The following is a 144179-nucleotide window of genomic DNA, read 5'->3' on the forward strand; positions in this document are numbered from 1 at the left end:
ACTAGCTTGTATCAGCTTACTCTTTCCTCTTCTTTTCTTTTCACTTCTAAAATTAATTAAGCCATCTGTTTATTTTTCGGCATCATTGCTTGTAGCATGAACGACTTTCCATAAAACAAGCAACTTCTCAGCAAATCGGACATCTCAGCTCAGGAATTAGGAGCATTCCCATCCAGACTTGACTCTTGACTCTCGTCAAGTTTTAGCATTCCCAGACACCGTGAGAACCAAAAGCAGCAACAGTACCCTAATTTTCCTTTTCAGGTCTATTCAACAACTAATTATATGATTCACAAACTACAAGAATGTGATGGACACTCCGCTCTTTACTGCTGCCTGTCTCCTGGGTCTCCCCTTCACAGCCTGCCACTATAGTTCCTGCAACTTCCAGCGATTTCAGCTCATCCAAGCAGCTTCCAATAACTCCAGCAGTGGCTCCAGCACTTCCAGCAACTCCAGCTTCCCACAACTCCAGCAGGCTCCAACTCACTCTTGCAGCTCCAGCACTTCCAGCCACCAGCTCCTGCAGCTCACTGACATCCAGCTATCTATATCAGTACCAACTGAAGTCCAACGACTTGCTCCAGTGTCCACTGATGTTCAGCCTGCACCAGTGCCTACTGACATCCTACCGGTTTCCAACATCAGATTCTGTCTATATGACTTAGATCAATCTGAGGCACATCATCCTAACTCAGGAATCCAAGATCTCAACTTTGTGAGATGCCCATTCTCGCTCTAACTGATCTAAAATTTATTTGATGTTCATTTTACCTTTTTTCTTGGTAAAAAATAAAACACATCACAAATCTTCTGTGTTTGTCATCCTTTTTTGCTATTGCCATTACTACTTTGTCTTGTGTCTACTTTATTAGTTGTACAGTCAATTGGCACCTTCATGCCTCTCACCCCTCTGTAACACATAAAAAAACACTGTACTACAAAGAAAGAAAAAAAAGCATACATAATAAATTCTGCATTGTATTTGCTTCTTAAATTTATTATTTCCTATTACAATTTAACACAACGTTTATATTGGAGGGAAAAAAAATCTCTGATAAATTAATATGTTTGCAAGCATGTTTTGAAATAAAATAAAAGACAATTACTTTGTTTTTTTTTTATTTTTTTATATTTTCACCCCAAACAAGGCACATTGCCACTTTTATGTAGGGGGCTACTATTAGGGGCACAGGCTACAGGGGTACTAGGTGGAGAGTTGGGCAGCAAGATGTCGGTTCATGTTACACTTGAACTTCTGCATTTCAGTACAGTTCGGGAAGCAGGAACCTGGAAGGGAATTCTTATATGCAAATAATTATTTTCTGTTAATATTCAAGAATTTCAACCCTGTGAAACACCATTTCTCACTCCGGCTGATCTTAAATTTATTTTCCATTCATTTTACCTTTTTTTCTTGGTAAAAAATAAGACACAATTCACATCATATTTAACTGATCATCTGCGTTTGTCATCCTTGTGTCTACTTTATTAGTTATACGGTCGACTCGCGCATTCACACTTTTCGGCCCTCACCAAACAACCTCTTACATCTTTCAACATGCCAAAGATAGTTTTGTAAAAGACAGGAAGTTTCATTCTAGCTTTTGAAAACAACTTTATTGGTTATCTTCATTTGTAAGAATAAGAAAACAGGTTACTTGTTGAAAGTGTCCCTGTGTGGAGACGTAGATTAAAGATTAGAAAGGCTTGTTGAAAGAGACAGAGTTCATGTATGTTTGAATCTAAAGCAGTAGCAGAAACGTTCATCACGAATGATTACAGACAGTACTGTAAAATGAGAAAGAAAGTTTTTTTTTTTTTTGTGTGTGTGTGTGTGTGTGTGTGTGTGTGTGTGTGTGTGTGTGTGTGTGTGTGCGCTGTATTGAAGTCTGTGTGTGGAGATAGCCATGTCGGCTTGTTTGTATTCACGTCTTAGTCAAACCCTGAGCCCAAAGACTGGGCGAGTTTTATTGAGTTCCAAGATAGACGTTGGGGGCAACAGGTTCATTCCACGTGAGTTGTTTTCAGTTCAAGATCTAGGAAGAAAGAGAGAGAGAGAGAGAGAGAGATTTACTGGTTTGACCTTTTATAAACTCGGTTGCATGACTTCTGATTAGACAAGCCAGGAAGGAAGTGCATTCAAAATCTGTAGTCACAAGAATGTTGCAATTTCATCTGCTACAAATACTCTCTTTGTTTGGATTGGTTTTCAAAAGAAAACCAAAAAACATTTCTCCAAATAAAACAAAGGTTCTGTGGGAGCCTTTTCTAGTCTCACACAAAAACACGCGTTCACATCTCAAGCTATATTACTTGTCATATACATACACGCACACAAACATATGCGCCCACGTCCACACACGTACATATATTCACGTTCGTGTATATACACTCACATTCACGTGTATACACACACATGCTAACGTACGCACATGTACTCACACACACGCACATGTACACATACATGGACAACGTCAGTTCCCCTTTCAAAGGAAATCCACACATGCGCAAAAGACCACCGGAAACAATTATAAAAGCAAGAGACAAGCTGTTTCACTCCCTTTTCGGACCAGCTCTCGATCTGAGAGGTTCGACGAACCAGCCGCCTCCCTTTTGGGAGGTGCGCGCCCGTGCACGTCACATCCGCTGCTACTGTATGTGTTGGGGCAAGAGTTAACAGACAGTATGTACACTTTATATGCTTTCTCCCTCCATGGCCTGGATTGACTTTTTCTCATTCTCTCTCTCTCTCTCTCTCTCTCTCTCTCTCTATACTACAATAGACTTTCCTTCTCACCATCTAACAGCGATAGACGCACACCAAACTGGATTGACTTTCTCTCTTTCTCTCTCTATGACAATAGACTTTCCTTCTCACCAGTAAACAGCGTGAGACGAACGCGGACATGAACACGTGTTGTACCCTTTTCTTTCATGTGTTTCTTCACGAAATAAATTCTAGTTCGTTTAATTCAAGTAAACGCATTGTTTGTTCCTTCCTCAAAGCAATTCATTTTTCCTTTCCCAATTCAAATCATTTTCCCTATTTTGCACCACCGCTACAAATTGGTGACCCGACGTGAGACGAACACGTTTTCCCTTCTATACCATAGACCGCTACAGTTCTTTTATGTGTGTCCATTTGTGACGGTAAGTTGTATATTAGAAAATGTGACGCAATGAGGATTTTGAATATGTCCATCTGTGACGGTAAGTTGTATATTAGAAAATGTGACGCAATGAGGATTTTGAATATGTCCATCTGTGACGGTAAGTTGTATATTAGAAAATGTGACGCAATGAGGATTTTGAATATGTCCATCTGTGACGGTAAGTTGTATATTAGAAAATGTGACGCAATGAGGATTTTGAATATGTCCATCTGTGACGGTAAGTTGTATATTAGAAAATGTGACGCAGTGAGGATTTTGAATATGTCCATCTGTGACGGTAAGTTGTATATTAGAAAATGTGACGCAATGAGGATTTTGAATATGTCCATCTGTGACGGTAAGTTGTATATTAGAAAATGTGACGCAATGAGGATTTTGAATATGTCCATCTGTGACGGTAAGTTGTATATTAGAAAATGTGATGCAATGAGGATTTTGAATATGTCCATCTGTGATGGTAAGTTGTATATTAGAAAATGTGACGCAATGAGGATTTTGAATATGTCCATCTGTGACGGTAAGTTGTATATTAGAAAATGTGACGCAATGAGGATTTTGAATATGTCCATCTGTGACGGTAAGTTGTATATTAGAAAATGTGATGCAATGAGGATTTTGAATATGTCCATCTGTGACGGTAAGTTGTATATTAGAAAATGTGACGCAGTGAGGATTTTGAATATGTCCATCTGTGACGGTAAGTTGTATATTAGAAAATGGGATGCAATGAGGATTTTGAATATGTCCATCTGTGACGGTAAGTTGTATATTAGAAAATGTGACGCAATGAGGATTTTGAATATGTCCATTTGTGACGGTAAGTTGTATATTAGAAAATGTGACGCAATGAGGATTTTGAATATGTCCATCTGTGACGGTAAGTTGTATATTAGAAAATGTGACGCAATGAGGATTTTGAATATGTCCATCTGTGACAGTAAGTTGTATATTAGAAAATGTGACGCAATGAGGATTTTGAATATGTCCATCTGTGACGGTAAGTTGTATATTAGAAAATGTGACGCAATGAGGATTTTGAATATGTCCATCTGTGACGGTAAGTTGTATATTAGAAAATGTGACGCAATGAGGATTTTGAATATGTCCATCTGTGACGGTAAGTTGTATATTAGAAAATGTGACGCAATGAGGATTTTGAATATGTCCATCTGTGACGGTAAGTTGTATATTAGAAAATGTGACGCAATGAGGATTTTGAATATGTCCATTTGTGACGGTAAGTTGTATATTAGAAAATGTGACGCAATGAGGATTTTGAATATGTCCATCTGTGACGGTAAGTTGTATATTAGAAAATGTGACGCAATGAGGATTTTGAATATGTCCATCTGTGACGGTAAGTTGTATATTAGAAAATGTGACGCAATGAGGATTTTGAATATGTCCATCTGTGACGGTAAGTTGTATATTAGAAAATGTGACGCAGTGAGGATTTTGAATATGTCCATCTGTGACGGTAAGTTGTATATTAGAAAATGTGACACAATGAGGATTTTGAATATGTCCATCTGTGACGGTAAGTTGTATATTAGAAAATGTGAAGCAATGAGGATTTTGAATATGTCCATCTGTGACGGTAAGTTGTATATTAGAAAATGTGACGCAATGAGGATTTTGAATATGTCCATCTGTGACGGTAAGTTGTATATTAGAAAATGTGACGCAATGAGGATTTTGAATATGTCCATCTGTGACGGTAAGTTGTATATTAGAAAATGTGACGCAATGAGGATTTTGAATATGTCCATCTGTGACGGTAAGTTGTATATTAGAAAATGTGACGCAATGAGGATTTTGAATATGTCCATCTGTGACGGTAAGTTGTATATTAGAAAATGTGACGCAATGAGGATTTTGAATATGTCCATCTGTGACGGTAAGTTGTATATTAGAAAATGTGACGCAATGAGGATTTTGAATATGTCCATCTGTGACGGTAAGTTGTATATTAGAAAATGTGATGCAATGAGGATTTTGAATATGTCCATCTGTGACGGTAAGTTGTATATTAGAAAATGTGACGCAATGAGGATTTTGAATATGTCCATCTGTGACGGTAAGTTGTATATTAGAAAATGTGATGCAATGAGGATTTTGAATATGTCCATCTGTGACGGTTGCTTGTAAAATCTACTTTTTGTCAACACGAGGCTTGTTGCTCTGACTGCGTTCAAATTTGTTTTGTAGAATTGTATAAAATCTCTTTAAATTAATTTGTTAAATTTTAACTATTCCATGAATGTTTCGAGTTGCTCTTCAGTGAAGGTTATTTTGAATGATTAGTTGCTAATAACACATTTGTGTTTTGACTCAAATGTTTGGTGAATGGTTACTTTTCAGTGAAAAGAATTTGTACGTTTGTGTCAGATAAATTTGCGAAGGGAATGTTTCTTGTCACAGAGAATATTTATATCAAGTGCATGCAATGTTGTAAAGTTTATCCCTTTTTTTTTATTATTTAAATATCCGAGGTGAGCGTTTATGCAGGGAAATTGTAATACAAAAAAGCAGCTTGAAAACAAATGAAAGACCAGTATTAGAGTGTTTTAATATACAAAGAGGCATTCACTCTTTTTTTTTCTGGTTTTAAAAACGTCTGGTGAAAAAAAGAGATTTTTATGTATTTTTTAAACTTTGTCTCATTATATATGAGTTCGTCTTTGTTTCCTTTAAAAATAACTGTTGCCCCATTTTTAGTAGCAGTTTTACGGAGAAAATGTCTTGCGGATAGGAGAGTATCAATAATGCCATTCTTAGGGTGGCTGTGACGTAGGTTCTATATGTTTAGGCATATTTCACTCGTTACGGCTGTCGTTTCTTATAGTATTTCTCGGAAAAGAAGAAGTCAATTTCATCACGTTCTCACTACTTGAGTGGTCTTTATGTTTTAACATCTCTTCAAACTGTGGGTTACATAAATAGAAAAAGGGTCGAACTGGCTAGGCATCATCCATTGCTTGTCCAGCATTTCTGAGAGTTGTTAAAATAGTTTCTGTTCTTATTATATAGTTTATGATGCTGTCATCAGCTTTCTTTTTAAGGGATGTCAGTTGGGTATATAATGAAATAACTCACGCCTTTCCTTTTCCTGTGTAGTGTACGCATGATATTCCCAGGGTTTTTCTTCCATTACCAGCAGCTTCTCTCATTATCAGAGATAGGATTTTATCATCTCGAAACTGCATGAGCTCTGCATAGGCTTCTTCATTTCTCTTGTTATCATGTCCATTTCAAATAGGTTTACACTTAAAATAGCATCTTTTAGACCAAGCGAATGAAGATGGCCTAAGAATTTGACTTCACAAATTTTGTATTGTGCTTCATCTATCGAATAATAATCTGCTCCAGCCATTTCTACTGTCTGAGAGTTGCATCATGAGTGGGCAAGGTTAAAAACAAGCAGAAATCCTAAGGAGGAAAAATAGCACATGTGGACAGATCGAGAGAAAAAACTTTATTGATAACAAAGAAAAAAAGGAATTATGGGATATTTACAATCAAATGGAGGTAATCATAATATGAGGGTTGTCGGACTTTCACAGTTGTTTCGCAGAAACAGCGCACAACTTTTCCATTTTTAATTAATTCTCATTTTTCTCTTTTTTTTTTTAAATATTGAGTAATTTCATTTTTACGTTGCTGAATTTTTAAGATGAGGATTGGTTATTCATATTATTTGAATTTATCTACTGTTCTCATCTTGAGTGCCATTTTCTGTTGATGTAACCTCCAACCTTCTTCAGGTGTATTTTGTTGAACTCTGGAATGTTTCTGTTGAACTCGGAAGAATTTTGAATGGAACACTTTATTTATTTCACTGGGGGGGGGGATAGCATGTCATGGCTGACAGAACAAGAGCATGATATTACTCGTGAAGTAAAAAAAAAGTTCCATTCGAAATTCCATCCAAATTCCCGAGGGCAAAAGAAATATTCTCGAGTTTGATAAGATACACCTGAAGAAGGTCGAAGGTGGCATCAACCGAAATGTTGTGAAAATGACACTCAAGATGAGGACAGTAGTCCGATGAATCCAAATAATACAACATCAGGGGTCTACGTTCCAACCTTCCAGAGGTTGAAACCTAACTATAGGAGATTAACATTTAAACAATATGACATAAATGCGGGAGTACCTCAAGGGTCTATCCTTGGACCTCTATTATTCCTGATATTCATAAATGACCTCCCTGATAAAATTTTTTCCGAGATGGGTATATTTGCTGATGACACCACTCTCTATAACAGATATGAGGGGAAAACAAATGAACACATATCCAAGGAAATGGCAGAAACACTAGAGGATGACCTCGAATCAGTAGTGGAATGGGGACAAGAATGGATGGTCACATTCAATGCTGCTAAGACTAAGCTTGTTTCCTTCAATAACTACAAGAAACCTTCTCTACCACCAATAGCAATGGCCAAGAACACATTGCCTGAAAGTACTTCATTTAAACGCCTCGGCCTAACGTTTACAGAGAATATGAACTGGAATAGATACATTGAGAGCATTGCCAAGGCTGCTGCAAAGAAGGTTGGCTCCCTCTACCGTGCTAGAAAGCTACTTACGCCTGAAAGTATCCTGTACCTCTATAAGGCCACCATTCGCCCATGTATGGAGTACTGTTGTCACATCTGGGCTGGTGCATCTGCTTCTTGTCTCTCACTCCTGGACAGGATTCAAAAGAGAGTCGCCAACCTGATAGGTCCTGAACTGTTATCTAGGCTTCAGCCTCTGTCCCATCGACGAGATATTGCATCCCTCTGTCTGTTCTACAAATACTTTAATGGTGAATGTTCTGACGAACTGAAAACACTTGTACCTCCTCGACGTAACTACCCTCGACAAACCCGTCAAGCCACTAAGTCTCACCCTTTTACAGTAGAGATCCCTAGGTGCAAGAAAGCCTTTTACTCCAATAGTTTCTTCCCCAGAACTGCAGGTCTTTGGAACTCCCTCCCGGGATTCTGCTTTTCCAACTGTACTGATATGCAGAAGTTCAAGCGTAATGTGAACAAACATCTTTCTATTCATCCCCCTTCATAATGTTCCTGATAGTAACCCACTGCTTCAAAGTGGCACTGTGCCTTGTTTGGGTTGAAAAATTGAATAAAAAAAAAATTAAAAAAAAAAAAAAATTTGCATGGGACCGATTATTTCCGTAGATGAGTTTGTAGTTAAAGAATACTCTAACTTAACTTCCACATCTGACCCCCAAGATCGCCATGGGCATGGAATATGTGCCTACATTAAAGATGGCTTTCAATTTAGGAGCTTCTCTGGAGATGATCTCCAGAGAAGATCCAAAATTACCATATAAGTGTTTCCGGGTTGCACTTGCTCACACTACTGGGTTTATATTTGCTCTCTATCGCTCCCACAACAGCGGAGTTACTATCTTTAAAAGCATATCTGAGAAAATTGACCACATCCTGTCTGTTCATCCTTCGGCTAACATTCACGTCTATGGAGACTTCAATGTTCACAATATGGAATGGTTAGCCCACTCACACAAGACAGATGATGAGGGGAGGTTCTGTCATGATTTCTTCATTGCTTATGACGTCACTCAGATTGTTCACGAACCCACCCATGTGCCCGACACTGATGGTCAGTATGCAAGACTTCTTGACCTTTTCCTCACAATTTGCCCTGAGCTATATTCATCTTCCCTTTTGTCTCTATTGGGATCTTCCGACCACTCAGTTGTATCAGTAAAGATAAAACAAAATGTAATAAGTTCTCAGATGTATCTCTCCATCATACGGTATATTGATACACTATGGCTGACTTGGGTAGCTTTCGTACATTTATATCAGATCTACCTCTGCATTCCATGTTTAAAAAGAATGTGTTTTCTATAGTATCAGACCTGACGGAATGGTTAATTGTAGGTAAAGTCCATTTCATTCCTTTGAAAAAATTCCAGCATAACCTAACAGCCAACCGTGGTTCTCTCCTGAATGTGCTGCTGCCATGGCATACTGAAATCACTTTTTCCCTCGCTTCCAACATAATAGATGTACTGAGACTATAGCCGCTTTCAGGACTGCCAGCAACCACTGTAAAAGAGTAATCTTTAATTCCAGTAAAGCAACTGGCCCAGACGGAATTCCAATTATAGTGTTAAAAAAGCTTCAACCAGAACTTGCTCCCATGCTTACAAAACTATTTAAGCGTTGCCTTAAGGAAAAGTGCTTTCCAACACCCTGGAAAACCTCATCAGTATGCCCTGTATTTAAGAATTCAGGTGATAAGTCATCTCCCTCTCAGTACAGACCAATAAGTCTCCTGTGTGTCATGAGTAAGTTGCTGGAATCCATATTAAATAGAGAAATAGTCAACCACCTCAGCAGGAATAACCTTCTTAGTGATATGCAATATGGTTTTTGCTCTGCAAGATATACCGCAGATGTGCTAACGGTTATATCTCATAGTAATAATGAATCTCTTGACATATCAAAGGCTTTCGACAAGGTATGGCATAAAGGCCTACTTCACAAGATCTCCAGCTACAGTATAACTGGAAATATTCTCTCTATCATTAAATCATTTCTCTCTAATAGGCTCATAAGAGTATTGGTTGATGGACAAAAATCAGAAGCCTGCAGTATTAATGCTGGAGTCCCTCAGGGGTCCATCCTGGGCCCAACTCTCTTTCTGATCTACATCAATGATCTCCCTAAACACATACTTAAATCATTCGTTGACATCTATGCTGATGATACCACCATCTACGGCAACACATCAAAGGCTGTAAATGACAAAGTTCTCTGATTCTCTCTCCTCTGATCTCGAGCGCGTGGTTCAATGGGGGAAGACGTGGCTGGTTACCTTTAATGCATCTAAAACCAAGCTCCTATCTTTACATTATCAACGCACTTATCCCCATCTGGCATCAACTGAAATGGATGGCTCTCGTCTAGGAGAAGCCCCATGTTTTGACAAGCTTCTGGACTTGACCTTTACTCCTGATCTGAAATGGAACACGTACATCAAGTCTGTTGCCAAGGTCGCTGGAAAGATGGTGGGATCCTTCTACCACTCCAGAAGATATCTCACTACGGATGCAATTCTCTATCTATATAAAAGCCAAATACGTCCAAGGATGGAATACTGCTGCCATATCTGGGCAGGATCTGCTAAAAACAGCCTATCCTGCCTTGACAGAGTACAAAATAGGCTTAGTGGGGGATGCCCTTTTCTCTTTCCTGTAAGCTCTCTCTCGCAGAAGAGACGTTGCGAGCCTATCTTTGTTTTATCGTTATTTCCATGGCAGGTACTCATCTGAGCTCCAATCTCTAGTCCCTCCTTACCAATCTTTTATGAAAAACACCCATCTAGCTGAAACCACTGACAAAAATTTTCCCCACTCTTTATCTGTGTCTAAATCAAAACGTATATTCCATGAACAAAGCTTCTTTCTTAGAAGTGCACGCCTGTGGAACTATATTCCGTCTGCCTGCTTCCCACCTGACTACAATCTAGATGTCTTCAAGTCCAATGTAAACAAATTCCTGATGAACCGCCCTCTTAAGTAGACACTTTTATTAAATCCCCACACTAACATACGGTACATGCAATAACCCTTATCCCTGAGTTGCTTCCGGGCCTTGATAAGTGGTGATCACTGGGTAAAAAAAAAAAAAGTAATAAACAATGCGAGAGAGTTGTATGCTCAGTTCGTTAAGTCCAAAGTAGCTGAGCAGCGGCTTGGTTCCCACTAGTTTTGGGAAATAGCAAACAGGATCCTGAATAAAAGTGCGTGCTCCATCCCAATCAATAAACCTGTGTTAATCTCATCAGCATCAGACAAAGCCAAACTCCTCGCCAAGAAATTTGCAGCTAATTTTACCTTATGCGACCAAGGCCGCCAAACCCCAGTATTTCCTCCTGTATCAAAGCTGTTTAAGCGTTGTCTTAAAGAAAATTGCTTCCCAACACCCTGGAAAACTTGTTAAAAATTCAGGTGATCGGTCATCTCTCTCAGTACAAACCTATAAGTCTCCTGTGCATCATGAGTAAGTTGCTGGAATCCATGTTAGAGAAGTAGTCATCAAAAATAAACTTCTTAGTAACATGCAATATGGTTTCCATTCTGCTAGATCTACAGCAGATGTGCTTACAGTTATATCTCATAGGATTAGCGAATCTCTCGACAGAGGCTTCCTTTCTAGGGCAATCGCTCTTGACATAACAAAGGCGCTTGATAGGGTATGGCATAAAGGTCTACTTCATAAGATCTCCAGTTACAGTATGGCTGGAAATGTCTTTTCAGTTATTAAATCATTTTTCTCTGATAGGTTCATAAGAGTAGTGGTTGATGGGTAGAAATCAGAAACTCTCAGTATTAATGCTGGAGTCCCTCAGGGGTCCATCCTGGATACAACTCTCTTCCTGATCTACATCAATGATCTTCTAAATCACATCCTTAAATCATTCGTAGACGTTTATACTGACGACATTACCATCTATGGCAGTACATCAAAGACCGTAAACAACTAAGTTATCTCTGATTCTTTCTCCTCTGGTACAATGGGGAAAGAGATGGCTGCTTACTTTTAATGCATCTAAAGCCAAGCTTCTATCATCAATGTTCTGATCTTCATCTGGCATCAATTGAAATGAATGGCTCTTGTCTTGGGGAGGCTCAATGTTTTGACAAGCTCCTGAGCTTGACTATTATTTCTGATTTGAAATAGAACACATACATCAAATCTGTTGCCAAGGTTTCTGGGAAAATGGTAGGATCCTTCTATCGATACCTGCTGTTGCAATTCTCTACCTATATAAGAGCCAAGTACGCCCAAGGATGGAGTACTGTTGCCACATCTAGACAGGAGCTACTAGAAAGATCTTATCCTACCTTGACAGAGTTCAAAATAGACTTTGTAGCCTAGTAGGGGATGCCTCTTTCTCTTCTCTGCAACCTCTTTCTCACAGAAGAAACGTTGCAAACCTGTCTGTTTTTTCATTATTTTCATGACAAGTGCTCGTCTGAGCTCCAATCTATGGTCCCCTTCGCCAAACTTATACAAGAAACACTTATCTAGCTGAAAACACTATCAATAATTTCCCCCACTCTTTATCTGTGCCTAAAGGCAAACACAAATTCCATAAACAAAGTTTCTTTCTTAGAACTGTACCCCTGTGGAACTCTCTTCCATTTGCCTGCTTTCCGGCTGATTATATGGTCCTCTTCAAGTTCAACGTGAACAAGTTCTTGATGAGCCGTCTCCTTAATTAATCCAATTTACCAAATATTCACTACTAACAATTACTGCGATATTGTCCCATATTGACCACTGTACACTTATTAACCCTTATCCTCGAGTGGCCTCTGGCCTTAATATGTGGTGACTCCTTTGTAAAAAAGAAGAAAAAATGTCCAGTTTTAGTATAAGTCATGTTTTTATTTTTCAAGGCAAATTTTTAAGCTTTCTAATGTTTTTTTTTTTTTTTTTAACTCTCATTCATTCTCAGCAGTGTAATCGTTCACAGCTCTAACTTGTTAGGCCCTCGGGTGTAACGTCATTTTTCAGTGATTGAGTCTACTATTACGAACGTCACGTTTTAACCACTGCTTCAAACCAAAGGTGAGCGAATGTAGTCCCCCCCCTTTTATGAAAAAAAAAAAAAAAAACGCTGACTTTATTGACTTCCAAAAAATATTTAATTAATATTTAACCCGAAGTCTGAGGGAACTTCCTAAATAATCCTAATTTTCTATTAACGAGTTGTGCCATGTATCCCTATTGCGCCATTTTTACTGTTGTCATTTTTCCGGTGTCATTTTCACAGAGACCCCCCCCCCCGAAAATAACTTCAAAAACTATCTGGCTAATATACCGGGTGAACCAAGTGCAAAAGACATACAAATCATTGCACTTAAAAGGATGGTTAGAATTCTAAAAAACCCACTTTGTTGGGTCTCTGAAACAGTGTGAATGTCTGACATCCGATAGCAAAAACAGGGAGGGGGGAAACGAAGCAGTTACCTGTGAGATCTTATTTTTCTTATCAATTAAATGTGAGATTATTTATTAAAGTAAAATAGGAACAAAGAGAATTATTCGTAATGCAATCGAACTATCAAACATGAATCTGTGTGTGTGTGTGTGTGTGTGTGTGTGTGCTCACGCGTGTTTCGCGCCTTTAAAATACACACTATTTATTTTATTTTTATTATTATTTGCTATTAATCGAGTAGTTATTAAAAAAAATTAAATTAGGGGAAACTCAAACAACTTTTTAATCCCGCCCAAACAGGTAGTACCACTATCATCTATTAAAAAAATATATTAAAAAAAAAATGGTAAAACTATACAAACACCGTGACAGCGAATTAACCCTAACCCTAACCCCCTAACCCTAACGCTGTCACAGTGTTTGTATAATAATACCAAAAATAATAATAATAATCTCATGTTTGTGTGTGTAAATAGTTTGCTCCAGTTTAAATTAATTAATATCTGTTTGCTTTCTATTTTATCTAATATATACATACATATATATATGTGTGTGTGTGTGTGTGTGTGTGTGTGTGAAAGTTAATTTATTATTCGCCCGCGTAAATACGCGATGAGAAGATTTTAAAATACTTAGAGAAAGCAGTAAAAGGGGGAATAACTCCATGAAAATAAAATGTTTACGTTGCCGCTAGGTGGCGCTGAAAGCTTAGCGCGAGTTTTGAGTTTGTCGAGCGGAGAAAAAGCGCAATTCTCAAAATTGTTTTTTCCGAGTCGTTCTGTTTGATTTTATTTTTTTTGTGTGTATAGGAATTTTGCTGCAGTGCACGGGTAAACAAATTTTTTTAATTTAAATATTGCCAGAATTTATTTTTAGTGGATTGAAATCTTCGTATTTTTTCTTTCTTTCTTGAAGCCTTTTGAGCTGTGGTGTGGTGTGATCTTACCGTTCATTCAAACCATTTTTCATTTCATCGTCCTTTTCTGAAAAAAAAGTCCTTTTCCTTTCAACTTATGAATGCGAACAAAACATAAATAGAAACAATACATTTATTTTGTAGTCGTGTTTTCTTTTTACTTACCAATTTGCTAAATTGCTGTATTTGTAAAATATTCGCCCCCCCCCAATAACTCGTTTGTCTACGTTTTCAATCTCTTTTCGAAAATATCGAATTCTTCTCCGAATTCGATTTCTAGGTTTATTGTAATTTTTAATGTGGTAACAAAACTTTAAAATATTCCTATATATATTATCGAAATATTTTAAGAGGAGTTTATATTGTTTTGATAACAAAAGAGAATACTCATGAGCGAAGAAATAATAATGAACGATACCTAAAGCAACAAAAAAAATCGTTTGTATTACGGTACCCATAGATTCGAAAAAGTTGTCAAACATGTAACAAATGTTATCAAAGGCAAGATAAGTTACTTTTCTACCTAACTGGATACGTTTTTAGTGTTTTTATTTAATGTAACATGTTTATTCAGCTCGGGAAAGTGTTTATCCATGTATTGGAAAATTAAAAATGGCGCCCGACTCTCTTTGACACGGTAAGTTTGGGAAAAGGAGTTAAAAATTAAAAAAAAAAAAACTAGACAAAATACTGTTAAAAATCCACCGAATATATGTCAGCCTATTTTTACAATGCCTTCCCACAAGACAGAGTTAGACACCAGGGTCGTTTCGGGCGCCAATATTAAATAAAACCATCCAATTAGGTAGAGTAACTTATCTTGCCTTTGATAACATTATTTGTTATATTGTTTTTTGACAACTTTTTCGAATTTATATGTGAATGTGCGCACTGCAGCAGCAGCACTGTACAGTAATACAAACCCAAAAAATATTCATGCAAAAAATATAAAACTAAAACAGTTAAAGGATGGATATTTTAAATCAAGTTTGTTATTTTTGCATCTTAAATTTCAATATAATTTTAAAATTACGAATCGAATTATCGTTTTTCGAATAAAGATTTGGGTGTTAAAAGCATATTAAATGCAAATGCATTTTGGGAAGGGAAACATTTTTAACAATAAAACAAAAAACGTATACACAACAAATGTTACAAAAGGCAAGATAAGTTACCATTTTATCTAAATTGTTTTTTTTTCTTATGCACTTTTGTTACATAGGGGAAATGTTATTTAGAAAGTCATGGGGAGGATAGGGTGTTTTGTAAGTATTCTGTACTTTTACCTAACAATTGAATAAAAAAGATATTGTAAACCTTGAATTTAACTTGAAAACACTACATTGAAAAAATTGCACGGTAACAAAAGTGCATAAATACCATTTATTTTTTTTTCTTTTAATTCTTAACCTAATTTTTTTTTTTTTAAGTAAATAATCATTATTTAGTTTTTTTTTTTTTTTTTTTTTTTTTTTTTCATGCTTGGGTCATGGTTTGAATTAATGATTTTCCCTCTTACTTTGACGATACGTGCTCGAAAAAATGTCGTCTCTGTTTTCGGCGATAAACTGTAGTGTAAGTAATAGTAGTTGTACCTTTTTTTTTATTTTTTTTTTAGTTCAATTAGTACGATGGCTACCATAAACATTTCAATGAAAATTCTTGATAATCGTTCAAAAGTTGAAAAATTAAATATTGGTAGAGCAATACATGTTTGGGCGAGTGACATTTATTGGATCTACCAGTATTGTTTACTTTTCGATTTTTGAGTGATTATGACCCTCTTCCTATGTTTATGGCAGCCATGATTTTTTCTGTTCTAACTGAATAGTGGACACGGGGTTTCTTTTACATAATAATTAAAAAAAAAAAAAAAACGCTTTAAAATATGTTTAACATATTTTAAAGCGTTTTTTTCACACGCAAAAAAATTAATCCAGGTAGGTACGAGTAACTTGTTTTGCTTAAGTAATTCATTGGGAAAAAGTGTAATATCCATAAAATTACTTGTCTGCCCTAAATTTGAACGTGATATTCGTTTTCAGCAGACCCGAATACCTAGAAAAGTCGTCAATTTAAAGGCGAGTGTTGAGTTGCAATTAAAGTAAAAATTTAGATACCGTAAAAAAAAAAAAGAAGTTAAGAAGCAATAATTGTAAACATAATCACATATTTCATACATATTGGTTAATAATTTGGTATTTTTTTACGACCTGCTCCAGCGTAGTATAAGCATCCTTAACTACCCCATGTTAAAAACGACTTTCGGAATAAACACCACCCAACCATCTCATGTTAAGAACGGCTTTTGAGGTTGGGGGTGTTTATTCCGAAAGTTGTTCTTAATATGGAGAGGTGGAGGTGTTTATAATACGCTGGTGCAAATCAAAATTTACGATTTTTAGCGATTTAAGTTTTAGTTTGAATACAAGATCTCAGTAGTCGAATCGAGTTGTCGCCCTTGAATTTCAACACATTCTAACACCTGGCTGCTTCTGTCCCTCCCCTCATCTATTTTTTTTTTTTTTTTTAAATCAGTTATCAAAACCACTCGAGGATAAGGATTAATGAGTTTACGGTCGTCAATGGGACAATATCGTAGTAATCGTTAGTAATGGACATTTTAGTAAATTGGATTACTTAAGGGGATGCTCATCAAGAACTTGTTTACATTGGCCTTGAAGACGATCATTATAGTCAACTGGAAAACAGGAAAACGGAGTTCCACAGGTGTGCAGTTCTAAGAAAGCAGCTTTGTTCATGGAATCTATGTTTAGGTTTAGGCACAAATAAAGAGTGGTAAATTATTGATAGTGGTTTCAGCTAGACGAGTGTTTTTCCTGAAAGTCGAGCCAGAGGGAACCATAGATTGATACTCAGACGAGCATTTGCGATGAAAATAACAATAAAGCAGAGACAGACTCGCAACGTCTCTTCTGTGGGAAAGAGATTGCAAGGAAGAGAAATGGGCATCCTCCACGAGGCTACTGAACTCTGTCAAGGCAGGATAAGATCTTTTTAGCAGCTCCTGGCCAGATGTGATAACAGTATTCCGTCTTTGTTCATACCTGGCTCTTACACGGGTAGAGAATTGCATCAGTAGGTAGATATCTACTGGATCGATAGAAGGATCCCACCTTTTTTCCAGTGATCATTAGCAACAGATGTGATGTACGTGTTCCAGTTCAGATTAGGAGTAAAGATCCAGCTCAGGAGCTTATCAAAACATAGACCCTCCCCAAGACAATAGCCATTCATTTAAGTTGATGCCAGGTGGGAATCAGATGTTGATTTAAAGATAGAAGAGTTTATAGCAGTCAATTCTGTGATTGACTGCTGGATTATGCATGCTAAATTCAAACCAAGATCACTGAAGACGGGTGGGGGGGTATATAGTTGCACTTAAGTGACAGTATACATGTAGTTTATGCTGTTCAACAGGGATCTCCAAACTATGCCAAAGTCTTTAATCCGGATCAGCGAGCTCTTATGGAAGACATAAAAATATTCAGGAAGAATTTTTTAAAAAATGGAAATGTGTGAAAATAATGTTACGGTTTTTCTTTTTGTTCCAAAAATGATTAAAATAATGGAGTTTTGGAAAACCAGTTTCATAAAAAAGCAAAACTAATGAGCAAAAGAGTATAAAACGTCCAGGTGCTACCCCCCTGTTTGAAAGTTCTGGAGACGTCTGGTCTAAAAGTTAACCAAAATCTGAAGATTTTGTGTGGGTGAGGCGGAGGATCCCATGTCCATCACAATTCAAGAAAATTTATTCCATAATCTATTCCTGTTTACTTGCTTCTCTATGGGGCAAAATTAGACACAAGGTCAGTTTTTAATGTGAGGAAGATCCAGCTCCCCAAAATGAGCACTCTGGATTGAAATAAAAATAATCATATTTTTATTGCATTTTCACCCCTAAACAAGGCACAGTGCCACTTTGATGTAGCAGGATACTATGCAGAGAGTTGTGCAGCAAGATGTCTATTTACACTTGAACTTCTGCATGTCCAATTTCTCCTTCTGACTAAGGATTTAAAAAAATTAAGTATCAGAACAGATACTACTTTTATTACTAGTATTCTAGCCAAAAAGATTAAAGATTTGTTACATAAACTGTTCACTTTTTCTCCTTATGACTGAATAAGCAGGATAAACATTACTCATGTTTTTATGGATTTTATTTTCAAATTTTATTCATTTCACCTTATAAAAAAACTATAAGATTTTAATCAAACTCATCATTTTATAATCAATGTACAAAACTTAAAGCAAAAATGTCATTAAATTGATATCAATTCTGACAAAAGAAATTTTATGATTTTTTTTTATGCAGTCTTATTTTTAAAAAAAAATTTTTGTTAACCTTCAATTGAAAAAAATTTCCTTTTATCTGACTGAATTTTATAGCATTTTTCTTGATAAGCAATTTCTTTTTATTACATAAGAAAAGAATGGAATTTTTAATGTGGGTTCATGCTTGAAAGCAGTACTAAATATCTGTGAACATTTGCTTTTTTTCAATTCTTTTAGTTTGTTCAAGCTAGGGATGTGGCATCCTACTAGATCTTATATATTCCAACAGATTAATCTTTATAAAATTCTGACCGTCTATTTAAGTGCAATAGTTTGAATCTCTCTTGCACTTAGACCATCGAGTATATTTACATGATAGTCTTTTTATTTTATTTTTTTTTTATTCCTTAAATTTGATTTTAAACATTTTTACTCATATTTTATATAATTTATCTTGCAGCATATTTCCAGATGTCTTTTAATCCAGAAAAAAGGCCTGGGTAAGTATATATACATATAAAAAAGTTTTTGTTGATTGATTTTGAACTGTAATTTAGATATAGATGACTAGTTTTCTTACAGCAAAATAAAAAACAACTATTATTCAGACAAAAAATAATTTGCAGCTAATACACTTTTTGATTTACATTTAAAAAAACAATTTTTTTATTTATTTAAAAAAATTTTCAATTTTTACCAGGTTAAATTAAGTTTTTTATCATCTAATGTATAAAATTATGTTGATTAAATTTTAAGTTAGACCTAAATAGTATTTAAGCTTTTGACTAGCCAATTGTTATTTGTTATTGTTGGATCATTATTTGTTTTGCTGAACTGATGTATGTCTAAATTATGAGTTCCTTTCGCACATCATTACAACAATGATCATATATTATATTTGAAAACGAGGCTACATCAAAGGGAGGTCATTCTCATATTCTTGTCCAGGGTTGTCGTATTGGCCTTTTTCAAAGTGTAACGTACAAACTAAGTATGAAAGAGACGCTTCTTGAATTGTTCTTAAATGCCCATTATGAAAGTTATTTTAAAGAAAAAAAAAACATGTAAACTTTTTTTTTTTTCCTCCCCCAGGGCCGCTGATGTCTTGAGAAAGAAACAATCTTTAAGAGAGGATCTTTCTGATCCTTCATTTACCATCAATTCCTTTTATAGCCAAAAGAATAAACCCTTGGTGAACAGAAAGCTTCCATTTTATTTGAGATATTCTCAGAGTTGTAACAAAGAATCTAGCCAGGAAGAAGTTACTGCCACTGGTCAGCAGGATCCACTCGAAACACCACATCCTGACTCTGATGGAGAGAATCAATCTCCGAAGCCTGTTTTAAGCAAAAGACCATGTTATTATCAAGAGCCTAGTGAGTTAAAGAAATATATTGCATCTCTAAAACCGCCTATTCATCATCCTAAGAAACCAAATGACAACAGCCAGGCTCTGAGAACCCCAAGTCCGCTCTCACAATCAGGAAGTACTGAACGCAAATTCTTCAAGAATCGAAGTGCTTCTCTACCGACTGGCTCAGAGGGAAATGCTGCTACTGGAGCAACTGTTATCAAACAAGGTTTTAATTATAGTTTTGTGCCTCGTCGTTTGAGCTCCAGTTTTGATAAAAAGATTACACGTCAGCGAAAGCCTTCATCTAAAAAGAGGAAACGTACTTACAGCAAGAATAACCAGATAGTTGAGCAACCATTGTCTCCTTTGTCCAAAATCTTTCCTGAACTTGATTTGGAATCTTCTCTCACATCATCAACTGAACTTTCTGCAACGACACAAATAGAAGATTCTGCCAATGATCAAACTTTTCAATCGCAGAAGGAGGATATGTCTTGGAGTGTGTTATTGACTCCAGCAAAAGACAGCAATGACGTATCTATTTCCAGTTCCACCTCCTCTCCTTGTGTCTCTGCCGCTTCTGAGTCTGAATCTACCCCAGTCCGTGAGTTACTTCCCTTTATTTGATTATATTTTCTTGTTTCTTTTTTAGAACAAACTGCACCTATACAAATGTTGTTTGGAAGTCTTCATCTTTTGTTTCACTTATGTTTCAAATTTTTTTTTTTTTTTCTTTCTCCCCTCCCCAAGAAAATGTTTTTAAAAGTTAACTATACTAATTACAGTATCATTTGGTCATTATTGTAAAACTAATGTTTTAATCTTTTTGCGTATAAATGCTAATGGTGTAACGATTAATTGAAAAAAATCGGATCTTTGAGGGTATCATAAGATTAGAAATGGCAGGAATGACAACGTTTCATGTCTGTTATGCTCTATTGTTCTAAGCCAAAGAAAAAAACTCTTTTGGACAGAAATAATGTTATTTCAGACTTCTGTTTGTAGACTCATCCCTTTGTGGGTGTGCTCTCACAAGTTTTCGCCCTATCTGGCTATCTAACAGTGCTTTCAGTAAATCCTCTGACCTGATGTATTCACTTTTTTCAGATTTTGCATTACAGGTCCATTTGATCATGGATCTGTTATTGCACTGTAATTGAATACAATATTTTTCGTTTGCCATGAATGTTGAGTTGGTATATTAGATGGAGCTGAATATATAAAATAGAGTTGACTACATCTAACTGATCTTTCTTGAAAGAAGCCTTGCTTATTTGATTAATGTGTTAAAATCCAGGTGATCTTCCTAGCATGTTTTCTTTAAATTATACCTTAAGAAAAAATGAATTGATCACAGCCTCTGTCCTTGTCAAACAAAGCATTGTCTGTGGTGAGAGAGGGGTGATGGCTTTCCGAAAATAAGCGAGGGTTGTTTTAACCAAAGAACTTAGTTGTAAACAAATACTTTAAACAATTGATTAATTCTTATCACTGGCTATGTAGATGAGGGTTTTTTGTTTTTTTTTGTCAACCAATCACAATTGTGTAAGATGATTGTGCAAAATAGCTTGTTTAGCTTTTTGCGTATATCATGCTAGAAAATTCTCCCATAACCTGTTCTTCCATTAATCATGGTCCTGGATATGACCTTAAACTATATCCAGTGGTGACGCCCCAGCTTGTGGGCTTTGGGAAGTGTGGAGCCACCGTTTAATTACCGTTGCTCCCAGGTCCACTCTGACCCGGAGTAGTAGTACCTGTTAGGGTCCCAACTATGGGTTAAATAGAAACCGACTTCAAAACAACAAATATATTCTATTAAAAAAAATTTTCTTCAAAATCTTTGGATTCGACATTAAATAATCTGAAAAGGGTTGATATGCTGTAAAACAAAAACAACTAATCCAGTAATCATATTTTTGTCCCTCGTACCTATTTTCATTATTTCTAATAAGATCTATGTCTGTTTCTGAAGATCTATCGATTCTTGGTTTGTTATGATCGGAAAGCCTAGTTCAGTATCCAAAATAAATATTTAATACTAACCTGATGAAATTATTTCTTGTCTAAAATTTAAATTTCGGTATTATAAAATTACTTAATATTTATGCGGTTGTTTGGAAACTCGGATAAAAAACAAAGCAACATTTTAAAAATCTTATTACTTTCTGAACCCTCTGTCTCACGTATAAACTTTTGCAATGGCTCCAAATAGGAGAAATTAAAAAAGATAATAAGCAGTTTATTGTTTGACCTAGTTTCAGTGTTGTTTTTCAAACCCTATCAGTACAAATCAATTAAAAGCACATGCATTACTGATGACTCTTAAGTGAACAACAATAAGATGTTATTTTTAATTTTCATCTTAAATGTTAATTATGCCAGTATTTTAAAATATCTTATGTATTTTTTTTTTTTTTTTTCTTTTTAGAAAGCCAGAAATTTTACTCTGTATTTTCTAATAGAAACAAGGGACAAGCTCGGTTATGTCTTGTGTAAGTATTTACAAACTGTGCTTCATATATTCATCCCCATTTCATGTTTTGATTTTTTTGTTGTACTAGAAGGTCACCCAGCATTGTCCAGGGCAAAAATAACTTTTATCTCTATCTTTTCCTGACCTTCTCCCCTTTTTCCTCGTGCAGCCCATTCCTCTGTCAAGACACACACATGCACAACTCTTAGTATGTGTAACTAAAATAGCTGACCCCCCCACCCCCACCTCCAGTAATTTTCCTTCAGTTAATGGCTTGAAAACAGACATGATAACATTAAAAGATGTGGACATTTTGATAACATTAAATAATATAAATGGCCATTTAATTCCCAAATAATTGTTTTTTAATTAAAGATTGTTATACATAGGGAGTGGACAGTTTTTTGTCTATTTTTCAAGATTTAAATGTACAGACATTTTTCCTAGTTTTGATTTAATTTTTTTAATGTAAATTTTATAATTTGTTCATATTCCTTAGCTGTAATGTTTCAGGTATAACTTTATACTTGGAATGCTGTATATGTGATAGCCTTGTGATTGGTCAGCTTGTGGCCATGATTGGCTGGTGGTGGGTTTCATCTGAATTTGATTTTGACAATAGCATCAACAATGTGGTCTGGGTCAATGTTGCAACCAAGGGCTTTTCTCTGTACAACATTTGGTGAAGTCATTGATTTATTGACTTATCAGGCCAACTGATAAAATTAAAATCAATCACCCACTTGCCAGCTAAGCTTCAATTTCTATCTTCATTCTTCTATCTAATTCAATTTTTTTTATTATCTGCAAAAGGAAATTTACTTGTAATTATTGAATAATCTATAAAAGTGAGAATATGTTTATGTGAGGATATTTGTTAACCCTTATAATCAACAACTTGAAATTTGGTATATAGGGTATTCAGATATATGGAAAACTTTTTAATCAGTTTTCATCCAGCAAAAAGGGTTGCTAAGGGGTCAAAAATGGTACTTTGGGGAAGGGGTCATCAGATTTTTATCTGTCAACTGTTTTACCAAGTTTGAAAACACTTAAAGATCGTGGCAAGCTGATCCAACGGTTATCATACTTGACTCCCTGTCTTTAGGTTTTGGTTTCCATCTCCGCTCAAGTTTTTTTTTTTTTTTTTTCCCCCCTCTTTATACTTACAAGAAGTGAACTGTTTAGGAAAAACATAATACTCGCATGCACGTCTCGTTTTTTTTGGGTTTTTTTATTAAAGGAATTTAATATTGTTTAATACCGGACAGTGCTGGATACATCTCATATTATATCTTCTTTGTAAAGAGCAGTTTGGTTTGTGTGTGTCCAGCTAAAGGTCCAAAACTACAAAATGAATGACCACAAAATTAGCCAGCATTGCATCGGACGAATAATATCTAAACTTTCAAACAAATTATCCATCTTTTGATTCTAAGTTGGGGATTTTGTCCGTAGGTGTCTATCATAATTTTTTTTTTTTTTTTAATAATTTACTTCCCTTATGTCGACTCATTTCTCAAGGATCTATATAAAGGAGAGTTGTCTGTATCCAGGGAAAAGAATAGGCTGAATGGAGGCAAAAGTGGGGAGAGGAAAAGAGACAGATAGAAAAAGGAAGTATTAATAGAAATATGTTACACTTTTACCTTGGGTAATGCCAAGTAGCCGTGCTAGTCTTCAGTGAATAATATTTGTAATCATGATCATCATATTCCATTCAGTATCTGCTTTACATGTTAGTATTCGTTGTACAACTTCCAGAAATTCACTTCCAAACTAACGTACGAGGGTTGTTCGAAAAATAAGATGTCTTATTTTATTATTTTTTTTTTAATTCAAAAACCAAAACAAAAATATTGAGGAACTACGAAGCCTCAGTTGTAAAAGTTTTGAGTGTAATTTTTCTCTGTATGGACGAGTTCAATTGCATTTTTGCTTTTGATGCACGGCCATAACAGGTTGCTTTCTTAGAGTCTCACACTGTTAATATCTGCAACAAAGGTTATGAATGCAGAAGTTCAGTCATCATAACAATGTAATTTACAATCCTCTCTAATCCATTCGGACAAAATAAAAAAAATTAGGAGGCATTATTTTTGGAATGCCCTTGTATTTCTGATCATGTTTTATTAAACTTTTTCAGCCCATCCTTAGTATTTCCATGTTTTTCTTGGCCTTCCTCTGCTAATTGACCATCCTACTTCAATTTTTTTTACATTTTAAAAAAACTTCATGTGAATTTTCAAATCCGCTCTCTTTATACTGTCTAAATTGAATTTCTTCTGAGGTAATCGGAATAAAACTTTTTTTTTTTTTTTTTATTACACATGTTTGGGGAGTGTGGAGTCACCTCTTAATTGTCATTGCTCCCAGGTCAACTCTGACCCGGAGTGGTAATACCTGTTAGGGTCCCAACTATGGGTTAAATAGAAACTGGCTTGAAAAAAAACCCCCAAATATTCTATTTAAAATATTTTCTTCAAAATCACTGGATTCAGCATTAAATAACATGAAAAGGGTTGATATGCTGCAAAACAACGAACCATACAAAATTTAAGCCAGATTGATCCAGTAGTTTTCAAGAAAAAGTGCAATGGAGAGACAGACAAAGAGAAATATGATATAGATTCATTTTGTTTCATTTAGAAAATCCAGTTTTCTTAATTGATTTTTTTTTTTTTTTTTTTTCTCCCTAGACCTCCATCTGAGTCCAGCATTTTGATTCCAAGATTCATTAAGGACAGTGAAGATCTTCGTCAGATGACTTTGGTTAGTTTTTTTTTTTTTTTTTTCAAAATCCGTTATATGTAATACCTAACTTCCGGTGTGTCTGCTACCAAAAGTAGTGACACGCCAAATCAGTTCCTTCACTTTTATTTTTCTTCAGCATTTCTGTTGTGAATCGATTTATTGAAATATAAGAAAAAGGCATTATTTAAAAAATATATAAAAATTAACAAAGTTATACAGATAAAAATAACAGTCAGTCTTTATTTGCACTTTTAATAACAAAATTAAAGAAATGTTTTTATTTTATAAGAAATGTTTATGAAATTATAAAAATAAAAATTTTTAATTTATATAATGTTTATGAAAGTATAAAATACAATTATTCTAATCAAAATAACAAATAAAATTATTGAGAGCAAAAAGCATTTGAGGAAAATTTTAATAATTATTAATTTAAAAAAAGAAAATCAATTGGAAGAACGTAACAAAGTACATGTACAGGGGAGATATAGGTGTGAGATAGAAAAAAAAAAAAAGCGAAGGAACTGATTTGCCTTGTCACCGCTTCCAGTAGCAAATGCACTGGAAGTTAGGAAGTATGTTAGCTGACTATTACCTTCAAATCTAAATTTTTGTTTTTTCAAAATGCGTATTGCCTTTTTTTATTTTAATATTTTTACACAGTTGAAGTGTCTTAAAATGTCATTTGATTTAAAGTTTTCGTAACAAAAGAAAATTTTTTTTCAGCATAACAGTACTGAGTGTGATCACAAAACTTAGGATGATTATATTTATAGCCAGAGAAACCAATCAGGTACCAGAAGCGTATAAAATATACCGAATCCTTTTGAATTTTTCAGTCATAGCTTTTCATTTTCAGATTAAAGGATTACTGCTAACTAACTGGATTAATCTGACTATTCTTTACCTGGAATTTCTCTCTGACTGAATTGATACTGTTAAATTTTGATTGGAACAAGTACATTTAATATTTGCTATTGTATAATTTTCGTTTCACTATGATAGTTATTTCTTTTGCCCCCCCCCCTTTTTTTTTTTTTTTACCATTTTTATATTATAAAAATGGCTTTCCATTCCAGACAGTTTCCATAATTAATCTCTGATAAGGCATTTTCTTTTTAATATTCTTTTTAATATTTTTTAAAAACTTTTTCTTTTCATCCGAAACAAGGTATATTTGCCACTTGAAACAGAAGGAACTGCTATTTGAGATTGTGCCTAACAAGATATTTGTTCACATTAATTACATTTAAACTTCAACATGTTGGTACAGTCAGGGGAAACAAGAAACAGGGAGGGAATTACAAAGTTTAACAGTCTGAGAGAAGAAACTATTAGAGCAGAAGGCTTTCTAGCATTTAAGGACTTCATCAGTAAGGAAGTGGGATTTTGCTGCTTGTTGTGTTAGTATGGAATATTTACATCGAAGGGGCACAAGTAATAAGAATTCATCAGAGCACACTACATTAAAGTATTTGTAAAACAGACACAGGGATGCAATATTGTGGTGATGAGACAGAGGTTGGAGCTAAGATGTCAGTGTGGGACCTTTTAGATTTGACACTTTTGGACCCTATATAAGAGTGAGTGACTAGTAGTTGCTGTACCAGCCCAGATGTGCCAATAATACTCCAAACATGGACAAATTGTGGCTTTGTAAAGATATGGGATGCTCTTTGGTATGAGTAATTTTCTAGCATGATAGAGAGAGCCTATCTTTTTACGGCAGCCTTGGCAATGTCCTCAATGTATTTGTTTCAATTCATGTTACCTGTGAATATTAGGCTAAGGATTTTGAAAGATGAGCTCTGAGATATGGTGTTATTTGTCATAGTAATTGGTATTTGAGAAAAAACAAAAAAAAAATTATTCCTTTAACAATTACAACATGTAATTGTTAAAGGAATGATGTTTTTTTTTTGTTTTACTTATTTATTTTTTGTTAAAGGAAAGAGCTTTAGTCTTAGTAGCATTAAATGTTACCATCCATTTACAGCCGTATTCCACTACAGACTGAAAGTTGTTTTCTAGGGTTTCTGTCATTTCCTTCGAAATGTGTACATTCAATTAAGACATGGTGTCATCAGCATCTCAGACACAATCTATCTAATTACAAATTATTTTAAAACTAGTAGTTTGACTGAATTAAATCTGTTTCTTATAACACTTGAAGATCTAGTAGATTATCCAGATTACAGCTTATCACAGGTGGGGACTTGTGTAGATGGCAAAGCAGAAGTTTGTTCTCTTTTTCGTTATAACAAGTCATGCAGCTGTTGATTTTCATCTTTTTTAAAAACTGGTTTTGAAAGCTAATAACGGCTTGCAATCATTTTGGGATTTAACAATTTTTATTTTTTACAGCATAGATTTATAATAAGGAGACAGTATCCCTACTCTTCTTCAGTTCAGAAACTAGTTTATCTGCTATGTGTCACGATGACTTCCTGACGCATATTTCTAATTTTATTTAACTTCTAATGGAACTTTGATTTCTCTTTACTTTAACCAAATGTTTCTCAACCTTTTAATCTTGCATGACTTAAAAATAAATTATAAGGAACACCTGCACAAAAATAAATTGTTTTTTTTTATTCAATTTTCACCCCAAACATGGCACAGTGCCACTTTGAAGTGGGGGGCTACTATCGGGCACATAAGATGTATGTCAGTATAGTTGGGAAAGCAGAATCCCGGAAGGGTGTTCCAAAGTCTAGCAGTTCTGGGGAAGAAACTATTGGAGTAAAAACACCTAGGGATCTCTACTGTGTAGGGGGTAGGATTTACCTGCTTGTGGGGTTTATCGGGGGTATTTATGTGTGGGGGTGAGGGGTACAAGTGTTTGTAATTCGTCAGAATATTCACCATTAAGTACTTGTAGAACAAGCAGAGGGATGCAACATTTTGTCGATGGGACAGGGGCTGAAGCCTAGTTGACAATTCAGGACCTATCAGGTTGGCGACCCTCTTTTGAACCCTGACCAGGAGTTGGAGGCAAGTAGCAGATGCATCAGCCCAAATGTGAAAACAGTACTCCATACATGGGCGAATGGTGGCCTTATAGAGGTACAGGATACTTTCAGGTGTAAGTAGCTTTCTAGCACAGTAGAACGAGTTCACCTTCTTCGCAGCAGCCTTGTCGATGTTCTCTATATATCTATTCCAGTTCATGTTTCCTTTAAACGTTAGGCCGAGGAGTTTGAAGGAAGTACTTTCAGGTAATGTGTTCTTGGCCATGCTATTGGTGGTAGAGAAGGTTTCTTGTAATTATTGAAGGAAACAAGCTTAGTCTTGGCAGCATTGAATGTAACCATCCATTTTTGTTCACATTCCACTATAGATTGGAGGTCTTCATGTAGTGTTTCTGCCATTTCCTTAGATATGTGCTCCTTTGTTTTCCACTCATGCCTGCTATAGAGAGCGGTGTCATCAGCATATACCATATCTTATTTTATTCATTGTAAACTAGCGGGACGGGACCTATGGAAATTCCACAGGGGACTCCTTCATATGATTGATGTTGGCATGCTGTAGATGTGTAACGTAAATGGAGATGCTCTGATTTAATTTTATGATAAAACATTACATTTTGAAATGCTGTATATATATATATATAGTAATCTATAAACAATTATATTCCTGATTTAAATATTTTATGAACAATTTCTAATCAATTATTCTGTAATGTGCATTTGTAATGTATTGCCATATTTTCTTATACAATTTCAATAACGTAATTATTAATATTCATGTGATTTTAATTTTAAAAAAATAAGATAACATTTCAGAAAATTTTTAGAATTTCACTTTCATTAATTTTTAAAGAAGGTAAGTTTTATGTAAGCTTCTAGAGTGGAGTTTGATAAACTTTTTGTGCACACACACACCAACAAAGTCACTTTTATTTGAATATATAATTTTTGCGTGCTAGAATATTTTATCTTAAAGTCTATGCAATTATGCAGATGTAGAAACTGCATTAATAGAATTTGGCATAATAGGTAAATGAACTAAAAAACGAATATGTAATTAATGCTAATTTTTTTTAATGGAATAGTCGACCTTTATGTAGTCATTTGTATATTGATGACCGAGTATATTAAGAAATTCGTTTTAATAATTTTTAAATAGAAGTAAGCTTTTAATAATATCACAATGTCAGATTGAGTAAAAAAAACCCAACTTTATAGGTATGTAGATTTAAGTGTTTGTTTCTCAGCTTTTGAGAACAGATACTACATTTTGAAATATTTATTTGCAGAAAAAAAATTTTAATTTACATTTAGCCTTAGCCCAAACACTAAAAATCATAAACTAATTGTATGACGAGATTTTCTTAAATGAATAAAAAAAATTTAATTGTCAATCTATTGTATTATTTTTTAATAAGGGACTAGATAATGTAGTTTTTGTTCTGTTGTCATGAGTGTCCTTTGAGTAATTAACTTATCTTTTTTATTACATGCTCTTTTAGGGGAGAGGGTAATGTATCTGTTTCATCTCTTTTTGGAGAGGTAATGTAGTATGTGTTTTGTAATGTAATATTGTCTTTTCAAACAATTTTTTAAGTGATTGTTTTCATGATACTATCCTCTGATTCCTCTTTTGTGGATTAGGTTAGTACATGTTTGTTCACCATGAACCATCTACCAAAGCTAGCAAAAATGAGATTCTAGGAGCATATATTAATAATTAGGTTAAGAAAAAAAAATTACAAATTTTTGCGAATGTGGAATAAAATTCATACTGTTTGTTAATAATTATTCATTGGGAATTTTCATTTGCATTAAAAAGAAAAACTCTGATTTAAAACATAAACACAAGTAACCAATATCATACATATTTGAAATTAAAATGTGTGTTAGCTTATTTTGAAGAAAATCTTAATTGATCTAGCAATTTGTGGAAAGTTCTGTTTTTAACATTTTATTTTTATTTTAATAGGATGCAGGACAGAAGAAATTTGGTGCAATTCAATGTTCGCAGTGTGGAATGGTGTACACTCAAGCTGACCCCTTAGATGAAACAACTCATGCTAAATTCCATCATTCAGTTCTAGCGATACTTAGATTTCCTGTAAGTAAACCCCCTATTTTTAATTTTTCTTCCAACCCCCATTTTTTTTTTTTTTTTTTTTTTTTTTGTACTGGAAGATTATAGCAAACTTTTTTTCTGTTTGCTTAATGATCCATTATTTATTGTAGGGTTGGAAAAAAGAAAGAATTATTCAAGAATATATCGACTTGGGCAGTCGTGTGATTATGGTACGACCTGATGATAAAAAATATGCTCTCCAAAAGGTAATTTATTATTTTTTTTTTAATTCTGATCAAAATAGTTTTCTTGTATAATTTCATCTATTAGTTTTTGTTTGTGTCATTCTGACTACTATTCTCCTTTAGGAACTTATAACGCAACTGTTAAAGGCATTAGAAATCTGTTCTAATGGTCTTCTGGGGATTGAAGGTTCAATCCTTACTAGGCGATAATTTAGATGACTTGAACTGTCATTTCTACCATGTCATAACTGACAGAATGAGAACAATCTACAGTGGTGATTAAATAAAGATTTCAGTTTTTAAAATCTAGTCATGAAGTACGTTTAATTATGTTTTAATTCATGCAGAGCCTATTTTCTGTTGAATATTATATTGTATCTAATATATAGAAGTGATTTAAAAAAAAAAACTTGTGCCGTCAGCTAGAATTGAAACTAAAACATTCAACACTCCAACCGCGTCAGCTATCGAGAGATAAGTAATAATGTTAAGTTTTGAGACAGCTTTGTTACAGTGTAACATATGTCAGGCCTTGTTGTGGTCATCAAGTAGATGAGGCTCCCTACCATTTCCCTGTATATTCGGTTATCTATGAATTTTGTTTAGGTCCCTATATTTTTTATTTATGTCCATTTCGACAGGAGTTGAACGCGGCTTACAATCTTGCATTCCAAACTTGAGCAGAATTTTTTCAATGTATCGTGATTGGTTCATAGTTATAGTTTCATTTTTACAGGTAAATTTTATACCGAGGAATCATGACAGTCGTCCAAGATCGGCCATTTTAAATTTTTTATTTAATTCATTTTTAACATCTATTAAAGTGTTGTCACAGTTTGAAGCAAGTAATATATCGTCAACCCAAAAAACCAAAATCAACAATTTATTACCTACATTTTTGGTATACATGCACACGTTTACGGGACATTGTTTGAATTCCTGTTCTATTAAATAATTATGGAGTGTTAAATTCCAATTGTGTGCACTTTGTTTTAGTCCATATAACGATTTATTTAATTTCCACACCCAATTTTTATTTTTCATTTTAAATCCCTCTGGAGGGTAAATGTAGATTTCACAGTCAATCGGAGCATTTAAATAAGCATTTTTTACATCCATTTGATGTATTTTTAAATTGTATTGAGTGGCAAGTTGTAATTAAATTCTAATTGTTGTTAAATTTGTCGGTGAAAATGTTGCACAATATTCCACTCCAGGAATTTGTGAGAAACCTTTCGCCACAAATCTTGCTTTAAATGTTTCACTGCCAGAAGCTGATTTTTTAGAAAAAAAACCCAGGGTGAAGAAATTATCTTTTTATCTGTTGGTTTTGCCACTATTTCGTATGTGTTATTTTCAGATAAAGCTTTCAATTCAGATACCATAGCTTGTTCCCATTCTTGGTGATTTTGTGAATTAATCGCCTCATTATAACTTTCCGGTGCGCTGTTCAACGAATAACAGTAATCCACGGCGTAATCTTGTATCTTTTCAATTTGTAAGAAGTCTGGCCTTTTTCGCTCCCTTATTGGGTAGATATTTATTTGCTGCCCACCTCAGCAAAATGTGGCACAAGGCCGGAAAGTGGGAACCCCGCAGGCTCCCCTAAAGGAGGGGCACTCCTGCAATTTTAAAAATTGCCTGAGTAACCCCGTCGGCATTCCCCGGTCGGGGCGCCTCAGGCAGCAAGCAATAAACTTGCCCCACCGGAAAGCCCGGTGGCATGGCCTGGGAGGGTGGACCTCCTAGGTATTACCCAGGCGGTGTACCTCAGTCCAACAGGTGCTGGGCTGGTTCCCGGCCCCTCACCTGTTGGGCTGAGTGTCAAGTGACGAATCCTTGACTGGTACTACCCTGTCTCCATGCAGCCGAGGCCGCTAGGAGACATCCCATCAAAAGAGTGTTTTTAACGGAAAGTTATAATGTTTCCTGTGAACGTTAGGCCAAGGAGCTTGAGAGACGTACTCTCAGATAAAGAGTCGTTGGCCATTGCTATTGGTGGTAGAGAAGGTTTCTTGTAATTATTGAATGAAACCAGTTTTGTCTTGGCGGCATTCAACGTGACCATCCATTTTTGTCCCCATTCCACTACTGATTGGAGGTCATCCTCTAGTGTTTCTGCCATTACTTTAGATATATGTTCATTTGTTTTCCTGTCGTGCCTGCTATAGAGTGTGGTGTCATCAGCATATATACCCATCTCGGAGGCAATTTTGTCGGGGAGGTCATTTATGAATATCAGGAACAGCAGAGGTCCAAGGATAGATCCCTGGGGCACTCCCGCATTTATATCATATTGTTTAGATGTACGACCGTCGAGGACAACCTGGATTTTTCTCTTATCTAAGAAGGATTTAATTATGTTAAATATTCTACCAGTGATACCGTATGATCTAATCTTCCTCAGGAGACCCTCATGCCATACCCTGTCAAAAGCCTTCGATATATCTAGAGCTACCGCTCTGCCCTCTCCCGCTTTGTCCAGTGAATATTATATGCGTTCAGAGATTACAGTGAGGATGTCTGCCGTGGAACGGGCTTGTCTAAATCCATATTGTTGGTCGGTCAGAAGTTTAGCATCTGTAAGGTGCTGGACTAGAGCATGGTTAATTAAGGTCTCAAATATTTTGGCAAAAAGTGGGAGGAGGCTAATAGGGCGATAATTTAATGGGTCAGTTCTTTCGCCAGAATTCTTGAATACTGGTACCACAGAAGCAGTTTTCCAACAGCCCGGAAAGCAAGATTTACTGAACCGTATGGGGCAACATCAGCTAAATATTTCTTAGTGGCGAGGATAGTGTCAGATTTGTTTTTTAGAAAATAAACCATAATTAAACCGGAAAAATCATCAATAAAGTTCAAAACGTACCTTAGATTGTTTCTCCCCATCGGGCTGATCGGACCTGCTAAGTCACAATGCACAAGTGAGAGAATTTTCGTAGCTTTTTTGTCTGACGTTCGGCTTATATCTTTTGTCATTTTCCCCTGTGCACACACATCACAATTTGGGAGATCGTCTGAAGGTATTCTGGTGCTACCAGATCAGGCTGTCTATTGGCTTCCTGAGACGAAATGCACCTACATCGATTTTCCGTTTTTGTTTCCTATTCTCTTTTGTAAAACTTAATCATGTTCTGCAAAAACAAAAACAAAAACAACAGCCCCCTTCCCTTTTTTTTTCCTACTTCCCAACCCCGTCAGTGGGGCATTAGAATACACTGACTGCCCCCTTGCAGAGAGTAAAAGTCCCTCAATGGGGCCACCTGTTGGCCGTAGGTGGCATCCCGTAATGTCTACGAAAAGGATCCTGGTGGCTGAGCAACTGATACCTAGGGAAATAAAGGTATCAGTTGCAACACTCCACTTTGGCCTCGTACTGGGCCAGATGGGCGATCGGAGAGGCCCGATCCGATCAATCGGCTGGTCACGTCTAGCTCACCACTTATACACATACAATCTACACCAAATCTAAATAATACACAACACTTCCCCATCAATACTGATCCCCAAACAAGTGGTGAAAGCGGTGGCTGAGGGTCAATTGTATATAGTGAACAAGGACTAGACATGGATGTTTTTCTCTGATCTTTCCCATATTTTACTTGAATGGGAGAAATTAAGATACACGAGTGCTCGAAGCCTACATTATGTACAAGTATATCATACCTGTAACCCTGTTGTAGCCAGGGCGAATGGGCTTCCCCCCTGTGCGCATCCCAAGTAGGGCTCCAAGGTGGGTGGGGAGCAGGGATGATGAATTAAAAAAAAACGAACCCAATATGAGTTATAAAAATCCAAGTAAAAAAAGATTTTTAGACAGTTCGGACAGTGACACGAATGAGGAATCGGATAACTATCCAAACTTCATAGTAATGGAGTCAATTGGAGAAATGCCTCTAACCAAACTCTCCCCCTTCAAGATAGAAAAAATACTATCAGAAAGGGTCAAACCTAAACTAGTGAAAAAATTAAGAAATGGTAATCTTTTGATAGAAATTCTTACCAAAACACAGGCAGATGAACTTTTAAAATGGAAACATTTTGACAATATAAAAATAAAAACGTACCCTCACAAAACACTAAACATATGCAAAGGAGTTGTGAAAAGCTCTGAACTTTCACTTTGCTCCATCGACGAAATCCGTTCAAATCTAAAAGAACAAAATGTAACGGATGTCAGAAGAATTCAAATTAAAAAAAAATGGAGAAATGATAAACACACACTCATATATATTAACCTTTTACCAACAAAAAATTCCACAAGAAATAAAAATAGCCTATGAGAAACTAAGAGTCGAACCATACATCCCCAACCCACTGCGTTGCTTTAAATGTCAAAAGTTTGGTCATCATCAGGACCGATGTACACGCCAGACAGTTTGTGGAAGGTGTGGAGAAAACGACAATCATATCAACTGTCAAAAAACTTATAAATGTGCCAATTGTACAGAAAATCACAGTGCCTACTCCAAAGACTGTGAAATCTGGAAAAAAGAAAAAGAAATTGTTAAAATTAAACACTCATTAAACATCACCTACCCAGAAGCAAGGAAAAAGGCAATAACAGCTAAATATTCCGAAATAACCAAAAAGAATATTCCCAACACAAATAAACACAATGACAATTATTGCACAACAAACCTCGATATTAAAATCCAAGACCTCACCAACCAAATCAAAATACTGATAAATACAATTGAAGAAATGAAAAAAAATTCACTGGAACCAAAAATCCAAACGCCACACTCAGTAGACCAGAAACAAATCCAAAAAAACAAACCAGAACCAAACTTAACTAAACAAAAACTACAAATAAACCCACAAATTCCCCTCTCCAATAGCTTTAAGATATTGGAGATCGAGAACTCTGAAGAGCAGAATACCAACAATAAGGAGAGTCCCTTAATCCCCCACAAGAGTTCTAATATAAAAACAGATAACAACAAGCAAAAAAATAAAGATTCTCCAAAAACATCCGAACAAACAAGAACAATAAATGGGAAAAATTCCTCAAAGAAAACCAGCCCCACAAAAACCAAACCACAATCTCGCTCAACATCTAAAAGCAGAGATAAATCAAGCATAAAAGCTAACAAACCAATTGAACACAAAGAACCAGAAGCCATGGAAACAGAAACCAAATCTACCAATGATAAAAAGCTCACAAGTGCTCAAACGCACATGAAACAGTCCAATGATTCAAATACAAGAACTACAGACCAAAATAAATTTAAAACCTCCTTGGAAACAATGGAAATAGAAGACAAAACTTCTAAACCCCCATAAAAAAGAAAACACCCCTATTCCCAAGACAAAAGGGAAATCAAATACATAAAATCTAAACTATGGCCAACAAAATAATCCAATGGAATTGCAGAGGTATAAAAGCCAACCGGAATGAATTACTTCTACTGATATCCGATCTATGTCCCACAATAATATGCCTACAAGAAACCTTTTTAAAACCATCTGAAAATATCAATCTTCAAAGTTTTACTGAATACAACTATACAACAAATAACCCAAATAGAGCTTCAGGAGGAACATCCATTCTCATTAACAAAAACACGGCACAAAGCCAAATAAATCTACAAACTAACTTACAGGCAATTGCTGTCACAGCCACCCTACATAGAACGGTCACAATTTGCTCCATTTATCTGCCTCCAAACGACCCCATAGATGAAACCGAAATAGAAAAACTCATCAACCAACTCCCTCGCCCCTTCTTATTATTAGGCGATTTTAATAGTCATAATGTTAGTTGGGGATGCTCAAACACAGATAGAAAAGGAATCACTATAGAAAATATTATCAACAACAACAATCTATGCATATATAACAACAAAAAACCAACGTTTATTCACTCCGCTACAAATTCGTCCTCAGCAATTGACCTCTCTATAAGTGATCCTAGTATCTTTATAGATTACAATTGGACAGTGCATATAGATACCTGTGGAAGTGACCACTTCCCAATAACTTTAGAACATTTTGGTCCTGAAATAATCTCAAAAATTCCTCGTTGGAACCTTAAAAAAGCTAACTGGAATGAATTCAAATTACTATGCAAACACAAACTCCTACCTGAAAAATGTGAGAAAGACCCAATCACTCACTTTACAGATACCATTATCTCAATAGCAGAAGAATGTATTCCTAAAACAAAATCATCAACCAAGTATAATCGTCCCTGGTTTAATAATGACTGTAAAAAGGCTATCAGGCTACGATGTGCTGCATTAAGAAAATTCAACAATCAACCAACTACTCAGAATTTAAACAACTTTAAAATATGCAGGGCTAAAGCACGCCGAACAATAAACGAAGCCAAAAGGGAATCATGGAAGAATTTTGTGTCTAAAATCAATAACACCACCAAAGACAAAACTGTATGGAATATGATTCAGAAAATATCAGGAAAAAACACCAGTTCCCCTCTCAACCACCTCTGTGTAAACAATAGTAAAATAACTAAAAAAGAGGACATGGCAAACCTGCTTGCAGATACTATTGCAAATAATTCATCTTCTAAAAATTACGATAAAAAATTCCAGATCTTTAAACAGGAATCAGAAAAAAACAAACTGAACTTTAAAAGTAATCATCATCATCATCATCGGCGGTCACTCGTGTCCGAGTAAGACTGTCCTCCGTTGTGGCTTCTGTGGGTCCTCAGGTGAGCATAGAGCCCAATCCTAGACCCAATTTGTCTTGTGCAATTTGGGCAGATAAAGGTAGTGGTGGTGGGGTAGGGTTGGGTGTGTCTGGTTAATAATCTGTCCTTTCTGTGCTTGCGCCTATCCTCAGCAGCTTTATTTAGGTCACTACTATAAAGCGCAGCACCTTTGTGGACAGCGCTCCTCCATGCCAACCTGCTCCCAGCCACGTCCTCCCATGTCTTAAGGTCCATGTGAAACCGCTTTAGATTTGCTTTGATGTTGTCCTTATACCTCATCTTTTGGCCACCCTGGGCACGCTTTCCCTCAACAAGCTGAGAGTAGAAAATCTGTTTTGGGAGGCGGAGATCCGGCATTCGGACAACATGACCAGTCCATCTGAGCTGGCGTTGAGCAACAGTAGCGGTGATAGTGGGAATGTCAGCCTCACTCAGGACGCTGGTGTTGGTGCGTCGGTCCTTCCAACTAATTCTGAGGATTTTTCGGAGGCATCTTTGGTGGTACGTCTCCAGGGTTTTTACGTGCCTCCTGTATGTGGTCCAGGTCTCCGATCCATAGAGAAGAGTGGGCAGCAAGACAGCTTTATATACCATGATTTTGGTCTTTGCCAGAAGGTCACGGTTCTCAAATACTCTCTTCCTTAGCCTTGAGAAAGCCCCACTGGCACAGCTGAGACGGTGTTGTATTTCATCATCTATGTTGGCTTTTGATGATAGGATGCTGCCTAGGTATGGGAAGTGGTCCACATTTTCCAGTCTTGCGTTGTCAATGGAGATGTTTGGGGGGTGAGACTGGAGTACTGTTTGGTGGTGATTGATGGAGGATTTGGGTTTTTTTTATATTAATTGTTAGTCCTAGCTGTTTGTACGCCCTCGTGAAGGCAACCAGTGTACACTGTAGGTCCTCTTCTGAGAGGGCTACAAGGGCGTTATCGTCTGCATACTGTAGCTCCATAATGGATATGGTGTTCGTTTGACCTTTGGCCCTAAATCTGTTGATGTTAAAAAGTCGGCCGTCGGTTCTGTACATAATCCGAACTCCATGGGGAAGATGTTTGTCCGTAAGATGGAGGATAGCAGTAATGAAGATGGAGAACAGGGTTGGGGCAATGACACATCCCTGTTTCACTCCCGTGTCAACCCTGAAGGGCTCTGTTTCATCTCCACTACTACTGAGGACTGTAGCTGACATATTGTCATGCAGCAGTCTCAGTACCCGAATGTACCTCTCTGGGCATCCAAACCTTGCAAGAACCAGCCAAAGGGCTTGACGGTTCACAGAGTCAAAGGTTTTAGTAAGGTCTATAAAAGCCATGTATAATGGTAAATTTTGCTCCCTGCACTTTTCTTGGAGTTGACGAGCAGTGAAGATCATGTCCATCGTGCCTCTATTTGGTCGAAAGCCACTTTGGGACTCCGGAAGGATGGTTTCTGCAAGGGGTGTAAGCCTGTTGGCCAAAACCCGAGCTAGGGCTTTCCCTGTGGTAGAGAGGAGAGAAATGCCCCGGTAGTTCCCACAGTTTGCCTTGTCTCCCTTCTTAAAGATGGAGACAACTAGGGCATCTCTAAGTTGTGCAGGGATTTTCTCTTGTTCCCATATTTTGAGCAGCAGGGCATGGATGTGTCTGAGAAGATCAGGCCCGCCTTTCTTCAGGATTTCTGCTGGGATGCCGTCAGAACCAGCCGCCTTATTGTTTTTCATCTTCCTAATTGCATCCCGCACCTCTTCCAGACTGGGTGGTTCTCCCATGCTCTCAATTATGGGCTGTTGGGGGAGTTTTTCAAGGGCCTCCATCTCTGGAGTGGTGTCCCTGTTCAGAAGATCCTTGTAATGCTCTTTCCATCTATTTGTTATTTCTCCCTTTCCTTTCAGCAGCGTGAGCCCATCCTTAGACCGAAGGGGGGTCAGAGAACGGTAGCTGGGGCCGTATACCACTTTTGTGGCTTCAAAGAATCTTCTGGTGTCCCCAGAGTCAGCAAACTGCTGGATCTCCTGAGCCTTCTTCATCCACCAGATGTTCTTCAGCTTCCTGACTGTCGATTGGACAGCCGCTTTAGCCTTGGCATGGGCAGCTCTTTTAACCTTGCAATTGATGTTATTCTGCCAGGTGATAAAAGTTTGCCTCTTGGTGTCTATAAGCTGTTGGATTTCGGTATCGTTTTCATCGTACCAATCCTGATGTTTCCGCTTTTTCTGCCCTAGGATGCTTATACTGGAGTCCATGATGGCAGAAGACAGCTTGTCCCAGTGCTCTTCAGCGTCATGCGGATACTGCTTGGGCAGGTCCGCACTAAGAGCCGCCTGGAGGTGTTGTTGGTAGGTGATATCGCCCAGCTGCTCGATGTTGAGCTTTGGTCGGCTCTGTCTTTTTTTGCATCCTTTGCTTCCGCATTAAATGGATAGACATGATGGAGCGAATAAGACGGTGGTCGGTCCAACAATTGTCTGTACTGGTCATTGCCCTGGTGTTCAGCACATCACAGCGGTCTTTGGCACGGACAATGACATAGTCAATGAGGTGCCTGATTTTACTTCGAGGGTGCATCCATGATGTTTTGAATGCGTTTTTTTGTCGGAAAAGTGTGTTCGTGATGATCAGGTTATGTTCTGAGCACTTTGTCAGTAGGAGTGTACCATTTGAGTTAATGTTCCCAACTCCTTCTCTTCCAAGCGTTCCTCTCCAGTGCTGATGGTCTCGTCCCACTCTAGCATTGAAATCCCCAAGTAGGATAATCTTGTCCCCCTTGGGGGCCCCGGATAAAATGGTGTCAAGGTCAGCATAAAAGGTCTCCTTTATTTCATCATGTGCATCAAGTGTTGGAGCATACGCACTAATCACAGTGGCCATTTGGTTGCCCGCAAGCATCAGGCGCATGGTCATTAGCCGTTCGTTGATGCCAACAGGGGGCTCATTGAGGTGGCGGATGAGGCTGTTCTTTATAGCAAAGCCCACGCCATGGATACGCGGCTCTTCTGCAGGCCTTCCTTTCCAAAAGAAGGTGTACCCGCCTTTCTCCTCCCTCAGCTGCCCGTCGTCAGCCAGTCGGGTTTCAGAGAGCGCAGCTATGTCAATCTGGAACCTCCTTAGCTCTCTTGAGATAATGGCAGTTCTTCTTTCGGGTCGATCACTTGTTTTGTTGTCCATGAGGGTCCTCACATTCCAGGTTCCAAAATATAGGCATAAATTTTCTTTCTTTTTCCGACCGCGTGGTGGTGATCCCTCTGGATGCGGTAGTCCAGACGGGTTTTTTTGAGGCAGGCTATTTTTAGGGGTACCTTTTCTAACCCCCCTCCCCTACTGGGGTGAGCAGAGTGGATCCTAAACAGGGCTGCTCAGTCATGGATGCAGCTGCCGAAAAACTCTTTCTGCCTCGGTCCGTGAGGTTAGCGACTGAATCTGGCACCCACCGCCTATGTGCCAGGTTGCAGCTAGGAGCTGCCAGACTACACTGTCCTGCTCCCGTCACCACTTCCTGGTCGCCACAGGACTTTTTCTATCCGGGAATTAAGGGAGAGCTCTCTCTGCCTCAGTCCGGGAGCTTAATGACTAAGACTGTCACAAGACTTTTCCATCCATGATGTAGAGTAGGATGTGTTCCCTTTCGGGAGAACGCCTGCGCGTGATGTCTTTTAACGTGGGGAGACTGATGCGCCTGCAGCCACCACACGGCCCCTTGGCAGAGGAGGGCCTGATACCAATGGCATGGAGAACCACGACGACTGGAGACTCTCTTCTGTTGCAGCCTTCATCCGCCTTCAGTGCCGTTGTGTCATTGTCATCATCCGCCGCATCAGCCGTTGAGGTCTTTTGGATCACTCTTTGTCTGGAACCTCCCCTTCAACCTTACCGCCATGGGTGGCCCTACCAGGAGCCTAGGCTCCGGACGGCATCGCTCTCAGGTTCATCGGAACACACAAGGTTCTCCACCACGACAAGGTGGCGATCCAGGGAGAACTTTAAAAGTAATAATGAGGAAGAATACAACAAAACCTTTTACCATCCATGAACTAAAGGATTCATTAAAAAAAAGTAATAATGAGGAAGAATACAACAAACCTTTTACCATCCATGAACTAAAGGATTCATTAAAAAAAGCCAACAACACGGCTGAGGGACCTGATAAAATAACGTATGAATTTCTAAAACAACTACCAGATGAACCATTAAAGTATTTACTTTCTATTTATAATGACATCTGGCTCAATGGCAATCTTCCAGCCATATGGAAACAAGCCACAGTCATTCCTATACCAAAACCAGGAAAGGATGCATCTGACCCCTCCAATTATCGCCCCATAGCTCTAACAAGCTGTGTGTGTAAGATCATGGAGAGAATGGTCAACACCAGGTTAATTTGGTTTCTGGAAACAAATAAAATAATAACTAATTTTCAGTGTGGCTTCCGAAAACATCGTAGCACAACAGACCATTTAATTCGTTTAGAAACTTTCATCAGAAATTCATTTATACAAGAAAAGCATATGACTGCTATTTTCTTTGATCTTGAAAAGGCGTACGATACCACATGGAGGTATGGCATCATGAAAGATCTCAAAGAAGCTGGAGTGAAAGGAAGACTACCCATCTTCATCAACAACTTCATAAATAATAGACTATTCAATGTCCGTGTAGGAACATGCCTATCGGACATCAAAGAACAGGAAACGGGAGTTCCACAGGGAAGTATTTTGTCGGTAACATTATTCAGCCTAAAAATTAACAGTATTGTTGGATGCATAAACGAAGGCGTGGATTGCTCTCTATATGTTGATGATTTTTTAATTGCATATAGCTCAAGACATATCCATATAATTGAGCGTCAACTTCAACAATGCATTGACAAAATAAAAAAATGGACAACTAAGAATGGCTTCAAATTTTCCATTAACAAAACAAAATGTATGCACTTTTGTCAACTAAGAAAACTGCACCCAGATCCTCTTTTAAAACTAAATGATATTCTGATTCCTGTTGTAAATGAACATAAATTCTTAGGGTTAATACTAGACAAAAAACTTACATTCATCCCTCATATAAAACATCTTAAAAATAAATGTAATAAAACCCTACAGCTAATGCGGGTCATTGCCCACACAGATTGGGGAGCGGACAGACAAACCCTATTAAAGTTATATAGGTCACTAGTGCGATCGAAACTAGACTATGGTAGCTTCATTTACGGTGCCACCAGAAAGTCGTATATAAAGATATTGGACACCGTTCAACATCAGGGCCTCAGACTTGCGCTGGGAGCCTTCCGAACTTCCCCCATCGATAGTCTCTATGCAGAAGCCAATGAACCCCCATTATCAATTCGACGCGACAAACTAGCCTTGCAATACCTGACCAAAATTCTCTCTTGCCCAGAAAATCCTGCTTACAACTGCATTGCAAACTCACTAGATTACTCGCTCTATGATAGAGAAAAATCACAGCCAACAAATCCAACCTCTAACTGTACCTTCAATCCAAATTACCAAAATCTATATTACCAAAAAGTAAAAGCTATAAAACCTTTTGGGCTCCGTACAAAACCACTAGTAGAAGATGCAGGTATCACAATCACCAATATCCATAATGTCAACCAACTAAGCCTTCCACCCTGGCTACTAAAATACCCTGAAATCATCCTTGAATTAAATAACCTCCCAAAAAATCAAACCCATCCACTAACCTATAAAGAAAAACTCCTTATCATTCAGGAAAAATACCCAAACCATCAGCACATATACACAGATGGGTCCAAAGACAGCAACAAAACCGGATGCGGAGTCGTATCCACTAACATTACTTTACAGAAGCGACTACCAGACCATGCCTCAATTTTTAGTGCCGAAGCCACAGCCTTAGATATGGCACTAGATCTCATCACTGACCTTACCCACAACAAATTTATAATTTTTTCAGACTCCCTATCGGTACTCGAATCCTTAAAGAATAAAAATTTAAATAACCCACTACTCATCAAACTGCTACAAAAAATACACACTCTCTCACAAAACAAAAATATCAAATTCTGCTGGATCCCCAGTCATTCTGGAATTCAGGGCTATGAAAAAGCTGACATAGCTGCCAAAAATGCTTTAAAACTCCTTAAAAGCAATATAAAAATTCCACATTCTGACTACAAACAACAAATAAATAATCTGATTATGAAGAAATGGCAAGAAAGATGGAATAACTGTCCAAATAATAAACTTTTCAAGATCAAGCCCACAATAGAAGAACGATTACCAGATGCCAGAAGATCACGTAGAGAGGAAGTGATTTTGTCCCGTATTCGCATAGGACATACGCACATAACCCACTCCTTCCTGCTAAAAAAAGAAGACCCTCCAGAATGTTTTGCATGCCAAGAACCTTTTACAGTAAAACACTTTCTTTTGGATTGTGGCGATCTTGCGCATATCCGGCAAAATTATTACCATGTCAACAATATGAAAGAATTATTTAAAAAAATAAACTCCAACAAAATACTAACATTTCTGAAAAAAGTAAATCTATATAAAAGAATATAACTTTAATTCAATCCAACTCTACCCCCTCCCCAAAAAAAAAGCACATCACCTAATGATGCAAAAAGTCTGATTTGACTCACTGATTAAATTAAAATATATATTCCAAAAAAAAAAAAAAAAACTGAATTCGGCATTAAATAACCAAAAAAAAAAAAAAAAAAGAAGGTTGATATGCCGTAAAACCAAACCAAACCAAACTGAAGGTATTATTTTCATGCCTTCGACTACATTTGGTAATTTTTTAATATCAGCTGTATTGCAGTGTCCTAGAATTTTATGTCAGGTTTCCAAGTCATGACAGGCAGTTTTTGGGGGAACCATACTTTTTAAATAATATAGTCGGCCATTTTCTTTCATGTCAAATACAGTTCCATTGGGGTATGTCAATTTTGATGTATTTTGGCCAAATTGTATATTCGCGCCTTTGTTTAATTGCAGCCTGCATGGAAAATATGTCTTGCTTAAATGTAGGTATGAACGGAGCATTTTTTAGAATACAGTTACAGATTTCGCCTTTATTATTTTTTAGGTATATTTTAGCATCACCTCTTTTCAAGACTATATCATTTATTTGATTACCGTCGGTAAGTTCAACAAAATGACTTTGAGGATTAAAGTTTGAATCAAAATTAATAAAATCAGATTCCTTGGTGATAACGTGCGCTGTAGCACCACAGTCTACAAGGAGATTTTTACCGTTTGTGGTATTGTCAAAGTTACATGTGAATAGAAATGTATGTTCTTCCTCAACGTTTTTTATGGAATCTATTTTAGAGCGTTTATATCGACATTGGAAACTTTTGTGGTTGGGTCGTCCACAATTATAGCAGATAATTTTATTCTTTTTCTTGGGAAAATTACTTTTGGAGAATACGTTGCGGTGAGGTGTGTAATTTGGTGGTGTCTGCTTTCGAGAAGCATTTTTGAACTTCATAATATTGCTAGAGTTATTATTGTCCACGAGCATACGATTAGTCTCTTCGTAACTGCGCAATGCCACTTTAAATTCGCTGAAATTTATGGGTTTGTCTTTCTGAGTTATAACAGTTGTAAATGGTTTAAAATCGTCTGAAAGTCCCTTGAGGGTCATTGATATCAACAAGCTATCGCTTATTATTTCACCTGAGAGTTTTAAGGCATTGGTGGTTGTTTCTGCCCTTATGACGTAGTCGGTAATCATTTCATCCTCGTTACGTTTCAAAGAGGTTAATTCTGTATATAGGGATATTATTTTCAGTTTCCCTTTTGATAAATAATGTTCTCATAATATGTTCAATGCTTTCCTCCCATCATCCAATGCGTCTCTTATAATCAGAGATAGACTTCTATCATCTAAACATTGAATCAGTTCGGCAAAAAGTCGCGTTTTTTTTTTTCGAGAAATTCGGGTCGTTTGGATTCTCTGTTGTAGATTGTATGACTTTGTGTAGTTTTCGAATCCTTAGATATCCCAGAAATTTTACCTGCCACTATTCGAATTTAGATTCCGATCCATCAAAGAAAAGACGGTGGTTGGGCGCATAACTTGTTAAGTTTTGAGACAGCTTTGCTACAGTGTAACATATGTCAGGCCTTGTTGCGGTCATCAAGTAGATAAGATTTAATATTAAACAACTTAAATGAATTGAATTTGCGAATGCGCAGAAAGAAGTAAAAATATGTCGGCAAGTTGATATGAACAGTTTGCATTTCAACTTGCTGAAGTATGTCTGTGTTTTTAATCCATGCAAAAATTTTACTCGTTATAAACAATCCTTGGTGTATAATTACTATTTCCTATTAATTCCAGTGCTATGTAACCAATAGTTAAGGAGTTTATTGGTTAAATATTTACAGACACGCACACACATCTACTGTTTTATTTATATAAATAAAATAAACTATAAGCAACACATTTCCTTAAACATTTAGCAGGCTTTACGAAATCTGATTTATAGATTGGAATGGAGCATTTTATTTAATTTTAAATAAAAAATGCTTTAAACTGAAATCTAATGAATTCAAACTTTATTTTGTCCATTTGAACAAAATAAACTGAAATGTTTTTTCTTTTAAATCTACACACACATACATACACTAATGGTACTAGTGTCCCTGTGTTGGCCAGGAAAATCTATTTAACCAATAAATTCCAGGCCTCAACATTGGTGATTGTATAATATTTTTAAGGAAAAAACCAAAACATTTTAGAAAATGATGTGAAAAACTAGATGATTATGTATTCTAAAATACTTCATAAGTTTAAATAAAACAAAATTTATTAACATTTTAAGTTTTTTTTGTTTTGTTTTTTTTTAACTCAAGAAAGGTCCAAACATGTAAACTATAGATCGAGGATAATTGCAACCAGTAAAAAAACACAAAAATGTGATTAGAAAGCAAAGTACAGATATTGTTAATAATAATAATAATAATCATCATCATCATATCGTATGAATCCAATTCTATTGCTGGCATTGGTTTCCCAGATATTTTTTTAATGAGAATTTGTTAGATAATTAATGGTGAATAAGAATGCAGCCATCTTTTTGTAATCGTTACTTGGGAGCTGCAAAAAAAAGAATATAAGAATCTTTGCAAGAAGACAAAATGAAATCATAATTTTTTGGATGCATAAGGGCTTTAGCTTCTTATTTGTCCCTCAGTCATCATTTTTTAAATGAGTGATTTTTCTGACAAAGGGAGAAGAAAAAGCTGTTTTCTAGGTTGGCAGTATTTTTGCGCGAACAGTTGGCAGAGTTGGTGGAAATTTTCTGTTTCTATGTCTATCCTTGTAGCCATGTCACTAGTAAGGGTGCTGGAGGTAAACGTTTTGTCTGGGCTGACGTTATCCGCCTGATAGTCAGGGACCCGAACCTTGGATTAACCACTAAGGAGGCTGTCCTATCAGCAGGTGCAAAGTACTGGGGCTGCTGTATTGCCATTTGGTGAATGGAATCTGGACCATGCAGTAGCTTCTGGTGGGGCCTCTCGATGCCATACTAGTGGGTAATTGTTACGGCTTTACCTTATCATGTGGTACAAAAAAAAAAAAAAATTCTTCGTTTCTTTTTCTCTCTTAGTTTCCCCTCTCTGTCCTGCTCTAAGTAAATCTGTCGACCTAGTCCACAAATTCCAAAATTTCATCATGACAAGTTTCAAGAAAAAATACACGATTAAACCCGGTTCTCCAACTTCCACCGTAGACCCCTACTACTATGTCTCCTTCTCCAACATCAGGGGTCTACGTTCTAACCTTCCAGAGGTTGAAACCCAATTACAGGAGACTAAACCAGACCTTTTATTTTTAAGTGAAACTGGCATTGGACAGGCTATTTCCCTAGATGAGTTTGCAATTACAGGATACTCTAACTTAACTTCTAAATCTGACCCCCAAGATCGCCATGGGCATGGAATATGTGCCTATATTAAAGATAGCTTTCCATGTGGGAGGGACATCTCCAGGGAAGATCCTAACTTACCCTATATGTGCTTCCGGGTTGCTTTAGCTCACACTACTGCATTTATATTTACTCTCTATCGCCCCCACAACAGCGGAGTTACTATCTTTCAAAGCATATCTGAGAAAATTGACCAAGTCCTTTCTACTTATCCTTCAGCTAACATTCACGTATGTGGAGACTTCAATGTTCACAACGTCGAATGGTTGACCCACTCAAACAAGACCGATGATGAGGGGAGGTTCTGTCATGATTTCTCCATTGCCTATGACCTCACTCAGATTGTTCAGGAACCTACCCGTGTGCCCGATAATGACGGCCAGTATGCGAGCCTACTAGACCTTTTTCTCACAACTTGCCCTGAACTATGTTCAGTTTCTGTTCTGTCGCCTCTTGGATCTTCCGACCACTCTGTTGTATCAATTAAGATAAAAATGAAATGTAATAAGTCCCCAGACGTACCACTTCATCGTACAGTATATCGATACACTAAGGCTGACTGGGATAGCTTCCGTACATTTATATCTGATCTACCTCTGCATTCCATGTTTAAAAAGGATGTGTCCTCTATAGTATTAGACCTAACTGAATGGTTAATTGTAGGTATTGACCATTTCATACCCTCTAAAAAGTTTCAGCAAAAACCTAACAGCCAGCCATGGTTCTCTCCAGAATGTGCTGCTGCCATTGCGCACAGAAATCACTTTTTCCACTGCTTCAAACGTAATAGATGTATGGAAACTAAAGCCGTTTTCAGGACTGCCAGCAACCATTGTAAGAAAGTAATAAGGAACGCAAGAGAGTTGTATGCTCAATCTGTTAAGTCCAAAGTAGCTGAGCAGCGGCTTGGTTCCCACCAGTTTTGGCAAATAGCAAACAGAATCCTGAACAGAAGCGTGTGCTCCATCCCAACTATTATCAATGGACCTGAGGTAATCTCGTCAGCATCAGACAAAGCCAAACTCTTTGTCAAGAACTTTGCAGCTAATTCTACCCTTTGCGACCAAGACCGCCAACCCCCAATATTTCCTCCTGTATCAGAAAACACGCTATGTGATATACGTATATCTGTACGTGATGTTGCCAAGCTAATCAAAAACCTTGATTCCAGTAAAGCAACTGGCCCTGATGGTATTCCAATTATAGTACTCAAAAAATTTCAACCTGAACTAGCGCCCATACTTACAAAACTGTTTAAACGTTGTCTTAAGGAGAATAGTTTCCCATCTCCCTGGAAAATCTCATCAGTATGCCCTGTATTTAAGAATTCAGGTGATCGCTCATCCCCCTCTCAGTACAGGCCAATAAGTCTCCTGTGCGTCATGAGTAAGTTGCTAGAATCTGTGTTAAATACAGAAGTAATCAAACATCTCAACAAAAATAACCTTCTTAGTGACACTCAATATGGTTTCCGTTCTGCTAGATCTACAGCAGATGTCCTTACAGTTATATCGCATAGGATTAGCAAATCTCTCGACGGTGGCAATCTTTCTAGGGCAATTGCTCTTGACATATCTAAAGCCTTTGATAGGGTATGGCATAAAGGTTTACTTCATAAGATCGCTAGCTATGGTATAGCTGGAAAAGTCTTCTCAATTATTAAATCATTTCTTTCTGATAGGTTCATAAGAGTAGTAGTTGAGGGGCAAAAATCAGAAGCTCACAGTATTAATGCCGGTGTCCCTCAGGGATCCATCCTGGGCCCAACTCTTTTCCTGATCTACATTAATGATCTTCCAAATCATATCCTTACATCATTTGTAGACATTTATGCTGACGACACTACCATTTATGGTACCACATCTAAGACAGTAAACGAGCAAGTACTCTCCAATTCTCTCTCCTCTGATCTTGAGCATGTAGTACAATGGGGAAAGGAGTGGCTGGTTACTTTTAATGCATCTAAAACCAAGCTTCTCTCTTTACATCATCAACATTTTAATCCACATTTGTCATCAATTGAAATGAATGGCTCTCGTCTTCAGGAGGCCTCAAGTTTTGACAAGCTTCTGGGCTTGACCATTACTCCTGATCTTAAATGGAACACGTATATCAAATCTGTTGCCAAGGCCGCTGGAAAAATGGTGGGATCTTTCTATCGATCCAGTAGATATCTCACTGCTGATGCTATTCTCTATCTATATAAGAGCCAGGTACGTCCAAAGATGGAATACTGTTGCCACATCTGGGCAGGAGCTGCTAGAAAGGACTTGTCCTGCCTTGATAGAGTTCAAAATAGACTTCGTAGCCTCGTAGGAGATGTCCTTTTCTCCTCCTTACAACCTCTATCTCACAGAAGAGATGTTGCGAGTTTGTCTCTGATGTATCGTTATTTTCATGGAAAGTGTTCAACTGAGCTTCAATCTATGGTCCCCCCTCGCCAAACTTTCACAAGAAACACTCGTCTAGCTGTAAACACTATCAATAATTTCCCCCACTCTTTATCTGTGCCTAAACCTAAACATAGATTCCATGAACAAGGCTTCTTTCTTAGAACTGCACGCCTGTGGAATTGTCTTCCGTTTTCCTGCTTTCCGGCTGACTACAATATGGTTGTGTTCAAGTCTAAGGTAAATAAGTTCTTGATGAGCCGTTCCATATAAGTTATTAAATTTACCAAATTTTCATTACTAATGATTACTATATTGACCAACTTCTACTGTACACTCTTTAACCCTTATCCTTGAGTGGCCTCTGGGCCTTGATAATGTGGTGATGCCTTTGTAAAAAAAAAAAAAAAAACAAAAAAAAAACAGATTAATGTAAGGTTTTGTTTATTAACTTATGTCTGAATGTGCAAGGGAAAAAATCGGCTTTACTTTATTATATAGACTAGCAGTTCCGCCCGGCTTTGCTCGGGCCCTATGTACTGTTCATAACTTTATGTGCATATGTATATAGTAAAAAGTGTGAATATGTACGTAATGCCTCTCTATATAATAGGCTTCCTTAACTACCATAGAGAAAAGTTGGGAGAGACCGCAGACGTCAATTTTTGTAAACTTTGACCCCTTAACATTCATTGTTTTGGGCTCAAATTAAAATGTTTGCCCCATGTACAAGTAACCTACATCTAAAATTTCAAGTGTTTAGACCCAAAATTGGGAGAAGAGTTTGGTAGAGTCTGCAACGGTCAACTCTGTAAACTTTGACCTCTTGCCAGCCAAATTTTCGCCCCAAAACTGATTAAAAAGCTTGCTACATGTCTGAATACTCTTTATGTAAAATTTCAAATGTTTAGACCAAAAATTGGCTTTGCGGTTTCCTAGAGACCGCAAAGGTAAAATCTTTTGAATTTTGACCCCTTGGAAGCCAAATTTTCAGAAAAAAAAAAAAAAAAAAAAAAAAAGATTAAAAACCTTGCCTTATATCTGAACACACTTTATGTAAAATTTCAAATGTTTAGACCAGAAATTGTCTGGGTAATTTGGTAGAGACCGTAGAGGTCAAAACTTTTTAAACTTTGACCCCGATTATGACCCCCTTAACATTTATTTTATTGAGCTCAAATCAAATTATGAAGTTAGATCCATATTCAAGTAACCTATTTCTAAAATTTCAAGTGTTTAGACCCAAAAGTGACAGGAGTTTGGGAGAATTCTCAAAGGTCAAATCGTGAACTTTTACCCTTTAAAAGCCAAATTTATGGCCGAAAACTGATTAAAAAGATTTTTCCAAATCTCAATACCCCTTATGTCAAATCGAGTCTATAGATCAAAAATTGACAATTATTTGGTAGGGAAGTATACACACACACACATATTTTCACTTTTATAGATATATATTTACTGGTGTCTGCTTGGGGGGGTGGTATTTTTGTTTTATTCCCCAACTGCCTTTAATAGAATTTGGAAAATAAAATTTAATATCATTTAGTCATCAATCATGATAAAACTATGTTAAGATATTGTTTTAAACTAGATTTATAAAATTATTGGATAAAAATAACTTTCAAGCTTTATACATGAGGGTTTGCTCCTAATTTTAAAGCCAGAAATTTCTTTTCAACAATTTAATTCCTTTCAAATTTACAAAGTAATTTTTCATCAACTATTAATGAAAACTTAAAATACCTTAGTTGTTTATAATATTCTGACACTTCTAAATGTAAAAGTTGTTTTAAAGCTATCAAACTGATGAGTTAATTTATGTATTGAATTGACATTTAAAGATAAAAATCAAATATGATCTCTATATGCTAATAGATGGAACTTAAATTTTACAATAATTTTATCTGTAATGCACCTCATTTTCAGGGAGGTGATATTAAACATTTAATTTTATTTTACTTGTTTGATTTTTCTGGTGATATGTTTTAAAATTACTTGGAACGATATTTAAATTAAGTAATGTTTTTTAAAATGAACAGTTGAAATTTCCATTGCATAAATACATTTTTTATTTTTTTTTCTAATTTATTAAAATAAGAAACTAAGGCAAGTTATTCCACAAATTTTGTTCATAGAAAAATTTTGTATTTATCTTTTGCATTTAACTTTTATTTTTGACTTTTACAAATATTATTCAGATTTTTATTTGGTCTGAAGTTTAACACTGGAATTTCCTTATTTTTTGTTGCAGGTCAAAGAAATTAATCAAATGATGAGTCAGGAATTGGGTTTCCCTGATGCTGCCCTTTCTTTCTCGCGTAATTACAAAGTATGTATTTTAATTAATACTGCAGAAATGATATTACAATTTGAACATTTTTTTTCTTTAATTAAATCTTTAAAATTGTTACTGAATTCTAGATTGACTTGGGAAAATTAAAAAAAAAAAATTTTTTTTTCATGTATTCAATAACAATCACAACTCCAACTTTTTTTTTTTTTCATTGACATTATTGTTGCCATGCTATTAATGTGAAAATCAAGATAACGTTTTGTGAAGTGAAACTTTTTTCCCTGTTCATTAGATTTTGCTATTCTTTTGATATTAAAATATGAAATGATTAATATTAGATTTGTTGATTTGTTTCAGAATTTTTGAAGCTTTGATTTAAGTTTTTTCTTTTTCATTTAATTTCTGTTTGAATTTATTAGGTTTTCCTGTACATTTCTGAAGAAAAACGCATTGAGGGTTGCTGTGTTGCCGAATCAATTACAAAGGTCAGATTTCAAAGCTATTTTCGATTTTTTACATGAATGTGTACCCTCACTTTTTTTAATTTAGAAAAGACTTGTTTTTAATTCTCTCTTCCTGTCCTTTCTCTTCTCTTTTGTCCAGAAATCTGAATTTTGCCAAACTTTGAACAATTAACAATGGGGAGGATAGAGGAGGTAGAAGACCTCGTCAAAAAATTAGTTCCTGTTTACTATTCCTCCCTCGCTTGGTGTCTTTCGCATGCTAATTTTTGGATCACAACATGTTTCAAGTTTTATTGCACACAAAAAACTTTGAATATTCATTTTAAACAAATTTAAAGCAAACATAAAATGAAGATATCACACACACACTAAAAAAAATTAGATTCTACATTTGTCGGTGAAGATATGATATTTCACACCTTGTCAAGAACTTTTATGCTAGCAATGCAACTGATTTCAATAACATGCCAATCATAGTGCTTAAAAAGCTACAACCAGAACTTTTATTCGTACAAAGTTATTCAGTTGTTGCTTAAAGAAAAAATGTTTCTCATCAACTTAAGAAACTTAATTAGTTTACCTAGTATTCAAAATTACTGTGTATTCTGCATCTCGATACAGACCAATCGGTCTACTGTGTGCCATGAGTAAGTTGTTTGAATCTTTGATATATCAAGAAATTATCAACAACCTCAGTAGAAACAATTTACTTGGTTATAAGCAATAGGGATTTCTTCATGCAAGATGAACAGCTGATGTACTGACTGTAATATCACATGATCAGTAAATCTATTCGATAACTCATAAAAAATCAAAGACATTTGATAAGGTTTCGCATAAATCTTGACAAGCTTGCTAGTTATGTAATGTCTTCTCGATCATCAGATCTTTTTGACGTTTATGTAGATGACACAACCATCTATGGCAACACTTTGAAGAGCAGCAATGATCTAGATCTTTCTGAAGGTCGATATGCTGGTTAAATAAAGCAAGCAAGCAACCAAAATCTTTCTAATTCTCTTTTAACGTGACTAGCTATTTTTATTCTGGGCTCCCCAAATCAAGAGATTAGACCATTCCTGTAATGACCTTGTCCCTGTTGATTTTGCGATGGCAGTTTAGTTCTGTGCAGTTCTAGGAGATCCACTCTTCCAGGCTTTGCTTTCTCTGTTTGATAAGAGGTTAGTTTATTGCTAATCGCCTGAGGTGCCCTCATTGGAAAATGCAGAGGCTCCCCAGGCACTTTTTGTAGGTCAGAGTGTCCCTTCTCAGGGACGTTGACTTTTTAATCCCACTTTCTAACCCTGGTGTCTAAGTTCTTGCAGTGGGAGAGAACTAAATACCTTCTAATTCTCTCGTCTGATCATGTCATGCAATGTGTAAAAAGGTTGCTTCTCTCCTTTCACCGCTAACACTGATCCTTACTTTACTCTAATTGAAATGTATGGCTTTCTCATTGAGGGAAGTCCTTTGCTTTGATAATCTTCTCTGACTAATCTCCAATCCATCCAGACCTGGAATAAAACTTGCATCAAATGTGTTGCTAATGTTATTGAAAGAAAAGGTGAATTAGTCTACCACTCTGGGAAGGATGTTATTCCTGATGCAATCTTCTATCTGTAAAGCATCGAATATGATAAAGTACTGTTGACACATCTGTGGAGGTGCTGCTCGGAGCACCTGTTCCTACCTTGACAGACTTCAAAATCTTCTGTGAAAACTTTTTTAAAATGAGAAAAAAAGAAATACAAAGTCTTAACACAAAGGAAAGATTTCATGAAGATCACCTTGTAAGTAAGAATAAGCTAATTTTCAAGGAAATTTAATAAAGAACATTTGTGAGATGTAGCCTAGTGTTAGCATCTCCAGAGTTTGGAACATTCTCGGCACTTTAAATACCAAAACTTATCGTCGTAAGTTATCTGATGATGAACATTAAATAAGATTTAACTTTCTCTTTCTCCCTCTGTATACCTAAAACTAGTAATAGGATGATTCTGATATTTTTTCCCGATTCCGATACAATTACTGATTCTGATTTAAAAAAAAAAAAAAAATGTTAGGGGAACAAATTAGTGTAAAAAAAAAAAAAAAAAATGTGCGTATAATTTCACAAACATAAAATGCACTTGAGTAAATTTTAGTTTTACTGATTGTTTAAAATCGATAATCATTTCATTATTATTACAAGCTACAGTAAAATTAAGTTCTGAACAAAAGCAAGCAAATAAAAACAACTAAAAGAATCGTTTTCAGTACTGGAAAATAAGAACAATTTTTCCGATTTTGATACCTCAAAAAGTGTTCATTTCGATTAATTGTCCCAACACTACCTAAAATGAAATGAAACTTCCATGAGCAGTTTCTGTAGAACACAATAGCATGAGATGCTTCCCAGCTGATGATTGTTTTCAAGTTAACAAATTTTTGTGCCGTCCTCTTCATCCAATTCTACCTAATTTTAACCATGTTACCCAGTCATTGCGGTCTCACTCTCCATCTGACAAACTAATTCACCCATTACCACATGTGGCTTAATAAATGGTGACAATTTAAATTTGAAAAAAAAAAAAAAATGGTGCTTATTTAGAAATACTTAATGAAGAAAAAAATACAGAAAATTTTTTATGATGTACTTGTCACAGAATTTAAAAAAAATCACGTAAATTGATCTTTTTTTTTTTTTTTTTTTTTTTTTTTTTTTTTTTTTTTTAAACAAAGAAAATCAAAAATTTACAATTTCTTTGTAATTTTAAAAAGTTTTTAAGTAGTTTGAATACTAGCAAAATCCTGATAGTCAAATTGAATTATAAAATAAAAATGGTAGCTCCCTGACCCTGGCTCACTTCCTAGATTTTCTTAGTAGAAAAAAAAAAGAAAAACTTTTAAATTCATGTAATGTTTGGAATATGACATCTTGGTTCTGTGCCAAGATAAAAAAATTTCTGTATTTTCTTTTTCTTTTTTTCTTTTATTTTTATTTTTTTAATTCTAAACAAGCACTAAAAAAATAAATGATATAAAACTTTCACGAATCTGATTATGAGTACTGATCAGATCTTTGTGATGAATTAAAATATCCATGATATACTATGCTCTTAGCTGTTCCTACCTCTTTTATCCAGAAGTTTTTTTACTTTATTTTTTACTACTGTTTTAAAGGTGAAATTTGGTTATGGTGTTTTGTAATTACCATGAAAAAAAGTGGAAATAGCTTAAAATATTTCAATATTGGAATACATAGAAAGAGCTTGATGAGCTAAGAAAGACTTTTTAAATTTTAAAAATCTGATTAAAATCAAGGAGGTTATGACTATTTTTGTGCCTCACACGTTTGAATATTTTCCCCTCTTTAAGACCATATGCGTTTCGTCACATTTTTTACACTACTTTTTCAATAAAACTGTCATATCTTTGTTAAAACACAAGACTAAGCAATGAAATTTACCATATAAATGTATTTTTGTACAAGGAATCAGAATATTCAACTGAAAATCTCGAAAAGTTCATGGTTTCCAAATAATCTGCAGTAAATGTGCATAAATATGCTGCAATTCCTTAAAAATGGCATGTATCCATAAACAGAAAAGAAGTTGGAGAACTCAAAGTTGAATTGTAATGTGCTTTATGTACAAAAAACTTAAATCTAAACATAGGACCATTTAAAAATGAATATATTGCAATATTTTTTTGGTATTATTGTAGATTAACACCTTCTGTTTAACCCCAGCCCACCCCTTCTGACCACCCCTCCAAAATGTGATTCTACCTTTTTAGGCAATTATGTTTGAAATGCCATGAAAAACTTTAATGAAAGATAAACAAATTATTTTAGAATTTAATGTAAAATAATCCCCCATTACAGGTCATTCTAGCGTTTTAGGGCAGTTAACTGTTTTTTTTTTTTATGGGAGATAAATCCTGTATGCTTTTTTTTTTTTTTAGCCGATTATGTGTGGTTTTAAGAGGGTTTTTATGCAATGAGAATATTGGGAGAGTTGCCATTTGGACTTTGAATTAATTGTAGGGCTAATGAAAATTATGTGTGAACATACTGAAGACTTGACAGAAACAAAAACAAAGGGGAGGGTCACAAAAATTTAATGTAAAATAATTCACTATTTCCAGGCCATTCTAGCATTTTAGGACAGTTAACCAATTTATTTTTTATGGGAGATAAATCATGTGCATTTTTAGGCACTTGATGAGGAGTGTGGACCCTGCACAAACATTTGCTTTCCAAGAACCGCTCCCTTAGCAGGCATGCACAGAAGGTTTTCAGTGGTCTATTTAGCCATTGAATTATGTCAAGTACAAATTGGAATCAACAGCTAATTTATATCTAAACTAAATTTCTTTAACTTTTTTTTGTGCGCTATTTCATTTCACAACTACATTTCTTTCACTGTTTTGACTTTTTTTCTTTGAGTGAATTTCATTTATACTTTTATTTTGTGCTTGTTTTTATTTTATTTGTTCATTTTAAATTTGTTTATTTTGATTCATTCTAAATTTATTTTATTTAGTACGTGTAACAATTCGGAGTTTTTTTTTTTTTTTTTTTTTTTTTTTTTTTTGTGTTCCTGAAAAAGTTTTTCATGGCTAAATAGACCACTGAAAACCTTCTGTGCATGTCTGCTAAGGGAGCGGTCCTTGGAAAGCAAACGTTTGTGCAGGGTCCACACTCCTCATCAAGTACCCATTTTTCTTTAAGGAAGGATCTATTTTTTGTTTGTTTTAGATGCTTACAGAGGTATTTTGGTGGGAGGGGGGCTTGCCACTCGAACTAGACAAAATACTGTTAGAAACTCGCTCACATATATTCGGTCAGTTTTTAACAGTATTTTGTATAGTTTTTTATTTTTAACTCCTTTTCTCCAACTTACCATGGCAAAGAGTCTGGTACCGTTTTTAATTTTCCAATACATCCGTAAACACTGTTTTTCGAGCTGAATAAACATGCTACATTAAATAAAAACACTAAAAAAATATCCAGTTAGCAAGAAAAGTAACTTATCTTGCCTTTGATAACATTTGTTTATGCATTTGTTTTGTGACAACTTTTTCAAATCTTTGTGTATAGTAATACAAACGAGATTTTGATGCTTATTTTGATTTTTAAAAAACATTTTGGGCTGTTCGCAGGAAAACATTGTTTGAATTCGCTGTTCAAAACTAATGCAATAAATAAAAGTGCATGCAAGCTATATATCTACAAAAGTTTATTTTGTTTTTGTAACCATGTTTTTAAATTTGACTAGAAATGTGAGAAATTGCAACAGATTCATAATGCCGAATTGGTTGGGATTGTTTTATATATTCTGAAAACTGAATAGTTCTAAACTAATGTTATTCTGATAACAAAATAGCTCTAATTAAACATGTAAGAACGTTTCTATTCATATTTTCATTTTTTTTTTTTTTTTTTTTTTTTCTTACAAAAAGTTAGTGAAAACGCCATTTTATGACGTTCACATTTTTATCACTTTATTTGCTTAAAACTTTTAAAATATATAATGTACATTCATATTTATTAATTCAGTAATTTGAAGACTTGAAGTGCTTTGGTTTAAAAAATATGGCTATTTTAGTAGAACTACCTTGAAATCTGTGATTATCCATAGTGTTTTATCGTCCATGTGTATTAATAATTAAATTATTGTTAGAAAACTATAACACATATTTTGTTTTGATTTTTAAACTTATTTGGATGCAAATAATTTCCAAAACTTTCAATTATTTGCTAAAAATTTTAAAGCCAGAAATAACTTGCTATTCAACAATTTAAATGTATCCAAATTTCCAAGTTGTTGACTCATTATATTAATTATTCATGTTAAATGTCTATTGTATGCAAATTGAGACATTTGGTGTGATAAATATTCTACATCCAGTCTGATTTTTTTTTTTTATTTTAACCCATATTCAAAAAAACAATTTCAACATTAGAAATTTTCCAGCTTTCAAAGAATTTTTTTTATTTTTAGGGCTATCGTGTAATTCCGAATAGTTCAACAACTGTGTGTGGTGGTCGTCGCCCTTGGTGCTGTGAAATGGAACCAGAACCTGCTGCTATTGGAATTAGCAAGATATGGGTGTATGGCCCAAGTAGGAGAACAGGAATTGCTAGCAAGATGCTTGATTGTGTTCGGTTTGTAAAAAAAAATTTTTCTTAAAAAAAAAAAAAGAAGAAAAAAAAAAAAGGAAAATCTCATTTTCCTTTTTATATTTTTATTTGTTGTGATGTGTGATTTGTAATCTCCCATTACTTAATGTTAAAATGTGTTGAATTTTGTGTGCATCTCTCTCTCTCTCTCTCCCTTCATATGACAGATATTAGATATTGGTGTTGACATTATGAATTATTTAATGACAACAAAATGAAACTTATAATTTCCTTTATAAAGATGGTAGGCTTATATACAATATCTACAAATCCAATAAACCAAATAAACTACTATGTGAATTAAATTTATCAACTGACATGACAAAACAACAACACAACTAGTTGAAGACCCCCCCCCCCCAGCACTGTACACTAGGAGATAGCTTTGCATGCCTTCCTGCAGTGACATAGTCTGTTAATACATTGTTGTTGACATTGTATTGTAGAGAACCTACTGTTGATTTTATACAATAATTTTTATATAATGGCTTGAGTTAAAGTTTTTCATAAAAATCTGCCCAGTCATTTTGGGATCCATAGGAACAAATTTGCCTTTTTGTATATAGATAGATTCATTTATGTATTCTGGTTAAACTAATATTTGTCTTAGTTTTTCTGTTCATCCGTTTCACTTTTCTAAGAAACAACTTGGCTGAAATTTTGTATGGATCTTTGATGTAATGCAATGACTAAGTATTATGGTATCTGTTCAATGCCCAGCTAAGGATTAATATAATTAGTATTTAATGTAAAAATGAGCCGTGATTTAACTATAGTGAATTGTCAATTTGATATAAATCATTTTAAGTCACTGTGCTATAACTTTTGTCTGTTTTTAACGGGCGAAAAAGTTTTACTTTTTCATATATTAACTCCTGTTTCCTACACAAAATTTTAAAAATAAACGCTTGCTGAATTTTTTATTTTTTTTTTCATATAAGTGTGTGTGTCTCTGTAAGAAGACTATTTCTTGGTTTGTAAAATATTCATCACCTCCTTATCCTATTTCATTTTCTTTCTTGACAACATGTCAATTTCAGCCAAAGTGTTTTTATTAAGAGATAAGAAAAAGATGGTGATAGGTTTTTTGTTTTTTATTCATTTATTTATTTTTTTGATAATGTTAAATTCTCGTTTTTATAGACATTAGAAAAAAATTTCTTTCTTTAAAAACTAAACATCTTAAATTTAACCCTGATTAAAATTTCTTTGAATTAAAACTGAATTTGCAACACTTATTGGTTCATTTCACTGAGAAAAATTTATTAAAAAATGTCACTGAATAAAAAGATCAAATTGTTTGTCAACAAACAATCGCACTTCAAATTGACTTGTGAGTCCTAGCAACCCACTTTATTGAAAGGGGGGGGCGATTATAATTGATAATACAGAATGTCTGTTATTTTAGAATATCTTTTTTAGAAAGCAATTTGCATAAAGTATGTTAATTTTTATTTTAATAAATATTTTTTTTATCTGTATTTTATTCACGATAAAAGAATTTTGTATGTTAATCTACTTTGGCAACTATTTAGGCCGATTTCTGATACATGTTTTTAGGAAAAATATGTCCCTTTAGTGTACTTTAATCCTTTATGACCTGGTTGAACTAATTTGTTCAGTCATCAATAAATGAATATAATGGCATAAACAAAGTGGGAATTGATTGAAACACGCCTTGTACATATTACTTCAATATCTAGGTAGATGTCAGATACCTTCAGATTGCAACTATCCATTGCTAACATTCGGTATGCTGCCATCTAAAATTAACAATAAATATTTTTTTAATCATCTACATGATTCAGGTCATAAAGGGTTAAATATCAGGGTGACCAATAAAAACGGGCCCCACTTCTAATTAGGCCCTGTTTCTTAGTGTTCTATTCAAATGAAATGAAACTTTGGTCATAACTAGTTTATTATATTCAAAACATCACATCAAAACACTAGGGTCTTTGGCCTTTTTTTCTCCGTTCTACAGCATATGTTCTAGATGGATTCCATTTAGCTCCGTGCATTTCTTGTTACGCAGCACGAAGTTGTCCATGACGTTCTTACAGACCAAATTGGTAATGGCTCTCATCTTCTCCCTGATGGCTTCCTTGAGTTCGATGATGGTTCTGGGTTTCCCTGCGTAGACTCTGTCCTTAAGATAGCCCCAAAGAAAAAAATCTGGGAGGCTTAGGTCCGAGCTATGGGGTGCCCACTCAAAATCAGTCTTGAGACTGATCACTCGGCCTCCGAAATTCTCTTTCAGCCAATCTCGGGACAGGTTTGAGGTGTGAGAACTTGCTCCATCCTGCTGGAACCAGAAATTGCTTATGAGTGATAGGTAGATGGTCTGGAGCTCACTCTTGAAGGTTTTGAGAACCTCCACATACCGCTCCTTGGTGACTGTCACTGCTGCGCCAGATTCTTTTATGAAGATTGGTCCGATGATGCCTCTGGCCGAGATTGCAGCCCACACCGTGCACTTGGGAGAGTGCAAGGGCTTGGTGGCTACTTCATTGGGTCTGGAGGACCCCCAGAAGACATTTGTCTTGGAGTTCACCTTTCTATCAAGATGGAAGTGGGCTTCATCTGAGGTCCAAAGGAGGTTAAGGAAACTTGGTGCCTCCTCGATCTTCTCGACTGCCATAGCCCTCCTCTGCTTCTTGTCTGAGGCTGTAAGGGTCTGCAGTGTCTGTATTCTGTATGGTTAACCCCTGATATCGTTCACCAGCACTCTCCTGCAAGTCTCACGGGACATGCCGAAAGACTGACTTAGCTTACGCACAGAGCGTTTCGGACTCTGCTGGAGAGACTCTCTCACTCTTTCGACCAACTCGGCTGTTCGTTTCTTGGGATGTCCCAAGTGGCTTGGACGATTCTCTCTGGCAGCGTTGAGGTTTTCTACGGTCCCATACTTCTCGAAGTGGTCCACCCAGTTCTGAATTCTGCTTTTGAATGGAGCCTTTTCACATTCGAACTGACGCATGAAACTGTCCTGGGTTTTCTCAAACGAGCCTGTCTTGTAGTAACAGTTAACACAGTGTATTCTTTGTCCCAGCTTCCAACTGGGGTCTTGGTGTACTCGCGGTTGTTGATTCTGCCATGTCCTGTAAAATAACGGCAATTGGTAAATAAATAATGGAGATATCACATAAAGTGTACACGAAGCCCCTTTTGGGGGGGGGGGCTCACCCTGTATGTATATATATTTTTTGATTAGACAGCTTTTAACAGTCATCCATATGAGAAATTGGAGGAATTTTCAATCTCATGATCAGATCTACCATCACCTACTTTAACCAAGAACTTTTTTAACTATTTTATCGTAGCATAGTTATTTTGTATTTTCCAATCTGGCTATGATCTATTCTACATTTCTTACCTAAATATAAAACATTTCCTCTAACTACATAATTTCCTCCTCAAACTCCACATAATTTTCTGTGGGGTGTTTTCATAGTCTATGGGAGTAGCCATTTACCAGATTAGCAGATACCATTCAGCAAAATTATCCCTACATAAACAATACTGTTTCATTTTTTTTTAACTGTTATATTTTTTAGCATCTTCACTTTCGTAAGACATTTTTAACTTAATATTTTTTTGGATGTTTTATAAACTATTGATGACTTACAAATTAAAAAAAAATTTAATTTCTTTCCCTAATTCTATATACTTTAATCTTCATATATAATGTATTCTAGCATTTCAAATGTTTTAAATTAACCTTTTTGACAAAATATATATCTATGTGATATTACTTAGTTTGAATCTGGCAGTTTGACAACAAAGATAGTGTTCCGTTTGTTTGGCCTTTTGGCTAAGAACAAAGTATAGTATCTGTTCTGATACTACACTTCATTTTTTTCTGTCTTTGGTCAGTGGATGAGAACTCTTTCTAGACTGAGACCATTTTTATTTTAGTTCTTATTCAAAGTGCCCCTTTTTGGGGAGCTGGACTTTCTCCACATTAAAAACCGACCTTTTATCTAACTCTACCATCATGGGGAGACTAGTAAATAGGAACATGCAGTGATTCAGAATATTTTAATCTATAATTCTGTCATTCTGTTTACAAAAATGTTAGTGTTTGTAACTGCAGAGCAAATCAAACACGAATCTGTTACGATCTGTGTTGATATGCACTAATAATAATTGCTGTTACAGCGATCTAGTTTTAATACTAGTCATTTATGTTGAATATGAGATTATTCAAATTTTTTTCTCTAAATTTTAATTTCTTAGATATAAAAATTAAAAAAAAATTTTAATCCCAGATATAAAGAAAAAAAAATATTTGAAATATCTAGATGTTAAGACTTTCCAATGATGATTATTTGAAATGTATATTTGATATGCTGCCATTTTTTTCCATTTTGGTGCATATGAAAATCAACCCAACATTTATTGGAAAAAGGGTTTCATTATACATTTCCAAAAAAGATTTTTTAAACTGAAATGGATAAGAAAGCTGTATTAATTTAAATAGGATGCATAACCATTTCAAAAAAAGCTAAGAATTTAAAAAAAAAAAAAAGTTACAAGTAATGATCCTATTTAACTATCCATAGTTCAATGAATACATTAAAACCATTCTATGACAAACTTTTTTTTTCTCCGCAGAAATTTCTTGATATTTAATACAAATTCATTGTGTAGCAGAAACCACTTATTTTACAAATGTATTATTTTTATTTTTCAGTTATTGGTTTGAATATGGTATTCCTGTTGAACGAAACCAGTTGGCTTTTTCTGACCCGACCCCTGATGGAATGCAAATGGCCACCAAATATACAGGAAGCCCAGCTTTCTTGGTTTACAAATGCAGACTAAAATAAGTTACAAAAAAAAAAAAAAAAAAAAAAAAGACTTATTGAAAGTCTTCCCTCTCACAGGGATTATGTTAAATACACAGCGAGTCTGAAGAAATCTGTTATCAAAACAGTTTTAGTTTGAAGTATTCTGACTGTTCTTATGAAGGATGTCACCTCCGCCCCTTTTCATGTGCATCGTGTCAAATTTGAAAATCTTTATAAAATTTCAAACTGAACCCTTTATTTCTATCGTTGAGGTATATTGCTCCTGTCAGTCATGGTCAGGTAGAAATTAGAGTATTGGACTCGTGTGCAACAGATAGTGCTCAGCAGTAGTTTTCTGGTCGCTGAAGGTTCCATTCTTAGTGGAGGCGATATTAAGAAACTTCAATGAGACTAGTCTCCTCTCCAAAATTTCAAAACCTAAAACATTTTTAGGACAAAAAAAAAAAATTAAAAAAAAAGGTACTTGTGTAGAATTTGAACCAAATGTAACTAACTGGCCACTGGGCTTTGCTCTAACCCGACGTCAACTGCCAGCGTCAAAGCATAACACTACTCGAGCAAAAATACTGAAGAAAACATTTAAATATAATAAAATCACCAGAAAAAATATATAGCGAAAAAGAAACAATGACCTACTGTCACAATTTCTGTTTTATTCTTGTAACAATTCTTTTAAGTGAAAAAAATAAACAAGTATATGTATATATATATTTGTGTGTGTGTGTGTGTGCGTATATATATATATATATATTTATGTATGTCAAACAAAATTGAACAAAACTAATAAGAAAGCCTTTTGTTTTTCATATACGTTTTAACAAAGGATTTTTGTTTTTTAAAGAAAAGCACTTTTATGTGTTTTTCATGTATTTTTATTTATTTTATTTATTTATTTATTTTTTGCACTTTTTTTTAATTATTGTAACTAATGTAAAGTAAACTTAAAAAAAAGTTTTATTTTATTTTCATCAGCATTTTTTTTTTCCTGTTGGGTGGAACTGGGCAACCAATTTTTTAAAATTAAATAGACAGCTGGAATATTCCCTTAGGATTAGGTAGACTTTTGTACGGTCACATCAGACAATGTCAAAGTGGGATGAGAAGAGATAGCAGATGTGGAAGAAACTTTGTCAACCCAAGATGGAGACAAAAGGATCATTACCAAATTTCTGTCTCCACATAAACTCAAAGATAACTGTTGGGAAGCTCCCGGCTGGTTCCGTTGATATTTTTTTTTTTTTTTTTTTTTCTTCCCAATATTTTCCTCAAAGATCGTCTGCTTCTTTGCTGTGCATTGATCAGTGTCTTATGTCAGATAAGTCAAATCCGAGCGCAAGACGTGTTCTGAGCAAAGCCGACCGAATGGTTAGTTATGTCTGGTTCAAATTCTGCACAAGTACCAAAAAAAATTTGATGTCAAATGTTTTTATTTGAACTAAAATGTTTTGAGTACCTTATTATTAGGGCTATGACAACAGCATATTCTGTTTATTGTTTTGACTCCAGAGTATATATCCGACACAGTTAATCAACTGAGAACCACATCACTCTATATAAGAGATCAATCGATATATACTCAAGGGTCAAAATAATGAAAAGAATATGCTTCTGTTGTAGCCCTACTAATTACTTCCAACTCGCTCTTTCTAACAATTCTTTTTAATATATTTGAATTATGTAAAGCAACATAATAAACTATCCTTATTCTTTTTTTTTTCTTTCTGTTATTTCCAATTTATATATTTGCCATATTGCATTTCAGTTTGTAAAAGGAAGTTTGTATTCTTGTCCAGAATTCCCCCATATTAAAAAAAGTAAAGAAAAATCTGTATGATGCAATGAAACAAAAATATTATTTTCCACAAATTACATAAGTTGATAAAGTTTTATTTTTATTTTTTTTAAAGAAAATCATTTTTAACTGATTAATGGGGATCCATAGACATTACAACATAAATCTAGTAAAGATGAAAAGGTCACCTGGCGTTGCCTGATCATAAGATGTGCTTATTTTAATATATGTAGATTTTGTATTCATTATTATAGTCAATTCTCTATTGATTATTATATTTTACATAATATATAGTCATACACCCCGGCCTCTCATGGCATGACCTGATCATAAAATATACGTATATATATTTTAATTCATGCAGATCTCATAATTATAGTGTACCCTATATATAGTGATTTTGAAAGTTGTTTTTGTTTTGTTTTTTTAAATATCACTTGATTGCTATTAGCTACAAGTATGGCATAGACACTTTGACAAACCGGTTCTCATCAGATCACCAAAGTTAAGCAACATTGAGCCTGGCCAGTACCAAATGGGTGACCATTTGGGAAGGCTAGGCGCTGTATGTACCTTCTGGGAAGGGTGGGCGTTGGGCCAGCACCCTCACCCTGTAAAAAGAACTCCTCGCTACAAAAGCATCTACAAAGTTGTATATGGCCTATGCCCCTCCAGAGGCTATGGATGGATGGATGGATGGCTATTAGCTACAGTGTGGAACGATAAAATTGTCACAGAAAAGAAAACAACACTACGACTCTATTTTAAAACTTTTATTGAAAAAATCAATTCAGGTAACTTGATTATGTAGTAGAGCTGACATCTATTTCATGTAGCCACCTTCATCTTCAATCACCATCTCAGTACAGGTCCAGAACTGGGAACATACCTTTTCGACAAATGGTAGCATTCAGGCTAGCTTTGATGTTGTGAAAGGTCATGTTGGTGAGGTTCTTGACATCTGACTAAATGAAGTTCAGGTTGAGGGAGGAGGAGGGGACAAAATCATAGCACTCCTTCTGAAGCCAAATCTGGGTCTCTTTGGAGTTGTGGGTCAGCGCTGAGTCCTACTGCCACACCCAGGATCTGCCAGTGCCCACCCGATTGCACCAGGGGATCACCACATGCTTCAGCACATTCAGGTACGCTTTAGTGTTGACATTCAAGACAACTTCAAAGATGTGAGGTGGCATGATGTGCCTCACTTGAAACCATACCAAAGACCATAACCGTGGCCAAAAACTTTGTTTTCATTACCCTGGACACGTCTCTGTTATTCGTGGCAATCCAGCAATGCATTTTGAGGGTGCTAACAATGGTTCTGTTGCCATAACTTGGATCGCTAGAGAGCATGACTTGTACAGTGATGCATCTCCAATCTTCTCGTTGAACATTGTGTCACGTTAAGACATGATACAATACTCCTATTGCTCTTAAACACAATTGGCCAATTCTGCAACAAAAAGAAAGAAAATCGGTTTTCATCAAATGGAACTGAAATCATTTCATCTTTTCTAGGATGACAGCTTTATCGTTTTACCCTGTAGAATCAAAATCAAAACCTAACGCTCCAGCTTTAGTCGTTAAGTTGGAAATGAGGTAATAACGTTAAAAATTTAAGACTGAAAAATTCAGAATTTTAGTATAAAAGATGATTTATTGACTTATCTTGTTTCTTGAAACTTTTCAAAATGGTGGGTGAAACAATTGCTTCTTGGATACTCAAAATTTGATTTTCTTGGTTAAATTGATCATGTGGTTTTATTTTTATGTGATTTTGAGGATATGATATTTTTGTTTCATCACTGGTACATATATTATACAGGTTTTTCTTTATTTTTGTTCTTTAGGAATTCTGGACAAGAACAAAGTTTATTTTTGTTCACAAAAATGATGTAATGTCATGACACATTCAATTGTTTGGTTCAATTTCTCTAATCACTACATTTCTTGCTTTAATCACACATGTATTTGTATCTGCATGTTAAGATTATGGCGGGAAAAAAAGATTCCATTTTTTTAATGGAAAATTCCTTTTTAATATTAAATTTAGGAATTTTAGTTGATGTCAACATGATGTCAGAATCACTTTCTGTTATTGCTATTCATTTTGGATGAATCAAATGATTATTGTTGGCATTTGTTTACCTGATATCTTTCTAGTTAGAATCCTGTCTAGAAAGATATTGGGTACTTAGGGGAGGAATCTGGTGATGGTTACCAACATCCCTAAGTGAAAATCTTTCTCTGGAAAAATGTTGACAAAATAATATAAAGAGTCTGGAGTAAAAGTTTTTTTCTTTTCCTCCAGAATGCCGTTTAAAATCCATGTAAAATTTTTCTCGTAAAAGATAATGCTTTATTGATAGAACCCTGTTTAAAGCAGAAAACGTTTTTTGTAAAAAACTCAATTTTGAAAATTATTTTAAAAACCTATGCAATGGTGTGCATATATTTTTTCAAACAAAACAAAAATTATAGAAATAACCGTGTGTGGAGGGGGGGGGGGTAATCTATAGATTTTTATTTTTTTATTTTACTGATATCTGAAATCAATATTTTTATTTTACTGATATCTGAAATCAATAAATATTTACCATTTTATCATAAGTACCAGCAATGAAAAATTAAGTTTTAAATAAAATAAAACAAAAGAATCATTTTGAAATCGAAAATTAGCACATTCTTCTGAAACTTTTTTATTTTCCGATTAATTCTCTCAAAACTACTTACTACTACAAGACTTCATTCGCAGTAAAGTTTTTTTTCATAAAAGATAATGCTTTATTGATCGAAACCTGTTAAAAGTGAACAGAAAACATTTTTTTAAATAAAATATTCAAATTTGATTGGTTGAACACTTAAATTTTGATTGACAGAATCTAAACTCACCGTAGGAGCTGAACACCTGTTAAATGTTTCTATATAAGTGAAAATCCAAGAGAAGGATCACAGCTTGATGGACCTTTGTCAGTCAAAAGAGAATTACTCAGCCACAAGTGAACAACCTAAGTTAATCCTGACATCGATATGACAGATATAACCCACCCTATCAAGTGTTTGAGAATTAACTATCAACAAAATAAATTGATAAACTAATTAAGAAATATCTCCTTTCCTTCAGATTTGGGTATTTGTGATGGAAATTAAAGAACAAATGAATGAGAAATATCAACACTTAACTTGAAGGCTCATATGAAAACGTTTTTTTTTTTTTTTTTTTTTTTTTGCAACCAAGATCTAGTTATTTTTTTAATTTTCACATTCGCCCCAAACAAGGCATATTGTCACTGAGATGTAAGCAGCTACTGTGGCTTCAGTAAGATGGCTATTCACATCGGATTTAAATTTCTTCATTTTAGTAGTCAGAGAAATTGAGAGGGTATTCCTAAATCTAACAAGAGAAGAAATTGTTATATAATCATTTGTATTGTCTCTCTGTCTGTGGTATGTTTATATACAATATGCGTGATGTGACGTCTAGTGTGTGTGTAGAACAGAACTAACCTCTTTCCTGTCCAATCAGGAAAGAGGTTATTAATTCAGAGGCTCTTTTTTATCATCATCAGACAGTGCTGGAACAAACATTATTTTTCTTTAGCAGAGATCAACACAACGAACTGGTTATATAAAACCATGGTTTATTCTTCAATCAGCTTTTGGTTGTCCCAACCTCAGATCTCTCTGCAACTCTGTCATTACATTCTAACTTAGCTTCAGATCCCCCCCCCCCCCAGGCTATTCTCTAGAAGTCTCAACCTTTCAACTGTCCCAAAATTCAGTCTCTACAAAATCTATGTCCGTTCTTAAGTGATTTCGAGGTCCATATATCTAAATTGTGGCATGATCCCACTTCGATTATTGTTTGGGGGGGGGGGGTTATAAATATTATAATCTAGAGTTAACTTTAAACATTTTCCTTCAAACATTCTACAAACTAATGTAAACTATTTTTTCCCAAACCTAATTTCTAAACAATAACAATTATATTTTGATCTAGCCAAAGCAATCTATGACAAGCTCGAAGTGTTCTATATACCAGTAGAGTAGAAGGCTTTCCAACATCTATAATGAAGGAGTAGGAAGTTGCTGCTGTTTATGGAAGTTGAAGATACATGACTTATAGAAAAAGCACAGGAGGGTCGCATTGCTGCAATGGGACAGGAGGTTAAGTTTGGATGACAGTACTACATCTATTAAATGAGATGCTTTCTTTTTTAAATTGAAGAGAGATTAGTGATTAATGCACCAGCCCCGATGTGACAACAATACTCGATGCATGGGGGAATGGTGGCTTTGTAGAAATATAAGATACTGGTAGATGTAAGTTTTCTAGCGTGGTAGAGATTTCTATGTACTTCGATCCAATTCATGTTGCCTGTGAATCTGAAGGAAGAGATATCGAAGAGTGCTATTAGCTATGGTAATTGATGGTTAAAAGGTTTGCTTTTTTTTTTTTTTTTTTTTTTGTGTGTGATTTTGGAAGGAAAGGAGCTTTGTCTTAGCATTAAATTCATTTACGTCCATACTAATACAGACTAGAAGTCATTTTTGAAGATTTCAGATATTGTCTTGAATAGAAATGCATTTGTTTTACCTAGCATGTCTTATGGTATTGTGTCATCATCAAATATACCTATCTCAGATATGGTTTCATTTGGTAGATCGCTTATGAATATCAAGAATAATAAAGATTCCTTGAGGCACACTTGCATTAATGTAATATGGGTTTGATATGCAAGCATCGGGGATAACCTGGATTTCTTTTTTACAAAAATAATCTGATTATATTTAGTATTCGTCCAGTAATATTATATGACCTTATTTTCATGAAAAGACCTTCATTCCCAGATCCTTTCAAAAGCCTTGAATATATAGAGGGCTACTGCCTTAGCTTCCCCTGCTTTGTCTACTACATAGTCTGTATGTTCAGTCATTAGGATATCTGCAATAGAACAGGCTTACTAAATTCATACTGACGTTCTAAAAGAAGTTTAGTATTTACAAGGTGGTGAACTATTGATTTTGAATCTGATTTTTTTTTTTTTTTTTACATAGGACACCCCACTTATCAAAGCCCAGAGACCACTCGAGGATAAGGTTAAGAGTGTACAGTAGTCAATTCGACAATATAGTAATCATTAGTAATAGAAATTCAGTAAATTTGTTAACTTAAGTGGAACGGCTCATCAAGAACTTGTTTACGTTGGACTTAAAGACAATCATATTGTAGTCAGCTAGAAAGCAGGAAAATGGAAGACAGTTCCACAGGCGTGCACTTCTTAGAAAGAAGATTTGTTCATGGAATCTACATTTAGGCTTAGGCACAGGTAAAAAGTGGGGGAATTATTGATAGTGTTTTCAGCTAGACGAGTGTTTCTTGTGAAAGTTTGGCGAGTAGAGATCATAGATTAAAGCTCAGTCGAGCACTTGCCATGAAAATAACGATAAAGCAGAGACAAACTCGCAACATCTTTTCTGTGAGAAAGAGGTTGCAGGGAAAAGAAAAGGACATCTCCTATGAGGCTACAAAGTCTATTTTGAACTCTATTAAGGCAGGACAAGTCCTTTCTAGCAGCTCTTGCCCAGATGTGGCAACAGTACTCCATCTTTGGATGTACTTGGCTCATATAGATAGAATTGTATCAGCAGTGAGATATCTACTGGATCGATAGAAGGATCCCACCATTTTTCCAGTGGCCTTGGCAACAGATTTGATGTACGTGTTCCATTTCAGATCAGGAGTAAAGGTCAAGCCCAGAAGCTTGTCAAAACATGGAGCCTCCCCAAGACGAGAGCCATTCATTTCAACTGATGCCAGATGGGGGTCAGAGCATTAATGATGTAAAGATATAAGCTTGGTTTTAGATGCATCAAAAGTAACCAGGCATTCCTTTCCTCATTGTACCACGTGCTCAAGATCAGAGGAGAGAGAACTTGGTCGTTTACTGTCTTAGATATGTTACCATAGATGGTAGTGTCATCAGCATAAGGATATGATTTGGAAGATTATTAATGTAGATCAGGAAAAGAGTTGGGCCCAGGATGGACCCCTGAGGGACACCAGCATTAATACTGTGAGCTTCTGATTTTTGCCCATCAACTAATACTATTATGAACCTGTCAGAAAGAAATGATTTAATAATTGAAAAGACATTTCCAGCTATACCATAGCTAGAGATCTTGTGAAGTAAACTTTCATGCCATACCCTATCAAAGGTCTTAAATGTGTCAAGAGCAATTGCCCTAGAAAGGTTGCCTCCGTTGAGAGATTTGCTAATCCTATGAGATATAACTGTAAGCACATCTGCTGTAGATCTAGCAGAACGGAAACCATATTGTGTGTCACTAAGAAGGTTATTTTTGCTGAGATGTTTGATTACTTCTCTATTTAACAGATTCCAGCAATTTACTCATGACACACAGGAGACTTATTAGCCTGTACTGAGAGGGAGGATGAGCGATCACCTGAATTCTTAAATATAGGGCATACTAATGGGATTTTCCAGGGTGGTGGGAAGCAATTTTCCTTAAGACAACGTTTTAACAGTTTTGTAAGTATGGGTGCTAGTTCTGGTTGAAGTTTTTTGAGTACTATAATTGGAATACGGTCAGGGCCAGTTGCTTTACTGGAATCAAGGTTTTTGATTAGCTTGGCAACATCACATACAGATAGTTGTATATCACAGCATGTTTTCTGATACAGGAGGAAATATTGGGGGTTGGCGGCCTTGATCGCAAAGAGTAGAATTAGCTGCAAAGTTCTTGACAAAGAGTTGGTCTTTGTCAGATGCTGACTAGTAACTCAGGTTCATTGATGATAGTTGGGATAGAGCACACGCTTCTGTTCAGGATCCTGTTTGCTATTTGCCAAAACTGGTGGGAACCAAGCCGCTGCTCAGCTACTTTGGACTTGACGGACTGAACATACACTTCTCTTGCGTTCTTTATTACTTTTTTACAGTGGTTGCTGGCAGTCCTGAAAGCGGCTTTAGTCTCAATACATCTATTACGTTGGAAGAAATGGAAAAAGTGATTTCTGTGCGCAATGGCAGCAGCACATTCTGAAGAGAACCATGGCTGACTATTTTTGCTGGAACTTTTTCGAGGGTATGGAACGGTCTCTACCTACAATTAACTATTTGGTCAGGCCTGATACTATAAAGGACACATCCTTTTTAAACATAGAACGCAGAGGTAGATCTGATATAAATGTACGGAAGTTATCCCAGTCAGCCATAGTGTATCGATATACTTTATGATGGAGAGGTACGTCTGAGGACTTATTACATTTCGTTTTTATCTTAATTGATACAACAGAGTAGTCGAAAGATCCAAGTTGAGATAGAATGGAAACTTAACATAGTTCAGGGCAAGTTGTGAGAAAAAGGTCTAGAGGACTTGCATACTGACCATCAGTGTCGGGCACACGGGTGGGTTCATGAACAATCTGAGTGAGGTCATAAGCAATGGAGAAATCATGACAGAACCTCCCTTCATCATTGGTCTTGTTTGAGTGGGTTAACCATTCCACATTGTGAACATTGAAGTCTCCACATATGTGAATGTTAGCTGAAGGATAAGCAGATAGGACAAGGTCAATTTTCTCAGATATGCTTTTAAAGATAGTAACTCCGCTGTTGTGGAGGCGATCGAGAGTAAATATAAATGTAGTAGTGTGAGCAAGTGCAATCCGGAACCACACATAAGGTAAGTTAGAATCTTTGGAGATGTCCCTACCACATGGAAACTCATCTTTAATATAGGCATATATTCCATGCCCATGACAATTGTGGGGGTCAGATTTGGAAGTTAAGTTAGAGCATCCTTTAATTACGAACTCATCTATGGAAATGGTCTATCCAATGCCAGTTTCACTTAGAAATAATAGGTCTGGTTTAATCTCCTGTAATTAGGTTTCAACCTCTGGAAAGTTAGAACGTAGACCTCTGATGTTGGAGAAGGAGACATGGTAGTGGGGGTCTACATTGGAAGTTGGAGATCCGGGTTTAATCATGTATTTTTTCTTGAAACTTGTCATGATAGAGTTTTGGGATTCGTGGACTAGGTCAACAGACTTGCTTAGAGCACGACAGAGAGGAAAACTAAGAATATATTAGTGAAGAGAGAAAGGAGGCAGAGGAACAATAATTGAGTGGGCCAGTCCTTTTACCAGAATTCTTCAATGCTGATACTAAAGAGGCAATTTTCCAGTTATCAGTAAAGCAGGACTTGTCAAGGCATTTGTTGAAGAGTTTGGATAGGACAGGAGCTAGTTCAGCAGAGTACTTCATAATTAATATAGAAGGGATATGCTTATCTATTATATAAAAAAATGATCTCGCTTTTTTTAATTTGAAATTCAGCAATGATGAGAAAATTAACTGAACACATCTTATGCAAATATTTTGCACTCAATCTCGTGAGGATGTTTCAGAAAAATGTTTCTGCGTTTTGAATGATTACAAAACATATTACATTTATTCTGAGATTACTATCTCTCCCCAAAACATCTTCTACATAGAGGACAGTAGCCATATTCCCTCTCTTCAAAATATTTACTAACATGCCACCAATTAACACCGGGTTATTATATGACAAAAACAACTGCAGTTAGCTGGTTGCATCATTAACATCTATTTTATATGTTGGCATGTTTTGGGTAAATTTTTTTTGGTTTTTGGGCCAAGATCACAGTGTAGTATCTGTTCTAATGGTACACAAGAGGCAATTTTTATTTTTGTTCCTATTCAGAGTGCCCCTTTTTCAGGAGCTGGATTTTCCCCACATTAAAAACCCACCTTGTGTCTAACTCTGCCCTTGTGGGGAGGCAAGTGAATAGAAACTTTAAGAAATTGATTTTCAAACTAACCTATCTCTGACCAGGTCTTTATTTATCTTTCATGTGCATTTTTATGATTTCCTTTCATGTTTTGCCTGACCTTCCTCTTTGAACTGAACCTGCTACTTCAACTGTTCTACATCTACTAATTCAACAACTCTCATCCATTCTTTCAATGTGGCCATACTATCAAAGTATCCTTTTCTGAACACCTTTCCCTATACTATCCAGATTTAACCTTCCTTTGAGGTCAGTTTTAAGACTCACATTATACATCCATCTAATCATTTCTCTCCAGTAAACGCGTATTCACAACACTCAATGACAAGGTTTCACTTTCAGATGTAATCACACTTCATATGCTTGATAGATTCTTTCATGAACCCACACTGGTAACGCTCTGCTGATTAGTAATAGCAGAAGTTCCCTGAGATTTTTTCATCCATTCCTAATTCTTGCAGTTACACTAGCACCTGTTCCACCCTGTGCTCCAATTGTATCAACAAGGTAAGAAAACTTCTTGGGAACTTAAATAGCTTTGCCATCCAGATATACTTTCTCACGTTGTTTTACATAAATTGATTATTCTACCAACCAATAACTTGACTGCATTTCTTATGTACCGAATGCTTACAAGTAGCACAAAAATTTGGTACTTGTACAGTTTAATGAAGACATCAAAAATGAACATATCGAAAAAAGGTTATATTTTATGTATCTGTTATGGAATGAAGTTATCTAAAAAAATTTTTTTACTTAATTTCATCAAGTAGATTTTTTTTTTGTTTACAGTGAAAAAACAATTTGTTATGATACCAAGCAAAAGGTTCGATTTTTAGGAAGAAAAGTTAGTATTAAAGATGGGGAGGGAGTGTCGGCGCTTTAACTGGAGTTATCTTCCTGTGGCGTGTTCAAAAAATTCAAAGATATCTACCTTCAATGCGCTGTCATAAAAACATGTTTTTCCGCTATAAAAAAAACAAAACTACTCGATCAAATTAAATGAATTTTTTTTTCAGAGATCTTCAGTCCAAAACGAATACGTACAATATAACCATTTTTTGATATTTTCATTTTATAACGCCTTGATTAAACTGTACAAGTGCCAAAAATTTAATTACACCCGACTCATTTTCCATAAACTGAGCAAGGGAACTTTCCTCAACTTTTCAATAGTACAACTGATCATACCTTTTCATTTCTATAGAATCCCCCCAAGTCTTTATATAAGTCATCCATATTTTGTGGCCCTCGTACCATGATGAGGATGATCATAGACACCCCCCTCCCCAATTTTTGAGTAGTCTTGTACCTAATTTTTTTTTGTTTATTTCTGTTTTCTTGTAAACTTTTCAGAGTAAAAAAAAATAAATATAACTCAAATTTTTTTTTGTTCTCTGTTAGTGGAGGAGAAATCCTTCACAACAGACAATTTTTATTTTTGTTCCTTTTCTCCACATTAAAAAACGACCCTGGCGTCTAACTCTGCCCTCATGGGGAGGCAAAGTAAATAGTAACATGTCAGTCGTCCATTGTTCCACAGGTTAGCATTTAATCATCAGAATATTACATCTCTTCCGCATACCTGTATAACACTATCTCGACAATGCGTCTAATACACAAATATTAACTTTTTTCACTAGTGTAACATCTATTATTTTTTTTATACGCTGGACTTCTAGTTTTGCGTGGAATGACTCTTTGTTGCAATGTTAATTGGACTGACAAACAATTTTAGATCAGCTGAATGGGTGAGCCAATCATGGCCAGTGCAATGTACATGCACACGAGTATGTTTGCACTAGATCAGCATGCAATATCTCTTCTAGACAACCCGTACGGAATTCTTTTATGCATGTGTTACATAGGAATATGTTATATAAAGTTCTTCATTTAGGGGCGCCATTTAAATCATTGAGGGCACTTTTTACATTTGGGTGTATAACATCAAATAAGATTCTGTGTGCGTATGATTGTCTCTAATATAAATGGTTGTGTGTTTGATTATCATAAAGGGAATCGTGTGTGTGACATGTAATTTCTGAACCTACCTCTGCTTCTTCAAAACGGACCATCTGGAAATTTCTCATCCTGGAGGGAGACTTGATACCTGTTTGACGAAGATTTACCACTCCAAGACGATGAATGTGTTTTATAGTTTTTTATTTCACTTTCCTCAGAGGTCCTGCAGCAGGTGGAAGTGAAATCTGCTTGTGTGGGTTCTTCTTCACACACGTCAGCGTTCGTCTCCCCCCTCCCCAGTTAAGAGGGGGAGACAACGGAAAAAACGTCCGTCTTCTTCAAAGCTCAAATCAAATCTCACCGATCTGCTGATCACGTCATACATACGTAATTTGGTCAGCTGACCTTCGGTTCTGGTAAATGTGTCTACCTCCACATTTACTCACCTCTCTCTCTCTCTCTCTCTCTCTCTCTCTCTCTCTGTAACACATGTAACAAAAGATTGTTGCATGTAACAAAAGATTGTTGCAAACATTAAACTTCCTTCTACCGTCTAAAGCGTTCATACCTCTATAAAGCCACCATTTGCTCAAATGTGTGTCAACAACTAGCCTCTCCCTCTTCGACAGGGTGTAAAAAATGTCTCTACCTAATGGGTCCGATGCTGCCTACCCAACTCGAGCCCAATGCTGCGATGTTGCATCCCTATTTTTTTTTTTTTACAAAGGAGTCACCACTTATTAAGATCCAAAGGCCACTTGAGGATAAGGGTTAATGAGTGTGCAGTACTCAATGGGACAATAGCGTAATAATCGTTAATAGTGGAAATTTGGTAAATTGGATTAATTAAAGGGATTGTTCATCAAAAACTTGTTTACTGTCTGTCTTTTTACAAGTACTTCTACTGAATGTACTCCAAACTTATTGCACTTGCAGCAAAATCCCACCCTTTCACCATAGAAGTTTCCAGATGCTGCAAAACTTTTTACTCTAATAACTTCTTTTCTCAGACCACTTGCGTTTGGAATTCCCTCTCTGCTCTGTTTTCTTGACAATACCAACATGCAGAAACTTAAATGTAATGTGAACAAACCTCTTGCTGCACAACTCCCCACTTTAGATGCCCCCTGCAAATCTGGTTCTTAATCACAAAATCTCCTTATGTTTCTATGGCAATATGCCTCGTTTGGTATGAATTAAAGTACAAGCAAATAAAATTTGCACAGTGACAGGATAATAAACAACATTCTTGGTTTTAGTATTATTGGATTTTAAGAGAAAAAATATATGAAGGGAAAAAGGAAACTATCTACTCTTATGGGACAAAGTAAAAATTATAGATAGAGAAGAACAGTGGAGAGTAAGATGACTTAAAGAAGCAGCACATATGCTGGGTGACAATCAACTAAGCAGACCTAGTATAGAATTTCACATCATATGGGGACCATTAATTATAAATAGATAACATCTAAATATTAATTTACTTGTCCAACGTCCGGTGTCACAAAAAAAAATCATCATCATCGCAAATATTAATTAATGAGAAACGAATTACCTCCCTTTATAGTCGCTCTTTATCAATTAAAAATTATTAACACTGTTTCCTTTCCAAAAATTTTCCAAACAAAAAACATGGCTGTCTGTTTACAATTTAAAATTAGCTATTTTATTTTATAATTTAAAAAAACGTCATGTTGAGAGAAGACTAAGATTTTTTTATATCATAGATTCTTTTACATATTAAAAAAAACTGTGCAAGTGAATTGACATCTGTTTCTTTATAATTTATATAACAAATTATTCAGAAAAAAAAAACAAAACAATGTGTTGTATGTTGAATTTTCATTGAAAAAAATCTAAATTTTTTAAATCAATTCTTTTTAGATTTAAAAGATTAAAAAAAAAATTTGCCAAAAATAAATTTTTTTTTAATTCGTCATTATTTGTTTTATTTTATTTTTTATTCATTTTATTTATGTGTTTTAAACTTTTTCAACTACCATGGAATTTCTACAGGTTCTGTTAGTATATATAAATAAATATATTATTATAGTAATAAATAGTATTAAAAACGTATATATATAGAAATAATATGTAGTAATAAATAATGATATATTAGAATAATTGATTGTGCATTTAGAAAACAAAATAGGTTTAAGGTTCCTACAAATTCAAACTGGAACTATCTGCAAGGATAAAGTACTTGGTAAAATTCAGTTTTAAAGTTATAATCTTCTGGAGGTTGAAGGTTCAATCCTTAGTGCAGACGACATCCAAAATACATTGCGGACTACTCCTACCCTATCATGGCTGATAAAAACGAGGGCATGCTACCCCCCCCCCCGGATTAAATAAAGGATTCCATTCAAAATTCTGCGCAGATTCTTGAGTTTGGCATAAAGATTTCTAATATTTATTTATTTATTTGCGAACTGTTATCCTCATCTTCATTGTTGATATTTCATGACGTTTCAGCCAACTCATCCTCTGGCTTTCTTCATGTGATTAATCACGATGGGATAAGAATGCTGACTCTCTTAACTGTATCCTCAGTAATTACTGCCTTCCATAATTGTTGTTGTCTCACCATGTTTGGCCAACTAATCCTCTGGCCTGCTTTGGATAAGATTGAAACTGCTATCTTCAGACAATGCTCACCTGGAACCGTAGAGATTCAATGCCTCTATCCACTGTGCCATGAGACCCAAAGGGTGATCAAGGTTGAATTTTTTTTCTTATATATCAAAGTTTTTTTGTTCTTATTTGATCTTCCATCATCGGGTCCGTACTGAATGGTATATTATTTTTATTATTTTGGAACAAAAACTACAAGATAAGGATAAGAGTCCGCAAATAAATGTATAAATTGCTCATCTCAAAAGGATTCCAATAATAAAAATAAAAAGATTTCTGAGTTCAATAAAAAAATATACTTGAAAAAGATTAGAGGTTACATCGACTGAAACGTTGTTAAAATGACACTCAAGATGAGAATAGTAGTCCAAAGAATCGAAATAATACAAAGAAGAAAAAAAAAATTTTGGATTCGACAAATATTTTTCAATATTTTATTGATTTACTTTCAAACATGTCTTTTTTTTTATTAAATTAAAAAAACAACACATGAGGAATTGATTTTTAATAGTTTTTCTGTTTGAAGCCCAATTTTTTTTTTTTTGTAAATGTTAAAGCATTGGAATCCAATGTGGATAGAAATAGTCATTCATATCTTTGCTGAAAGCTTTTTGTAAGATTGACCCGCGTGCAGCAGGGTATCTGTAATGTGTCACTTCTCCATTAGCTAACCAAGCGGCCCACCAGCCAAATGTCCCGACGGTCATTATAGTATGATTACAACTCGCCAACAAAGCCATATCAACCTCTCTTTTATAATTCTCCACAAAATAGATGTTGCTTTCAGTCAGGTATTTTTTTGACCAGGTCATGTCATTTGAACAGACGATATAGAGGATTCGATGATAGCGAGCATTAAAATATTGCATGGCTTTCCGTAAGTAGTCCAAAGAAGCCACGTTATAGCCATAATTCTGGAATTGGCTTTCTAAGAGATCACCTCGTCGTATATGCACAGCAATGAAAGTGAGTGCTTTACTTCCTGTCCGTTTTTCGTGGCTTTTGATAGCATCGTTTAAGATTCTATTAGATTCTGCTTTGATGTGTTCAGGAAATTGAAATATCCGACGCAATTCTTTATCCACATGATTAAAATACTTCCAGGATTGAAAATAGCCTTTGAGTTGATAGCTCCGATCGGCAGGAAATTGGATTGTCTCTGTATTGAACGCTTTTGCCTGCACCTCTGTATGTTTGGAGAGGAACCAGCATGCAACATGGGGCAGCACGACGCCAGATAAGTTAAATAATTGACTCAAGTCGTTTTCTTGATCGATCAAAATGGTCATATTCTTCATACGGGCCATGCCTAAAGCAAATGCATATTCAAACATTAAATTACCAAGGCCGCCTACAAACTCTGGGCAAAGGACATGATCCTCTTGGCGTGCCGTGAACAGGTACGACAGAGTGGACACCACTCCGAGTATGTCGATGACTCGTAAAACAATGATGATAATCACCAGCACCAAAATGATGAGGAAGAATTTGATAGGACGAGCTGAAAGATAAGCAGAAAAGATGTGTTAATTTTAATCCAATACTAATCCACATTTATACACGCATCATTATGAAGATGTCGTTTTAACAATGAAAGTCTCAGAATATAGAAAAGAAAATAACTGTGATTATTAAAAAAAAAATTATATACCATTATTCAGTTTTCTAAATTTTCAAAATTCACGCTAACCATGCAACGCATATCGATTCGCACTTACAACACCAGATGTGTGCCAAAGTGACCAAAGAATGTCCTTAATAAAACAATATTTCAATGTTTTTCTTTTTTGAAGGACATTCTTTGGTCTCTTTTCTTTTTCAAATATTAAGACCTCCACCATCCCTGTTACATCAAACAGTTCATATTTGCTGGTTTGTATTGTGATTATCTTAAAAAATAAATGAATATACAAAGTTAAATAAAATAACGAAACAAATAAAACCTTTCTTTTGTCCAATTTTGTTCATACGTCATGTCAATACAACAGCATTGTTATAGCTTTCTTATACTTCTCCATATATATATATATATATATATATATATATATATATTTATATATATATATATATATATATATATATATATAGCCAGTAGAGTTTAGTTTCCTTGAAGTACATCCAATGAAACAACATGTGTCTACCAAAATAGTGCTCAATGAGTGAACAGAGCAGGTATATTAATTTTATTTATACAAACATTAATGGCTACATATGTGCATACATGTTTCTGTAATCACCCACGTTGGGGGATTACATCTTCAGGCCAAGAATTACCGTCGAAAGTGATATTTCCACCAAATACATTTTCCTATTTCGTTTATCAAGTTAGCATGCAACCTGGGTGGGAGTCATAAAATACGGTAAAAGGATGAGTGAGGTCTTTTGAAGATAATAAACATCTTTTTCTTTCCCTTTCCAAGCTAACTTTTGGTTTTTATGGCATAAGGTACTTGAGAATTTAGTTTTCTTGTCTTGGAGTCTGTAAGTTAAGAACCTTAGCGATGGTCTATATATATATATATATATATATATATATATATATATATATAGCCAGTAGAGTTTAGTTTCCTAGAAGTACATCCAATGAAACAACATGTGTCTACAAAAGAGTGCTCAATGAGTAAACAGAGCAGATATATGAAATTTATTTATACAAACATTGATGGCTACATATGTGCATACATGTTTCTGTAATCACCCGCGTTGGGGGATTACGTCTTCAGGCCAAGAATTATCGTCAAGAACTGATATTTCAAACAAAAACATTTTCTTATTTCGTTTACAAAGTTAGAATGTAACATGGGTGGGGGTTATGAGCGGGGAGAGGACAAGTGAGGTCTTTGAAGATAATAAACATCTTTTTTATTTCCCTTTTTTATATATTCCCTTTTTTTTAAGTTCATCTATCCCATCTTTTGGTTTTTATGGCATAAGGTACTTGAGAATGTAATATTTTTGTCTTGCGGTCTGTAAATTAAAAACATTCACATGGGCATTGAGTACTGACTGGTGCCGTTCAATCCACAAACACACAAGGCCACCATTTGCCCATGCATAGAGTATTGTTGTTATATCTTGACTGGTGTATCTACCACTAGCTTGGATAGGGTAAAAAAAGATAGGTTCCATCACCGCAATGTTGCATCTCTGTCTGTTTTACAAGTATTTTAACGGAATGTGCTCTGATGAACTTGTTGCACTTAAGCCCTTTTGATGTACGTATCTCCGACAAACCCGCTCAGCAACAACATCTCATCCCTTCACTGTTGACGTTCCTAAATGCCAGAAAGCTTTCTACTCTAATAGTTTCTTCCCTCGAACAGCTAGACTTTGGAATTCCCTTCCTGCTGCCTGCTTCCCTGGCTATACTGATACGCAGAAGTTTAAATGTAATGTAAATCAACGTCTTGTTAATCTTTCCTTGGCATGGTTCCAAATAGTTTACATTTAAGTGGCGATATGCCCTGTTTAGGGGTGAACGTGAGTCAGAAAAAAAAAAAGGGTATGGTTGGAAGAAAAGTACAAATGATGGGATTAAATTTATATACTTTTATTCTCAGTTTTGTACTGAGATGTTAGTAGAACTTCCTGTTGGTGGTGCTGCAGAATTGTTGGGTCGTCTGTCGTGATGGTTGGTTAGAGTGTCAGTTAACAATGTTGGCTTACTGGCAGTGCTGCTGAACAGTTGGCTCATCTGTTGGTTAATGCACCAGTTAACAGTGTTTCTATGTAACTGAGGTGATGTTGCATCTGGTCAGGTGTTTTATAACCCTGAGAGGGCTTCTGGTTAGTTCAGGATGACTTGGGGAAGATTTGCGTATGGAAAGAAAAATTATTATTTTATTTTTCAACCAAAACTTGTGCATGGAGGCCATGTTTAGATGACATTTCTATTCATTTGAGAGTCATCCTTTATCCCGTCAACATCCGATTTTAGCTCTTTTATGTATATTGTTTCGCTCTGTAAATTGAGGGAGATAGGCCCTATTTTGTTTTATAACAATCTTGAGAGGAAGTTATGTGAGATTAGTAATGTACAAGATAAGCCCCTTAGAACAGACATAATTTAACTGTTATCACTAGTGACTATCTCAATTAGTCAACTTCTGGGTGGTTGAATGGTGATCACTTACAAAAGCCAAAATCCAGTTAAGAGCAAAAAGTATGCATTAAATCAGTTCCAGTTTTGATTGCCTCTTGATAGAATGCATTATCATGTTCTCATCGTTTCACAAGTGGCCTGCTAGAATGGAACTCCAGGATGCAGCATTTGTTTATCAATAAAAGACAGCTTATCAAACAATTCTTGTTATGTTCCAGGTGACCCTTTTTCTTGTCGAATATTGTATTTCAGTCAGATGCGGCCAAACACAGATTAGGAAGAAAGTCAATATGAAGAATCAACTATTCCCCCACTATCAAACAATCATGAGGTTGCTTGCACGGCAACTGACAAGGCTAATCTGCTTGCCAGTCAGTTTGCCTCTAACTCCACACTGAACTCGGTACACCACTCCCTCCCTGATTTTCCTCTGCGAACAGACGCCACACTAGACGATTTGAAAATCACCCCTTCTCAGGTACATGCTATTATAAAAAACCTAGACACCTCAAAAGCATGTGGACCAGATCTCATCCCGGCTGTGCTATTAAAAAAACGCTGTGCCGAGGTTGCTCCAGTTCTCTCCAAACTTTACAATAAATGCCTTAACGAATCTTGCTTTCCCAACTGCTGGAAAACCGCCTCTGTGGTACCAGTCTTCAAGAATTCTGGTGAAAGAACTGACCCACTAAATTATCGCCCCATTAGCTTCCTCCCGCTTTTCGCCAAAATATTTGAGTCCTTAGTTAATCAAGCCCTAGTCCAGCACCTAACAGCTGCTAAACTCCTGACTGACAAACAATATGGATTCAGGCAAGCCCGTTCAACAGCAGATATCTTAACTGTAGTTTCTGAACCTTTATACCATTCATTGGACAAAACAGGGGAAGGTAGAGCGGTAGCCCTTGATATATCTAAGGCTTTTGACAGGGTATGGCACGATGGTCTTCTAAGGAAAATTAAATCATATGGAATCACTGGAAGAATTCATAATGTAATTAAATCCTTCTTAAGTAATAGAAAAATCAAAGTTGTCCTTGATGGTCGTACATCTAAACAATATGACATAAATGCGGGAGTACCTCAGGGGTCTATCCTTGGACCTCTATTATTCCTAATATTCATAAATGATCACCCTGATAAAATTGTTTCGGAAATGGGTATATTTGCCGATGACACCACTCTCTATAACAGATATGAGGGGAAAACAAATGAACACATATCCAAGAAAATGGCGGAAACATTAGAGGATGACCTCCAATCTGTAGTGGAATGGGGACAAAAATGGATGGTCCCATTCAATGCTGCTAAGACTAAGCGTGTTTCCTTCAATAACTACAAAAACCTTCTCTACCACCAATAGCAATGGCCAAGAACACATTGCCTGAAAGTACTTCTTTTAAACTCCTCGGCCTAATGTTTACAGGGAACATGAACTGGAATAAATACATTGAGAGCATTTCCAAGGCTACTGCAAGGAAGGTTGGCTCCCTCTACCGTGCTAGAAAACTACTTACGCCTGACAGTATCCTATACCTCTATAAGGCAACCATTCACCCATGTATGGAGTACTGTTGTCACATCTGGGCTGGTGCATCTGCTGCTTGTCTCTCGCTCCTGGACAGGGTTCAAAAGAGAGTTGCCAACCTGATAGGTCCTGAACTATCATCTAGGCTTCAGCCTCTGTCCCATCGACGAGATGTTGCATCCCTCTGCCTGTTCTACAAATACTTTAATGGTGAATACTCCGACGAACTGCAAACACTTGTACCTCCTCGACGTAACTACCCCCAACAAACCCGACAAGCTACTAAGTCTCATCCCTTTACAGTAGAGATCCCTAGGTGCAAGAATACCTTTTACTCCAATAGTTTCTTCCCTAGAACTGCGGGTCTTTGGAAGAACTCCCTTCCGGGATTCTGCTTTCCCAACTGCACTGATATGCAGAAGTTCAAGTGTAATGTTAACAAACATTTTTCTACTCATCTCCCTTCATAATGACCCCGCTAATTAAGTCCCTGATAGTAGCCCACTGCTTCAAAGTGGCACTGTGCCTTGTTTGGGGTGAAAATTGAATAAAAAGAAAAAAAAGAAATTTGATAGAGTTAGCTCTGTTTGCCCACATCTGACTGAAATACAACATTCGACAAGAAAAAGGGTCACCTTTTTACATAAATAAGACCAACATTTTCATTAAATAGATATCAACTTTTATTATAGGAAACACTGAAACATAACAAGAATTGTTTAATAAGATGTCTTTTATCGATAAACAAATGCTGCATCCTGGAGTGAATATAATTTTCTAAGAAACTACATATCAAAATTAAAGTAGAAAAGTAACTTTTATTGGCTTCGATAACACTTACATATTTGTTTGTTTCAGACGCTTTTTATCTATTGAAAACCCTTAACAATCGGCAGAACTTTTTGTGTCTTTTATATGGTGGAAAGTCCATTTCCTCAAAAGGAGCACTTTGGATTGGGACAAAAATAAAAATTACTACAGTCTAGAAGGATTTCTCCTTCATTGACGAAGAGAAAAAATATTAAGTAGTTATTTGGAATTTTAACCCATTGTTCTAAGGGAGGTAACTCTATTTTTACTAAAGACAAAAAAAATCCTCTTTTCTTACAATTACTCAGATATTTTGTTTAAGAAATTACAATATCGTTGCATTTTACATATATATATTTTTTTTTACATGGAAGTCACCACTTATCAAGGCCCAGAAGACACTCGGGGATAAGGGTTATTGCGTGTACAGTAATCAATGGGATAGTATCGTAGTAATTGGAGATTTGATAAAGGGTCTTACTTAAGGGGGCGGTTCATCAGGAATTTGTTTATGTTGGACTTGAAGACATCTAAGCTGTAATCAGGTGGGAAACAGGCAGACGGAAGAGAGTTCCATTGGCGTGCACTTCTAAGAAATTAGTTATTAAGGTTCTAAAATTTTGTTACATTATCTTGCTGGTCAGGTACATAACCTCAGAAAGAAGTCACTGAGTTTACATACCTGGGCAGCAATATAAGTTCCACGGAGAGATATATCGAAATTCGCATCTCAAAAGTATGGGCTGCATTGGATAAGCTATGGTCAGTATGGACTTCAAAGCTAACTGACAAACTGAAAAGCAGTTCTTCAGAGCAGTAGTGAAGTCTGTCTCTGTTTATGGTGCTACAACCTGGACACTCATCAAAAGATTGGAAAGAAAGCAACATGGTACGTACACTCGTATCCTATAAACAGTGTTTAATATATCTTGGCAAGATCATCTCAGGAAGCAGCAATTTTATGGCAACCTACCTGCCATATCTACTTCCATCAGAGAGCAATATCTATGATTTGTCGGTCACTGCCAGAGGAGTAAGCAAGAGCTGGTGAGATTGTATTGCTGTGGACTCCACGGCATGGGCGCACAAGAATAGGGCGACCTAGATCCATGTACATCCAGCAAATTGCACATGACGCCAACTGCTATCCTGAAGATCTGAAGCGGCTGATGGAAGACAGGAAAACCTGGTGAGAGAGTCACATTATTCCAGACAAGGAGCTCGACCAGATAGATCGTTAAATCCAAAGTAGCTGAGCAGCGGCTTGGTTCCCACCAGTTTTGGCAAATAGAAAACAGGATCCTAAACAGAAGTGTGCGTTCTATCCCAACCATTATCAATGGACCTGAGGTCATCTCGTCAGCATCAGACAAGGCCAAACTATTTGCCAAGAACTTTGCAGCTAATTCTACCCTATGCGGCGAAGGCCATCAACTCCCTGTATTTCCTCCTATAACAGACATCACGCTATGCAACATACAAATATCTGTGCGTGATGTCACCAAGCTAATCAAGGACCTTAATTCCAGTAAAGCAACTGGCCCTGATGGCATTCCAGTTATAGTGCTGAAAAAGCTTCAACCAGACTTTCCCCTATACTTACAAAACTGTTTAAGTGTTGCCTTAAAGAGAAGTGCTTCCCAACACCCTAGAAAACCTCATCATTATGCCCTGTATTTAAGAATTCAGGTGATAAGTCGTCTCCCTCTCAGTACAGACCAATAAGTTTCCTGTGAGTCATGAGTAAGTTGCTGGAATCCATATTAAATAGAGAAGTAGTCAACCACCTCAGCAGAAATAACCTTCTTAGTGATATACAATATGATTTCCATTCTGCTAGATCTACAGCAGATGTGCTAACGGTTATATCTCATAGGATTAGTGAATCTCTTGACAAAGGTTTCCTTTCTAGGGCAATTGCTCTTAACATATCAAAAGCCTTCGATAAAGTATGGCATAAGGGCCTACTTCACAAGATGTCCAGCTACAGTATAACTGGAAATGTTTTCTTGATCATTAAACCATTTCTCTCTGATAGGCTCATAAGAGTAGTGGTTGATGGGCAGAAATCAGAGGCCTTCAGTATTAATGCTGGAGTCCCTCAGGGGTCAATCCTGGGCCCAACTCTCTTCCTGATCTACATCAATGATCTCCCAAAACACATACTTAAATCATTCGTTGACATCTATGCTGATGACACAACCATCTATGGCAACACATCAAAGGCTGTAAATGACAAAGTTCTCTCTCCTCTGATCTTGAGCGCGTGGTTCAGTGGGGGAAGAGGTGGCTGGTTACTTTTAATGCATCTAAAACAAAACTCCTATTTTTACATCATCAACGCTCTGATCCCCATCTAGCATCAATTGAAATGGATGGCTCTTGACTAGGGGACGCTCCATGATTTGATAAGCTTCTGGGCTTGACCTTTACTCCTGACCTGAAATGGAGCACCTACATCAAGGTCGCTGGAAAAATGGTAGGATCCTTCTACCGCTCCAGAAGATATCTCACTGCTGATGCAATTCTCTATTTATATAAAAGCCAAGTACGTCCAAAGATGGATACTGCTGCCACATCTTGGCAGGAGCTGCTAAAAACAGCCTATTCTGCCTTGACAGAGTACAAAAAAAACTTTGTGGCTTAGTTGGGGGATGCCATCTTCTTTGCCTGCAACCTCTCTACCACAGGAGAGACGTTGCGAGCCTGTCTTTTTTTTAGCGTTACTTCCATGGCAGGTGCTCGTCTGAGCTCCAATCCCTGGTCCCCCTCGTCGATCTTTCACTAAAAACACCCGTCTAGCTGTAACCACTGTCAAAAATTTTCCCCACTCTTTATCTGGGCCAAAACTAAAACGTAGATTCCCTGAGCAAAGCTTCTTTCTTAGAAGTGCATGTCTGTGGAACTCTGTTCCGCCTGCCTGTTTCCCACCTGATTACAACTTGGATGTCTTCAAGTCCAACATAAACAAATTCCTGATGAACTGCCCCCTTAAGTAAGGCACTTTATCAAATCTCAACATTAACGTACTGTACACGCAATCATCTTTATCCCCGAGTGGCTTCCGGGCCTTGGTAAGTGGTGACCACCTTGTAAGAAAAAAAAAAAAAAAATGAAGTTTTTTTCTAACAATTCATAGTAAAATAGTGTTACCTCACTCGTTTCATCTCTTTGTCCACAGAGTCTGCATTTTCTGTTTTCTTGTGTTTTATCAATTCTTGCTTTGATATGGTTGGTTCTTATCGAGCTATCTTGTGCTGCAGTTATTAGAGATTCAGTTTCTCTGTTTATATGTCCTTTTCGCATCCATGTCCAGGTGTTTTCGTTATTCTCATCTTTTGTCATTCTTATGAATCTTCCATGAAGTTGTTTCTCTTCCCACTTCTCTTTTCTCGTTTTGTCATTTGTCTCTCTGTTTTCTGTTTTATTGTTTTTTTCAGTGTCTCTCGCTGCCATAATTATCCTTTCAGTGTTTTACATTATGTATTTTTCTAGTTCATTTTTCGTGTCCTTCACAAAGTCTTCTATACAGATCAGTCCTCTCCCGCCGTCTTTTCTTTTGACGTAGAGCCTGTCAATATCGTCCTTTGGGTGTAGTGCATTATGCATAGTCATGAGTTTCCTGGTTTTCTGACCAAGTTGTCTCAGTTCTTCTTTTGTCCACCCTATGAACAGTCCAGAGTATCTTACTAGTGATACTGCCCATGTATTTATACCTTTTATTAGGTTTCTGCTATATAATTTCGCTTCCAGGAGTTTTCTTGTTCTTCTGAGGTATTCCTTTCCAATTTTCTCTTTTATTTCTGTTGCTCTGATGGTGTCCACTTCCAGAATTCCCAAGTATTTATAGTCGTCTTGTTTCCCTAGTGCCCTCATTTCTATTTGGTTGGGTAGTTTCCAGTTTTCCCTTTCTTATAACTAGTTGTGTGCACTTTTCCATTCCAAATTCCATTTGGATATCTTGGATGAAGATCCTGGTAGTGTTAATTTGTGTCTCTAACTCCTTTTCGGTCCTTGCAAAATGTTTCAGATCATCCATGTACATCAGGTGGTTCATTTTTTCCTCTGTATTGGAAAACTTGTATCCGGCTTAGCACTTTCTCAGAATACCATTCAAGGGCATCATGGCTATGATGAACAGTCATGGTGATAAGGAGTCTCCTTGGAAGATGCCTCTTTGTATGTTAATTTCTGTTATGTGTTGTCCATCAGCTGTCAATTCCAGTCTCCATGTTTTCATTGCATTTTCTATTACATTGGTGATTCCGCTTGGTATTTTATAAATTTTTAGGCATTCTACTATCCATGCTTGGGGGATCCTGTCATACGCTTTTTTGTAGTCGATCCATGCCATGGCTAAATTCTTTCTCCTCCTTTTTACCTCATTTAGGATCTTTTGATCTATATATAGCAGGTCATGTGTTCTTCTTTTTCCTTTTTGGCATCCTTTCTGCTCCTCGGGGATGAGTCCACGGTTATTCAGGGAGTGGTAGATTTGTTCCCTCAGTTGTGCTGTCAGTATCTTCCACATAGTTGGTAAGCATATGATTGGCCTATAGTTACTAGGGACGGTTCTTTTCTCCATGTCCTTCTGTAGCAGTGTAGTTCTACCTTTTGTCATCCAGTCTGGTACGCTTGCTTCCTGTATACATCTTCTCAGGTTTTGGGCTAATCTTTCGTGTAAGGTTGTGCATTTTTTGAACCAGTATGCATGTATCCCATTGTGCCCTGGTGCTCTCCAGTTTTCCATTTTTCCAAAGTTTTCTTTAGGGTTTCCTTGCTGATTTCATTCGCTGTTCCTTCTATTTGTTGTAACTCTTCTTTCATGTCTTTCAGCCATTCGGCATTTCTATTATTATTATTAGTATTATTATTATAATTTTTTTTTCAATTATTATTTAAATTGAAAAGTTTTATCAGTCTTATTTTAATTAAGAATTATTGAAATTATTTACTGTGAGAAATTCCATATTGAATCACCATGTTTCTTTTAGGCCGCTTACACGGTTTGCTAGCCGGTCTGTCATTGGTTTAAATTTGAATGTGTCAGGTGATTTTGATTTGGCACCCTTTTTGTATTCATGCTTATTTTTCAGTCTAAGAAAAAACATGGAATGGGATGGACTCAACCCAGTGGCATCTATGTCGAGAGAGCCAAGGTAATTCCTTCATGGACACCAAACAGTTGGTGAATGAAGGACTCAACTCTACAGTGTCATGGGAAAATCGAGCATAATGCAGAAGTGATCATTCCCCCCTCTCTCTTTTTAAATTCAGTTTGAATATCTATCGGCCATATACCCCCCACACCACCCCATTTCTATCAAGACATGCGACAGCCAAGTATCCATGCGTTTACCCATAAAAAGAAGCGAGATAGACACCCTACCCCCATCCTCTCACCAAGTCATTCGTCAAAAAACATGTGCGAAGGTCACAACGAGAATCCATCCAGACACCCCACCTCGACCCCAAATGAAGCAGCATGCGGGCAAAAGAAGAAGAAAAAAAGAAAAAACATTTTGGCGGGAGTGGTGTGGAAAACGAAAAGGGACTTTTTTAAAAAGAGATGTAGCTGATCACATCGTCAAACGAATGTCGATAATAAAAATGCGACAGACACCAGTCAACATGACTCGCTTGATAGCTTGGAAATTCACTCGATTTAATCCTCATTGCTGGAGCTGAAAAAAGAATACAGAGAAATTATAAAATACCTTGGCTCAAAACCATCAGAAGGAGATATATTCTCGAGTGAAAAGGACGCGTTAAACAGCACCAACGCGACTTACACGGTGAAATGGCGTTTCTCTCAACTGAACCGTATCCCTGGGGCCGAAAAGGGAATTCATCAGAACTGCAAAATCACCTTGGTTCAAAACATGGGAAAGATGCGACCTAACATCGGTGGTTGAGAAAACCAGCAAGAAAGAAATATGATGGAAGACGAGTGAACAAGTGAACTCTGAAGGACGACGACTCGTGTGTCGGCGAAATGGAACTGCCTCACTTTATAACATCAGAATATTGCATTTTGTCGGATACCTAATCATTGGTTGAATCTACGTCTTCACAGATAAGTACTATTCAATACCCCCCCATCTCACAAATGTCGACTTGTTGAACTCAACTGTTTTTATTTTTATTTTGAAATATTTCTACTGCCTCACCATAACTCTATCATTTTCCTTGCGAAAAAAAAAGGGATAAAAAGAAAAGGAAAGAAAAGAGGCTATATTCATTTGAACAATTTTTTTTAATGTTGCCCCCCACCCTTTTTAACCCGTTGGACACTGTCTGCATGTTTTCTCATTATTATTTTTCTTTTAATATTTTGTCTTGATTTTTTCAATTTTTAACGCTCAATAAATGACATGCGTATAATATATATACATTTGTGTTGTTCCGTTATTTATTGCCTGGTATTTCGTCAACCATGAATCTTATATAAGAATATTCCACGATGAAAATACTGTCCAGAACCTGGTTGAGTGCTACTAGGTTGTAACAATTTTACAGCCGGCACGTACACCATTTTTATATTTTTTTATTTTACAATACGTTTCAGGGATAAATTCCTCTTTTCGGATTTTTCAACCGGGACGTATCGTCACAACAGAGACAACCTATTTGCTGCACCTATTCAAACGAAGAAAGACATTCTACTACCGTTCGGCATGTTATTATCTGATTATTGGAACTTATCTTATTTCTTCATGAGTCGTATGGGATTCACTTTATGCGTCATCATTCCTGTCGTGTTCTCTATGTACAACATGGATCCTTCCAAAGGAACAATGAACTAACATTCCAACAAAAGGAATTCTAACTAAAGGCTCCATGCATATGGAAGCAAATTCGGCCACCATTTTGCAAAGGACTTACCAAAACCAAAGAACTTTCATTGCTGTTACATTGTGAATAAAATTTGAGTTTAAAGCTATGGCTTTGTTTGTGGAATTCATTTGCTTCTGCAGGGAGGAAAATTGAGTCGGTAGGAAAGAAATTTCTTACATTATTTGTTTTTTTAAAAGAATTATTGAAAACGCTTTTTGCGTTCTTTAAAAAAAAAATTATTAACAACACTTTTAAAAATATTTTAAAACTATTTTCGGGAATATTATGTATTGAATGTTTTTTTTAAATGATGTTTCAAATTTTGTTATTTTAATTTCAATAATTTTATTTTTATACTTTCCCTGTTCCTCGGGACAAAATTGTGGGTTGTATCTGTTCTGGTGCTATGCATTGCACTTCACCTTTTCTATCCGAGGTCAGTGGAGGAGAAGCCGTTCAACTGAGACAATTCTTATTTTTATTCATATCCAGAGTGCCCCTTTTCCGGGAGCTGGATTTTCTTCACATTAAAAACCGACTTTGTGTCTAACTCTACCCTCGTGGGGAGGCAAGTAAATAAGAACATATATGTATTGTATGAATACAAATATAAAACCTTATTTTAAAAATTCCCCCCAAAAACGTATTTTTATAATTTCATAAACATATTTCTTATAAAATATCAATTTAATTTTGTTATTAAAAGTGGAAATAAAGACTAATTGTGTTATTTTATCTGTCTAATTGTGTTAATGTTTATTGTATTTTTTTTTTCAAATAATGGCCCTTTATTATATTTTATTTCAATAATAGAAGTACTGAAGAACAATAAAAGTGAAGGAACTGATTTGTCTCATCACCGCTTCCGTTAACAACCACACCGGAAGTTAGGAAGTTCGTTAGCTGACTATAACTAAATATTGTAACATCGACCAATGTTCATGCGGGAACGTCAAAATAAACACCGTTTTTTTTTTTTTTTTTTTTTTTAAATATTGAAAGCAGACGATTCTCTTTATTCTAAAATGGTCCGATGAACCGGTTAATTTTGGTTGTGTAAGACAGTGGCGGCCACTGGAGGGATAGTGAGAGGGACGTAAAAAGTGCCATTTAGTAACAATCGGCAAAAATTATTTTCGATTAATTGACCTAGTTAGTTTTTCGGGGTGCTTGTACGTTTCTGTTTGTCTCCTCGCAAGGACAGAGTTACATACAAAGGTCAGATTTTAATGTGGGTAAAATCCCTTCCCCCTCAAAAGAGCACTAAACTGAAACAAAAATAAAAAATTGCCTCAGTCTAGAAATACTTTTGATGCTTGTACAAAGAAAAGCAACAGATCGATTTTAAAAACTAATACTGCAGAAACAGAACATATTTCAACTTATTTTCAAAAACATATTTGAGATTACTTTGAATTTTTGCTTATTGTTCGCAGTTTAATCAAATTACTTTTTTTTTTATTTAAAAAAATTATATTTTTTATATAAATTTACGAAAACAGAACTGGAAATTATTCAAATTTTAATTAAAGTACTGTTTTTGCTGTTTAGCTAAATTGGTACTTATGCACTTGTTGTACCGCGTAAAAATAATCACAATATTATTTAGAAAGCCATTCTTAACATGGAGAGAAGAGGGTATTTTATAATTATTCTGTACTTTTACCTAACAATTTATTAAAATAATTTAAAAACTCCCTTGTTTAACGAGTTATCGCCATTGTTTGATCTGTCGCTTTTCTTTGAACAAACACTAGATTTTCCCCTTCATTGCCGAGAATAGTTAAAATTAAGTGTAATATGAAAACAGATACTACACTTTGCTGTTAGCAAGCCTAAAAAGTCGAATCTCATTTTTATTTGTGTGTGTGGGAGGGGGAGTAGATTAACTGTGCCTAATGTGGTGACTGGACTGACTGGACTGACTGACTCTGATTCTTATGTAAAAATTTTTTTTTAAATTCAAATTTATCCAAAGAAATGAGTAATATATTTTCTTCTGATATAATTTTTTCAATCCGTGTTGAAAACTTGAGGGTGGGGTGGGGGTGGGGATGGGCAAAAAAAAAAAACAATAACAAAAGAATAAAAACAATAACAAAAACAAAAAACAAACAATAAAATCTTTACAATAGATTTTTAGAGACCGTTAAAAGTTCATTTTTACCTGAAAATACACATTTTTTAATGCAAAAAATTATTCTAATGAAATTAAATAAATCTTTAGAGCAAATGAAAAAAATCATAACTTAATTTAACCTGATAATATGCGTCAAAAATGGCTATAATTGAAAAATATATTAAATAAAATTCAAATATATTAAATAAAATTCAACTACACTTTTATTCTAAATCCAAAATATATAATTTTCAGGCCAAAGTTTCGGCGAAAACAAAGCGAAATTGGTGATGTATTTCAAAGGTGCCTATAGTCAAATTGAAACAGCGTCTATTGTTTATAGTTGAATTAAATGTCTTACCAAATCGCAGCATATTGTCAGACGTTTAAAGAGATCTGTTCGAATTGTAGTGTGAGGTTTACATTATGTTGGCAAACCAATGTATCAACAAACTCGTAGGAAATCTCGATAAATATTAAAATGATGGCGACATTATGACATTATGGGAAAGTGTACAAAGTGAAAGAAAAAACAAGAACGAATTTGATAATTACGGAACACCATCGGGGATATAATTGGCCCGTTTTTTTTGTTTTGTTTTGTTTAACGTGAAAAATAAAATGACAAGTCCAATTCTTAAGTTTTGTTTTAATCTAATCTAAATGATTATACATAACCATGATTTACCAAGGTTTTTATTTCTCACCCTTATTTATTTTTTTTTTAGTTGGATATGTCATAAAATCATATCAGGAAGTCATTTACTTCATCTTCTCTTAAAACGTTCTGTCGTGGCCTTCGTAATATATGTCATTATTACAACGGTTACGAATGTGTACGCTTTCAGCATCCCAATATTCTAAAAGATGTCATCCTGTAAGCTTTGTATTAAAAAAAAACACACATTGTAATTGAAGATGTAGTAAACGAACGTTTCATAAAAAACATTCCCGTTTTCATTAATTAAATCGAAACATTTCCAATTAAACAATTACGGATATGTGTTCTTCCCCTTTCTTTATTTACTTTTTTTTCCTAATGTTTTGTTATTTATTCCCTTCTTCGATCATAGTTTAAAATACTGATTTCTCCCTCTGATTCTACTGACAGCCTGACAGGTGTCCGAAAAAAATGGCGTCTCCATTTTCAGCGACAAACTATAGAAGTATCTAAAATTATCTTTAAAATACAACGAATATGTAGATACCATTGTTTTCATGAGAAATTCAGTATTACGATTTCCGAAATTTTCGTCCTACACACACACACATATATATATATATATATATATATATATATATATATATATATATATATATATATATATATATATATATATATATATATATATATATATATATATATAGGTTATCTTTCAGATGCAAGGTTCCTTGTTTACTTGCGATTGTAACGATGTAAGATTCCGTTATACGGAAGACCAAATCGGCCATAATTTAAATATTTAAATTTATTTACTGAATTTAAATATTTAAATTGATATACTGTTTAAATGATAATATACGTCTACGATGTTTTTATTGGCGCTTTTCTTCGTATTTTTTAATAACATTTTTTTGCACCATTTACAAGTTTTTTTTACAAATACTTTTTTTAATACTGTAATAGTAAAATTATTTTAGTAAAATTCTATATTGGATACGTTTTTTTTATGAAGTTTAACTAAAAAAAGTTCACTTTTTTATTATTAAAAATACATTTAATGAAAACACTCATTATAAAATGTTCACGTTGTTTAATTAAAAGTTCTCTATTTTAATCTAATAGTTTTATAATTTTGTTATTTTGTTACAAATTTCTAATAAAGATTATTTTAATTTTAACGGTAATTTGGTTTTCATTATAAACTCCGTCATGTTAAAGGCTTGAAAATCACTTTAAATCAATTTTAATATAAAAAAAAAAAGAGAAATCAACAGGAAAAAAATCTCGTGTGAAAACATTACGAGATACTTTTTCCGTATAATTAATAAATGTATCTTTATTTCACTATTACAGTATTAAAAAAATTATTTGTAAAAAGAACTTGTAAATGGTGCAAAAAAATGTTATTAAAAATACGAAGAAAAGCGCCAATAAAAACATCATAGACATTTTGGCCGATTTGGTCTTCCGTACAACGGAATCTTACATCGTTAAAACCGCAAGTAAGCAATGAACCTTGCATCTGAAAGATAACCATATATATATATATATATATATATATATATATATATATATATATATATATATATATATATATATATATATATATATATATGAGCAAACAGTTAATAAAATATGTTAAAAACACTTTGAAATGAGTTAAAAACATATTTAATCTGAAAAGGAAACACTAGATAGTCCTATATATATATATATATATATATATATATATATATATATATATATATATATATATATATTATATATATATATATATATATTATATATATATATATATATTATATATATATATGTATATATATATATATATATATATATATATATATATATATATATATATATATATATGTAACATGAATCCGTCACATAATTGAAGTTTTGTTGTTTGTTTGTTTTTTACTAATATTAAAATTATCACATAAACATAATTCTTTTCTTTTTTTTTAATTGCTATATAACTTCGTTGGTAATCGTGAAGAAAGAGAGAGCCTGTTTCCTCCGTTTGACTATAGGTGGCGTTACTGTCTGTCCACCCAGTTACGGAAGCACAAAATGTATATAATGCCACCCTTGAAATAAAAATAAATGTTTTTGTTATATATTAATTTTAAACATGGTTTTTTTTTGGGGGGGGGGTGCAAACATATTTAAGTTTTGTTTTTTGTTTTTTCAAACATATTTACGTTTTTTTTTTTGTTTGTTTTTGCAAGCATATTTAAGTTTTATTTTTCCAAACATTTACGTGTTGTTGCTTGTTTATTTTAAAACATTTACGTTTTTTTTTTTTTTTTTTTTTTTTTTTTTGCAAGCATAAACTAAATATTTTTGAAATATTTTTCTTTTTGAAAAGTTTGCTTATGCACTTATTGGTACCGCGCTATTTTTTAATAGTAGTTTCAAGTAAGATTCAGGTTTTACAATATCCTTTTTCAAATATATATATATATATATATATATATATATATATATATATATATATATATATATATATATATATATATATATATAAAATACTTGCGGAAAAGGTAAAATAAGTGCAGAAAAATGAAGAAAAAAGGAGGGGGGAGTCCATAAAAAAGAGAAAAGAAAAAACGTTGATTTTTTTTATTATTATCATAAGAGCGTAAAAAATACTCGCGGAAAAACGGTTGTACCCATAAATATGTTTAAAAGAAAAATATAGCAAAAACATTTAGTTTATGCTTGCAAAAAAAAAAAAAAACGTAAATGTTTAAAAATAAACAAGCATCAAAACGTAAATGTTTGGAAAAATAAAACTTAAATATATTTGCAAAAAAATAAAACTTAAATATGTTTGCACAAAAAAAAAAAAAAAAGAAACATGTTTAAAATTAAAATATAACAAAAACATTTATTTTTATTTCAAGGGTGGCATTATGTACATTTTGTACTTCCGTAACTGGGTGGACAGACAGTAACGCCACCTATAGTCGAACGGAGGAAACAGGCTCTCTCTTTCGTCACGATTACCTATATTTTTATTATATTAAAACAGAAAAATGAAAGACATTATTAAAGAAATTAAAATGACATATTCATAATTGTTCAAACTGGGCACGAGCGCCATTTGAAAACCAAAACATTTATTGTATAAAAATATATCAAAATATAATTGTAAAGACATCTACGTAAGAAAATTTTAATATAACAATTTTGTAATTTTTTTTATTTCCTACTTCGGTCATAGTTTAAAATACTGATTTCTCTCTCTGATTTTAACGACAGGTGCCCGAAAGAAAATGGCGTCTCCATTTTTGGCGATAAACTATAGAAGTACCTGATTTTATCAAAAAAAGTACGAAAATCAATTCGGTGGAAAATTATTTATTAAAGAAAATAAAAGAAAATTAATGAAAATAAAAATATAATTTGATGAAAACGATTGTAAGACACAGGAGAGTTAAAAAAAGGAGATAATTTTCGATTTCGATTTAAACAAGATGGCCGCAATTTTTCACCTGCTAATACAATTAAAGTTGTTTTTATTTTTAATAATTCAATAATATTCAGGTAATTTATTAGAATTGACAAAGAAGAAAAAAAATCAATTGAAACCAATTTGTTTTGTTTTTAATCTGAAAACTCCATTTAGCGACTACAAAATTTCGTCCTAATAGTGTAGAAGCGCCGAAAAATCTTATTGAAAATTTGAATTTGAATAAATTTTCACAAAAACATCACAAACCTATAAAGAAGCTATACAAAATTTTAATTATACGACAAGAAGTACAAATAAACTTGAAAGACCTTATTCTGTGGAGTTTCGAAAAATGCAATTCTTTTCATCAAAGGAAAGAGATTTGCAAAAAATACAATAAATGTTTCAGGATAATGCATTGAAAGAAACTACAAATATATATATATATATATATATATATATATATATATATATATATATATATACATATATATATATATATACATATATATATATATATAAACATTTAATTTATAGATTTATTTATATAATTACTTCATTTTTACTCACATAAATTTAATATACGAAAGTATAGATTTATGCGCAAACTTTAAGTATTTACTTCAAAAGTGCTCAATACGTAGGTAGAGCTAGTTAGTAATTTATAAAATATATATGGCGATTAAGCTACACTGAATATTCTGCGTTTCATCCACTATAGGATTCGTCAGGCTTATTTATATATATATATATATATATATATATATATATATATATATATATATATATATATATATATATATATATATATATATAACATTTAATTTATAGATTTATTATATTTGTTTTGTTACTAAATCTTAAATTGAAATATAATTTTTAAAGCCACCAGTCGAATAGGATGTTCTATAAGAAGATAAATTTGGAACGCTGCAATCGCTCTGCATTGCTGCAAACGTCCGCAACCATCTCTTTGTTAAAGGAGAACAAAGGAATAGAATTGAATGGTGTAAATTTGATTGTAAAATAAAACATTATGGATAAAAAAAATCTACTTATATTTAACATTCTTCGGCAAACAATATGCGACCCCCCCCCAAAAAAAACGACATAAAACAAATCTGCGTGTTAGTTTTAATTCGAAATGTTTAATCCTTTTCAAAATTGAACTGTTACTTATGAGCTTCCATACACCGTGCATCGAAAAGCATGCACTTTTAAATGAGATTATCAAAACCCCAAATCAAAGACAAAAAATTCCAAAATGGAAAAAAAAAGACGCAAAAATTGAATTTCCATTAAAAACCAATGTTATCTGCTTAATTTTGATGTCAGTTTTAACTAAAAGCAATATTATCTACTTAATTGTCATGTTGTGATTCACTGATTAGCACAGCAACCGACAAAATGGAGGTGAGTTGTAAGGTCGTTTTGACATAGTCGCTCTTTAAAAATCTACCAAAAACCAGGTAATTATCTCATTAATATGAAACTTTTACCGATTACTAACTGAAGAATGAACTTTATAAAGGCGTATTTTTTCTCATAATCGATATATATATATATATATATATATATATATATATATATATATATATATATATATATATATATATATATATATATATCCCCATTTTCATGGCACAGTGCCACTTTGAAGTAGGAGGCTACTATCGGGCACATAAGTTTCAGGGATATTATGAAGGGAGATGAGTAGCAAGATGTCTGTTCACATTACATTTGAACTGGAAAGCAGAATCATGGAAGCGAGTTCCAAAGTCTAGCAGTTCTGGGGGGAAAAAAACTATTGGAGTAGAAGGCTTTCTTACACCTAGGAATCTCTACTGTGTAGGGGTGGGATTTAGTTCTTTGTTGAGTTTGTTGGGGGTATTTACATCGAGGGGGTACAAGTGCTTGCAGTTCGTCGGAGCATTCACCATTAAAATACTTGTAAAACAAGCAGAAGGATGCAACATTTCGCCGATGGGACAGAGGCTGAAGCTTAGATGACAGTTCAGCATCTATGAGGTTGGCAACTCTCTTCTGAACCCTGTCCAAGAGTGAGAGACTAGTAGCAGATGCGCCAGCCCAAATATAACAACAGTACTCCACTACTCCATACATGGGCGAATGGTGGCCTTATAGAGGTACAAGATACTTTCAAGTGTAAGTAGCTTTCTAGCACGGTAGAGAGAGCCTACCTTCTTTGCAGCAGCCTTGGCAATGCTCTCAATGTATCTGTTCCAACTCATGTTCCCTGTGAATGTTAGATCGAGGAGTTTAAAGGAAGTACTGCCAAACCACATCGCAGTTTACAAGAACTATGACAGCCAACAAACTGGAATATATATATATATATATATATATATATATATATATATATATATATATATATATTTTTTTTTTTTTTGGGGGGGGGCAGCATTTTTTCTCTTACGCATGTTTCGTTGAACAGCAGGAATAATTCCTGTTTGTTTATCTTGCAATCCAATTTTTCCTTGTTCGAACGTTTTGTTTGCGTGTAGAAAGAAATTTGCCATAGTTGCAAACATTTTCGACTTCCATAACTCGTCTTCAGGTGAGTGATGAATTAAAAATTGCGTTTGGTGAATTTATTGAAAAAGTGGATTAAAATAATTTAAAATCATTAAAAGCACTTAAGCGATCTTTCCCCCCTCATATTGAGCCTGATTGATGGTCAGTTTGTTCATGCAAATGAGTAGGGCTTCAATGATTGGGAGGTGCAGATCACAATGTAAGTTGGCTTAAATGGCCGTGTTTTTAATTAATATGGTCCTAAATTCATATTTGGGATGTCTGTTAAAGTGTCTCTAATTCTCTCTTTTGTTGCAGATGCTTTGTGTGTAGAAGCACAGGTGGGTCTCTTCCAAGACATAACTTAATCACAAGAGGTTAACAGAAGAAGTCTCCGAGCAACAGAGACTATTCCAGTTGCTTACTCAGTGAAGGAATTAAGGTGTCTAACAATGTCATGTGCTGCAAGGTGTTGGTAAATGGAGATGTTCAGAAAAGATAGGTGACATGTTGGCTGGCGAGATATACTGGTTGTAGTCATTTAAGCCGTCTCACATTGTGATCTGTGCCTCCCAATCATTGAAGTTCAACTTCCGTTTTTCACTACAGGATTTTTCTACACAGACTTTTCATTTATCATTTAACCCTTGATGTTTTTTTAAAAAGATTCTAAAATATTTTTTACAGAACACTTTTTAGACTCACTTATCGCCCCACCTATTATTGCGAACTTTTGGATATCACTGGATATTTACAATCATACATATTGGATTTTGCTGAGTATTCCCTTTCAGTTTATCTATAAAATTACATTTTTCTTTCAATTTTTTTCTCAAATGTTTTCAATAAGTTGAGCTAACCAGTAAAAATACTTATCTATTCTTATCTTTTGCTAATTTTTTTTTCTTTTTAGGACAAGAGTCTTTCTTTCAAACTACATGGAATAAAGAACCTTTCACCTTTATTTTGTAGTCCTTGTTTTGAATAAAATATTGTAAATTTAATTCTTTTTTTATTGCATTTTCGCCCCAAACAAGGCACATTGCCATTTTGATGTAGGAGCTACTATCAGGGACCTAAGCTACAGGGGTACTATATAGGAAGTTGGGCAGCAAGATGTCTGTTCACGCTACATTTGAACTTCTGCATGTCAGTACATTTGGTGAAGCAGGGACCCGGAAGGGAATTCCAAAGTCTAGCAGTTCTGAGGAAGAAACTACTTGACTAGAAAGCTCTCTTACATCTAGGGATCTCTACTCTGTTGGGGTGGGATTTAGCTGCTTGTCAGGTTTGTCGGGGGTATTTATGTCGAGGGGGTACAAGTGCTTGCAGTTCGTCAGAGCATTCACCATTAAAATACTTGTAGAACAGGCAGAGGGATGCAATATTTAATCAATGGGCCAGAGGCTGAAGCTTAGATGACAGTTCAGGACCTATCAGGTTGGCGACTATATATATATCTTGACTTTTTCTATGCACATATATGTATATATATATATACTAGCATTTCAGCCCGGCGTTGCCCGGGTGTTTGGATGTGTATGTTGAGCAAAAAAAAAAAAAAGTGGTAGTAGGAAGGCAGGCTCGAACTCGTACCGCAAAGGAGGAAAAGAACGGGGTAAACCAAACCGGAAGCGACATTTTTTTAAATTAAGGCTAGACAATCTAAAGGAGAGGATAACTTTAAAAAATATCGGCGAAAAAAGTGACTCCCTGTAGAAAAGTGCCTAGTTGAAAGGGAAGATATTAATGTTTTTAGTCAATTTTTCGATATTTGTCGTATGAAAGGTCGAACTTGAAAATGATACTGATCTTGATAAAATCCGTCGCCTCTATTCAAAGTTTAAGGCAGACATGCAAACTGACATACATACATTTATATATTGGTAACTAAAAATTTTCGACCCAAACCGATGAAAAAACTTGCCCTATCTCTGAATACCCTTTATGTAAAATTTCAAATATTTAGACCAGAAATTGTCTGAGTAATTTGGAAGAGACCTCAGAGGTCAACTTTTTTTAAAACTTTGACCCCTATTGTGACCCCTTAAAATTTATTGTTTTGGGCTCAAATCAAGTTATTAAGTTAGATCCATGTCCAAGGAACCTATATCTAAAATTTCAAGTGCGTAGACCCAAAATTGTTGGAGGAGTTTGGTAGGGTTCTCAAAGGTCAAATCGTTGAACTTTGACCCCCTGATCAGCCAAATTTCTGGCCAAAAACCGATCCCATCGATTTTCCCAAATCACAGTAACCTGTATATCAAATTTCGAGTCTGTAGACTTAAAATTGACCAAGTTATTGCGTAGAAAATGTACATCGACACACACACACACACACACACACACACACACACACACACACACACACAGACACGTTCACTTTTATATATATATATATATAGTGCCGGCAAAAAGAAAGTCCACACTTGTCACTTTTTAAAAAAACTGCAAATTTAAGCTAAATTTAATGTAACTGTTTAAACAAACTATACCTCAATTGATTCGCCTTTTATTTCTCTATAATTTTACATGTTCATATTTGACTTTTAATTGAAATATTCTAGTGTTCAAGTCAATTTAAAAAAATAACTTCACATTAAAGAGGCAAAAAGAAAGTCCGCAGCAACAAATTCGCTTAAAACCAACTTAAATTATTGCTCCTAAATCAGATTAAAATATCCATCAACAGGCAACAAAGAATCTCTAATCGTAATTGTTGTTGTTCCAGGTTATACAACGTAACATTTAGTTCATATGCCACAACTTTCTCTTAGTGATCGTCAGGAGCTCATTCATCTCCATCTTTCTGGTTTACTCAATTAAGAAATCAGCCACAGATTGAAATGTGGTGAGAAAACGGTACGAAAGGCTGTGCAAAAGCACTAAAACACCGGCGGTGTCCGTGATGCCCCTAAATCTGTTCGTACTAGAGTTACTTCTAACAGGGAAGACAATGCTATCAAGGTCCGCAGCCTAAGAAACAGATTTGAAACAGCTCCCCAAATCCAACAACAGCGCAATCTTGTTAAAAAGTGCTCTCTTTTTACTGTCAAGAACAGATTAAAAGAATTTAATTTGAGAGGATATGTTGCAAGATGCAAGCCAATGATTTCTGTAAAGAACAGAAAGCGCCGTCTGGACTTTGTCAGATGCAATGAAGATCATGACTCTTCATATTGGTCGAAAGTGCTTTTCAGCGATGAAAGAAAGTTAAATAGGCTAGACAGTGATAGTAGGCAGTACATCCGTTGGAGGAAAGACGAAGAATTTAATCCAAGGTGCTCAGTTTCAATGCTGCAAGGTGGTGCAAGGTTTTGGTGTGGGACATTATTAGTACCAATAGTCAAAGGCCTATATTTCGCTTGCAAGGTCGAATTAATTCGACCAAGTACATTAATATGTTGACTGAGCATTTTCTACCCTACTTTGGTCGGAATTTGGATGATAATCCCATCTTCATGCAGGATAATGATCCCATTCACACAGCTGGCAATGTCAAGAGGTTCCTGGAAGAGCATGATATTCCGTGTTGGGATTGGCCTGCACAATCTCCAGACCTCAATCATATCGAAAACGTATGGCATTACATCAAGCTACATCTACGCAATGATAAAATTTCAAATTTGGAAGCACTTTGGACAAAAATTAAAGAAAAGTGGGATGCCCTTTTCCCGGATTATGGCTGCAGTCTTATTCAAGGAATTCACAAAAGATTGAAGGCTGTCAAATTGCAGAAGGGCTATGCTACTAAAAATTAACAAGTTCATTGTGTTCCTTTTGTATTTGTGCTGCATTAATGTCCTAAAATTACATTTAAATAACAATTTTTCATTGTGCAGACTTTCTTTTTGCCTTCTCAATTTGAAGTTACTTTTTTAAATTGATGTGTACACTAGAATATTTCAGTTAAAAGTCAAATATGAACAGATGAAATTATAGAAGAATAAAAGCCAAATCAAATGAGGTATAGTTACATTGGACTCTCTTTTTGTTTAAACAGTTACATTAAATGTAGCTTAAATTTGTAGTTATTGAAAATATTACAAGTGCGGACTTTCTTTTTGCCGCCTGTGTGTGTGTATATATATATATATATATATATATATATATATATATTTTTCCAAACTTACTATATATATATATATATATATATATATATATATATAACATCTTGTATCTTGACTCGGCAGCCGAGATAGCGCATATCTTATTTTTCTTTTAATAATATTATTTGAATTCTTTCCCCTTTTCCTTGTACCTATTTGTGAATTATTCCATGGATTTCAGCCTTTTGGATTATTTTGGATCATCTTCTAATTATGCGATTTCCTTGGATTTTACTTGTGTAAATGGAAATTTAACTTTCTTGGATTTACATTTTTTGGATTTTACCGTCATTGGATACAGACTATCCATTCACGTGAAATCACCTTTTGCTTCACCCTATTTTCTATGCTTCATTTTTTGTTATCAAGTAAGATCTTTGACTTACAGTTTCATCAAATACTTTTGCATGCAAAATCCGATCCCGCATTTTGCTAATTCCTACCCTCTGATGAGAAGGAAAGTATTTCTTCGAAACTCTGCGAATTAAGGACTATCCACTTATTTAGTGTTTCCTTTTCAAATTAAATATCTTTTTAACTCTTTTTCAAAGTGTTTTTTAAACATGTTTTATTAACTATTCGCTCTTATATATATATATATATATATATATATATATATATATATATATATATATATATATATATATATATATACGTATATATATATACGTATATATATATATATAGTCTTGGAAGTTTTTTAACCTTTAAAACTATTAAAAAAACTTATTATTTTATTTTCATATATATTTTTCATCATTCGTTAGAAAACTATTTAACAGGAAGTCATTTAATCAGCTGCAATCGCTGTATGAAGTTGCTTTCTCGAATTCACAATAATCCTTATGTTATTTCAGGGATCATCAGTTGTCTACAATGAAACACAGTTTCAGAAATTTTAAAACAAAACAGTATATTGAATCATGGCTCCCTAGCAGTACTGATCAAACACCACCTCTCTTAATTACAAGAACAAAAAAATGTTCCGAATATTTTATCTAGTTTCTTGGTCCAGATTAATTTGGGTAATCTATTCATGCTATCAAAAAAATATCTTCTTTACTTGTGACACTCGTCTTTGTCCCCAAATTTAAAATGGAGCGATATTTAAATCTTGCTCACCTGAGCATTATGTGATACCAGGTCAGGAAAGGGGGTATCAAGCAAGCTTTCCTAAAGGATCGGCACTCTTGCCTAGCAAAAATTGTCTGAGCATCCTTGTCGGCATTCCCTGGTCGGAGTGCCTCAGCAATAAACTTATCTCACCCGAAAGCCGGGTGGCAAGTCCTCGGAAGGTGGACCTCTTGGGTGATACCCAGACAGAGTACCTTATCAGTCCGACAAGTACTGGGCCAGTTCCTGGCCATGCACCTGTCGTGTTGATTGCCAAAAACGAATTCTTGACTGGTACTTCATCAAAGCAACAATGAGACTTTACCCATTCCAAATGGATACATTTTTTAATTTATCAGTCTTTTGTATTCATTATACTACTGATCAAACCCCTGCTATTATTAGTATTTTATTTATAAAATAATATATGTATCAGGTATGTTTGAAAGCCAAATCACAATGCAATATTATGAAAATAAACAAATATTTCACTTGCTTGAAATTTATAATTGAAATATATTTCAGAGTCAAACTCCATCCTTAGTATTTTGTACATATTTTCTTTCTTTTTTTCTTCTTCTTTCTTGCCATGTTGTAAAGTTGAGAAAGAAAAATCAGTTAGCAAAGATCCGCGCATTGTTTCCTACTGGTTGTATTTTGAAATGCCGGAACAGTGCATTGGCTATGCGAGATTAACGTCAGTGGTGTGAGTTCCATTACAGAAGCATTGATAACAAAACTCACACCACTGACGTACTTTATTTATATACTAGCGAGGGGTACTCGGCGTTGCCCGGGTGTTTGGAGGTGTGTGTGGTTTTGGGTAAACGAAAACTCCGGTGGGGGGGGGGGTTAAAATAAAAAAAATGTTTTGGTAGGTAAGTATGAGGATTGAACCGGAACCCTTGAGGCAAAATTGTAAATTAAAGTGTGAAAAAAAACCATGCGACGTTAACCATTGCACCACTGCGACATACCAATGGAAATGCGTTTGAATTTATTTCATTACTTAGATTTGGCAGGTACACGTTTTAATGACTTAATGAGGTCAACTGTTGACTGCGGAGTAGCATTTCATTTACTGCGGAATGCGGGGGTAAGGGGGAAACCGGAAAAAAACGCCAGACTTAATTATAGGAAAAGGCTTAATCCACATGCGGCGAGCGAAAACTGTTGAATATTTATCTTCCCGAAGTCGAGCAAATTAAATAGACAGGCGAGCTCCGTTGACAACTCTGAGATATTACGATTTACATGTGATATAAAAAGTTTTAAAAAGTTGTTAGGCGAGCGACCGCTTCTCTGAAAAAAGCCTTTTGTAGACATACAGAAAAAGCGAACACACATACAAACATACATTTTCGCTTTTATATTTATAGATTTACATGTTTATTTACTTATATATATATATATATAAAAGTTCAAAATAATTATATATATCTAGCTATCTATCTATACATCTATAAAAGTGAAATTGTCTATCTGTGTGTGTGTGTGTGTGTGTGTGTGTGTCTGTGTGTGTGTACATTTCCCTACCAAACTACTCTGTCAATTTTCAGTCTACAGACTCGAGATTTGACATAAGGAGTATTGAGATTTGGGAAAATCTTTTTAATTGGTTTTCGGGCAGAAATTTGGTTGTCAAGATGTCAAAGTTAAACAATTTGACCTTTGAAAACTCTATCAAACTCCTCTGCCAACACTTGAAATTTTAGATGTAGGTTACTTAGACATGGATCAAACTTTTTAATTTGATTTAAGCTCAAAACAATAAATTGGGGCCAAAATTTAAAAAAATTGATCTCTGTGGTTTCTACCAAATTATTCAGCCCATTTTTGGTCTAAAGATTTTAAATTTTACATAAAATGTATTCAGACATAGGGCAAGCTTTTTAATCGGTTTTTGGCCGCAAATTTGGCTCCCAAGAAGTCAAAGTTGAAAGAATTCACCTTTGCAGACTCTACCAAACTCTTCATTCAATTTTGGGTCTAAACACTTGAAATTTTACATGTAGGTTACCTGGATATGAGTCAAACGTTTTAATATATATACATATGCACATAAAGTTATGAACAGTACATATGGCCCGAGCAAGCCGGGCAGAACTGCGAGTATATATATAAAAGTGAAATTTTCTGTGTGTGTGTGTGTGTACATTTCCCTAACAAACTACTCTGTCAATTTTCAGTCTACAGACTCGAGACTTGACATAAGGTGTATTGAGATTTGGGAAAATATTTTTAATCAGTTTTCGGCTAGAAATTTGGCAGTCAAGAGGTCAAAGTTCAACGATTTGACCTTTGAGAACTCTACCAAACTCCTCTGCCAATTTTGGGTCTCAACGCTTGAAATTTTAGATGTAGGTAACTTGGACATGGATCAAACTTTTTAATTTGATTTGAGCCCAAAACAATAAATGTTTAGAGGTCAAAATTCGGGTCAAAGTAAAAAAAAATTGACCGCTGCGGTCTCTACCAAATTACTTAATTAAATTTTGGTCTAAAGATTTTAAATTTTACATAAAGTGTATTCAGACACGGAGAAACTTTTTAATCGGTTTTTGGCCGAAAATTTGGCTGCTAAGGGGTCAAAGTTCAAAAGATTTTACTTTGCGATCTCTAGCAAACTATTCAGAACATTTTTAGGTCTAAACATTTGAAATTTTACATAAATTTTACACATTCAGACATGCAGCAAGCTTTTTAATCAGTTTTTGGGCGAAAATTTAGCTGCCAAGAGGTTTAAGTTGAAAGAGTTGACATTTGCAGACTCTATCAAACTCCTCCGCCAATTTTGGATCTAAACACTTGAAATTTTAGATGTAGGTTACCTGGGTATTAGTCAAACGTTTTAATATATATATACATATGCACATAAAGTTATAAACAGTACATAGGACCCGAGCAAAGCCGGGCTGAACTTCTAATATATATATATATATATATATATATATATATATATATATATATATATATATATATATATATATACACAATTTGTTTATATACATTGCTAATGTAGTTTTGGATTTCCTTTATTAATATATTCTGGTTAATTTTATACGATTCAAAAGCATCAGGATAAAGAACAAATGTTTTATTTAACTGTTTAAATATTTTAGTTTTATCATCACCTTGATTTATCATCCTTATTACTAAGCTAGAAATTGGGGGTATAAAATTTATTAATTTTAAGGTAAGGTGAGCTATTCTCAGAAACTCAGACATTATGGTTCCATAAAACATATATAGAGAGCAGGTACTATTTTTTTGCGGCATACAAACTATTTGAAAGGGGAAGGAGTTCATTTTTTATATCCCCCCCTCCCCACATCAGTTCATGTAAATAAAGATTTGCCCAAAATAGTGCAGGATCTAATCTCATTGGGATGCCTATAGTTTGAAGTAATATTTTATTTCCTATTTGAAAATAACTTTTTTGAATAAGATGACTTATAAGTATTCGGAAACACAAGTTTTAATATTTTTTTTTAATTTTACACCGGAAAGCTTTAGATTTTGAAAAGCCTACGCATTTACCTTTATCGCCTGCAAAAGCTAGATTATTTATAGAGCATTATTTAATTCTTTTATAAGTTCTTCGTGTGGAATTTTAGTAGACAACGTACAAAAATCATACATTAGTATAGATTTTGCTTTTATTCTAGAATTTATGCTAATTTTTCTTTAATTGGATGTGAATATTTACCACCCAAAATAGATTTGTATTACTATAGAATTTCCTTTTTTGGTGGAAATTATTTGTTGGATTTATAATTAATTTAAACACTTTAGATATAGCTTTACTTAAAGGTTTGGTAATGCATGCCTTTGAGGCTAGAATAAACCTGGCACTAACTGGGTTTATATATATATATATATATATATATATATATATATATATATATATATATATATATATATAAACCCAGTTAGTGCCAGGTTTATATATATATATATATATATATATATATATATATATATATATATATATATATATATATATATATATATATATATATATATATATATATATATATATACTTTTTTGTGACCAAGAGCGGAGGTCCGCTTGAAATATAAAAAATAACAATAAAAATATTAAATACAAAATATAACATCGTTTTTCATGCTTCAAAAAACCCTCATGACTTTTAAATCAATATATATATATATATACACACACATATATATATATATATTAGTGATGGGTGATTCCAATATTTTTCTCAATTCTGATACAATTACTGATTCCATACTAAATTTCCGATAACGATACAATTCCTGATTCCGATTCTTTATAAATCTCTTAATATTCAACTGGAGAGTTGTTATTTTTCCAGATTACCATAAAAACACATGTTAAATGTGCAAATATTTTCTCAAAAATAAAAAACTGACTTAATCTATAAATTTGAGCTTTACTGATTGTTTAAAAGCAATAAATATTTATTATTTTATTATAGCTAACAGCAGTGGAAGATACTTAAACGAATTGTTTTTGGCATCAGAAAACAGACACAAATTTTTCCGATTCCGATACCCTCAAAATTTGTGATTTTTCTGATTCTCGATTTCGATTAATCATCCCAATAGTAATATATATATTTGCCTACATACTCTACCTTCTTCATTTGTAAACACTCCTACACTTCAAATAAAAAGTCAGAGCCAAACATATACTTCATGTATGGGGGAGACGGTGATGAAGATTGTAGAACAAAAACAAAGGAAAAGCAAACAAGCAAACAAACAAACAAACAAACAAAAAAAAAACAAAAAAAAAGACAATTGCTTTTCCAATTCTAAGATTGAAAATCTGAATTTTGAATGTGTTTAATTTTTCATCTTTTGTGTTTGATGTGAATGAGTTAAATAAGTTATTAATAAGTATTTTGTTATTATTTTTACAAAAACACGATTTTTAAATCTTTAAAAATAAATTACAAAATTTCTTTTATAAAGCCCAATTTTTCCAATATACCATTAAATACAGAATACTTTGAATGAATAGATATAAAACAAATGAAATATATATATATATATATATATATATATATATATATATATATATATATATATATATATCACTGTAGAAGTTTAAAAATTACAATTATTGTTTATGCAATTTGTCATTTATGTGAGTTGTCATAATGTAAGATGGCCGACAAGGACTACAAACAAAAACAAATATAAAGCTAAAAATGACATGATATTCAAGGTATTTTAGCATAAATAACGTTTGGAATTATAATTTAATGCAATTATTAAAAAAGAAATGGTATTTGCCTGTTTGGTTACATTAAAATTTTAAAATTCATGGGAATATTTAAATAAATATTTAGACACGCCAATGCTTCCATACTTTGAAATATCTTACAATCCCGCATGATGCTGTCGTCCATGTGTTTATCAAATTTTTTACTAGTAATAAAAAATGACATTATTTGAAATGTAGGTACTTATATTCTAATACTTTTGCATATTCTTATAGCAAAGTTGTAACCTTGCCGAATAAGATTTTGCTTAGCTGTCAGAAATGGAATCAAATTGAATAACAAACACTTACCTGAGTTAATGAGTGGTCACAGGTTGATATGTTAAAAAGTTGCAAAATGAGAAGGTCTTGTATGGGCGGCATTAGCCTGATAGAGGGTTCTTTAATTGTTGATTCACAGGCAAAGTAAGTGGCTGTTGTGATAACACAAATTAGTTAAAAGAATAAACACCTTGGTAGTATTGCTAATAAGGTACTCTGGACCATTCATAGGAGACAAAAAATGAATTTTATACACCTTGATCAGAGGATGAAGAAAGTAATGACAATGCCCAATGCATTGCACTCAAAAGACGATACTGATCAGCTCTATGTGAAAAGGAGCGAAGGAGGAAGGGGACGGATAAACGTAGAGGACTGTATAGAAGACACAAAAAAGACTTGGAAAACTACATAAGTCAGAACACAGAAAGATTGATGACCGCAGTGAGAGACACCGCCAAGATGAATAATACTAGAAACAAAAAGACAAAAAAAGAAAAACTGGAAGAAAGATTTATCAGAATACAACAGAAGAGAATCACGAAAGCACTTGGATTTGGCTAAGAAAAGGACTTATAGACAGAGAAAAAGGATCTCTACTGACAGCTGCACAGAACAACATGATTAGAATCAACCACATTAAAGCTAAAATGGATAAAACACAATAAAACAGTAAATGAAGACCGCTGCATGTATATTTGCCCTCTATCGCCCCCACAACAGCGGAGTTACTATCTTTAAAAGCATATCTGAGAAAATTGACCACATCCTGTCTACTTATCCTTCAACTAACATTCATGTCTGTGGAAACTTCAATGTTCACAAACAAGACAGATGATGAGGGGAGGTTCTGTCACGATTTCTCCATTGCTTATGACCTAACTCAGATTGTTCATGAACTCACCCATGTGCCCAACACTGACGGTCAGTATACAAGTCTCCTAGACCTTTTTCTCACAACTTGCCCTGAGCTATGTTCATTCTCCGTTCTGTTTCCACTGGGATCTTCTGACCACTCGGTTGGATCAGTTAAGATAAAAATGAAACATAACTCGCCACTGTAAAATATATTGATATTCTATGACTGATGGGGATAGCTTTTGTACATTTATATCAGATCTAGCTCTGTGTTTCATGTTTAAAAAAAAAAGTATCCTTTATAGTATCAGACCTGACGAAATGGTTAATTGTAAGTATAGATCGCTTCATACCCTTAAAAAAATTCCAGCAAAAACCTAACAGCCGGTCGTGGTTCTTTCCAGAATGTGCTGCTGCCATTGTGCACAGAAATCACTTTTTCCATTGCTTCTAACGTAATTAATGTACTGAGTTTAAAGCCTCTTTTAGGACTGCCAACAACAACTGTAATAAAGAATGCAAGATAGTTGTATGCTCAGTCCATTAAATCCAAAGTAGCTGAGCAGCAGCTTGGTTCCCACCAGTTTTGACAGATAGCAAACAGGGCCCTGAACAGAAGTATATGCTTTATTCCAAATATCATCAATGGACCTAAGCTAATCTTGTCAGCATCGGACAAAGCCAAACTCTTTGTTAAGAACTTTGCAGCTAATTCTACCCTATGCAATTAAGGCTGCCAACTCACCATATTTCCTACTGTATCTGAAAATATTCTATACGACATATACATATCTGTGCATGATGTTGCCAAGCGTATCAAAAATCTTGATTCCAGTAAAGCAACTGGCCCAAACAGCATTCCAATTATAGTGCTGAAAAAGCTTTAACTAGAACTAGCTCCCATACTTACAAAGCTGTTTAAATATTGTCTTAAGGAGAATTGCTTCCCAACATTCTGGAAAACCTCATAAGAAAGCCCTGTATTTAAGAATTCAGGTGATCGGTCATCTGCATCTCAGTATAGACCAATCAGTCTCCTGTGCATCATAAGTTGCTGGAATCTGTGTTAAATAGAGTAGTAGTCCATTACTTCAACAAAAATAATCTTCTCAGTGACATGCAATATGGTTTCTATTCTGCTAGATCTACAGCAGATTTGCTAACGGTTATATTTCATAAGATTAGCGAATCTCTCTATGGGGGCTTCCTTTCAAGATCAATTGCTCTTGAAATATCAAAGGCCTTTGATAGAGTATGCCATAAATATCTACTCCACAAAATCTCCAACTATGGTATAACTGGAAATGTCTTCTCATTTAATCATTTCTCTCTGACAGGTTTATAAAGTAGTGGTTGATGGGTAGAAATCAGAAGCTCACAGTATTAATGTTAGAGTCCCTCAGGGGTCCATCCTGGATCCAACTCTCTTCCTGATCTATATTAATGATCTCCCAAATCACATCCTAAGATCATTCATAGACATTTATGCTGACGATACTACCATCTATGGCAACACATCAAAATTACTGTAAATAACCAAGTTCTCTCTGATTCTCTCTCCTCTGATCTTGAGCACGTGATACAATGGAGAAAGAGGTGGTTGGTTAATTTTAATGCATCTAAAACCAAGCTTTCTATCTTTACATTATCAACGCTCCCTGTCTGACATCAATTGAAATGAATGGCTCTCGTCTTGGGGAGGCTTCAGTTTTTGACAAGCTTCTGGGTCTGATCTTTACATCTAATCTGAAATGGAACATGTACATCAAATCCATTGCCAAAGTTGCTGGAAAAATGGTAGGATCATCCTACCGCTTCAGTAGATATTTCACTGCTGGATGGAGTACTGTTGCCACATCTGGGCAGAAGCTACTAAAAAGTCTTATCCTACCTTGACAGAGCTCAGTAGTCTAGTGTGGGATGCCCTTTTCTCTTCCTTGCAACTTCTTTCCCATAGAAGAGATGTTGCGAGCCTGTCTCTGCTTTTTTGTTATTTTCATGGGAAGTGCTCACCTGTGCTTCAATTTATGCTCCCCCCCTCCCCAAACTTTCACGAAAAACACTAGTTTAGCTGAAACCACTATCAATAATTTCCCCCCTTCTTTATCTGTGCCTAAACCTAAATGTAGGTTCCATAAAGAAAGCTTCTTTCTTAGAACTACGCATCTGCAAAACTCTCTTCCTTTCCCTGCTTTCCAGCTGTCTACGAAATGGTTGTCTTCAAGTCCAACATAAATAAGTTCTTGATGAGCCATCCCCTTAAGTAATCCAATTTACCAAATTTCCATTACTAACGATTACTACGATATTGTCCCAATTGACTACTGTACACTCATTGACTCTTATCCTCGAGTGACCTCTGGGTCTTGATTTTTGCAAAAAAAAAAAAGAGACAAGACAGTAAACCACATAATAAGTGAATGCAGCAAACTATTCCAAAAGGAATATAAAGACAGACACGACTACATGGGGAAAACAATGCATTGGGAATGCTGTAGATGACTATGCCTTAAACATAGTGACAAATGGTTCGAACACAAACCAGAGACAGTACCGGAAAACGAAAACCACAAAATCCTTTGGGTCATGGAGATACAAACAGATAAACCATCCAAGCAAAAAGACTGGATGTCATAATAATTAACAAGAAGGAAAGAAACTGACAAATTATAGATTTTGCCGTCCCAACAGACCACAGTGGGAAGATCAAAGTGAAAGATAAATGAAAAAAATATGCGAAACTTGTGAGAGAACTGAAAAGTATATGGAACCTAATATAATATTAATAATTGTAGGAGCATTAGGAACAGTCCCTCAAAAACTTGGAAAAAATAGACTAAGAGAAATTGGAATCGATGGAAAGACTGAGTATGCATAAATGGTAATGCTGAAAACAGTTGAAATCTTAAAGAAAATACTTGAGTACGAAAACTAGTCCACATAAACGGCAAATACTAACCGAGTATATAAAATCTGCAGCAGAAGTGAAACAAAAAGACGTAACCGAGAGAACTGGAAAACTAAAATTGTAAATTGCCTATACCCTCCTGTCTCCCCCCCCCCCAAAAAAAACTGGCACTAGCACGACTGGCATCACACTAAATAGTTGAAGGGTCAAGGAGGGAAGCACTAACCAGACTTCCACTCGATGAGTTCAAAAAGTACTGAGACCTTGGTAAGGCGTATTACCACCTAAATTCCAGTGAAGACCAATGGTTGCTGCAAATGAGAAATCAATGGTAAGCAGCTGTTGAAATAATGCAAATTCATTTGTGAAGGTGATCAAAAAAGTGGAGAGTAACGGAAATTAGGGGAGACTTGTTGTCACTCAGACTCGAGGGAACACCAAATGTTGTTCTCAAAGAGAAATCTTTGATGATGAGCTCCTATTGAGCAATAATAATAATAATTTTGAAAAAAAAAAAAATCAAAAACAAAAAGCACATGAGAAGAAAAAATTTACAATGCAATGACTTCTGATAACCAATGCATAAATATATGACGCTGTTTATTTCTATTGCGCAAAACAAATGCGTTATTTTTTTTCTATTGCACAAAACAAATGCATTATTTTTTTGGAATAACGGGTGATGTATGTGGAAGGAGGACGACTCCGCCTTGCAAAACCTAAGGTCTTCAAACTTGATTGTCACTGATGAGGTTGTCTTCTAGATTTTTTTTTACAAGGGAGTCACCGCTTATCAAGGCTCGAAGGCCACTCGAGGATAAGGGTTAATGAATGTAAAGTGGTCATTAATGGTGTAGATTGGGTAGAATTGGATTATTTAAGGGGACTTAAGTATATATATATATATATATATATATATATATATATATATATATATATATATATATATATACTTATGTTCACCCTGTACAAAGCATATCACCAGTTCTCTGCATATCTGCATATCAGTACAGCCAGGGAAGCAGGCAGCAGGAAGGGAATTCCAAAGTCTAGCTGTTCGAGGGAAGAAACTATTAGAATAGAAAGCTTTCTGGTATTTAGGGACATTAACAGTGAAGGAGTTGGATCTTATTGCTAAGCGGGTTTGTCGGGGATATGTACGTCGAGGGGATACAAGTGAAACAAATTCATTAGAACACATGCCATTAAAATATTTGTAAAACAGGCACAGTGATGCAACATTGCGGCGATGAGACAGGGGCTGGAGCTTAGTTGATAAAGCAGGATTGATTAGATTGACAACTCTTTTTTGGACTTTATCTAAAAGGGAGAGGCTAGTGATAGATGCACCAGCCCAGATGTGGCAACAATACTCCATGCATGGGTGAATGGTGGCCTTGTAGAGGTACAGGATACTCTCAGGCGTGAGTAGTCTTCTAGCTCGATAGAGGGAACCCACCTTCTTTGTAGCAGCCTTTGCAATGTCCTCTATGTATTTGTTCCAATTCATATTGCCCGCAAATGTTAGGTCGAGGAGTTTGAAGGTAGAATTCTTAGGTAGGGTGTTATTTGTCATGAATATATAGGATTGGAGAGGTGTCTTGTAATTGTTAAAGGAAAGCATCTTAGTTTTACTAGCATTAAATGTTACCATCCATTTGCTGTATCATTCCACTATAGTCTGGAGGTCATTTTCCAACAATTCTGCCATTATCTTAGATTTATGTACATCCGTTCTTCCTTCATGCATATTATAGAGCGTTGTATCATCAGCAAATATACCCATCTCGGACACAATATTATCAGGAAGATCGTTTATAAATATCAGGAATAATAATGGTCCAAGGACCGACCCCTGAGGCATTTCCACATTAATGTTATGCTGCTTAGATCTACGTCCGTCAATGACAACCTGTATGCTTCTATTGTCTAAGAAGGATCTAATCATATTTAGTATATGTCCATTTATACCGTGCAATTTAATTTTCATTAGCAGCCCTTTATGCCAGACTTTGTCAAAAGCCTTGGATATATCAAGGGCTACAGCCCTGGCTTCGCCCGCCTTATCTAGTACATGGTAAATGCATCCAGAGATGACTTAAAATATCTGCAGTAGAATGACATTGCCTAAATCCATACTATTTGTCAGAGAAAAGATTTGCTTTTGCAAGATGGTGAAAAGGTCTCAAAGATTTTAGCGAAGAGTGAAAGGAGACTAATGGGGCGATAATTGAGAGGGTCTGTTCTTTCACCAGAATTCTTGTACACTTGTACCACAGAGGCCATTTTCCAGCTATTAGGGAAGCAAGATTGAGAAAGGCATTTATTGTAGAGCTTGGAAAGTATGGGGCTAGCTTGGCTGAACATTTAATTAATTAGTAATGCAGGGATCAGATCAGGCCCACATGTCTTTGAGGTGTCTAAGTTTTTTATGATATTGCGGACATGACAAGGGGTGATTTTTACATCATCTAATGTGGTTTCAGTTTGCATAGGGAAATTTGGGATGGAGTTGTTTGTTGGCTCTAAGATGGTATTGGAGGCAAATCGCCAAACAAGCAGTTCTGCCTTCTCCATTGCCGTACATGCAACCTTTTGGTTGTTGATCCATGAGGGAATTACTGACTGCCCTTTATTCAGTACACTATTATAGATTTTCCAGAATATATATATATATATATATATATATATATATATATATATATATATATATATATATTCAACCATTTTTTCAGTGATTTTGCAACAGATTTGTGTATGATGTATGTGTTCCATTTAAGATCAGGAGTGAAGGTCAGTCCCAGAAGCTTGCCAAAAAATGGTGCTTCCCCAAGACAAGAGCCATTCATTTCAATTGGGGCCAGATGGGGGTCAGAGCGATTCTGATGAAAAGATAGAGGCTTGGTTTTAAATGCATTAAAATTAACCAGCCAACTCTTTCCTTCATTGAACCTGTGCTCAAGATCAGAAATGAGAGAATGAAAAAGGTCTTAGTCATTGGCGGCCTTTGAAGTGTTGCCATAGAGTGTGGTGTCGTCTACAAATAATCTAAGAATGTGATTTATGAGATTATTGATGAAGGTCAAGAAGAGAGTTGGGCCCAGGATGGAACCCTGAGGGATGTCAGTGTTGATACTATGAGCTTCTGATTTCTGCCCATCGACGACTACTCTCAAAATCATATCACAGAAAAATGATTTAATAATTAAGAGGACATTTCCAGCTATTTCGTAGCTGGAAATCTTGTGAAGTAGACTTTTATGCAATGCTCTTTCAAAATGGGTCAAAATTGAAAGAATCATTATACATTTTGTACATTCTACTCTTAGTTATTTTTTTAAATTTTTATTCAATTCATGTGCCTATCACGTTGGTACAGAGGTAACGTCACCAGCTTTGAATGCTATGGTTTCGATTCAAGCTGACGGTACTCAAATACTTTTTTTTTTATTTTACTTTTGAAATCACGACTCTATAATAATATATATGAAATCTGGACGAATTAAAATTTAAGTGTATTTTATGACCGGGTAAAGTTGAGTCCCCCACCCCCACCTCCCACCCTGCTAGTAAATGAATAAACAAATAAAAATAAAAATAATTTTTTTTCTTTGCCAATATACAAATTAGGGAGAAAAAAATGAGTGTAGTGAATTTTTCAATGAATTTGTTAATACTGTGTTTTAATGTAAATTTATTCATATATGGTGCGAGTTTTCTGGGGTTAGTGTCTTAATACTTGCCATAAAATAGTGCCTAAGAGAAAAAAAGCATTTGAATAAAAATACGAAAAGAGAATTGACGAGATGAGTAAAAGAGACTTTAAGTATAAACAAATTTTTGTGCTTATTTAGAACTAGCATAAGTGCCCGGCTGTGTTGAGCCCCCCCCCCCAAAAAAAAGTGGTAGTAGGAAGGCAGGCTCAAACCCATACCGCGAAGGAGGAAAAGAACGGGAAAAAAACCTGACGTCTTTGCTGTTACAACCACCACCACACCGGAAGTGACATAGGCCTAAATTAAGGCTAGACACTCGGAAAGAGGGGATGACTTTCGAAAATATCGGTGAAAAAGGCGACCCCTCCCTGTAGAAAAGTGCTCAGTTGAGGGTGAAGGAATTAATGTTTTCAGGCAATTTTTCAGTAAAAGTGTCGAAAGTTTTAGGCAGACATGCAAACATACATACATATATTTATATATTGGTAGCTCAAATTTTCGACTAAAACCGATTAAAAAGCTTGCCCTATCTCTGAATACTCTTTATGTCAAATTTCAAATGTTTAGATCAGAAATTGTCTGAGTAATTTGGTAGAGATCGCAGAGGTCAATTTTTTTTTTTAACGTTGACCCCTATTATGAGCCCTTAACATTTATTGTTTTGGGCTAAAATCAAGTTATTAAGTTAGATCCATGTCTAAGGAACCTATATCTAAAATTTCAAGTGTTTATAGCAAAAATTGTCGGAGGAGTTTGGTAAAGTTCTCAAAGGCCAATCATTGACCTTTGACCCCTTAACAGTCACATTTCTGGCCAAAAACTGATTACAAAATTTTTTCCAAATCTCAGTACCCTGTATATCAAATTTCTAGTTTATAGACTAAAAATTGACAGAGTTATTGTGTAGGGAAATGTACACAGACACACAGATACACACACACAGACACGTCCACTTTTATAGATATACTAGCATGAGTGCTCGGCGTTTCTCGGGTGTTTGGATGTGTCTGTTGAGCAAAAAAAAAAAAAAAAAGCGGTAGTATGAAGGCGGGCTCGAACCCGTACCGCGAAGGAGGTAAAGAACAGGATAAAACCTGACGTCTTTGCTGTTATGACCACCACCAAACCAGAAGTGACATTTTTTAAATTAAGGCCAGACAATCGAAAGGAGAGGATGACTTTCAAAAATATTGATGAAAAAAGCATTTCACCCCTGTAGAAATGTGCCCAGTTGAAGGTGAAGTTATTAATGTTTTTAGCCAATTTTTCGATATTTGTCATTTGAAAGGTCGAGCTTCAAAACGATACTGATCTTGGTAAAATCCGTCGCCTTGAAAGTTTTAGGCAGACATGCAAACATCCATACATTTATATATTGGTAACTAAAAGTTTTCGACCTAAACCGATTAAAAAGCGTGCCCCATCTCTGAATATCCTTTATGCAAAATTTCAAATGTTTAGACCAGAAATTGTCTGAGTAATTTGGTAGAGACCGCAGAGGTCAATTTTTAAAAAAGTTTGACCCCTATTATGACCCATAAATATTTATTGTTTTGGGTCCAAATCAAGTTATTAAGTCAGATCCATGTCCAAGGAACCTATATCTAAAATTTCAAGTGTTTAGACCGAAAATTGTCGGAGGAGTTTGGTAGAGTTCTCAAAGGACAAATCGTTGAACTTTGACCCCTTAATTGCCAACTTTCTGGCGGAAAACCAATCACATAGATTATCCCAAATCTCAATACCCTGTATATCAAATTTCAAGTCTGTAGACTAAAAATTGACTGAGTTATTGCGTAGGAAAATGTACACACACAGACATACAGACACACAGGCACGTTCACTTTTATAGATTAAAAACAAAAATATATACGTATACATAAATATATATGGAAACAATTTTGTGTTTCCTGTAAAGATTTTACGCAAATATTATGCAGGTATAACTCATGTAGAATATCTGCATGAATAAAATTACAGGTAATAGTTAACTAAAGATTATCATCCCATAAGAAAACCGAAAAAACTAATAGGGAATTAATTTAAATTGAATGTTTAAAAGAATATGCAAATTAGCTAGATCGTTTGCTAGTGAATGCAATTCCACAAGCCATATATAACAAAATTGTATTTTCTTATTAAATAAGTTGAAAAGAGTGGTTTTAATATGAATATCAATACACCCAACAAAAAAACGAATTTGTAGGAGTATAGATAGATTGCATAAAAAAGGAAAAATCCTTGTGATATATGCACGGAGCGAACATATATTCCAAAATTTATGTAAATTGATCAACTGTATTTACTAAGAAAATCAAAATTTATGACGACTAGTGTATTGATTGACCATGATTTATAAATAAGGGGGAGACAACTCAATTCGAACTATCAAAAACAAAATCATCCTCAGAACTGATACAATTTAATATTAAAATGGTTAAAAATCGTAAATTTTGATTTTCATAGTTAAAAAAACTACCTGATCATTTTACGTATTGACGTGGTCCCTGTTAATTGCGGTGTAATGTTCGTTCTATGCAGTTATGTCCCCTGTCTCTGCAATCTTCACGGTTTATTCTAAAACATTTGCAAAAAGTGTAATTTTCCTAATAAATTACTCTTTATTATAAATTGTACTTGATGAAATTTCGAAATTTTTTTAAAAATATATTACAAGTTTCGACATGACAATTAGGTAAGTAATATTGTTTTAGCTTTAGATGACATATTTTAAAGAAATCAATCTATCAGTCGTCTTTGTACAAGCACCGGAAAGACAACCTTTTTATAAACAACAACGGCAAGTGTTTATTTAAGTTATCTACACCGTTGGGTGTAGGTTTCTGAAAGTTAGGACAGTGTCAAAGTGAAAAAAGTAATTAATGAAGAAAGTTAGTGAGTTGCTGTTTTTTTTTCATGATGTATTTCTTCAAATAGAGAAGTCATGACTAAGTCTAGGACAACTGCATATTATTGTCATTGTTTTGACTCTCGAGTGTGTATCCGTTGATATCTTATATACTTTTATATAGAGTGATGTGGTTCTCGGTTGATTAACTGTGTCTAACTGTGTCGGATATATACTCGAGAATCAAAACAATGATAAGAATAATCTGTATGCCCTCGTCATGACCAACTGACCAGACAAAAAGCAGGGGAGAGAAGGTGTCTTTCTTTGGCAGTGCCAGAAAACTCTCGGCAGTATTAAGTAGTCCTTCAAGAGTTCGTGGAATTTAATATACCCTGGAAGCTGATTGGTTCGTGTGGATCTAAATCATCTAACAGGGGCTGTTCTCCGATAGAGAAAATAAATGTCTGCATTTTATAACTGGCATGAGAGTAAGTTTCTTGAGGAACTATACCTAGGAGTTATGTTTCTGAAGTTTTTTTTAGATTAGGATTGATAATTAGAATTAGTTGAATTATTCAGACTACTGTTCTCGTCTTGAGTTTTATTCACACAACAATTTCGGGTGATGTAACCTCTGCCCTTCTTCAAGTGTACCATACTTTGGGGTAATTGCGCAAAGTCCGGGGTAATTGCATCAATTAGCTCAAACTGCTCTTTTGGCAACCATGCGTACAAAGAGCAGTTTTTTTTTAGTTGGCGCAATTACCCCCCCCCCGGATTTTGCGCAATTACTCCAAAGTACAGTATATTTCAAACTCATAAATCTTTCTGTCGAACTTATGAATCTGCACGAAATTTTGAACGGAACTTTTATTTAATCTACAAGATAGAATGCTCCTATTTCGTCAGCCATGACTGGGTAAAAGTCCTGAGTAATTCGCAATTGTATTCTTAGGATCGCCAGCACTAAGGATTGAACCTTTAACCTCCAGAGGAGTGTCACAACTGAATTTTACCTAGTATTTTATCAGTTACACCACTGCAAGGTTTTATGGCGTAATGGATAAAATACTAGGGAAAATTCAGTATCAAGATTCCCAAGTTCGATAAGATGCACCGAAAGAAAGTCGGAGGTGACATCATCCATTAAAGTTCTCCTTTATCTCTTAAATGTTGAATTAGTAAAGAAGTTGAGAACATAATTTTCCTCTCACCAATTGACCATTTGAATATGACAGTATATCTTTCTTGTGGTCTCTTGGTCTTAGTGGATTCCAGGACAAGAATTCATCCAGTCTGGTGGAGTATCCAGTTTCGTGCTGTTACTTAAAGTAACATCACTTGGAGAAGGTGCACCATTCCTCGTAAAAGTTAATGTGGGTTAGCCATACCAAGGAGATCTTATTTGGGCCGATAATACTATGCTATTTTGATTATTTGGTCAAGGTTTACCTGTAAAGAAAAGTATCCTTATACCAAATTGTCCTGACAAACTCGTGTACAGAAAGACTTTAGACATTCGAGGATAGTGTCTAGTAGGCATTCCAGTTACTTCCAGGACAGTGTTCATTTCACAATGAAAGTATAATCAACTGGGCAACGTGCTTTATGTGGCTGGGTTTGTTTTCCATGTAAATCACTTGTAAAATGATCCCTCGACTATCGATACCGCATTGGAAATCCGGGATAAAAATAAATGAATCTATATAATATTCTACTTGTTCCTCTTTCTTAGTTAGTCCGTACGTTACTGTTGTGGTCCTAGGAAAAGGTCATTAAGGAAGACACAAACAATGGGGTTTTAAGTAGAAAGAATATAATTGTACAAAAACTAAATCCAAGAAAGGTTCGTATTATTTGAATTTTTCAGACTAATGTTCTCATCTTAAGTATAATTTTCAAATGTAACTTCCGACCTTCTTTAGATGTATTTTGTCGAACTCGGGAATCTGCACAGAATTTCAAACGGAACCCTTTATTTAATTCATAAGTGTAGTATGCTTTCATTTCATCTGCTATGACTTGATAGAGGTCCTAAGTAATTCGCAATTGAATTTTTCGGTCGCCACACTGAGGATTGAACCTTCAAGAGAAGGACACTTTTACAATTGAAGTTTTCTAAGTACTCTAACCACTGCACAGCAGGTTCTTGCGGACAATCCATTGTTAAAATGACACTGAAGATTAGAACAGTAGTCCGAAGAATCCAAATAATGAATAACTAATCCTCATCTAAAAAATTCAGAAGAGTAACAAGAAAGGTCGTTGGTAGTTCCGATTAGACAGTATGTAGTTTCAAGTTAGGTTGCGATACTTCCTTTCCTCCCACGAGAGTATTAACCTCGTAGTTTATATAATGGTTAGCAAAGTCCATTATGAGTGAATAGGTAAGTTGCTATAACACCCCCTTCCGAGCAAGGGTTTTTAGTTTTGTTTTAACAGTATCCATTCATAAGGTGATCCTTTTTTGTTGAGTTGAGAGGAATTCTTATTATCAGATGACTTGAGCTTTGAATGCAGAGACCGTGAAAGACACTCAGTATATACAAAAAAAAAAATAAAATAAATAAATAAAAATAAATAAAAATAAATAAATAAATAAATAAAATAAAATAAAGATTCAATATTTTTTAATATAAAGTCCACTATTTAAAAGTGGGTGTATCTTTGCCAATAGTTAAAAAATGTCAAGAGACAATCAGAAAAAACAAAACAAAACAAAAGCAAATTTAGTTCTGTTAAAAATGACTGCTTGATCCATCGGAAGATGTAAAATGATGATTTAAGAAAACTCCGATGTAGCCTTTGGTAAAAATGTCTGAACTAAAAGTTTAAATGTTGTATTCCTGCATGAGGTCTCATATTTGAGGATCTGTTGTTCTGGATTTGTAAGAGTTGCTCGCACCGATTGTCATAATTTTGGGAGATTCTCTCAGAACGGAATTATCTTTCCTCTGTTTTGAGTATTTCCTGAGGTCGTGCTTCCAAATTGTCTGGAAGTCTTCTGGGTTAGAGTTTGATTTTAATGAAAACAAGCTGTTACTGACAGTACGGTTCAATTTTGGTGGAGTGAATTTTTTCTGAAAATTTCTACAATGACCACACATTTGACTGCGATTGCTCTAATAGGTTTTTATAGAATTACTTGGGAATGAGTGTCTATTTCTGCTGTTGTGCAAGTCCTCTTGGTGTTCTGCGTGTGCCAATACTACCACCACGGATTTCTGACTTCTTTTTGATATAGACGATAAGGGCTGCCCATTGACTGAATCCAACTTCTGATTCGATGCATCCGTTCAGTCTCGAAAGACAAAGGATATCCCTGTAGGGGCAGGTGCGCATGTAATTGTGAGGCAAAGGTTGCGCAATCTCCAACCACACCTCTCCTGAATCGGCACTGTTTGAGTCCAGTGGCAAGGAGAAGACCAGGACGACTGGAAACAATGCTGAGATAAGCGGAGAGCACATGCAGCACCTGGAAGTACCAAATGGTTACCCATTTAGTACTGACCAGGTTCAACGTTGCTTAACTTTAGTGATCTTGCGGGAACCGGTTTGTCAACGTGATTATGCCGTACTTCTGATAGGATGCCGGTTACTTTTAAGCTCCTCATTAATTTTCTTCATTGAGGCGAACGGTAGATTTTTTTCTTGCATACTGATTGCATATTCTTGAGTTCGAATCTGGCTGACATTTTTTTATGCATTTTCCTCAAACCGATTGAGAAAACTTCAGGGAAAATTTCTTTTAACTCTGATTTTAGATTTTTCAGCTCAGTTTAATTTCGACATTTGACAAAATGCATTTATACTCAAATCCCACAAATTGAATTGTTGCGTAAAATCTGTTCCAAAAACATTCCTATCATGAAGACTTAATTTCTTTGCCGTACCGTTAAATGTAACATTAGTGATTAATTCATAGTGACCGCCAAATTTATGGAGTGTTTTTGATTTTCGTAACACAATCTGTCTTTAAAAATCTACCAAAAATCAGGTATATATCTAATCAATATAAAATTTTCACCGATTAATAAGTAAAAAATGCACTTTATATGTGTGTAAACTTTTTTTATATTCTTTGTATAAATATATTTTTGAGGACTTCATACCCCCCTCCCTCATTTGTCCTTTGTTTGACCCCTTAAAGTCCAAGCAATCCATTATGCACACACCCATTTTGTGGTAGGAGGGTGAACGAGTGTAGAAAAAAAAATTCACAGGGTTCCTTCGATATCGAAGATTGAAATCCGAAATTTTAATGTGTTTAAATTTTTTTATCTTTTGCATTTTGAAGTGTGAGATTCATTGAATAATTATTATCTTTCAGATGAAGATAAAAAATATTTTTTTACGAAAATACTAAAATAGGCATACTTTTAAATCTTTAAAAATAAATTAAAAGTTTTATTTTAGATTGTGTAAACTTTCCATGTACTAGTACATAAAGAATACTTTAAAGAATCGATACAAAAAATTTACAAAAAATTAAAAAAAAACAAAACAGGGTGTGAAAATTATAAGTGATAATTGCATCTGCGTATTACGGTTTTTTCAAGATATGGTAGCCCGTTACGTTTCACAAAAGTTGTTATCTTCCTTTTTAAAAATTAACTAGAACTACGAAGACATGGATTTCCGTAGATGATAGTTGTGACATTCAAACAAGTCTCATCCCTCCAGAGGGTTACCAAAAACGGCCCTTTTAAGGGCCACCAAATTCTAATGAAAGTCTTTGCCAACTTGATTTATGCATAAAGAATAGGAGAAAATACAGTATGATATAGTTTATGGGAAAAGAGTGTGTCTCATTTGTCATTATTTATTAGAAAATAAGAAAGGAAAAATGATTTTAATCATGCAATTAAAAACTGACTGAAAGTGATATTAAAACTGAGAAATATAATTTTGCTAAAAATTTATGTTTGATGTAAAAATAGAAAAAAAAAGCAGTTTTTCTTTACTTTTAACAAGTATTAGAAAAATTTAAAGCTTGATTGATTAATTATTATGAAGGAAAAAATTATAAAGCTAAAAATAACATATTTTACCATAAATCGCGTTTGTAATTATAATTTAATTCAATTATTTAAAAAAAATGTATTTCCCTGTCTAGTTACATTAAAATTCATGAAAATGCTTAAATAAATATTGAGACGCGACTGGGTTCCCATACCTAAAATCCAAGATGGCGACAGTAAGCACATGGTTCCTAAAATGTACGAGATAGTCCTAAATAATTGAATTGTCTGAACTTATTTAAATATAAGGTAATTATAGTCTAATATTTTTGCATATTCTTATAGCCAATCAGTAAATTTTATTTAGACATAAAAAAGTTAGTTTAATTGATTCGAAAACCTTTTAAAAATATATTCATGTTTTGGTTATATTCGGCGAAAACTAGGTCAAACACGTTTTTTTTTTTGAATAATTTAAGACTTAAAATTCTATTAAAAATTATAGAAAAAGTATTATATTATTCTGCTTTTAACATAATAAACTTCAGGGTTTTATCTTTCTGATAAAATAAAAAGTTCTTCAGAAATAACGGATTTTAACAGATTTTAATAAGCTTTAGAAAAACAGTTTGCGATCGAATGGCGGTCACTATTAATTCGTCTTCAAAAATTCATTTTCGACTCTGTCACCAATCTGGCTGTTTTGCAAGACTTTAGCATGTTAGGTTGATTTAATCTCCTCCATATCTGCAAATTTATGATCGACAAGTCTGATCCCGAATCTAACTGAAACTTTACATTTTTATTTAATATTTTCGCCAGAAAATACTTATGTATATTTTTGGTGTATCATTCTCGACTTTTAATTTTATCCTTTGCTCTGCAATGGGAATTTTTATGTCCAATTCTGCCACAAGCCAGGCACGTTTTTGTGAGATATAGGTAATCTTTAACCAAATGCAGGTCTCCGCATCGATGACATGAACTTGACGATGACGTATTTTTATTTTCAGTGAATTGTTTTTTCTGTCTGCGAGGGGAATAATATTCTTCCTTTTTAAAAATTTTTCTGGGGAATAGGGCTTTGATTATTTACGTATCTTTCTTACGTACGCGACATTGAATTCTTCAACGTTCTTTGAATCATTTTTCATGCTAATTAGTTGTTGGTAATCTTCGACCAACTTTTGTAATGTCTGGTTTGGCTCGCTTTCTAGTCTAGTTAACACTCGGCATCGAGGCACAGAATCTTTTGCTAATACCAATCCTTGCAGGTATATCAGGCAATTGAAACCGTCAGCACTCAGTTCTGTAAGTTTAAAATCCTTGCAGTGTTTGTTAACTGTCGATACAAATGTTAAATAGCCCTCGTCATCTTTCTTGGGTGAATTCAGGTATTTCCACCTCTTATGAAACTCGTGGATTAAATTTTACCTCGAAACAGATTGAACAGTTCTGTTAAGAGTTTTACGGTTTCAAAAAAAGTTACACATTTTTTCGCGGTTAAATGTAATTCACGAATCTGTTGTATTCTGTGGATCCCAGTTTCCGAAGCAATAAAGGGGCATTTTTAGGGTCCGCCAATAATCGCTACAATTAATGTTATACAGGTATTCATACCTTGTAAAATACGAGATGAAATTCTTGCCTTTGTCTGAAGCATAAATAACATTGTCAATAGTGTCTCAAACTGTGTTTTGTGAGAACGCTATGCTGTTTTCTGTGATTTCTTTTATTTTTTATTAAAGTTTGTAGTCATAAATCTGTTTTCTTTTGTTACTTCAGTTCCATAGGGACTGCCAAAAGTCACCACAGAATTACCCCACCCTATATGTAACACGATGTAACTTTAATATAAATTAATATTATCAATATAACTTTTGTACCATTTAAAAGAAGGGCAAAATAAACTAGTAATAATTAAAACAAAATTTTTTTATCGAACGAAAATAATGAAATTCCAAGACGAAAATCATAATTGGCGTTTTAAAATAACGTTCCCATTTAGTAGACATTCCGAAAGTGAAAACATACCCGTATTTAATAAATCTAGCAAAAATCAACTAATCGTCAGATTTTCGTGAAATTTTCGATACTTATCCATTTTAGAATGAAATTACATATAAAATGCAGTTTTTTAAAAAATATATGAGGAGAAATTTTTTTTAGAGCGTGCCCCCCATATTTATTTTTTCGAAATTCGAACAAAATATTTAAATCTATCAAAATTTCTATTTATTATGAAACATAAGAGTTCAAATAAGTAAAAAATATTTATTTTAAAAAAATTTAAATACACATATTGAACAAAAATTTACCTTGAAATTGCAATTAAAAATTTGCTATAAACTTAATATTATGTTTTTTTAAATAGCGTTTTTTCGAATTGATATATACTATAATCAGTTGAATTGCCAAGAAAAAGAAACTTCGTAAACATTAATTAATTTTTAAAAGATTAAAACGATTAAAATTCCATTATTTCAAAATGTTCCGTTACAAGATAGATTTTTAATTGTGTTTAATTTTTTTTTAAATATTAAGTTTTAATATAAACATGGCTCTTGTCAGCTATTTTATCGCCAGATTAAAAAGAATTTGAAAATATTATTGCACAAATATTAAGCATTTTGAAGACCTCCCTCATATTTTGTTTGTCTCTTTTTACCGAAAAAAATATGGAACTCCGTAGGTAACCAAAAGAACATTCAGTAAAACCGTATTTCATATTTAATATACAAATGTTAATAATATTATTAATCATTAAACTGTATAACTCTTAAAACCTAACAAAATTATAACAGATTAATTATTAATTGCAGTTTGAAGAAGATAAACAAAGGTTTTAAAAGGTCATTAAGTCGTTTCTCCTTTTCCATAGTTCGCATAGTTAACACCAATTTGACGTCACGGAAACATGCGGTTCGCCGGTCCCATCTTTACAATCGTTTGGGAGTCCCTACAATACCAGTTTTTGAACGTTCTTCCATTTTCTGTTATTGTTCAGCCAGTCTTTCTTCGAATTGGTTTCATGTTGTAGCATTTCTCTTTTAGTTTTAGTTTTTGCTGCAAATTCATTTGATATTGCCACATTTGTGCCAAAATGTCCTCTATTGAGTTTTATCCTCGGTTAAAAAGAGGTTAAAAATGATATATCGATTTGAACGGATGAAAAAAAAAAGAAGAAAAAAAAACAAAAAACAAAAAACAAAAGAAAAAAAGAAAAGAAAACAAAAATAAACCCAAACAATTTACTGTTTTCTATGTAGTCTTATTTTTAATTATATATATATATATATATATATATATATATATATATATATATATATATATATATATATATATATATAATTAAAAATAAGACTATATTATATATATTATACATATATTATATATATATTATATAGTTAATATTATATATATATATTATATATATAATTTATACACACACACACACACACACACACACACACACACACACATATATATATATACATATATATATATATATATATATATATATATATATATATATATATATATATGTATGTATGTATGTATGTGTAAAGGAAAAGAATAGAAACTAAAAAGAGGCAATAAAAAGGAGGAAAAAATAAACTTAGACGCAGGACATAATTAAACAATTTTATAAAGAAAACAAAAAGTTGTGGATTTTGCTCCCCAAAGCATGATTAGTCGAAATAAAAATTTAAAAACAGAAAAAAACATGAATATGAAAAAAAAAAGGCAATCTTTATATGAGAGACAATTCGGAAATTGTACAGTAAACTGAGTAAAAAAACATCAAATCTATCTATATATCTGTGAAAGTGTCTGTCTGTCTGTCTGCCTGTCTGTATGTATGTATGTATGCCTGTCTGTCTGTGTACATTTCCCTACACAACTAGAAATTTGATATACAGGGTACTGAGTTTTGGGAAAATCTTTGTAGTTCGTTTTCAGCCAGATATTTGGCTGTTAAGGGGTCAAAGTTCAACGATTTGACCTTTAAGAACTCTATCAAACTCCTGCGACAATTTTGGGTCTAAACACTTGAAATTTTAGATATAGGTTCCTTGGACATGTATCTAACTTAATAACTTGATTTGAACCCAAAACAATAAATTTTTAGGGGTCATAATAGGGGTGAAAGTTAAAAAAAATTTGACCGCTTCGGTCTCTACCAAATTACTCAGACAATTTCTGGTCTAATATTGTACATTAAAGTGTATTCTGAGATAGGGCAAGCTTTTTAATCGGTTTGGGTCGAAAATTTGAGTTGCCAATACATAAATGTATGTATGTATGTATGTTTGCATATCTGCCTAAAACTTTCGACAAAAGCGACGGATTTTACCAAGATCAGTATCATTTTTAAGTTCGACCTTTCCGACGACAAATATCGAAAAATTGGCTAAAAACATCAATATCTTCACCTTCAACTGGGCACTTTTCTACAGGAGGTGGGCCGCTGTTTTCGCCGATATTTTCGAAAGTCATCCTTTCCTTTCGATTGTCTAGCCTTAATTAAAATCTACGACACTTCTGGTTCGGCGGTGATCGTAACAGCAAAGACGTCAGGTTTTTTCCCGTTCTTTTCCTCCTTTGTGGTACGGGTTCCAGCCTACCTTCCTACTACCACTTTTCTTTTTTTTTTTTGCTCAACATACACCTCCAAACACCCGGGCAACACCGGGCACCCATGCTAGTATATCTATAAAAGTGAGAATGTGTGTGTGAGGACACTTCTCAACTGATATACTCAACGATTTTTTATCTACATACTTGAAATTTGGTATATAGTGTATTCAGTTACGTGGAAAACTTTTTAATTGGTTTTCATCAGGAAAACAGTCAGCTAAGGAGTAAAAATTGAAAAATTGCTACTTGGGTGTCATCGGTTTTTTATCTGTTTGTCAACTGTTTCACGAATGCGCATGCGTGAATCGTTCACATGACGGATTACTTATGTTTAGAATAAGTAGGTTTGAAAACACTTTTTAAAGACGTGTCAAGCTGTCCTAATGGTTATCATACTTGACTCACTACTTGACTTTAAAAAAATTAGTATTTGTGCGCAATAATTATCTAAATTAAATCTAATGGTTACAAATACCTTCATTACGAGGACGGAACTTCTAAAAAAAAATATACACCCAAAATGTCCGCAGAGACATATGTCCGCAGAGCCATGTGTCGAAAATTAGGCACGCTCCTCCCACCAAAATATGCGCGAACTAAAATTTGAAAACGAGGCTTTTCTATATGGACAAGAAGGGGGGTAGTAAGTTAATATTTGGTATGAAACAAAGAGTATTTAAAACTACTTTAAAACACTAATAAATGATCCAGGTTGGTTGCAAAGTATCTTTTATAACTAATGTTAATATTCATTTGTTTTATATTTTAATTTTTGACCACTTTTTCGAATCTGTGTGTACAGTAATACAAACCCAAAAATTCAATTCAAATCACTAATTACACTGACAATTTATTCACTGAAAAAAATAAGCAAAAACAATTTATTAATAATTAAAGAAAATACGGCGGGTAGGATGGAGGTCCTGCCTGTTTCCTTTTTATTTTTTGTTACAATTTTTCCCATCCGTATTTGTCTAAATTAATTGTCATTAAAAAAATAACATTTTTTAAAATTATTTTTTTTTTTAGTGATTCTGGATCTCAATTATTTCATTTTTTATTTTCAGGATTATAAAAAAACATCCGTCGTACGCTTGTTGTGGAGCCTGTCGTCCGGGGACAATCGACCCAACAACTAACAAGGTAGACACAGGCAAAAAGTAAACCTCAAAAAGCTGGAGGCACCAAGGGCTGGAAAGCTGTGTGAATGAGCAGGAAGCTGCTGGAGTGAGCTGGAAGGCCGCCGGAGTGAGATGGAGGCGCTGGAGCGAGCTTGGAGGTATCCAGGGCTAGAAAGGCTGCGGGAATGAGCAGGAAGCCGCTGGAGACTGGAAGTTGAAGTTCACACGGACGTTGAATACATTGGCTTGAAGGCCAAGAAATCTTTTATGGTATTAAGAGTTGACACCACACAGAATTTCTATTTACAATGCCTCCCCACGAGACAGAGTTAGACACCAGATTCGTTTTTTAATCTGGTGAAATGAACAAAAATTACAAATTGCCTCAGTCATGATGGATTTCTCCTCCACTGACAGAGAACAAGAAACTGAAGTGTAGCATCTGAAGAACACATGGTATTTTTTTGTTTCCCCACGACAGAAAATTAGACACAAGGTCGTTTTTTTTACCGTGGTGGGGTGGGGGGGAAACCAGCTCCTCACAAAAGGGGGCACTCTAGCAATGTCCAAATAAATAGTAATTGTCTAAGTATGAAGGATTTCCCCTACACTGACCAAGGACCAATTACTTCAGTGAAGCATCAGAACAGATACTACACTTTGAGATATGACATCTTATATTCACAATAAAAAGAAATACAAAAGGGAAAATGAACAAAAAATGTAGGCACAACTCAAAAAACAGGGGGAATGGTGAGGTTAGTTGGTCCATCCCGTCTCTGTCGGAAACTTTAAAGGATTTCTTTCGGCTAGCATGTTTTATCATAGTTACCGCTTTAAATTTTTATTTATGTGTGCGTGTGTGTGGGTGGGTGGGAGTGGGTCCTTCTTAAACCCAATTTAAAAACATTTTTTTTATTTATACAAAAAATATAAAAATGATAACAATATTAATAAAAATTTCATTTGCGTCGTGGGTGTGGGGGGGAAATGTGGTTCGTAAAACTCTCCCAACCCCGTCTAAAATGCTAGTCCGCTCGTTTCACTCTGGTTTGTAAAGGAACCAGGGTTTCGCGGGCAGCCTCTAAATGGAGGGGAGGGGGAGTTGTGTCCTAGGGGAGGAATGCTAGTGTTAGATTTGATTTCCTCCAAGATGGGTGGAATTTCGAGATATGGGAGGAGGCAAAAGAAAAAAAATGTGGTTTTTGGAGGTTGGGGATCTTGGAGGCTTTCTAATAAGGGGAAAAAGATTTATTCAGCTGGCTGAGAGTCTAAAAAATGTAAAATTGCAAAGGAGCGGGGGTCCGATGGAAAACCGCGTGCTCCACACCTAGGCGGAGAACACATATTCAAATTTGGCTCTTCTTTGTACACACAAACTTGCTACATGTATTCATCTTCTTTCAAAAACCACGCGATGCAGCCTTCTTCTGTCGCATCTGATCTTCAACCGTAGTTAGTATTTAAAGAAAGCGATCAGATCCTGACCAGAAAAAGGCAGCATCCCCCAGCCATCTTGCAGTCTCGACGTCCAAATCACCATTCTCACCACGGCCAGGATTGCGATGTAGACAATTTGTCTTTCCTGGTGGCACGGCGGCCTCACGTTGTCCACTACGTTTGAGACGGTAATCGGGCGAGGATGCTCATGGTTGATGCCAACCGTCACCTTGCCAACATACGACGAGTACCGGCGGAGTTCGCGGCAATTGAAAAATGCGTGATCAGTTGTTTCTATGGCCGTTGTCCCGCAACGAGGACAGGCCGGCTGTCTTAGCCCGAAGGCCAAGAAATCTCTTATGGTATTAAGAGTTGACACCACACAGAGTTACTTGCAAGCTTCGATCAGAAAGAAAAAACGCTAATAACTTTTTTCTTTACTCCTTCCCATAATTCCCCACTTTTTTCATTTTCTATGCAATCTCCTTATTTTGTTTTTTATTTCCTCCATCTCTTTCAAAAATGTCCTCTCATTTTCTAATTTGTTCTCTAGTTCAACGCACGGGAGTGGTCGTAAGTGATGGGGGAGGGGAACATATCAATTTGTCAACACTTGTGAAGAATGTCTCATATCAATTTCAGGTTAAACTACTTAGTTCATTTGTGCACAAGTCGTAAAACAAAGCCTTATCGCTTAACATATTGACACAAAGTGGTATTATGATAAAAATAGCAGCACATTGGAAAATATCATTTTGACGATCTCTCTCTCTCTCTCTCTCTCTCTCTCTCTCTCTCTCTCTCTCTCTCTCTCTCTCTATCTGTAACCCTCCCACATGTATTATATATTATGGCCTTTGGTGTAAAAAAACCCTTTACCTATTTATTTATTTTTATTTGTTTATTTATTCATACACCTATCCTCTCGTAAGACAAAGCCAGTTGACAGTGGTCTTTATAGTCTACTAATATATCACATGCATATTCTAATTTTTTAAGCTTTTCTTGTCAAATTACTGCTACTATTATTGGTCCCCGACAAGAGGAGGGTGGACCTGTAAATTCACCCTTGTTCATTCATCTGTCTGCACATTTCTCAATAACTACGCCTTGAAATGTTTTGAAATTTTGCACAAACATTAAACATGATATGAATAAAAAAGTAACAGAACGGATTTTTCGGGAAAACTCTGGTTGCCCCCCCCCCACCACTAGGGGTTGTTTCCGGCTTAAAATGGCTAAAATTGACACTTTTGTGCTTATTAAAAAAATCGATGCCTTGAATTTTTATAAAACTTTCTGAAAAGTTGTAACTAACTGATTTCTATATAATTTTGTTTGCCTATACTTCGCGATAACTCTTGGGTGTGCCCCAGGGGCTCTTTTAGGGCTAATAAAAACACTCCATTTTTGGGACTATTTTACCATATTTGTCCAAAATTTTCTGTGTATGTCTGTCTAGCAGTTTTGCAGGGTGCTGAACTCAAATTTAAATATGTTAAGGCCTTGGGGACTTTTAGGGCTAAAAGTGGGGGTAAATGATGGACTTAGTCATTTCTTTTTTTGCATGACGCAGAACTCAAATTTACATATGTTAAGGCCTAAAACTGCACCGTTTGTTCATTTTCACCAGGATTTGACGTGCCCTGGGGACTTTTGGGGCTAAATGCGGGGGGGGGATGCTGAACTTAGTCGTTTTTTATGCCTCATTCACTATGCACTCACAGGGAACCATGCATGCTTCACTTGTTTATTTTGTCAAATTTACATCTGGATCGTTTAATTGTTATGTACTTCCAATGAAAATTGCATCGTGTACTTTAGTCGTCTGGCCCACGGTGAACTTTTGACGTTACGAGCTTTCGAAACGTATCAGAAGGTGTGAATGACTTTGTGAACCAAATAAAATAAGTACAAAAGTTTAGCATGTCTCTCTCTCTCTCTCTCTCTCTCTTGCTCTCTTCGTGTATATTTGCTTAACTGAATAAAATGAGTTTAAAAGTTTAGGATGGCTACGATGATGATGACACTCCTTTCTGGCCTTCTCTTTCTCTCTCGCCTATCTCTCTTTATCTCACACAAATTCTCTCTCTATCTCCGTGTATATGTTCTTCCATAGTCTCTCGTTCGCTGTTCTGTAAAACCTCCAAGTTCGTGCTTACATGCTTGTTTGTTTATGCAGAAAAAAGTGTAATAAACATTAATAGAGTAAACGAAGTATTATATTTAGGAAAAAAGGAAAAAAACAGTTGGTTTGTTTTAGGTTTAAATGATTGCAGGATGTACAGAGAGCGGCCGTATTTGTTAAAGCCTAGCGTGTTCGTTTATTTAAGAAGATGTGTATTCCCGAATAATCATTTTGTCAACTCGCAGCCAATGCAAATTGCCGGAACTGTATGAGGGAGAAATTATTATTTTTGTAACGGGAAAAGGAAAGGTAATGGTTTGTGTATGAGTTTATGAGCCATTTACGAAGGTAGACAGGGCGGTATGTGTATAATGTGTATTTTAGTTCCTGGTGTTGACTGGTGGCAGTATGAGGACTTTAGATTTAGATGGAAAAATAGTAACTATTTCCTCGAAAGATGGCGAGATTTTGATGATGGCGCTCCTAGAATACAATATAGGATTTCATCATAACGACTAAATATGTCTAAAATGTTGTTCGAAAGTTACATAAGAAAGTGGCTAATAGTGTAGACATAATGCATTTGCATGTGGCATCTATTGTTGTAAATCTACGGTACTTTGGTCCAGAGGGGAATTTCTGCAATCAAAATATTATATATGGAGATATAGAAATAATTGAATTAAATTAACATAACTTAAAAGGAATAAAAGCACATTCGTTTACCTTGTTAGCACGTATGGTTTTCAGAAAAAAAGATTGGAATTAATTTTGGTGTGAACTATGGAGAAAAGGTATGTCATATGCAAGAGAAAGCCAAATCTAATATTTAAACGGCTATATGTCTAACTGTCTGTCTGTCTGCCGGTTTGTCTGTCTCCATATTTTAAAAAATACCGCCTTTATCAATGTCACACCTAATATCTATATACATAAATTCGTATTCCTGTCTGTTTGTTTGTTCACAATTTGAGGCCAGAAATGGATTTTTCGTATCGTTGTGCATATAAAAAATGGCCGCAGATGTCCTGTTTTTTTTTTAGTATTGCGCAGCGTAACCAATCAATTATTTGTTTTTATTTGTAACGAAGTAAGATTTTATCCTTGACCTAGATAAGTAAACGAATTAATATTAGCTTTAAGGAAATACCCCCCCCCCCCAATTTACGTTTTATGGCATAATGCAAACAGATTTATTTCCTTTCGTCTTTCACTATTTACATGATTGATCATATTAAAAAAAATCAACGTGATATGTTCATTTCAGTATTTCGCGTCCCCATTTAAATTGCTATAACTTACGATAAAAACAAACAAACAAACAAACAAACACACAAAAAATCAAACAAGCAAAAAACAAACAAACAAAACAACTCATCTTGTTTTATTAATATTCATCCCAAACAAGGTACATTGCATGAGGAGCAACATTTTATCATTGCATAAAACAATTGTATTTATGCCTCTTCAGCGAAATGTTTGTTCACATTATATTTAAATTTTTGCATTGTGGTACAGACGAAGAGACATAAATACAATTGTTTTATGCAATGCTAAAATGTTTTCCAAACTGCATAGCAGCAATTTTAAGTAAGATTTGCAGTAAATTAGACATTGATCTGCGAGACGAGACAAACAAGCATAGTAAACTACCCCCTTTCTTTCTTTGTTCGACTTACTCTTTCCATTTCTTTCCTTTTCACTTCTTTCATGACAATTATTTACACCGAGAAACGACTTAGACGAACGCTACAAAACAAATGCTTTGAATATTGCTACCCCTTTCCTTTCCCTGCTTATTTTGTATTCGCTTTCCTTTTCATTCCTCAAAGCAACTTCGACTCAGTTCCATTGTTTGTGTGTGTGGAGAGAGAGAGAGAGAGAGAGAGAGAGAGAGAGAGAGAGAGAGAGAGAGAGAGAGAGAGAGAGAGTAATTTTGCTGGAGATATAGAGCAAAAAGCTTAAAGGAATTTCAGCATGGAGCATTCCAGTGTTCTTTCTATGACGGTGTTGTTGAGCTGAGAGTCAAAGCGTCGCAGATGTCATCCGAAAAAAAAAAAAGACATCCCCCTGACTTCAGCTGTAACCATATGGTGCACCGGGCAACGCCGAATAGTCTTGCTGTTGGGTCGAGAAGCGGTCAGTTTACTGGGTGGTCCTTTTGACACGAGTTCAGGAGATTTCAAATTGTTGGATGTAACAGTGATGATGATGATGATGATGATGATGATGATGATGATGATGATGATGATGATGATGATGAAAGAAATCTGTGTCTTTAACAGGCAATCAAAATGACCCCCCCCCACAAGCTGGATAGTTGAAGCATTAAAGTGGGAATCATAAAATATTTTCCAGGCTGTGAAGATTGGCACTTAAGTTTTATTTGAGGGACCACCAGAAAATCAAGTCAAGTTGATAAATTGTGAATGGATTTTAATTATTGGATTGACCGTGAAATCATTTTGGAAAGAAGGTCAACTATGGTGACCGATTCATTTATTCTACCTTATACAGATGGCCTTGGAAAACTAGCCCACAAGGGATAGAAAAAAGGCAGACACTTTACAGGAGTGGGCCCTTCCACTTTAATAATGATGAGAAGTATGAATTGAGAGAGAAGAAGAAAGAGAAAAAAGTCACTCAAAGCTTGAGAAGTGCAGTCATTTTTGAGATTGGTTTCTGCGGAATAGTGGAATAAAATTCTGTTGATCGGTGGGGGGGGGGGAGCTAAGCCTCGCTAGTTCTGAATATAATGAAAGGCAATAATAGCCTCGAGGACATCTCTGCCTGACCGTCGGGAGACTCAGACCTTTGAGATAAACACATTTCACTTGGGTCTTTCTTTGCTCCAAACCACTGAGTCCACACTGTGAAGTGACAGGCCCCTCGGACTTAGGGTTGGCGCCCCGACTTTATTAACAAAAGCTACTAGTCCCAGTGTATTTATATCAGGAGTCAGAAATGGTCAGAATTTGTAACTACCTGTAAATAATTATCTTGTTTTTGTTATACAACAAGCTGAGTTGTCTTTTTTCTCTCCCTTTGTTTTGAAATGACCTCTACTTTCCAGTGACGATGACTTTGGAGACCAGAGCTGAACGGATTGCACACTCTATCAAAAGCAAGGTGGGTAGGGTGGCAACCTATGCAACCGAACCGTCTTATCAGCCAGGACTCTCGCCAAAGAGACAGCATAGTTCCAGCAGCCACTCGAGACCAGAGCAGACAAGCCGGGTGGCATCACCCGCTGGACATCGTTGGGAAGTTGGGGTACACAGCCATCAAACCAATGTTTTTAAAGGATTTTCTAAGTTCGCATCAACCTGTTATTTTGGCATAGACTTATTACTTTTGGAGTTTGAAACGATTTTTATTGGTTGAAAATACTTGAGTCAACACGTTCCTTTTAGGATTTCTAATCTACCATAGATTTGCTGAAGAAAAGTCGCGAAAGAAGTCAGGAAAGTGTTTGAGAATTTTATTTTTTTGATCCTAACAGCCATCAAGCGGTCCCAGGAAGCAGGGTAGGATTCGGTCCTTTTTTAAGTAAAATGCCTACACTTCTTGACCTGGCAGCAGCAGCAGCAACAGCAACAACTAGGTTTAGGCACAGAGAAAGAGTGGGGGGAATTATTGATAGTGTGTACAGCTAGACGAGTGTTTCTTGTGAAAGTTTGGCGAGGGGGGACTATAGATTGAAGCTCAGTTGAACACCTTCCATGAAAATCACGATACATCAGAGACAAACTCGCAGCATCTCTTCTGTGAGATAGAGGTTGCAAGGAAGAGAAAAGGACATCTCCTACGAGGCTACGAAGTCTATTTTGAACTCTATCAATGCAGGACAAGTCTTTTCTAGCAGCTCCTGCCCAGATGTGGCAACAATATTCCATCCTTGGACGTACCTGGCTCTTATATAGATAGAGAATAGCATCTAATGCCCTTTTAAGCGTATCGACGAAGCGTTCGGCCTGGCCGTTGTTTCTGGCGTGGTACTGGGGTGTCGTAATATGCTTGACTTGATGCATCTCGCAGAATTCTCTGAACTCTGTCGAGGTGAACTGTGTAGCGTTGTTGCCCCAAACCGAGCAAATAATTCCAATAAAAAAATTGTCGTTGTTGCCGTGGTCAGTTTTTCGCATCTTAGTACCTCTGGCCATTTAGAGTAAGAGTCAACTACTATCAGGTCGTAAAAATCCTCCACAGGTCCCGCATAATCGATGTAGATGTTGTTCAGCCTTAGGCTAAGGTTTATATGTTATCGGTGGTGCTTTTGCAGCCAAAGCACAGCCTTTGCATCTGTTCACCATGTTGATAATATCTTGATCCATAGCTGGCCAATAAACAACCCTTCTCATTAGGCTTTTCATTCTATTTATTCCTGGGTGCCCCATGTGAAAATCCCTGAGAATTCTTTTTTGAAGAGGTTGGGGGATAACCCTTTCACCGTATAACAGTATTTTGTCGCAACCAGAAAAAAATGCCTGAACTGGTGTCACCCAGTGCTAATTTCTGCTTTGTGGTTTGAATGAAATTGTCATTTAGGGATTCTGACTTAATTTCCTAAAGTGTGACCGGCATCACTATTAATACGTAGTGGCGCGATTACTGAATCTTCAAGAGGTTCCATTTTGAAAAACGTCTTCAATTTCATTCCCAGTTAGATAAAACAACTGGGAAACTATTTAACAACTGGGAAACTATTCGTCTCGAAGGACTAACAGAAGAACTGTTTGGTTTTTGAGATATTTTTCTGACCCCCCCCCAAAAAAAAAACAAAACAAAAAAAAAACAAACAAAAAAAAACAAAAAAAAAAAAAAAACAGAAATTAAATTTGCCGGCCTTTGAGACAAGAAGACATTGGCGCATAAGTTCTCCATGAAAGGAACTGAGGAAAGAGAGGGGTTGTTTTACTGTACACACAGATTCGAAAAAGTTGTCAAAAAACAAATATATAACAAATAAATGTTATCAAAAGCAAGATAAGTTACTTTTCTACCTAGCTGGATATTTTTTTAGTGTTTATATTTAATGTAACATGTTTATTCAGCTCGAAAAACATACAGTGTTTACCGATGTATTAGAAAAGAAAAAAAAATCCCTTCTCATCAGGACATTTTTATTTTAAAAGGGGAAAAAAGGAAACTCTATTAGAACCAGAATGTTCTGGAAGACTGAGAAAATGCCTTTCAAAGAAAAAGACTTAAAAAGAGAGAACATTTAAAAAAAAACCAGCGTTTTTTGCATGTTTCTTTCTTTTCAGGTTTTACATATCAAGTAAGACTTTTTTTTCATCATTATTTTAACAAGGACAATATATATTATTACGTATATTTTCCCGTTTTGAATTTGTTACTATTGTTTGGACGATAAATTTAACTTTGTTGTTCCATTTGATAGAATTAATTTTGGAATACTTTCTCAACTTTTTTGTATGTTGTACTTTTTTTTAATCGTTATAATTGGTACGCGAGGTTAATTGTTAACATCTGCTTTGGGAAATAAAAACAATCCAGCATTTCTTTCTTTCAATAAAACTTGACTAAGTTTAAATACTTTTCGGGTCTGGTTTTCATTTGTTTCTTTTTTATTTATTCTTTTTAATATTTTTATATTTTTCCTCCCTTTTGCTTATTGTCACTTTGTCTTTATTCACGAAACTTTGCTTAAATTCTCCAGCACTTTCTTTCCCCATTAAAAAAAAAAAAAAAATTATTTCACCCCCCCCCCAAAAAAAGACAAAGAAAAAGGTGTTTTGGTAATAACAACTACAAAATACGTCAATTGCTCTCAAATGATGCATTGAATAACGATGCCCACTGAATTCAATTTTACATAAACTTAATAATTACAGTCTACAAAATCCGTACCATATCATAGAAAACATCTTTGATATTACAGCTGGTCAACGCCTTCTTAGAAAATATAATAATAAATTAAAAAAATAAAAAAATAAAAAAAATAAAAGCATAAAAAAAACATCCCAGTAGATGAACTGTGAGTAAACGAAATTTCAATGTTTATATAAACATTATCAACCACAGACAAGTGCCCCATTCATAATTTTTATGAAGAACTTTGCATTATCGATAATGGTAGTTGGCAATTTCGCAACCCCCAAAAAGGTATTTGCTGTTAGCTGCATACATCTTATTTAATTTTGTTTTTGTTAAGTAGGCACGGGGAAAAATGGCTGAATAAAGATAAGGGGAATTAGTTTTGAAAGCCGATTTATCATAATTTTTTTGTAGGTTTCCGAGTACATTTTGATTCTATTTGAAAGATTAGAGACTAAAGTTAATTTCTCAAAGAAAAAAATATTTGTACGTGTGAAAAAAAAAAAAAAAAAAAAAAGTTTTCACGGCGAGCTAACCAATTCAGCTAAATTTTGAAAGTTAAATAAATTCATTGTAAAAACCCTTTAAAAGATTAATATTAGTTTTCTGGGTCTATTTCAAAGTAAAGTAAAGTCCTAAGATATTGAATTAAATAACAAAAACAGCTTTTTGTAAAAAAAAAAAAAAAATTTGCTTAATTAGCCCCCTTCCCCCAAATCGAGGGATTCTGCCCTTCGCAAAATCGCAACAAACGGAAGTTTTGTAAGCATCGATTATACGGAAGCCCTAAATCTGAGACAGTCGAAAGGCTGTCTGAAAATGACGTGATGTAATTAAAAGGAGGTAGGGTTTTTTTTCCCCAGACGTGCATCCGTACATTCCTATCCTGAACATTTATACCATTTTTTAAATGTAATCATTTTTCTATGTTCCTATTTTTAAATTAAATATTTTTATTTTCATTTTTCAAGATTATGTAAAAATTATGTTACGCTGAAAGTTTCACATTCGTGCAAGCAAGGAAAATATCAGAATCTCACATATAAAAATTATGCAAGACCTGTAATTAAAGAAAAAGTAGAAATATTTTTTGCAATTATATTTTTTTGTGTGCGAAAATATTTAATAAACAATGCTTTAAATATCACTTGTTCGAGAAATTAATTTTTCTTCGAGTTATATCGAATTCATTAATACAGATTTTTAGGGCTTTTTTCTTAATGTTTCTGTAAAAATTAAATATTTTTTTAATTGTTACAATTTACGATGCTTTATTTTCATAAAAAAAAGCAAAAATAAATTCATGCATTTTTTTTTTACTACTGAAAACCATAACTTTAGTAAAGGTATTTTTGTTTAAACGAAATCATAATTTCCTCCAAGATTTAAATAAAAATAATAGGCTTTATTATATTCTGTGATTATTAGTTGATAAATATTGAGAATTTCATTAAAATTGGCTGATTTCCTGATTTTTAGTGAATTTTTAAGTAAAGTGTCAAAATGTTTATACATTTTAAACCTCGGCATTCATTTTTACGCCTTTACATTTTTAAGGGAAGAAACTTTTTAATTTCAAAACTAATAATATGGATCAAGTCCCTTTGACTGATTCGTCAAATTGATTTCACTCTTTATTTACGTGTTTCAAATCAACCCAATTTGATTAATTTGGCCATGAAAATGAGTTGATTGTTTCTTTCAATCGAAAGGAAACTAGTACACACCCAGTCCTCCAATTTTTTTGATTTATGTTTTTAAAGGGTGATAACTCATGTTGGTTTGGATTTTTACTTTAAGTTTGTTACAATTTCAAACCTTTTTGGAGATTTTTTTTTATTTTAACGAAGATTTTATCAACAATTTTATTTGAACAAATGATAAAACAATAAAAAACAAAAAAAACAAAAACAAAAACAAAAAAAAACAAAAAACAAAAAACAAAACAAAACAAAACAAGAAATGAAATGCAAATAATATTTAACATAAAAATAAATAGAATCCAGAGAAAATGCAGTTCTCAAATACTTAGGATGATTCCAAGAAATACTGCCCCTGTTGTTGTTGTTGTTGTTGTTGTTGTTGTTGTTGTTGTTGTTGTATTCGCTTGTAAGTAAAACGTCTACAAACGGTATACTTGTCTTTTATCATTCTTCCTCTCATCACAATCACCACTCAAAAGAGACCTTACACTGTTAGATGATTTAAAATCGTTAAAGATTTAAAAGAATAATTGTTTTCTGTGCGAGTAAAATGTAAGGGAGAGAACTCCATAGAGATTAACTAGAGTTGTTTCCCTTAGAACAGTAATTTTCTTATAAAATGTGCCCATGATTTGAAATTTAGTTGTATTTACCCAGAATTGTCCAATTGTAGTCATATTGCCGCCGGATAGAAGTCTGGGTGAGATGTTTTGGCAAACTAGAATAATGGCTAATTCGAAGTACGCAGTAAGATTGATTTCTGATTATGCTTCATCTGTGATGATCTTAATACTTCATCATAATTCCAGCGAGATCAGTATTTTCTCTGACGTTGTCGAGTAAACTCAGATTACTCGATTAGCATGCGATCTGACTTTATTATGATTGCTAGAAAAATTATTTCCTAAAATAATCCATTAAAAATAACAAAAAGTACTTGAACTCTACGAACGTTTATCATTAATTGACCTTCTACGGACAAATTTATCGTTAGTTGACCTTCGACAACTAG

At 34.9% G+C, this 144179-nt stretch overlaps 2 protein-coding genes across 3 annotated transcripts; one reads left to right on the plus strand and one right to left on the minus strand.

The window, feature by feature from the left end:
- The first annotated feature begins 12775 nt into the window (after positions 1-12775).
- LOC145295886 (uncharacterized) lies at positions 12776-63361 on the plus strand. Of its 2 annotated transcripts, none has more exons than XM_080141639.1 (11): positions 12776-12796; positions 18845-18884; positions 19477-20342; positions 22170-22233; positions 24914-24986; positions 29913-30044; positions 30173-30268; positions 51468-51545; positions 51929-51994; positions 57961-58124; positions 62836-63361. In XM_080141639.1, exons 2-11 carry the CDS (start codon positions 18856-18858, stop codon positions 62969-62971), a joined length of 1704 nt encoding a protein of 567 aa, XP_079997765.1. In that variant the 5' UTR covers positions 12776-12796; positions 18845-18855; the 3' UTR covers positions 62972-63361. The 2 variants fall into 2 exon arrangements, with proteins under 2 accessions (XP_079997765.1, XP_079997764.1); XM_080141638.1 differs by lacking the exon at positions 12776-12796 and adding an exon at positions 13853-13999.
- A 15242-nt stretch (positions 63362-78603) lies between these two features.
- LOC145295887 (galactoside alpha-(1,2)-fucosyltransferase 1-like) lies at positions 78604-94151 on the minus strand. Its single transcript, XM_080141640.1, has 2 exons — positions 93941-94151; positions 78604-79684 (listed from the first exon to the last, which is right to left on the minus strand). Exons 1-2 carry the CDS (start codon positions 93951-93953, stop codon positions 78735-78737), a joined length of 963 nt encoding a protein of 320 aa, XP_079997766.1. The 5' UTR covers positions 93954-94151; the 3' UTR covers positions 78604-78734.
- Positions 94152-144179: the final 50028 nt, after the last annotated feature.

The sequence above is a fragment of the Euprymna scolopes genome, chromosome 16 (assembly GCF_053919585.1).
Source record: "Euprymna scolopes isolate OS-2025 chromosome 16, ASM5391958v1, whole genome shotgun sequence".
Lineage (NCBI taxonomy): Eukaryota > Metazoa > Mollusca > Cephalopoda > Sepiida > Sepiolidae > Euprymna > Euprymna scolopes.

Bases quoted from the DNA above. Each gene is read 5' to 3' on its own strand.
- LOC145295886 (XM_080141639.1), top strand. From the start codon at position 18,856: ATGTCTTTTAATCCAGAAAAAAGGCCTGG. The intron at 30,045-30,172 runs GTAAGTAAACCC...TATTTATTGTAG, and splicing joins TAGCGATACTTAGATTTCCT to GGTTGGAAAAAAGAAAGAAT. The intron at 58,125-62,835 runs GTTTGTAAAAAA...TTTATTTTTCAG, and splicing joins AAGATGCTTGATTGTGTTCG to TTATTGGTTTGAATATGGTA.